The sequence below is a fragment of the Phyllobates terribilis genome, unplaced genomic scaffold, assembly GCF_046119375.1.
Source record: "Phyllobates terribilis strain yellow unplaced genomic scaffold, ASM4611937v1 Scaffold_1__5_contigs__length_1240528914, whole genome shotgun sequence".
In the NCBI taxonomy this organism is placed as follows: domain Eukaryota; kingdom Metazoa; phylum Chordata; class Amphibia; order Anura; family Dendrobatidae; genus Phyllobates; species Phyllobates terribilis.
In genome coordinates this window covers 773,002,295-773,146,473 of record NW_027362761.1, presented here as the reverse complement: position 1 = coordinate 773,146,473, position 144,179 = coordinate 773,002,295, and the positions used below count along the sequence as shown (strand labels likewise).

The window sequence follows — 144,179 nt, the reverse complement described above, 5'->3', positions numbered from 1 at the left end:
CTACCTGCATGACTCATCAGAGGAGTAGCCCCACCCCCATGACTCATCAGAGGAGCAGCCCCACCCGCATGACTCATCAGAGGAGCAGCCCCACCCCCCGCATGACTCATCAGAGGAGCAGCTCCACCTGCATGACTCATCAGAGGAGCAGCTCTACCTACCTGCATGATTCAGAGGAGCAGCCCCACCCGCATGACTCATCAGAGGAGCAGCCCCACCCCCATGACTCATCAGAGGAGCAGCTCTACCTACCCGCATGACTCATCAGAGGAGCAGCCCCACCTGCATGACTCATCAGAGGAGCAGCCCCACCCGCATGACTCATCAGAGGAGCAGCCCCACCCGCATGACTCATCAGAGGAGCAGCCCCACCCCCATGACTCATCAGAGGAGCAGCTCTACCCACCCGCATGACTCATCAGAGGAGCAGCCCCACCCGCATGACTCATCAAAGGAGCAGCCCCACCCGCATGACTCATCAGAGGAGCAGCCCCACCCCATGACTCCTTACAAGTTATTAGAGATTAGCACACACTGTCTTCTACTTTTATAATCTGCCATCACAATCTAGAAGGATTGACCACGCTGGCTTTCATGTACCTAACACTGTCTGTGAGATGTTTTCAGCTGCTGTTGTTTTCCCATTGTGATGGATATACTTTTTTCCCCATTATTTTAGGACGTGACAAGTCCTTCTTCTGCAGAGTAGAATGGATAAAAGATATGCTGGTAAGAAGGATGGCAGCTGGAATTGTCTCCTGCTGCTCATCATCCTGCTTCTTCTCACCGTGGTGTTGGTAAACGTGCTGCTCTACGTTTACCTGGAGCACGTCTATATCTCGCCTAGTTATCCGCATGCAGAGCCCAGCACTTGTCCTCAAGGTTTCTTCAAGATTGGCAACATGAAGAATTGCTCTGCATGGCTGAATTGTCAGCGCATTAATAAAGAAGTCCGCAGGCTGAAGCTAGTGGGAGAAGGAGTTGTGAAAAAGGTGATTATTGTCACAGTGCAGCTTATTTTATTAGAGATTTACATCTGGTCTTTAAACAAATGTCCATAGCAGTCTCAACCCTTCCTTTCAGAGCCAGCTTTTGTTTTTGCCTTCCTTCATTTTTTTTCTTCACCTACTTCTAAGAGACATAACTTTTGTTTTGAAGTTGTAGTTTTGTATGACACCATATAATGGAGAAAAAATTCCAAGTGTGGTAAAAAAAAAAAATTGCCATTATATTTTTTGTTTCTCCAGTAAAAATGACCTGAGAACAAGAATCTTTAGGTCGACATGATTATGACAATACCAAACCTGTAAAATTTATATTAGTAATTCAAATTCTTTTTGATACTCATAACTTATTTTCTCATCAATGGACATGTGGGAGAGCTTGTTGTTTTTGTATATGAGCTATAAGATTTTTGGTATCCTTTTGGAGTACATGCAATGCTTTTATCCCTTTTTATTGCATTTTCTGGGGGAGGTGGGATGACTGAAAAATTTGGCATTTTAATTTTTTTATTATGGTATTTACTGTACAAATTAAATACATTTATATCGTGATAGATCAAATATTTGATCATTTAAACATTTTTTTAGTCCCCTTAGGGGACTTGCACCTATGATCATTTGACTGCTTGAACTATATACTGCAAAATTTCGATATTGCAGTATATAGTGAAATTAATAATCTACTATGAAGCCCACCACAGGCTGAACTTCATGTCACATGACCGCCTGCACACACATGCTCTCCCAGAGGATTCTGACAGTAAGTGCATCGTTCGCTGTCAGGTTTTCAGATGTCTGCCGTCACATAGCGTGCATGCAGCCTTTTATTCCAAGCCTAGACAACTTCTTTAAGACTTAAGGTGGATTCACACCTCATTAATATATAGTCCATGCTCAAACCTCAGTACTTGGAATGACAGTGGGCTCCTGACCTAAACTAACAGTATTTTTTTCTCAGGAGTGGGAACCTAAGTAGCCTACTGTCTGTCGTAGTCATCCATTACGTAGACACCCAACAGTGGTCACAGTTTGAATGGATGCTGTAGATCTTTCACCAGATATTACAAAAAAGTGCGTAAATTATTTAATAGATCTTATAAACTTGGAGAGGCTGGTGTACTTACTTTGAAAATACATGTCCGAATAGCTGTGTAATCCTTCTAGCTAGTTCTTTCTCCTAATTTAAGAATTAGCATTTTATGAGCCCGATAGCTTTCAGGTGTGTGGGGGGTCAGAGCTTGAACACTTGGTGTACAGTTATTGATGTGTTTCTGCCAGAAAGTACTGAAAGTAGATTGTTCACTTATAAGTCATTAAATGACCACTTCATAGTGACCATGTCAAATCTTTTCACAGAGCAGTGCTATTTTCTTCCCATTTTAGGTGTATTTGTCAGAGTGGAAAGAAATGAAAGTGGCTTTGTCTCAGCTCACGGTCCAGGACCTACAAGATGACTTCTACCATGGATTACGGATGTTGCAATCCCTCCAGAGCAGGCATGTCGTGACTCTGCTGGGGTATTGTGAGGAAAGTGGCAGCATACTGACTGAGTACCACCCTTTGGGATCTCTGACCAATCTGGACAACACATTCAGCCTCCCGAAATACAAAAATGTTAACACTTGGCAAAATCGTTTGGCACTGGCCATAGACTACGTAAGTGTGATTCGCTATTTGCACAATAGTCCGCTCGGGGTATTAGTTATGTGCGACTCCAATGATCTGGACAAGGTGCTGTCCCAGTACCTGCTAACCAGTGACTTCCGCTTGGTGGCAAATGATTTGGATGCCCTACCTATGGTGGATAAAGAGAACAGAGTTTTAGTCAAATGTGGTCGCCGAGAAATTACTGGCGATTTTGTGGCTCCAGAACAACTGTGGCCTTATGGGCCTGATAGGGAGTTTAGAAATGATCTGATGCCACCATATGATGAGAAGACTGATATATGGAAGATCCCAGCGGTAACGGATTATATCTTGGGTGATGGAGAAGGCAGTGATATCGTTCGCTTTCACTTGTTTGAAATCCACGCAGAGTGTAAAAAGAAGAACCCGGCAGAGAGACCATCAGCTCAGACCATTCTGGACACCTACAAGAGAATTATGACCTCGCTGATGAAGGAGTTCTCTGCGTCCGATGCTAGAGAAATGTTGTGAAGCGGGCACATTGGAAACATGACTCTTCTATTTCAGTCTTGTATTATTATTTTTTTTAATAAAGTTTCTTTTTGTTTCATCTAGGTGCCTGTTACACAGATTTGTGAAAATAATTTACAGCGATTTTTTTTTTTTTTTCTTTTTTTTTTTTTTCTGCCGCCTTGTACTCCTGCATCAGGAGGTGAGAGGCGCAGATGACTTTGCCTGCCTGGTTCTGTGCACAGCCAGGGGCGGACATATCATTAGTGTAACCTGTGCGGCCGCACAGGGGCCCAAGAGGTAAGGGGGCCCATTTCCACCACTAAAGCAGGCGGAATTGTGCAATATGATGACCAGTAAAGAGCCCATATACTGTTCTTGCACAGGGGCCCTTTTCTGTCTGTGTCTGCCATTGCCAGCAGGTATCGTCCACCTGTCCTATTCATTAAAACAGGAAGTGTGAATGGTACCTGCCCACCGTGAACATGTCCTGGCTGGCACTCTTCAGCTTCTCTCACATTTGGATGCAAAAGTGAAAGACACCAGAGAATCCTTTTAAATTGGTTGTCTACCAACAGTGTATGTCAATATATGGTCACGGCCTCACTATCAGTATTTGATCAGTACACTGTCAGTATTTTTTCTCAGGAGTTGGAGCCAAAACCAGGAGTGGGTGATAAATGCAGAATTGGTGACTTGTTTCTATTATACCTTTTCTCTGATTGTTCCTCACCTGATTTTGGCTCCCACTTCTGAGAAAAAATACTGATCGAATACTGACCAAATACTGATAGTGGGGCCGTGGTCTTACACTAAAAATGGGAGCTGATTTTTTTGTTATTTTTTAAGGTATCATTTCCACCAAAATTTGTATAGCGTTTTTTTCTGTCTTGTAAAAAAAAAAACGTGCCATGATTTTCATGCTTTTTAGAGATCCAATTTTGACACACATTTTCTCCTATAGAGACACCACTTGGAAAAAGGCATAAAAAACACCATCCCTACAGCAGGCTCCATTCAGGAAAAAACCACAAGGGACCTTCAAAACACACAACGCAAATGGCGGAAAACTCCACAAAAAACCCACAATTGTCCCAATTCATTAAGATTGACATTTTCAACGCCAGTCTTAATGATCGTAATGCTGGTGTAAGGTGCGCCTAATTCATTAAGAGGTGTACACCACTTAATGAATTCTATGCACCCTACAACTGATGTGCATCTCCTCTAAACAGGTTATGCTAGGCAAGGACTGGAATACATTACTGGCCAAATTTACTCCATTAACGTGGAATAAATTTACGACGTTTGGGGTTTGCCACGCCCTGTTCTTGCTCAGCCCATTTGGCGAAGCTGATCAGGACACACATAAATCTGCCAAAAGTCACAAAAATGTTGCACAAGTTCGAATTGTATGACACTTAAAACATTTTTTTTGCTACAGAAAAGTATTTTTACAAGAATTGCAGTGTATAAAAGAACCCTTAATGTGATTTTTTTTTAAAACTGTGAAGACCTGAAACAACCTGTGTAGATATTCACATACATGGCAGTAAAGCTCAGGCGGTTCCCAGTATAGTCCCAAATTGTGGCAGGGTATAGTCTGCAAATGAGATGCAGACTATAGATTGTCTCCTATATCACTGGATGGGTGATAAATGTTAGTCATCAGTTCTATTCATGGATAGAGCTCATAACTTTGATAGTCTATGGGGCTGTGGATTGAGTGGTCTGCACCATAACATGGAGACTTGTACGATTCTGATCAAAGTCACGAATCAAGCACGCTACTGCAAGTCTATGGCACTTGGATGCTATCTGGGTGCTGTCAGTTTTTCACTGGCTGCTGGAAGAAGCTTGAGGAACCTACATTAGGGGTTTTTTTTCATATAAGCAAAACTGATCCAAAACACTGATGAAAATAATTTTTTTTGCATATGAGAAAATCATTGACGTCTAAATGAGCCCTTAGCTGTGGTAAGATCCAACCGCTGGGAATGTAGTCCATAATTGCCAACCTTTTTGCATTTCCCAGGACTCCTGGACTGAATTCCCAAACAAAAGTGGGTGTTTTGGGGTGAGGGCAGGAATTAAGCACCCTCAGAAATGTTTGCAACTATGCTAGTCCTTTCCACTCTTTCATGGCTAGAGAACGTGGACAAGCATGTACGCTGCTACTCCATAGAAGCCCTAGACAGTCACTGGTTGTTTCCACAGCTCACATAGACATTGTGTAGAGTGGTAACACGCGTACTTGAGGACTGCTACTGGCAAACTCATCCTCACATCTAGCCATTGGTGGTGGTCCCAACGGTCAGATGCCCACCTGTCATGTATCTCCTGTCCAGTGGCCCTTATCATAGTGTTCTTCCCTAGAGTACACCTTTACCAGACCACACCATCTGCCTTTTGGCGTTCGCATGTCACTTTTGCGCAGCTCAAACATAGTGGGCAAAGCTGGGGTGGGACAGGGGTGTGCTAACCCAAGCTCATCAAATTCACGACAAGTAGCAGCGTTCCTTACGACTGGAGTAAGATTTGTCGCGAGGTTCAGACGTGCGCCTCCTCATCAAAACAGATGTGAAAAATGCAGGTCTTGATCAGGGCCATTGTCGTCAGATGCGTCAGTCTGACTTGCTGGCCCATGACTACAGTGTCTTATTGCATACAAGTGAAAAAAATACACATTTTACAATTTTATATAACTTTCTTTTTTTTCTGAAAAGTACTTTTTGTATCCTTTTCAATAAACTAATAAAACCAACTTGGCCTGATTTATAAAGTCACACTGGGAATACAGCTGGATTTTTCTTTAAATGACATTGTAGGATTTCATGCAACCCAATGGACATACTGTAGACAATGCACAGTATCACACCAGGATCCAAAGCGGTCTCTGTGGAATCCGGACATAAGGGTATGTTCACACTACGTTTTTTCAGGCAGTGAAAAACAACTTTTTTTCTCCCTCCCAAAGTGTATTGTTAGCATTGGCCATTTTTAGTGGGATTTTGTTTTTTATCATTGTTTAAGTATTTTTTGGGTTCATTTCTCACATTTTTAAATTCATTCAACAATAAATAAACCGCTAGCGGTTTTTGGCGGCAAAAACGCTTACAAAATGCTCACAAAGACTCCTAGGCTTGTTCTGGACTTTTTTCCACCTCCACATACACTTCTATTGTAAAGTATGGAGCGGCTTCACAGCAGAAAGTGCCTGAAGAATGCTCCGCTCACTTCTTTTATCACTTGGGAGTTTTTGGAAATATGAAGTGGTTAAAAAATACTGAAAAGACTGAACATATGAAAAGCAATAGAAATAATCAAGTATGTTATAAGAGCTTATTCAGGTGTTCTTTGGAGTTGACCCATCCCAAACACGACGGAAAAAAGCGCAGTATGAACATATCCAAAAATCGCATTACGTGCGAATTTTAAACTTTTTTTTCATGTATTCAATTGAATGGGGGGGAAATGCAGCAAAAATGCTTAAAGAAAAAGAAAAGAAACGCACCACAGCTCAAAAAACATGTATAAAGGGGTTTTCTATGAGTTGAAAAATGTTTAACCTTAATAATTTCAATGCATTTTCTCTTGCTTTGATGCTTTTTTTTCTGGTACCATCAGGGCCGTATTAGCCACTAGGCACTTGAGGTGGCAGGTTAAAGGGACGGCGACATCTTGAAAGAAAAAAAAAATATATATATTTTAAACCCCCTTCCCCTTGGCCAGACCAAGTATCAAAACTGGCGTTTTTTTAAGGGAGAGGGGCAATTCGATGTGCGAGTGTGCAGCAGGGGCAGGGAGCTTTAATTAGCTCCCTGCCTAATGTCAGAAAATACTTCTAGTACAGGACCTGTGATGACATCACGATCATGTGACTTGAGGGGAGGAGCCACAGAGTTAAAGCGCAACTGTCAGCAGGATTGTGCTTAGTAAACCACATACACTGTCAGGTGAGCGCCATTTTACTGAGTAAAATGATACCTTTGTTGATGAAATCCATCCAGTGGTTTTTTTATAATCTTTAATTTCAGTTTTGACATAATGATATGCATGTGCTCTGGTGCAGAATGTCACTCTCCCCCCATATAATGCCTCATGCAGGATGTCACTCCCCAAACCCATATTATGCCCCATGCAGGATGTCACTCCCCCCCATATTATGCCCCATGCAGGATGTCACTTCCCCCCCATATTATGCCCCATGCAGGATGTCACCTCCCCCCCATATTATGCCCCATGCAGGGGCATAATATGATGTGATGGGGCATAATATGGGGGGGAGTGACATCCTGCATGGGGCATTATATGGGGGGAAGTGACTTCCTGCATGGGGCATTATATGGGGGGGAAGTGACATCCTGGATCGGGCATTATATGGGGGGGAGTGATATCCTGCATGGGGCATTATATGGGGGGAGTGACATCCTGCATGGGGCAACTGAAAATATGTCTTATATTCTAGGTTCTTCAAAGTAGCCACCTTTTGCTTTGATGACTGCTTTGCACACTCTTGGCATTCTCTTAATGAGCTTCAAGAGGTAGTCACCGGAAATGGTTTTCACTTCACAGGTGTGCCCTGTCAGGTTTAATAAGTGGGATTTCTTGCCTTATAAATGGGGTTGGGACCATCAGTTGTGTTGTGCAGAAGTCAGGTGGATACACAGCTGATAATCCTACTGAATAGACTGTTAGAATTTGTATTATGGCAAGAAAAAAGCAGCTAAGTAAAGAAAAATGAGTGGCTATCATTACTTTAAGAAATGAAGTTCAGTCAGTCCGAAAAATTGGGCAAACTTTGAAAGTGTCCCCAAGTGCAGTTGCAAAAACCATCAAGCGCTACAAAGAAACTGGCTCACATGAGGACCGCCCCAGGAAAGGAAGACCAAGAGTCACCTCTGCTTCTGAGGATAAGTTTATCTGAGTCACCAGCCTCAGAAATCGCAGGTTAACAGCAGCTTAGATTAGAGACCAGGTCAATGCCACACAGAGTTCTAGCAGCAGACACATCTCTTCAACAACTGTTAAGAGGAGACTTTGTGCAGCAGGCCTTCATGGTAAAATAGCTGCTAGGAAACCACTGCTAAGGACAGGCAACAAGCAGAAGAGACTTGTTTGGGCTAAAGAACACAAGGAATGGACATTAGACCAGTGTAAATCTGTGCTTTGGTCTGATGAGTCCAAATTTGAGATGTTTGTGTTATGCACACGCCCGGGCTAAGCGGCGTGTGCGTGTGATTGGTAGTGATTCCACTGGACCGTGCCGGAGAGTGAATGCCTGGAGGGGCGTGACTAAGTATTCACCCGATCCGACCAGGGTCGCACGACGGCATACGACGCCAGTGCACCAAGGAGGAACCGAGCAGAGGGACCAGGTGCTACTCCAGGACAGACCCCGGACACGGCTGTTGACCCACACAGGGGAATACAGGAACAGGCTGGTAGGCTGGCACACAGACTGGAGGGTATAGGCAGGCACGACTGGTATGCAGGCAGGCGGGTATGCAGGCAGGGGGGTAAAGGCAAGCACAGCTAGAGTGCAGACAAGGCTGAGCAGGGAGGACAGGGCTCTGTTCACACGGAACAGACAGGAAGGGAAAGACAGAGCCAGATACTCACACAGTACTTGCAGAGACAACAAGCAGGAGTTAGGTACGAGTTCAGACTCTGCAGAAAAAGGAAGGGAACGGACATAGAGGCAAAACAGGTAAAGGACAGGAGAGAGTTCAGACTGGAACTGAGTGTACGGAGGAGACCGACACTGCAGAGGGATACAGGAGCGGGTCTGGAAATACGGCCCCCAGAGAGGCGGAACGAACAGGCAAGGAGCGTGTTCAGACAGGACAGACCAGACGCAGGAGCGGGTCTAGGAAATCGGCCACTAGAAGGCGAGAGGAACAGGCTAGGAGCGTGTTCAGACAGGACAGACAAGAGAACACAGAAAGGAGTCAGTTCAGACACGGGAGCTGATACCGCAAAGCAGGAGACATACAGGACTCAGTTCAGACACGGGAGCTGATACCGCAAAGCAGGAGACATACAGGACACAGTTCAGACACGGGAGCTGATACCGCAAAGCAGGAGACATACAGGACTCCGTTCAGACACGGGAACTGATACAAAAAGCAGGAGACATACAGGACACAGTTCAGACACGGGAACTGATACAAAAAGCAGGAGACAAGAGACGGGACCTGGCACCTTCAGAGTGCAAGCACACACTGAAGGAAACACTATGCTCAGGCAGGGATAGAAGGGAGCTGCTGAGCTATATACCAAGTGACAGACAGCAATAGGCTGAGGACGCACAAGGGGTGTGACCCACAGCAGGTACAAAAGGCAGGAAGTGATCGGGCGCCGCCCTTAAGCAGCAGAAACAGACACAAACAGACAGCATGGAGGGAAGCCAGAGAGACATTCAGGACAGGAGATCAAGTGCGCCCTCTTGCACAGTGGGAGATGGACCACCATGCAAGGACGCCGCCAGGTATGTTACAGTACCTCCCCCCTTACGCCCCCTCTTCTTCAGGCATGCCAGAATCTTCCGCAGGGAATTCGAGGGCCAGTCGTTCACTGGGTTGGAGGGGGACAGAGACTTAAGGGTAATCTCTGCTTCGAGGTACATCTTGTCAAGCTCACAGGAAGAAATAGACGGGTTATCAGGTACATAATGAGGAAAAGTCACTGTCTCTTTGTTATCTGGTGGTATCCCGGAGGATTCAGGAAACAACTGGAGGTCCTCCGCCGGGTCAGAAGAGTGCAGAGGCTCAGAGAAAACAACTGCTTCAGAGTACACTAGGTCGGACTCACTGGAGGAAGCAGGCGAGGTATCGGGTACCGAGTATAGGAAAGTCTCTGTCCATTCACCACCAGGTGGCACCCCGAAGGGTTCTGGAGACAGCTGGCGGTCCTCCGCCTGGTCAGAGGGGTGTAGAGACTCACGGGTAACCTCTGCTTCAGAGTACACTAGGTCGGACTCACTGGACGAAGCAAGCGAGGTATCAGATCCAGGATATAGGAAAGTCTCTGTCCATTCACCACCAGGTGGCACCCCGAAGGATTCTGAACACAACTGGAGGTCCTCCGCCTGGTCGGAGGGGTGTAGAGATTCAGGAGTAACCTCTGCTTCGGAGTACACTAAGTTGGACTCACTGGACGAAGCGAGCGAGGTATCAGGTACAGAGTATAGGAGAGTCTCTGTCCTTTCGCTACCAGGTAGCACCCCGAAGGGTTCAGGAGACAACTGGAGATCCTCCGCCTGGTCGGAGGGGTGTAGAGACTCGGAGGTAACTACCACTTTGGGGTACCCATTGTCAGGCTCACAGGACGAAGCGGACAAAGTATTGAGTACCGGGTGTAGAGAAGTCTCTCTCCATTTGTCATCGAGTGGTATCCCGGAGGGTTCAGGAGGCAACAGGGGATCCTCCGCCAGGTAGTAGAGGTGCACAGACTCTGAGGTAACCACAGCTTTGGAGCATCCTTGGACATGCACACCGGTTAAAGAGAAAGAAGCATCTGATGCCGGGTGCAGGAAGTTCTCCTGTGTGGAGTCTGGATGGGCAGAAGTCTCTTCGGCCAGGAGAACTGGTGCACTACCCACGCACATTACCCATTGGGGTTTCTCCGGGATACAGGGAGATGAAGCTTCAGTAGGGACTTCAAGGTTGGGGTCAGGAGGTCTCAGGGAGGACAGACCCTGGCGTGACGGCTTGCCTCTAAGTCTAGCACGTCTGGACTGCCTCTTGAGGTTGAGAGAAGTATTCCGGAAAGCGTAGTCACCCTGTGAGGATTCTGGGTGGGCAGTAGTCTCATTGGGCTGGAGGACTATTGCGCTACCCACACACATTACCCGTCGGGGCTGCTCCGGGATATTGGGAAGTGAAGCTTCAGCAGGGGCTTCAGAGTTAGGGTCCTCGAAGACCATACGAAAGGCCACCAGGAAGGCCTGCAGGTCAAGGATGACAGGATCCCATGCTTCCCATAGGGGGGTGACCCATTTCAAGGCATCACCCGCTAGGTAGTCAATCATAAAGGCCACTTTAGCCCAATCGGAAGGAAAATAGAGAGGGTAGGCCTTAAAGTGTAGCACGCATTGCTCCACAAATGCACGACACTGTCTTGGATCCCCATAGTAACGTGGCGGATCCGCAGGAACGAGGGCTGATAGATCCATCTGGACGGGTGCGTAATTCGCCTGGAACTCAGCTAAAGGGGGAAAAAAATTTATTTATTTTATTTTAATGCATGTATTCGCTGGAAAAACTTCTCAAAGAGCGAAGGCCGTGGGGCTCAACGGGAACCATGGCCTGAGCATGCTGTTATGCACACGCCCGGGCTAAGCGGCGTGTGCGTGTGATTGGTAGTGATTCCACTGGACCGTGCCGGAGAGTGAATGCCTGGAGGGGCGTGACTAAGTATTCACCCGATCCGACCAGGGTCGCACGACGGCATACGACGCCAGTGCACCAAGGAGGAACCGAGCAGAGGGACCAGGTGCTACTCCAGGACAGACCCCGGACACGGCTGTTGACCCACACAGGGGAATACAGGAACAGGCTGGTAGGCTGGCACACAGACTGGAGGGTATAGGCAGGCACGACTGGTATGCAGGCAGGCGGGTATGCAGGCAGGGGGGTAAAGGCAAGCACAGCTAGAGTGCAGACAAGGCTGAGCAGGGAGGACAGGGCTCTGTTCACACGGAACAGACAGGAAGGGAAAGACAGAGCCAGATACTCACACAGTACTTGCAGAGACAACAAGCAGGAGTTAGGTACGAGTTCAGACTCTGCAGAAAAAGGAAGGGAACGGACATAGAGGCAAAACAGGTAAAGGACAGGAGAGAGTTCAGACTGGAACTGAGTGTACGGAGGAGACCGACACTGCAGAGGGATACAGGAGCGGGTCTGGAAATACGGCCCCCAGAGAGGCGGAACGAACAGGCAAGGAGCGTGTTCAGACAGGACAGACCAGACGCAGGAGCGGGTCTAGGAAATCGGCCACTAGAAGGCGAGAGGAACAGGCTAGGAGCGTGTTCAGACAGGACAGACAAGAGAACACAGAAAGGAGTCAGTTCAGACACGGGAGCTGATACCGCAAAGCAGGAGACATACAGGACTCAGTTCAGACACGGGAGCTGATACCGCAAAGCAGGAGACATACAGGACACAGTTCAGACACGGGAGCTGATACCGCAAAGCAGGAGACATACAGGACTCAGTTCAGACACGGGAACTGATACAAAAAGCAGGAGACATACAGGACACAGTTCAGACACGGGAACTGATACAAAAAGCAGGAGACAAGAGACGGGACCTGGCACCTTCAGAGTGCAAGCACACACTGAAGGAAACACTATGCTCAGGCAGGGATAGAAGGGAGCTGCTGAGCTATATACCAAGTGACAGACAGCAATAGGCTGAGGACGCACAAGGGGTGTGACCCACAGCAGGTACAAAAGGCAGGAAGTGATCGGGCGCCGCCCTTAAGCAGCAGAAACAGACACAAACAGACAGCATGGAGGGAAGCCAGAGAGACATTCAGGACAGGAGATCAAGTGCGCCCTCTTGCACAGTGGGAGATGGACCACCATGCAAGGACGCCGCCAGGTATGTTACAGTTTGGTTCCAACCACCGTGTCTTTGTGCGACGCAAAAAAGGTGAACGGATGGACTCTACATGCCTGGTTCCCAATGTGAAGCATGGGGGAGGAGGTGTGATGGTGTGGGGGTACTTTGCTGGTGACACTGTTGGGGATTTATTCAAAATTGAAGGCATACTGAACCAGCATGGCTACCACAGCATCTTGCAGCGGCATGCTATTCCATCCGGTTTGCGTTTAGTTGGACTATCATTTATTTTTCAACAGGACAATGACCCCAAACACACCTCCAGGCTGTGTAAGGGCTATTTGACCAAGAAGGAGAGTGATGGGGTGCTACGCCAGATGACCTGGCCTCCATAGTCACCAGACCTGAACCCAATCGAGATGGTTTGGGGTGAGCTGGACCACAGAGTGAAGGCAAAAGGGTCAACAAGTGCTAATCATCTCTGGGAACTCCTTCAAGATTGTTTGAAGACCATTTCCGGTGACTACCTCTTGAAGCTCATCAAGAGAATGCCAAGAGTGTGCAAAGCAGTCATCAAAGCAAAAGGTGGCTACTTTGAAGAACCTAGAATATAAGACATATTTTCAGTTGTTTCACACTTTTTTGTTAAGTATATAATTCCACATGTGTTAATTCATAGTTTTGATGCCTTCAGTGTGAATGTACAATTTTCATAGTCATGAAAATACGGAAAAATCTTTAAATGAGAAGGTGTGTCCAAACTTTTGGTCTGTACTGTATATATGTATGTACGTGAAAATGAAACCTACATATGTTTGTTTGTATCAATGCATATAATGTGTGTAAATGAGTCATAAAGTGCGTGGGTATATGTGCTACATAGTCCACATGTATGTATTTTGTGGGTGTGATTAAATGTACAGAAAGCCACTGCGGCACACATACATCATTGGAGGTGACATGGAGGGATGGACATGAGTGTTTTGACTCAATTGAAATTAGCAATGCTCTAGATTACTTGGAGGCAAATAAGCAAGGACTGACAAATGTATAATAATGATGTATGATGGATTATTTCCACTAAACTTACTCTGACTTAGAAACCCCTGAACAATTCTACATTTTTTTTGTTTTACTATAAATATCACAAAACTATAATTACCTATACTTATCCTTTCTTATCTATTCTTACCTATAATTATCATTTCTTACCTATACTTTTTCTTTTTACCTATACTTATCTTTTCCCACCTATACTTATTCTTTCTTACCTATACTTATGCTTACCTACCTATGCTTATCCTTTTTTCTTATTTTTATTGAATTTTTAATGTACTTCTCCTTTCTTACCTATATTTAGCTATACTTATCCTTACCTACCTATGCTTATCCTTTTTTTCTTATTTTTATTGAATTTTTAACCCCTTCGCAACCTTGGGTTTTGTCGTTTTTGCTTTTTCGTTTTTTGCTCCCCTTGTTCCCAGAGCCATAGCTTTTTTATTTTTTGGACAATATGGCTATGTGAGGGCTTATTTTTTGCGGGACAAGTTGTACTTTTCAACGCCATTACTAGTTTTACCATATCTTGTACGGGAAAACAGGAAAAAAAATTCCAAGTGCGGTAAAATTCCAAAAAAAGTGCAATACCACAGTTGTTTTTTTTTTTTTTTTTTTTTTACCACATTCATTGAATGCTAAAACTGACCTGCCATTCTTATTCTCCAGGTCATTACGAGTTTGTAGACACCAAACATGTATAGGTTAATTTATACTTAAGTGGTGAAAAAAAATTCCAAAATTTGGTAAAAAAAACTAAAAAAAAATAGCGCCATTTTCCGAGACCTGTAGCATCTCCATTTTTCGTGATCTGGGGCTGGGTGAGGGCTTATTTTTTGCGCGCCGGGTTGACGTTTTTATTGATAACATTTTGGGGTAGATCCGATGTTTTGATCGCCCGTTATTGCATTTTATTGCAATTTTGCGACGACCAAAAAACGTAATTCTGGCGTTTAGAATTTTTTTCTCATTACACCGTTTACCGATCTGATTAATTCTTTTTTTATATTGATAGATCGGGCGATTCTGAACGCGGCGATACCAAATATGTGTATGTGGGGTTTTTTTTTTATATTTTATTTTGAATGGGGCGAAAGGGGGGTGATTTAAACTTTTATATTTTTTTTATTTTTTTTATATTTTTGAAAACATTTTTTTTTCACTTACTGCATGCTTCAATAGTCTCCATAGGAGACTAGAAGCAGCAGTTGTCTGATCGTCTCTGCTACATACAGGGGACGAGCAGATCCCCTGCATGCAGCAGAAATGGTCCTGTGCTATGAGTGCCGACCACTAGGTGGCGCTCATAGCGACCAGATCATGACAACCACAGGCGTCTGCTGCAGACCCTGGGTTGTCATGCACGCCCATCGGCGACCCGCGATCACGTGACGGGGTCGCCGATGGGCGGGGCTTATGACGCGCAACCCGGAAGCGCGCGTTAAATGCCGCTGTCGGAGATTGACAGCGGTATTTAACATGTTAACAGCCGCGGGTGGATCGCGATTCCACCTGCGGCTGTTGCGGGCACATGTCAGCTGTAAGAATCAGCTGACATGTGCTCGGTTCAGTGAGGGCTCAGCGCAGTAGCCCTCACTGAACCAGGGGTACGCAAATGTGCGTACTAAGACGTCATGGGTTGAAAAGGGGTTAATATACAGTACAGACCAAAAGTTTGGACAAACCTTATTTAAAGATTTTTCTGTATTTTCATGACTATGAAAATTGTACATTCACACTGAAGGCATCAAAACTATGAATTAACACATGTGGAATTATATACTTAACAAAAAGGTGTGAAACAACTGAAAATATGTCTTATATTCTAGGTTCTTCAAAGTAGCCACCTTTTGCTTTGATGACTGCTTTGCACACTCTTGGCATTCTCTTGATGAGCTTCAAGAGGTAGTCACCGGAAATGGTCTTCCAGCAATCTTGAAGGAGTTCCCAGTGATGCTTAGCACTTGTTGGCCCTTTTGCCTTCACTCTGCGGTCCAGCTCACCCCAAACCATCTCAATTGGGTTCAGGTCTGTTGACTGTGGAGGCCAGGTCATCTGGCTTAGCACCCCATTACTCTCCTTCTTGGTCAAATAGCCCTTACACAGCCTGGAGGTGTGTTTGGGGTCATTGTCCTGTTGTAAAATAAATGATGGTCCAACTAAATGCAAACCAGATGGAATAGCATGCCACTGCAAGATGCTGTGGTTGCCCTGCTGGTTCAGTATGCCTTCAATTTTGAATAAATCCCCAACAGTTTCAGCAGCAAAGCACCCCCACACCATCACACCTCCTCCTCCATGCTTCACAGTGGGAGCCAGGCATGTAGAGTCCATCCGTTCTCCTTTTCTGCATCGCACAAAGACACGGTGGTTGGAACCAAAGATCTCAAATTTGGACTCATCAGACCAAAGCACAGATTTACACTGGTCTAATGTCCATTCCTTGTGTTCTTTAGCCCAAACAAGTCTCTTCTGCTTGTTCCCTGTCCTTAGCAGTGGTTTCTTAGCAGCTATTTTACCATGAAAGCCAGCTGCACAAAGTCTCCTCTTAACAGTTGTTGAAGAGATGCTGCTAGAACTCTGTGTGGCATTGACCTGGTCTCTAATCTGAGCTGCTGTTAACCTGCGATTTCTGAGGCTGGTGACTCGAATAAACTTATCCGCAGAAGCAGAGGTGACTCTTAGTCTTCCTTTCCTGGGGCGGTCCTCATGTGAGCCAGTTTCTTTGTAGCGCTTGATGGTTTTTGCAACAGCATTTGGGGACACTTTCAAAGTTTTCCCAATTTTTCGGACTGACTGACCTTCATTTCTTAAAGTAATGATGGCCACTCATTTTTCTTTACTTAGCTGCTTTTTTTCTTGCCATAATACAAATTCTAGCAGTCTATTCAGAAGAACTATCAGCTGTGTATCCACCTGACTTCTGCACAACACAACTGATGGTCCCAACCCCATTTATAAGGCAAGAAATCCCACTTATTAAACCTGACAGGGCATACCTGTGAAGTGAAAACCTTTTCCGGTGACTACCTCTTGAAGCTCATCAAGAGAATGCCAAGATTGTGCAAAGCAGTCCTCAAAGCAAAAGGTGGCTACTTTGAAGAACCTAGAATATAAGACATATTTTCAGTTGTTTCACATTTTTTTGTTAAGTATATAATTCCACATGTGTTAATTCATATTTTTGATGGCTTCAGTGTGAATGTACAATTTTCAAAGTCATGAAAATACAGAAAAATCTTTAAATGAGAAGGTGTGTCCAAACTTTTGGTCTGTACTGTACTTCTCCTTTCTTATGTATATTTACCTATACTTATCCTTTCCTACCTATACTTTCTCTTTTTTACTTATACTTTCTTACCTATACTAATTATTACTTACCTATTGTTATCATTTTTTACCTATACTTATCCTTACTCACCTATACTTATCTTTTTTCTTTTTTTTAATTGAATTTTAACTATATTTATCCTTTTTTACCTATACTTATGCTTTCTTACCTACCTTGTTATACTTATTCTTTTATACCTATACTTATTTTTTCTTACCTCTATTTGCCTATGCTTATCATTTCTTACTTATCCTATTTAAACTATGCTTATCCTTTTTTGCCTATACTTATCCTAGCTTAACTATATTTGCCTGTACTTATACTTTCTTACCAATATTTACCTATAGTTATTCTTTCTTATCTATACTTATCCTTTTTTCCAATACGTATCCTCTCATACTTCACTTATCCTTACCTACCTATACTTATACTTTCTTACTTTTATTTACCTATAATTATACGTTCTTACCTATACTTATCCTTATTTAGCCATACTGATCCTTTCTTACGTCTACTTTTTCCTTATTGTTAATGAGTTTTAAATATGCTTATCCTTTCTAACCTATATTTACCTAACTTATCACTTATAGTTATCCATGTGGAGGTCCCTTATGATGTTGCACATCCGATCTTCTGGTCTTCTCTGCATGGTCTTCTGGAAGCTCTGGTACACAGCTTGCTCTGATATGATTGAGATGGTGTCTTGTTGAGGGTTCTCTAGTTGATAAATGAAAACCCTCTGAACATGGCCTGGTCCTCTGGTGTTATCGATAACGCAGCCTCTGCTGCTTTGTTCTTGTCAAGCTTAAAAGCACGGAACCTGGGTTTAGGCTTAGTTGGCTATAGAAAAAGATGCAGGAAAAAGTTATGGCGAACTTGGTGACTAATCAAAAGAGTCTTGACTCTTGTAAAAAAATTGTTGAATTTTAAAGGAACGTTTTAAAATGTAAATATAATACCTTATAATATCAAAACTAGCCCCATGAGCTTTGCAACTCAATGACAGTCACTTCAATGAGCTGCAGTGCCACTAATCATTTCTATGGCCAATCATACTTCTGTCTCATCCTGCATAGGATGCAGAATTATGTGCAGGTAACATTAAATAGCTCAAGTATGGTTATAACTAAAAGTTTCAACTCTGAACTCTTTGACCTGGACTCTTTCCTAATTGGGCTAGCTCCATCAGTTCTATTTTTGACAAAATAGTTTCAAGTTTTTTGTTTAATTTTTCTTCTGGTCAAAATCAGCAGTGAAGACTATAAAAAGGAGAATTATTATTGAAAAATGTAAACTAATCTTCTTCAGATTCACTTACAGGTCTGCCTGAAAAATTATCAAAATGTTGTGAACTGGTCCTTATGAAGAGCTCATTTCAATTTATTTTAGTTAAGGGTCATCTTCTCTAGCTCCAACTACCGATGCCTATGCAATGCTTTACCAGATTAAATGGCTTGCACCTGACAGAATTTAGTACTAGTTAATTTTTTTGCATATAGCCTGCAAAGCAGTCTGAAAGAAGTATAATATTATAGACTAGATATGAACCGGTGATAAATTAAATTGTCCAACCAGCCTGATCGTCTATAATAGTATTGTAAAGATTAACACCATCCAAATTTTTTTCCACCCCGGACATTAAACATAATGTATCACAGATCCAAAAGTGTATAATATTGTGGGAGAGTATCTTATTCAGACCTATGTGACAATTCTGTACATTTACTTACTACAGGGATGTATGGTGGGGCCATCTTAAGGGCTTCCACTGAGACCCAATCAATTCGCTGGAAGAGGGGGTGTTCTCAAATGTTACCATTGACTCCTAATCACTGGACAGGATCTTCTGGTCAATGATGTCCCTGGCTCCGGAGGAAAAGAGTGTCGGATGGTAGCTACACCGCTGGTCAGCATTTAGTTTAAGATGACTCCAAACGAGTACCAGTCTACTCCGGCGTTATACTCCTTCATGTCCAGGATCTGCCATAGAGAAGCATTATTATTAGTGCTACCTCTTGTATGTCACCATACTTATATGTCACTAATATTCTTGTGTAATTATATAGTAAATTATACTGGGTCTTACTACTTAATCAAGAGACAAAAATTATCTTTCATAATTATGCTTCATAAATGAAATTAATAAAGGATATTAAAAATTAGAATGAATGTATTATATATAATTGTGACGGCGCACACAACACTCAGCTCAATGTGTTACCGGCTCTGACTTTAACCCCTTCACTCCCGGGCGCTCTTCACTTGTTTGTTTTCATTTTTTCTCGCCTTTTTCCAAGAGCCATGACTTTTTTCTTTTTCCATTTTCAATATTTTATTTTTTTTTTGCAGGATGGGACGATTTGTACTTTTGAATGACACCATTCATTTTATCATGTGATGTGCTGGAAAGCGGTAAAAAAAAATCCAAGCGCATTAAAGGTTGCAAAGAAAGAAAAAAAGTGCAATTTCACTTTTTTTTTCTTCATTTACCATGTTCATTATATGGTAAAACTGACCTGGCAATATGATCATCCAGGTCAGTACAATTACGCAGATACCAAACATGTATATATATTTTTTTTAAGTGGTGAAAGAAAAAATCGGAAATTTGTTTTTTTAAAAAAAAAAATCCTTTGCTTGTGTCGCCATTATCTAAGACCCGTAAAACTTTACATTTTCAGGATATTGTGCTGTCATGGATTATTTTTTGTGTCCTGAGATGACTTTTTATTTGGGGTAGATACAATGTTTTTAGCACCTCTTATTGCATTTTATTACAATGTTGCAGGGGCCAAAAAAATCGTAATTCTGGCGTTTTGATTTTTTTCTCATTATGGCATTTACTGATCAGATTAATTTATTTTAGATTTTGATTGATCGAACTTTTACAAACACAGCGATACCAAACTTATTATATTTTTTTCTATTTTGCTTTTAATGTGGCAAAAGGGGGGTGATTTGAACTTTTCTGTTTTTTTTATTTTCCTCATATTTTTAAAAACTTTTTTTAACTTTTTACTGTAATTATTAGTTCCCTCTGGGGAATTGAAGCTGTGACTGTCTGATGGCTGATGCACTGCTATGTATAGCTAAAATCACAATCTCCTATGATTGCATAGCTAAATGCTGTCTTTCACAGGAGTACTGTATTGACAAGCACGAAGGTCTTCAGCAGATCCCCGACTGTTATGGTAACCCATCATTGCCTGTGATCATGTCAGGGGAGCGCCAATGGGCATGTGGAAAAACGCGCCCACCCTGCTGGCGCATGTTAAATGCCACTGTCAGAGATTGACAGCGAGATTTAACAGGTTAATAGCCGCAGCCAGAGCAATGTTACACCCACAGCTGTTAAAGGCCCATGATGGCTGAATAAATCAGCCATCATCAGCAGGAAAAGATGTGGGCTTGGTGTGCGAGTCCACATCCAAGGCAGGGACACGACATATGACCGACACGTAAGTCATATGTCATGAAAGGTTTCAGGAGCTGTCTGTGACATTATGGCTGATAGTATTGAGGTGACGGCTGGCCTTGTCTAATATACACAGAGCAGCTTAGTCCGATGTACTTCGTACGTCATACTTCAGATACTTGTTATCTAATAAATGTAATAAATCAACATAAACTAATAAATTTTCCTGTATCTTTATTACACATTTTGTTTCCACTTTGGTACATCTGTGGTCTGGATAACTCAGCATTTCACCTGGTCGGTCATAGTCCACTATCTATGTAGACATGTGGGCTAGGAGGAATAGGAGACTCTGGTCCTCCCAATTGGTGATTGTGGGGTACATAGCAGTGAAGCACTCAGAGGTCACACATTTTTTACCTGTTCTGGGGATTGGTGATATATTGAAAATCCTTTAATGGGGGTTTCCAGTACTTTTCTATTGATGACTAGAACAGGTCATCAATATAAGATTGGTGAGGGCCATCACCCAGCAGTACAACTGTTTAGCTGTTATCTCCTCCCCCAGTGGTTGGATATAACCAATAAATAAAAGTCACAGCTCCACTCACTGGTTAGTGGTGACTGCTGGTACTACAGATTAGCCCCTATTGAAATGAACATGTGCTGATCTGCAGTTCTCAGCACTGACCACTAAATAGTACAGAGGTTCGATGCTCTGCTCTGTTTACATCAGGTCGCTGCCAGAGGTAAAAACAGCTAATCAGTGTGATCAGACCCTCAATTATTTTATATTGATGAAATAGTATAAATAAAGCTCATCAATGTGAAAGTGTCAGAAAAACCTTCTAAATGCAAAAAATAAAAAAATTCTATTCTCACCTCAGGAGCCATGTAACCCATGATCCCAGCGAAACTGGTGGCTGTCCAGTCTCATTGCATGTTCTCAAGTGCAAGACCGTAACCCTTGATCTTAACGTGGCCCATATCAGTCACCAGGATGTTCTCGGGCTTTAGGTCTCTGTAAGAAAATAAAAATAACCTGAGTATAAAGTAAGTGTTCTTCTTATATCTGTGGTCAAATGATGACTCATTTAAGATAACTCCTTTACTATATGCCCTAACTGACCCACTGTTGGGATCACTGTATTACATGTGACGGCCGCTCAGCTGCAGCTTCCTGACAGTGATATCAGATAGGACTACTAGACACCAGATACAGGTCATCAGTCTGCAGGTCACCAGGGTGGAGGGATCGAGTGCACCTAAGCTTTAAGGCCTAGTGCACGTGACCATATTTTCAGGGCGGTGTACATTGTCCGAGTTTTACCTCAAACCGATCGCAGCATGCTCGAATTGGATCCAATTATTGGATCACACACACCCATGCAAGTCAATGAGTCCATGGAAAACATCAGAGTGCACTCAGATGACATCGTAGTGCAGTCCGATTTCCACGGACTGACAGAATGGAGAAGATCGAGAATTTTTTTTTTCCATCTTTCACTCATTCGAAAAAAGTGGATCACACTCTGATTAAATTCTGTTCATAGTTTATTCAAAGTGTGATTTGCATAATCGTCCAGATTCTCTTAGATGAGAGAAAATACACTTGTGTGACCCAGCCTCACATTGACTATATTACCTGTGGATGATGCCCTTAGAATGGAGGAACTGGATCCCACACACTAGTTCGGCGGCATAGAATCTGACAAATAGAAAATGAATAAGTATCAGATCCCATAGATAGTAAACTTGGGAATTCATATTAGTCAATACAAGCATTATTCTATATTATTCCGCTCATAGGACCATTTTCTATCATTACTCTAAGCATTTTCATTTCAGTTACTTTAAGCAACAATCAGAATGAATCTGAGCTCCTGAAGAGATAAAGTATTTTCATCTTCAGAAATAGAGAGAATCTCAGGACCTGACATGTCAGGAGTGGAAGTAACACTGTGACCTTGAGTATCTAACTGCCCCATTATATACAACGTAGCTTAGAGGTTTTTTAAAGGAGTTGTCCAGTCTCAGAAGAAAAGTCTGCAGTTACTCTATGTGACTCCTGAATGGTGACGGTTTAAGAAGCGCACACTGTCAATATTGCAGTCTCGAGAATGCATGTATCCAAATTACATACTCGCGATTATTTGCCGATTATTCATCTGCACGTCTCTCAATTCTCTCCTATTCAGAGAAGCCGGGTGAGACTAGTCGGCACGTGACCACAAGTATGAAAGTTGTACATGTGATCACAGGATCGCCCACCTGAATGGGGAATACAGGGAAATTGTGACTGTGTACGCATTGTCATGTAAAGTGCCTACTGACTTGTTTTCTGAGACTGGACAACTCCTTGAACACATTACCTGGCACTGGTGATGTCAAGTGGCCCCTTCCTGTGTAGAAGTTGGTAAAAGTCCCCGCAGCTCATGTATTCCATGCCAAGAAAAACATTCATCTGTAACACAAAACATTTGAATTTATTATATAGTAAAGACAAATACACATTTCAGTACTTGAAGGTGTTTTCCATCCAAGAAAGTTAAAACATATTGCTAAGATATGTAGTCACTCAATAAAAAAGGTGGTTTAACTTCTGCGACCCCTAAAATTCTAAACAATGATATATAAAATATTAATAAATTCAGAAATTCTTGTTTCAGCCAATGTTTGATAATAATTCTTTTTCTTTTAATTATAGACATTGGCCCAGATTCATAATTTGTATTTTTTAATCATTTTCCTTTTTGGTTTTGTGGCATTTGTTGCTGTTTTGGTGTGAAATTCTTCAAAATGGCGCACACAATTCAAGAATTTGGTGCAAAGTCATAAATGATCTTTTTTCTGCTTTGAACTGTTTTTGCAACTTTTTGGTTCCAAAAATCACACATTTTGCAAATTGGCCCAAAAATTTAGCCAAAAAACTGGCATACTTAAAAAATACAGCAAAGGGGACTGGAATGAGGATTGCTTTACATTTGCAACTTTTAAAAAAATCACAATTGATGAATCAGGTGGAAACATCTGCAATCACTAAACTCTGCCCACAAAGTGAAAAAAAGCAAATTAGCTCATGTAAAATCGACTTCAAGGAAGGTGCAAATAGAATAATGAATTGTTTTTTTGTGTTTTTGTTTTCTAGTATGCTAAAGTAGCCAAACATAAAAATCATATAAATCTGGTTTTGCCATAATCATAAAGACCCTGAGAATAAAGTTAACATATTATGTAAGTGCCATAAAACCCCCAAAACAATAGTAAACTTGCTATTTTTTTCAGTCCAACCTCAAAAAAATGAATAAACATTATCCAATACAATATGTACACTCTAAAATGGTGCAATTAAAAATACAACACTTCATGCAAAATTAAATATAGACTTTCAAACAGCTATAGTGAATGAAGATTACAAAAGTCACAGCTTTTAAACTGCGGAGAAGAAAGAACAAATGAAAATTCCTGCTCTCTTATAGCCTATGCTGCTTCTTTATGGAGTTAAAGGGGTCATTCAGGTTAGTAAAAAGACTTGCTTTTCTTTCAGAAAAAAGTGTTGCAGCCCATGAGCTGCGCCTGGTATTTCAGCTCAGCCACATTCCATATTATACAGAGCCATTTTGTTCTGAACATTAATACCCTCTATATCACCTCCGTAGAGTTTGTCCCTGGCAGAGGTAATGTCCATTGAGTAGTGAAGCTTGTAGTGCACGCAGTGACATTTGTTAAAGGGGTTTTCTACTATTATGATGTACCTAACCTTAGAATAGGTCATTAATGTCAGATTGGTGGGGTCCGATCAGCTGTTACCATCGGGGCAGCCATCAGGTCATTACTGCCCTTACTGGCGTATGGGGCCCGGTGAGCAGAGGGAGCCCAGTCGGGCCCCTGTTCTTCTCACCGGGCCCCAGCAGCAGGATTCTGCCAGTTCACTTACTGTGAATGTGCGTCCTCGGATGCAGGTTCACTTTAAATCTATTGCCGTGTGGGAAGCTTCCTACGTGGCAATAGTTAACAGCCACTGGCTTGTGAACATCTGCCGGCCAATCACAGGTCGGCGGCTGACGTCAGTGCACACGTTGCTGGCGTATGACTTTACTGGTGATGGGAGAGCCTGGCGCCGCTGGAGTGCGGCAAGGTAGGAAGAAAAGTTTTTGTTTTTACTTCATCTTTTTTTTTTAAAGCCGCACCGTGGGGGCAGGATTGAAACATGGGGGCAGGATGTGAGACATGGGGGAAGAATGGAAACATGGGGGCAAAATGGAGACACAGGGGCAGAATAGGAGATATTGGGGCAGAATGGGAGACATGGGGGTAGAATGGGAGACATTGGGGCAGGAGGGAGACAATGGGGGCAGGATGGAGACATGGAGCAGGATGTAATACATAATTACTGTAGGGGCTAATTAAAGGATATTATTACTGCTGTGATGTATTTTGTTTTTGAGGATACTGTTTTCAGTGGAGGGGGGGTCCTGTCACTGTGCAGGACGACACTATGTCACTTTTTTTTCTTCATCTGGTGCAGTGTAGAAGTTGGGGAAAAATTGGGGAATGTGCTTTGTAAGCTGCTCTAGATAACTGTGTTATTTTATGCAGAGATGAGTACTGGCTGGAAGAAGTGATGGCTATCTGTTCTGGCTGAAGAGGAAAAGCGAAAAATAAAGGACTTCAATTAGAGATGTCACTGGTGAGTGAGTGTGTTATCTTAACACTGACACTATATACTGTATACACTATGCACAGAGCTCCTGTGTATAATGGCACTTATGGTAATATTAGTATTCTGTTTTTTTTTTATTAATGATCAGTATTGTAGTATTCGGTCACTATGTGGTGGTAATATGTGATCTGGTCACGGTGTGGCGGTATTTGTCCCTTGCATGTGGTATTATTCGGTCACTATGTGGTGGTAATATGTGGTTTGGTCATGGTGTGGCGGTATTTGTCCCTTGTATGTGCTGTTATTCGGTCACTCTGTGGTAGTAATATGTGATCTGGTCTCGGTGTGGTGGTATTTGACCCTTGTATGTGGTATTATTCGGTCACTGTGGTGGTAATATGTGATCTGGTCACGGTGTGGTGGTATTTGTCCCTTGTATGTGGTATTGGTCATTTAAAAAAATGTATGTGACACATTCTCTTAAATAAAAATATACTTAAAAAGAATGTTTAATAGGTTAGAGTAAAGTAGGGCCCAACCAGAAGAGTCTCCTTGTTGTTGTGGAGGCTTAAAAAATCTTTTGGCCAAAACAAAAGCTGCTGGCTATGTATGTGATATGGTGTTCGATGGGAACTGTTAAAGGGAATCTGTCACCCCCTGGGAGTTATCAGACCTCTAATATGGGTATACAGGTTATAGAAGGTATATAGTCACAGTGACTCCCTGGCGCCTGCGCACTAGACCACTGCAGGGAAAAATGGGGTCGGGATCAACGTTAGAGGCGCTTTGCGCATGTGCGGGTTGTGAACGAGAAGAGTGCACGTCACATTGCCCTGTGACGTGCAGGGGAGGGGAGGAATATGGAAATTAAGCAGATAGGCAGGGATTTCTTAGCATCCCCCGGGCGCCAAGCATATGAAAAAGGATTTTATAAAAAGACATTTCTCTGCTATCAGACCGCTAATATGGGACATACAGGTATGTATAGATTTACATTTCTATAACCTGTATGCCCATATTAGAGGTCTGATAACTCCCAGGGGGTGACAGACTCCCTTTAATATGTGATTGGTGAGGACGTGGTGCAGAAAGTAGAGTTTTTCTAAGAGTGGGCGGTGGGACTGTGGAAGGTTTGAGGGATGGAGGCGGATGGGGTCGAGCCTGCGTGGAATCTCAAGGGGGCCCAAAAATTTTGCCAGTATGGGGCCCTGAAATTCCTAATGGCAGCCCTGGTTACCATCTCCACCAAAAGCCAGATGTAAACAGTGTATGGTTTAGCGGTCGCTCCTGGTACTGCAGGGCTGCACCTATTCAGACGAATAGGTCATCAACATGCTATGCCTCAGGATTCGATCCGGCAATCTTGTGTTTGTCTGCCGGCATCTCTATCCACTGAGCCACAGGAGATGATGGGTGCTGATGACCCTTTGCCTTTCGTCCACTCCTTTCTTACAGCAGGTGTTTTCCATTTGCTATTTGACCTATCCTATCACTCTGCAGGGGCTTCTATTTAAACCTCACTGCTGCCTCTGTTCCCTGCTGGTGATAGCGTTCAACTACCCAGTTTGGTGTTGAAGGAGTCGTCCTTATTTGTAGCTTTCTGTTGGTGTTATCTATAGGAGTTTTCCGTGTGGTTTTGATATTGTGTGTATTTGCTTAACCTCTCCCATTTGGTTGGTCTTTCCTCCAGTTCCCTTTTCCACTTTGTTGTTTCAGGAGCGTATTTGTATGATTGCAGCTTCCTTAGTTTCCTTTCATCCCAGTCTTTGCCCCCTGTCTGTCTGGTTTGTGCTATCCGATTTACATCAGTCCCATACCTCCCTGGGTGGGGGAGGGAATAGTTCAATGTGCATATAGAAGCTCAGTAAGGCACGTGGCCCTGGCATCCTCGCTATGAGAGGTTATCCGGGGAGCAGAGATAGCTAGAGAGCCTCCTAACTTTAGGGATAGAAAAGGAGCCCATTGCCTCAGGAAATACTGTTACAGTATAGTGACACAACATCAAAGAAGTAGCAAAACTTTTTAGCACTAAGTAGTCACAATTATACCTTGGTCTGGAATGCGAAGTCTGCGTGGAGGAGGAAGGGGCTTCCAGATGCCAGCTGAAGAACTCGCCTCTCCACCATCACATCCAGCCTATCACCGACGGCTAGCAGGGCTCTTTTGCTGATGATCTTAAGAGCAAATTCTTGGTGGGTTAAAGTATCTTCCGCCATCAGGACCTTTCCAAAGCTTCCGACGCCGAGCACACGGTGGAATAATAATCTCTCCTTGATGGAATGAGAGATTGTGCTGGAGCTGGATGGCTGAACACCGATGCATCCTATCAGGGGAGATAAATGGAAAATATCACAATAAATCTAACATTTTCAGGGCATTATTCAGACTGAGGAAATATTCTGTTCTAAATAAAGCTTGTACATAATTTTATAAATTGTCTTAATGGATTTTATTAATAAGCAACTTAGGATTCATGTCATCAATCTTACATAGTTTTGTCTGTTAAAAAGAAAAAGTCATAAAATTATTATATTTCCATTATACACTTGTCTGTGATGATGTTGAACAATATGAACATTTAAAGGGTTTTTCCATAATGACACATCACTAGAGATAAATTGCATGGATTTTATCAGGACATTCGATTTACAGTGAATTTATTCTCAGTGAATTCAATTTCCTTTATTAAACTCTGGGTTTCTGGGGTATGGAAAGACTCCCAAAGCATAGTAAAGATAAGATGTAGAAAAAAAGACTTCAAAAACTCATACTCACCTCACTTCTCACCTTTTCTGCTCTCTGTCCCCCACAAGATCCTTGGCCCTGCTCCTTACTGCCGGTGTGCGCTGATTGAACCTGGTCATCTTCACACTAAGCCAGGACTTATAGCCGTCACTAGGCCTGGGATGTCCCTGCACATGCAAAGGAATATCCCGGGCCTACTAGCAGTTGGAAGTCCTGGTATAGAGTCATGAAGTAAGTCATGATGTTACGACATGCGCCACGACCTTACAACGAGCACTCTAGACCAGGACTTCCAGACACAGGGACATCCAGGGTCTACTCCCAGCCTAGTGTGAAGATGCCTGAGGTGTCAGTGCATGGTGATGATAAGTAGAGGTGTTGAGGACCTACAGGGGACACTGAGCAGCAGAGATTTAGTTTTTGTAACCTTTTGCCGGCCCTGTACAGTGGCCACCATTTTGCTGAATTCCTGCAGAGCAAACTGCAGGAAGAATACTGATTTTTGTAAAATTCAACTTCACTTGAATAAACTCTCTCAACTCTACTTATCACCTATCGTATTCTGGGACCCTCATTATCACTAGAACAGGACACCTGCAGTTGACCAGTGCAGGGGGGATTTGATAGGGTGGTGGCAAAGCATGCATATTGGTATTTTCAACTCAATATTTATGGGACTGACAGAAGTGCTACAGTATTCTGCTGGCAACACTAGAGACCAGAAAAAATGTTTAAACATGTTGTACCTCTCAGTAGGGCTTTAGCAGCCGTTAATTGTTAATCTGGTGCACAGTGCTAACCACAAATGCTTTCTGGCGTTTCCATTACACTAGGCATGTGGACGGCATCCGGACGAGCATCTGGAAGAGCATCTAAAAGAATGCAACAACATATTTTTCTTTTTAAAGGGGACAGGACTAGAAACAGTGATTCTGACTGGCAGGGTCTCGCAGGGTCTCTGTTTTTTAGTTTTTTTTTTATTTATGCTTTTTATTCTATTTTATTTTTGCTTTTTTCATACATTTTTTCATATATTTTACACACTATGCCCCACATAAGGCCTTAGAAGACCTTTAGGGGACATTTTAACATATTAACCGCTTCCCGACCGCCCACTGTACATAAACGTCGGCCCTGCCTGGGCTCTGTGCAGCGCCGATGTTTATAAACGGTCGGTGGTCCCGCAGCCCTCAGGACCCCCAGGGTCCTGCAAGTGCTGCGGTTGCAGTTCAGAGCGACAGCTCTGACAGGGGACATCATCGGGACCTGATTGGATCAGGTCCCAATGATGTTAACCCTTTCCTATCTTCTATATGCCACGATCTATAGTGATCTCGGCATATAGAAGATAGTGAGAAGAGAGGGGGTCGTCCACTTACCTCTCCGACGGCCCCCTGATGCCTTCCAGGACCTGCCGTTGTTATGGCAGCTGGAGGTCACATGACCGCCTCCAGATCTGCCATATATGGTGTCCTGCTAGGCTCAGCCTGCAGCTGAAGCCTAGCAGGAGACAGTCAGTGTGAAACTGTCAGCAAACTTCTCATGCAATGTAATACATGTCTATTACAGTGCATGAGAACAGTGATTAGAAAAATAAAAATTAATGTCCCATACAGGGACTAAGTAAAAATGTAAAAAAAAAGTCTAAAAAATGTTTTCAAACTGTTAAAAAAAATCACAAAATAAATAAAAATAAATAAAATATTAAACCAATAAAGCCGTATATTTATGCAAAAACAAAAAGAGTACACATATTTGGTATCGCCGCGTCCAAAACAACCCGATCTATAAAACTGTCACACTAATTAACTCTTTCTGTGCACATCGTAATAAAAATAAATAAAAAACGGAGCAAAAAACTATGCTTTTTCATCATATCGCCAAACAAAAAGTGGAAAAAAATGCGATCAAAAAGCAAAATGGAAATAAAAATGGTACCGCTGAAAACGACATCTTGTTCCGCAAAAAAAAAAGCCACCATACAGCTTCATCAGCCAAAAAAGAAAAAAGTTATAGCTCTCAGAATAAAGCGATGCAAAAAAAATATTTTTTCTATAAAATTGTTTTATTGTGTAAAAGCGCCAAAACATAAAAAAATATACAGTAAGTGTAGTATCGCTGTAAACGTACTGACCCGAAGAATAATGCTGCCTTATCACTTTTACCACACGCAGAACGACATAAAAAAACCTCAAAAAACAATTCCTGAATTGTTGGTTTTTGTTAATTTTACCTCCCAAAAAACAGAATAGAAAGCGATCAAAAAATGTCACGTACCCAAAAATGGTACCAATAAAAATGTCAACTCGTCCCGCAAAAAACAAGCCGTCAGATGACTCTGTCGGCTGAAATATGGAAAAATTATAGCTCTCAAAATATGGCGATGCAAAAACTAGATTTTGCAAAAAAAAGCGTCTCTTAGTGTGTGACAGCTGTCAATCATAAAAACCCGATATAAATCTGGTATCTCTGTAATTACACGACCCGAAGAATACAGTAATCTCATCACTTATACCGCACGAGGAACGGCGTAAAAAACAAATAAAACCAATTCTTCACCTGCTACTGATTTGTTTATTATATCTCCCAAAGATCGCAGTAAGGCTCTGCTCACATTTATCCGGCGCTCTGCGCTGAGCACTTACACCAGAGTTTCCGTGTAACTCTCTAAAATACGTGATTCAAACGGAACCCATGACGGAAGATTCCCTGTAATGAGGCAGATATAGGCCACTGTGGATGCCATCTGGCCTGTGATCCCACGGTGTCATTTTTTTTAGGCGTGCATAAAAGTGCGGTTGGCCACAGTTTTGTGCACTTCTGAAAAAAAGGACACCGCTAAACAGAGGCCAGACGGAGTCCAGAGTAACTCTGCTGCCTCATTATAGTGAATGGATCCTGCAGGGGTTTCATCTGAATTACATCACTTGGAAATTTAGATGGAAACCCCGATGTAAGTGCTCAGCCTAGAGCGCCGGATAAATGTTACGTAAAATGTTCCCAATAAAAGCTTCAAGTCGGTCCTCAAAAAAAGCTAGTTCCCACTCAGGTCCGTCATCTGTTAAAAATATAAGGGACTTCCAAGTTACTGGTAGCAGAAAGGCTCTGGAAAAGCGAAATGGCCCTTGCCCCCAAAAGAAATTCAGAAAATTTTGTGCTCCCAAATCCAAATGCATAATCTGCAATAATTTGTTCTCCAATTGTCAAATAGCGCTCCGTCCCTCCCAGATCTCGCCATATGGCTAAGCGGTACGATACAGCCACATATGGGGTATTGCCACTTTTAGAAGAAATTGTGTGACACATTTCGGCACCATTTTTACCCATTGCCCTGTGTGAAAATGTAAAATCTGAGGGTAAAACATTTTTTTGTGGTAAAAATACAATTATGTTTTCTTCACTGCCCAATGGTATAAATTAAAAAAATAAAAAATACTCACTACTTCCCTAGATTAATTCCTTGAGAGGTGTAGTTTACAAAATGGGGTCACTTGTGGGGTTTTCTGCTGTTTCGGCATGTCAGCAACTCTTCAAATCTGACATGGTGTCTGCAACCTATCCCAGCCAACATAGCGCTCCTTTCTCTTCCGAACCCTGCCGTACACCAAAGCAGTGGTTTTCCCCCACATATGGGGTATCGGCGTACTCAGGAGAAATTGCACAACAAATTTCATGGTGCAATTTCTCCTGTTATCCTTATGATAATGCAAAATTAGGGGATGAAAAACATTTTTTGTGGGAAAAATGTGAAAATTTTATTTTTACGGCTCAATATTATAAACTTCTGTGAAGCACCTGGGGGTGCAAGGTGTTCACTACACATCTAGATAAGTTCCCTAAGGGGTCTAGTTTCCAAAATGGTGTCATTTGTGGGGGGGTTCCACTGTTTAGGCACATCAGGGGCTTCCCAAATGCAACATGGCGTCCGCTAATTATTCAAGCAAATTTTACATTCAAAAAGTCAAATGGCGCTCCTTCCCTTCCAAACCCTGCCGTGCGCCCAAACAGTGGTTTTCCTCCACATATGGGGGATCGGCGTGTTCAGGAGAAATTGCACAACAAATTTCATGGTGCAATTTATCCTATTACCCCTATGATAATGCAAAATTAAGGGATGAAAAATGTTTTTGTGGGAAAAATGTGAAAATTTTATTTTTATGGCTCAATATTATAAACTTCTGTGAAGCACCTGGGGGTTCAGGGTGCTCACCACACATCTAGATAAGTTCCCTAAGGGGTCTAGTTTCTAAAATGGTGTCATTTATGGTGGGTTTCCACTGTTTAGGCACATCAGGGGCTCCCCAAATGCAACATGGCGTCCGCTAATTATTCAAGCAAATTTTACATTCAAAAAGTCAAATGGCGCTCCTTCCCTTCCAAACCCTGCCGTGCGGCCAAACAGTGGTTTTCCTCCACATATTGGGTATCGGCGTGTCCAGGAGAAATTGCACAACAAATTTCCTGGTGCAATTTATTCTATTACCCTTATGATAGTGAAAAATTAGGGATAAAAAATGTTTTTGTGGGAAAAATGTGAAAATTTTATTTTTATGGCTCAATATTATAAACTTCTGTGAAGCACCTTGGGGTTCAAGGTGCTCACCACACATCTAGATAAGTTCCCTAAGGGGTCTAGTTTTCAAAATGGTGTCACTTGTGGGGGGTTTCCACTGTTTAGGCACATCAGGAGCTCTCCAAACGCAACATGGCGTCTGCTAATTATTCAAACAAATTTTACATTCAAAAAGTCTAATGGTGCTCCTTCCCTTCCAAACCCTGCAGTGCGCCCAAACAGTGGTTTTCCCTCACATATGGGGTATCAGCGCGCTAATGAGAAATTGAACTACAAATTGTGTATTCCATTTTTTCCTGTTACCCTTGTGAAAATAAAAAAATTGGGTCTAAAGTAACATTTTTGTGAAAAAAAGTTAAATGTCCATTGTTTCCTTCCACATTCCAAAAATTCCGTGAAACACCTGAAGGGTTAATAAACTTATTGAATGTGGTTTTGAGCACCTTGAGGGGTGCAGTTTTTAGAATGGTGTCACTTTTGAGTATTTTCTGTCATAAAGGCCCCTCAAAGTCACTTCAAATAAGATGTGGTCCCTAAAAAAATGTTTTTGTAAATTTTATTGGAAAAATGAGAAATCGCTGGTCAACCCTTATAGCTTCCTAATAAAAAAAAATTTTGGTTCCAAAATTGTGCTGATGTAAAGTAGACATGTGGGAAATGTTATTTATTAACTATTTTGTGTGATATATCTCTCTGATTTAAGGGCATGAAAATCCAAAGTTTGAAAATTGCAAAATTTTCAAAATTTTTGCCAAATTTCCGATTTTTTCACAAATAACGCAAGTGATATTGAAGAAATTTTACCACTATCATGAAGTACAATATGTCACAAAAAAACAATCTCAGAATCAGGGGAATCGGTTGAAGCGTTCCAGAGTAATTACTTCATAAAGTGACAGTGGTCAGAATTGAAAAAATTGGCCTGGTCACGAAGGCAAAAACAGGCTCTGGCGCGAAGTGGTTAATATTCTTGTTATTTCTAATTTTCCCTGTAACTGAAGCTGGTTTATTAGCCCCAGTTACAGGGGAATTTCAGCCTCCTGCCTGCATGGCAAAGCTGACTTGATCTACAACCAAACAGCTCCTGTTCCTTCCCTGCACCTAGCGATCACATCATATTTCCTGGATCAGGGGGAGAAAACATGGTTAGTGCTTCCTAATCTCTTCTTAATCAGTATATAAAAGTGCTGGTTTAGCACTGTGTATACAGCTATGGAGATGGTAAGTATGTTTTACCCTCTGTCTGGGAAGTCTGGCAGAGTATGACAATATAGCTGCACTCTGAAATGCTAAGAATAATAAATTTAAAAAATTGGAACTGCATTACTGCCATAGAAAATAGGTAAACACTACATTATGTACATATGGAATATTGGAAAAAATATAACTGCAATATTGCTATAGAAAAGTTACAGTAAAAATAACGTAGCTAGCACCTGTACAAACTAGTTTGGATGTGCTGGTCAGTTTTTCTGTTTGTAGCAAACTCCTATACCATTTGTGCTCCCACTCCCATCAGCCTTAGGTGGTGTGAATTAGCTGGTTCCTTCCTACCCCATAAGTTTTAGGCTTTGTAGTCCAGGAGAGGTGTCTTACCAGGACAGGGATCCAACAATGAGGTACGCCTTGACAATGGTTGTTGGGCTCTCATATACTGCCCAATTTATGCGCTAAGTCCCTTTTTTTTACTGTAATCTTTCTATAGCAATATTGCAGTTCCATTTTTTCTAATATTCCATATGTACATAATGTAGCGTTTACCTATTTTCTATGACAGTAATGCCGTTCCAATTTTCGAAATGTATTATTACTAGTATTTCAGAGTGCAGCTATATTTTCTTTTAGAATCATTGTCGCATCTGTACACACTAGTTTGGATGTGCTGGTCAATTTTTTTGGTTGGCTGTGTATGACAGCCTGCTCCCCATCCCACAGCTTCACGATCTTGTGGAAGCTGCTTACACTCCACTGACGTTTTATAACGTCAATGCAGAGTAATGAGTGGACCGCCCAGAAATATACAGTACAGACCAAAAGTTTGGACACACCTTCTCATTTAAAGATTTTTCTGTATTTTCATAACTATGAAAATTGTACATTCACACTGAAGGCATCAAAACTATGAATTAACACATGTAGAATTATATACTTAACAAAAAAGTGTGAAACAACTGAAAATATGTCTTATATTCTAGGTTCTTCAAAGTAGCCATCTTTTGCTTTGATGACTGCTGTAATGCACACGCCCGAACTGACTGGCGTGTGCGTGTTTATGTAGTGATTCCACTGTGCCATGAACCGGAGAGTGCCTGGAGGGGCATAACTAAGTATCTGCCCGATGCATACGACGCCAGTGCACCAGGGAGGAACTGAGCAGAGGAACCAGGGTCTACTCCAGGTCAGACTCCGGACACGGCTGTTGACCCACACCGGGGAATACAGGAACAGGCAGACTAGAGCGCAGGCTGGGTAGGGTCCAGTACAGACTGGGAGACAAATTCGAAACCGCAGACGCGGCGGACAGGGCCGAGCAAAGTGAAAACCGCAGACGCGGCGGACAGAGCTGAGCAAAGCGAAAACCGCAGACGCGGCGGACAGAGCTGAGCAAAGCGAAAACCGCAGACGCGGCGGACAGAGCTGAGCAAAGCGAAAACCGCAGACGCGGCGGACAGAGCTGAGCAAAGCGAAAACCGCAGACGCGGCGGACAGAGCTGAGCAAAGCGAAAACCGCAGACGCGGCGGACAGAGCTGAGCAAAGCGAAAACCGCAGACGCGGCGGACAGAGCTGAGCAAAGCGAAAACCGCAGACGCATCGGACAGAGCTGAGCAAAGCGAAAACCGCAGACGCGGCGGACAGAGCTGAGCAAAGCGAAAACCGCAGACGCGGCGGACAGAGCTGAGCGAAGCGAAAACCGCAGACGCGGCGGACAGGGCAGAGCAAAGCGAAAACCGCAGACGCAGAGGGAACAGGGCTCTGTTCACACGGAACAGACTAGAAAGGAAAGGCAGAACCAGATACCCACAGGGTACTTGCAGAGAAGTAGCGAGAGGACCACAAACTCACAAACGGAAGTACAGTGACAACGAGCAGGAGTTAGGTACGAGTTCAGACTCTGCAGAAAAAGGAAAGGAACGGACATAGAGAAAAAACAGGTAAAAGATAGGAGAGAGTTCAGACTGGAACTGAGTGTACGGAGAGACCGACACTGCAGCGGGATACAGGAGCGGGTCTGGGAATACAGCCCCCAGAGAGGCGGGACGAACAGGCAAGGAGCGTGTTCAGACTGGCCTGGAAATACAGCCTCCAGGAAGGCGGAACGAACAGGCAAGGAATGAGTACAGATTGCAGGTTAAGGTACACAGATAAGACACAGTACAGACATGGGAACAGATACTGCAAGACAGGTAACATAGACAGGACTTGGCATATCAGAGACAAAAGCCAACTGACAGGGCAAGATGCTCAGGCATGGGTTAATTGTTGCAGCTGGTTTAAATACCAGGTGACAGACAGCAATAGGCTGAGGACGCACAAGGGGTGTGCCTGCAGCAGGTACAAAAAGCAGGAAGTGATCGGGCGCCGCCCTTAAGCAGCAGACACAGAGGCAAACAGACAGCATGGAGGGAAGCCAAAGAGACATTCTGGACTGGAGATCAAGTGCGCGCTCTTGCACAGTGGGAGATGGACCACTATGCAAGGATGCCGCCAGGTATGTTACAACTGCTTTGCACACTCCTTGGCATTCTCTTGATCAGCTTCAAGAGGTAGTCACCGGAAATGGTCTTCCAACAATCTTGAAGGAGTTCCCAGAGATACTTAGCACTTGTTAGCCCTTTTGCCTTCACTCTGTGGTCCAGCTCACCCCAAACCATCTCGATTGGGTTCAGGTCTGGTGACTGTGGAGGCCAGGTCATCTGGCGTAGCACCCCATCACTCTCCTACTTGGTCAAATAGCCCTTACGCAGTCTGGAGGTGTGTTTGGGGTCATTGTCCTGTTGAAAAATAAATGATGGTCCAACTAAATGCAAACCGGATGGAACCTAATGCCGCTGCAAGATGTTGTGGTAGCCATGCTGGTTCAGTATGCCTTCAATTTTGAATAAATCCCCAACAGTGTTACCAGCAAAGCACCCCCATACCATCACACCTCCTCCTCCATGCTTCACAGTGGGAACCAAGCATGTAGAGTCCATCCGTTCACCTTTTCTGCATCGCACAAAGACACGGTGGTTGGAACCAAAGATCTCAAATTTGGACTCATAAGACCAAAGCACAAATTTCCACTGATCTAATGTCCATTCCTTGTGTTCTTTAGCCCAAACAAGTCTCTTCCGCTTGTTGCCTGTCCTTAGCAGTGGTTTCCTATCAGCTACTTTACCATGAAGGCCTGCTGCACAAAGTCTCCTCTTAACAGTTGTTGAAGAGATGTGTCTGCTGCTAGAACTCTGTGTGGCATTGACCTGGTCTCTAATCTGAGCTGCTGTTAACCTGCGATTTCTGAGGCTGATGACTCGAATAAACTTATTCTCAGAAGCAGAGGTGACTCTTGGTCTCCCTTTCCTTGGGTGGTCCTCATGTAAACAAGTTTCTTTGTAGCTCTTGATGGTTTTTGCAACTGCACTTGGGGACACTTTCAAATTTTTCCCAATTTTTCGAACTGACTGACCTTCATTTCTTAAAGTAATGATGGCCACTCATTTTTCTTTACTTAGCTGCTTTTTTCTTGCCATAATACAAATTCTAACAGTCTATTCAATAGGACTATCAGCTGTGCATCCAACAGACTTCTGCACAACACAACTGATGGTCCCAACCCCATTTATAAGGCAAGAAATCCCACTTATTAAACCTGACAGGGCACACCTGTGAAGTGAAAACCATTTCCGGTGACTACCTCTTGAAGCTCTTCAAGAGAATGCCAAGAGTGTGCAAAGCAGTCAGCAAAGCAAAAGGTGGCTACTTTGAAGAACCTAGAATATAAGACATGTTTTCAGTTGTTTCACACTTTTTTGTTAAGTATATAATTCCACATGTGTTAATTCATAGTTTTGATGCCTTCAGTGTGAATGTACAATTTTCATAGTCATGAAAATGCAGAAAAATCTTTAAATGAGAAGGTGTGTCCAAACTTTTGGTCTGTACTGTATGATCTAGGGGTCGTCCAGAAGTGTTTTATTTCATCCCACCTCAGTTATATATAAACATCCCCCTTCATTATAGGGCATTGGGTCATGTGATCTCCAGTCTGACAGCTATTCCAGTACATGTACAAATGTGTTGACAGGAAGTCAGTCTCTGACGTCATGTGATCTGTACAATGACCTCATAACCTATCAAATCCCTCCTTGCAGCTCAGACTCTTCCCTCTTCAGCCTCCTGGTCGCTCTGTACATCCTCCCATGCGGCTACAGATATGTTTGTAGACTTGTCTAAAGAAATCCTGTCTTTGCTGCCATAGCAGCCAATCATAGAGCAGCTTTCATTTAGTTTATATAAGTGAGCAGTGACATAGTAGGGGAGACCGGCTGAAGCCACGTCACATAAGGCATTATCAAACCTGTCTAAGGCTATGTGCACACATTAAGTTTTTGGTGCAGAAATGTCTGCATCTTTTGGCAAGAAAAACACCATGGCAAAAACGTGCATTTTTTGCTGCGTTTTTTACTTGTGTTTTTGGTGCAGATTTTTCCTTAATCATTAGTATGGGTGAAATATACAGGAAAAACACTGAAAGCATTGACATTCTGCAGATTTAAATCTGCACCAAATCTGCAAGTCACAAATAAGCAACATGTGCAAGAGACTTCAGGATTCTCACTCACTTTGCTGGCATCTGGAAAAGCTTCAGGTTTTGTGACAAATCTGCAACGAAAAAAATGCAGCAAAAACACAACGTGTGCAATCTGCCTTACAGTAGGTCTGTCCACTTTACCCAGAACAACCAATCAGAGATCAGCTTTCATTTTACCAAAGCAGGTTGAGAAATGAAAGCTGAGCTCTGATTGGTTGCTATGGACAACAAACACAATCTATCAAACAGTTTTGATAAATGAGGTTCTGAGACCCTGCATTATACATCAGGGGACTGCAGCTCTATGTCACTGATCTACCACTGCTGTCAGGAGATGGGATCAAGAACAACTGATGAGAATTAAGCACTATGGGTAATGTAGTCTGCATTACAGGAACCATATAAGAGAAGACCTTAATATAGAGGATAACGCAGACATCAGCTGGTACACAAGGCAGCTAGAAGGATTTCTAAATGTACGGCGTATGGTGCTGAGAAGCAACTGCAATGCTCATGAAATAAACCTCCTAAGAGACGGATAATCCTTTACAAGTATCACTAGGATTGTTATTATTATTTATTATTATGGCGCCATTTATTCCATGGCGCTTTACATTTGAGAAGGTGTATACATAGTAAAGACAAGTATAATAATCATGAACAATACAAGTCAGCGACTGGTACAGAAGGAGAGAGGACCCTGCCCGCGAGGGCTCACAGTCTACGAGGGAGGGGTGAGGATACAGTAGGTGAGGGTAGAGCTGGTGGTGCAGCGATGTGGTGGAGTAGTGGTTACTACAGGTTGTATGCTTGTTGGAAGAGGTGGGTCTTCAGGTTCCTTTTGAAGGTTTCCACGGTAGGCGAGAGTCTGATGTGTTGGGGCATAGAGTTCCAGAGTAGGGGGGGATGCACAGGAAAAATCCTGTATGCAATTGTGGGAAGAGGAGATGAGTGGGGAGTAGAGAAGGAGATTACAACATTCTTACATTTGCACAAATTTGGCAACTTATTGGACCGTTTTCTGCAGATAAAGTCATTTAAGGGGTTGTCCACTACAGGTCAACCCCTTCTGGAATGCTACAGTGCCCCAAATAAAGTAAAAACATATTTACCAAGAGACTCAGTGCCAACATCACTGGAATGGTGCCATTCCAAGAGGGATGTGTGTTTTATTTTATTTCAGGCACTGCAGCATTTAAAGGGGCTATGTCACCAAGGTTTTGACACCTAATCTGAGAGATATATATAGTGATATATAGATATATGGTATATAAAAAGAAATGTGTCACTTATTGGGATGCTTTCTGCAGTTTTGATAAAATCACTGTTTTATCAGCAGGAGATTATCACTAGAGGACTGCTGACAGGTAGTCATCCATATTCATGAGCTCTGTATAACCCCGCCCCCACCACTGATTGGGACCTTTCTGCCTATGCAAAGGGTACACAAACAGAAAGCTGCCAGTCAGTTATGCTAGCAGGGTTATACAGAGCTCAGCATTCAGAGAACTGGTAAATCTGTAGCAGATAAAACTGTGATTTTATCAAAATTATACCATGTAGCCCAATGAGTGGTACATCATTAGTATATTATGTATATTATGCTGCTCTCAGATAGGGTAACACAAAACTGCTGTCAGATTCCCTTTAAAAAGGTGTCAGCATTTTCCATGTCTTGTGGTAAATCTCAGCAGAACTGAACCTGGACATTACACAATGATAACAACAATTCACAAAAAATGGGTAATGGAGACTATTGTGTAGTCATGAAACACATAATATACCTACAGAAAGCTACACAACAATGTTGTATTCAAATAAAATAATTGTTTATTAATTCTCAAATTAAAATCAGAAAAAGGATAAAAACAACAGGTGGAAAAACAAGACAGGGGACAGATAATATATACCACAAATACTGGAATCTGTAAAATATATGTAGTGATAGTACACTTCGGTAGAGGAAAAGTCTCAAGAATACACAACAAACCAAAGACAATTCAATTTGCCATCACATACTAAATAATATAATGCATAGACAAGGCCCCTGGATTTTCTAAGTAAACATGGCAGTGCCTGGTTGTATGTAAAGAACCCAAACAAATATAACTGACAACTACAATGGTCCATGGGAAGCAGTATACTATTGTCAAATACAAAGTGCACTGAGGCATCCCTCGTTAAAGCCCCTCTGCTGGCGAAACGCGCGTGGGGACCAAGGCTGCGTGGACACCACTCTATTGATTTATTGCGGTATGCAAGTTACTTCTATTATATACCATTGCGTTATTATGCCATTATGCACTGTCACTTTAATGATGCATTGCTACTCCAGCTAGTACACTTTGTACCCTTTTGCTGCTATCATGCACTGTCACTTTAGCAGCACATTGGCACTTTAGTTACAACACTTTCTGCCTTTTTCATTTCTACCATCTACCTCTGGTCATTTCTTGCTTATAATTCACACTGTCATTGCAACAACATACTGCTATCTTTCACATGCACTGTCACTTTATCAGTGCACTTTGTATTTGACAATAGTATACTGCTTCCCATGGACCACTGTAGTTGTCATATTAGTTTGGGTTCTTTACATACAACCAGGCACTGCCACATTTACTTAGAAAATCCAGGGGCCTTGTCTATGCATTATATTATTTAGTATGTGATGGAAAATTGAATTGTCTTTGGTTTGTTGTGTATTCTTGTGACTTTTCCTCTACCGAAGTGTACTATCACTACATATATTTTACCGCTTCCAGTATTTGTGGTATATATTATCTATACCCTGCCTTGTTTTTCCACCTGTTGTTTTTATCCTTTTTCTGATTTTAATTTGATAATTAATAAACAATTATTTTATTTGAATACTACATTGTTGTGTAGCTTTCTGTATATATATTACACAAGGATAAGAACATTTCATCATGATTTGGGAACAGATAACGTTGACCATTTTATATTGGTAAGCTGCCTACAATCCCTATAATCATCTCCTCTAATATAAAACTGGTTTTGGTAATTTTTCATTATAAAGGTAAATTTGGAATTATTTTGCTGACTTTATCCCTGGACTACATGTGGTTGTATAAAACATATACAATAACTTTTCCTATAATACCACTTACATTTCTCTTCATACCTGAGCCTCCCAGGTCTTCTTTCTTCTTAATATTGGTCTTGATGATTGATGTCTTTCTTTCCTTTGAACAGTCCAGGTTGATCCTTCTGTTCTTCGGTCCTTTCCTCTGGGCAATGTCTTCATCCACTCACTCCATCTCTGGGATGGCAGATGTCTTCCTTACTGAGTCTGGATTCTTCCTCTTTCTTCCCCTCCTTTTGGGGTTTCTGATTGAAGACTTCTCATCAGCCGATGAGTCCAAATATCTTCTTTTCTTCAATCCTCCATTCTGGGCAAAGAATTCCTCATACCTCACTCCATCTCTGGGGTAGGAGACATCTTTCTCTTTCTTCCCCTCCTTTTGGGCTTTTTCCTTGAAGACCTTGAAGACTTCTTGTCACAAACCGATCGGAGCCACGTGCCCCTGATCCTTCCTCACTGTAGCATCGGCGTCTCTGCCCTGTACTAGGCAGAGACGCCGTCCCTCTCACCTCCCCGCTCCTGGCGCGGCGTCCTCCAGCGCTTCTCTCCCCGCTGCTTCCGGCACGCGCTCCTTCCCCAGCAGTGTGCTTAGGGCGCGCGCGCTCCCCCGCTCTTAAAGGGACCGCGCGCGCCGTCCTAAGGAGTCCCCGACCAATTGCCGGAGGACCTCCCATTTATAAGGCACCTCCTCCAAAATGGAGGTGCCCGAGCTATGTTGTTTGCACTGTGTCTCACCTGTGCTTCAGCCCTCAGGTTCCGCTGCTAGCCTGACTTCTCGTCCTGCCTGCCAGCCTGTTACTTGCCTTGTCCGTCAGACCGCTCACCTGGGAACGTCTACTACTTACCTGCCTTGTCTGCCAGTCTGCTCACCTGGGAGCGTCCTTCAGTTACCTGCCTGTTACCTGCCTCGTCAGTCAGACCGCTCACCTGGGAGCGTACACCAGTTACTTGCCTGTTACCTGCCTTGTCTGCCAGACTGCTCACCTGGGAGCGCCCACCAGTCACCTGCCTGTCTCCTGCCTTGTCTGTCAGACTGCTCACCTGGGAGCGTCCACCAGTTACCTGCCTGTTACCTGCTGTCTCCGTCAGCCCGCTCACCTGGGAGCGCCCGCCAGCTACCTGTCAGGTACCCGTCTCGCCTATCTACCCAGAGACTGCCCCAGTCACTTGCCGTGACCACCTGCCTATCTACCCAGAGACTGCCCCGGTCACTTGCCGTGACCACCTGCCTATCTACCCAGAGACTGCCCCGGTCACTTGCTGTGACCACCTGCCTATCTACCCAGAGACTGCCCCGGTCACTTGCCGTGACCACCTGCCTATCTACCCAGAGACTGCCCCCGTCACTTGCCGTGACCACCTGCCTGTCTTCCCAGAGACTGTCCCCGTCACCTGCCGTGACCACCTGCCCGCTTACCCTGAGACTGTCCCCGTCACTTGCTGTGACTACCTGCTTGCCCTCCCTGGGAGTCACCCGCTTCCTTACAAGGACTTCCCCCTTGTATTGCAGCTCAGAGGTTCCACCTCCCGGACCCGTAACAGTTAGCTCGGGCCATGGAACCCGGTGGCACCCAAGCTCCCTCGCTCTCTGACCTATACCATGAAGTCTCCTGTCAGAGATCCCAGCAGGAGTCCATCCTGAACCACCTGCGGAATATCAACTCCCGCCTGGACACACTGACTGCTCCACCAGCAACCACCGCTAGTGTCACGACTCGCACCCCGGCAGCGCCACTGCCCACCAATACCATGGCATCCTGCCCCGGACCCCGGCTGTCTGCACCTCCTCGCTTCAGAGGCGACCCCGCTCAAGCTCGGGGCTTCATAAACCAGTGCACCCTGCACTTTGAACTCTTGGCTCACCAGTTTATCTCCAACCGGGCTAAAGTGGCATTCATCATGTCCCATCTCACTGGGGAGGCACTGGCATGGCTTAACCCCCTGTGGGAGAGAGGGGATCCCCTGGTGTCCAACCTGTCGTCTTTCCTCACTGCTTTCCGGAGAGTCTTTGATGAACCGGGATGAAAGACCTCATCTGTCTCCTCTTTGCTACGTCTCCGTCAAGGGAGTCTCACCATGGGCCAATATGCCATACGGTTCCGCACCCTCGCTTCTGAGCTTGCTTGGGATAATGAGGCCCTGGTGTCCGTCTTATGGGAGGGCCTTTCCGGTCGGATTAAAGATGAGCTCGCCGGTCGGGATATTCCTACCACCCTGAATGACCTGGTGTCACTGGCTACCCGGATTGACATCCGGTTTCAAGAACGCACCAAAGAGTCCACCCGTGAGAGAAGGTTTCCCCGCCTAGCTCCTACTTTCCAGAAACCTGTCTCCTCTTCTGTCACTCCCCGGGCGCACTCACCCGAGCCCATGCAGGTCGACCAGACCAAGATGGTCAAATCTCGCCAAGAGTCTCTCCGAGCCGAGGGGAGCTGCTTCTATTGTGGCAGTAAGGAGCACCTGATTCGTTCCTGCCCGGAGAGGCCGGGAAACTCCAGTGTCTAGGACCGCTCGGAGAGGTCGTCCTAGACAAAAATAAATCCTCTCCAACCCTGACTTTGTCTGTATCTATCTCCTGGGGAGAGAACCGTCACTTTGAACTCGCCCACCTGGATTCTGGATCCGCTGGAAACCTCATCTCCCAGTCCCTGGTCGAGAAATACCGCATTCCCACCAAGTCTCTGGCTGAACCTTTGTCGGTCGCCTCTGTGGATGGAAGACTCCTTCCGGTGACCATCCTGCTCGCCACGGAACCCATAACCCTGCAGGTGGGAATGCTGCTATCTGAGGTAATCTCCTTCCATGTGTTGCCCGGACTCTCCCACTCCCTATTGCTAGGTCTACCTTGGCTCCAGACACATGAACCCATGTTGAACTGGCATTCTGGTGAAGTACTCCGCTGGGGGCCAGTCTGCCATAAGACCTGCCTGGTTCCGGTTCGTCCGGTTCGTCCTCCACCTACCCCAGCTAATTTACCCGGTCTTCCGGCTCCTTACTGGACCTATGCTGACGTCTTTGGTAAGAAGGAAGCAGAGACATTGCCACCTCATAGGCCATATGATTGCCCGATCGACCTGGTACCTGGCGCCACTCCACCCCGTGGGCGTATTTTTCCGTTGTCTGCGGCCGAAACCCGGGCCATGTCTGAGTACATAGAGGAGAATCTGGCCAGGGGATTCATCCGGAAGTCTACTTCCCCGGCTGGAGCCGGATTCTTCTTTGTCAAAAAAAGGATGGCTCACTACGCCCCTGTATTGACTATAGAGGACTCAATCAGATCACGGTTAAAAATAAATACCCCCTTCCGCTCATCTCTGAGTTATTTGATCGCCTTAAAGGCGCCAGGATCTTTTCCAAGCTGGATCTACGTGGAGCGTATAACCTGGTCCGTATCCGTCAGGGAGACGAGTGGAAAACGGCATTTAATACCCGAGACGGACACTATGAGTACCGTGTGATGACCTTCGGTCTCTGCAATGCTCCCGCCGTCTTCCAAGAACTGGTCAACGACATCTTCCGTGACCTTCTTTACTCCTGCGTGGTGGTATACCTGGACGACATCTTGGTCTTCTCTCCGGATCTACCCTCACACTGGAGGGATGTTCGTCAGGTTCTGCTGAGGCTCAGGCAGAACCACCTCTATGCTAAATACGAGAAGTGCCTTTTTGAGCAGACCTCTCTTCCATTCCTCGGCTATGTTATCTCCCAGACAGGTTTGCGAATGGATCCCGAGAAGCTCTCTGCTGTCCTAAAGTGGCCCCGTCCGGAGGGCTTGAAGGCTATACAGCGATTCCTGGGCTTTGCTAATTACTATCGTCTCTTCATTCCTCACTTCTCGTCTCGGACTGCGCCCATATCTGCGCTCACCCGTAAGGGAGCAAATCCCAAGGTATGGCCACCCAAAGCTGAGGAGGCCCTCCTTTCACTGAAGCAAGCCTTCTCCTCTGCCCCTGTGCTGCACCGTCCGGACTGCAACAAACAGTTCTACCTGGAGGTTGATGCTTCCTCCTCTGGAGCCGGAGCGGTGCTCACCCAAAAGTCTTCTTCCGGGAGAATGGTCACCTGCGGCTTCTTCTCTAAAATCTTCTCCTCCTCTGAGCGCAATTACTCCATTGGAGACCGAGAACTGTTAGCCGTTAAATTGGCGCTGGAGGAGTGGCGTTACCTGCTTGAAGGGGCTCTATACCCCGTGATCATCTACACGGATCACAAAAACCTGGCATATCTCCAAAATGCCCAGAGACTTAATCCACGTCAGGCTCGGTGATCTTTGTTTTTTGCCCGCTTCGATTTCAGCCTTCATTTCCGCCCGGCAGACAAGAATGTCAAAGCTGATGCCTTGTCCCGATCCTTCCTATCCTCCGACCAAGAGGAGGAGCCTATGCACATTATCGACCCCTCCAAGGTGATGAATGTGGCCCCCCTGGATTTGACTCGTCTTCCACCCGGCAAGACGTTCGTGGCACCTCCTGACCATGAGAAGGTTCTTCACTGGGGTCATTCTTCTAAACTTGCTGGCCATGCCGGCCAAAAGAAGACCTTCCTACTCATTTCCCGGCATTACTGGTGGCTAACCCTGCGTAAGGATGTGGTAGACTTCGTCTCTGCCTGTTCATCTTGTGGCCGCAACAAAGTTCCCAGACACTTACCAGCTGGTCATCTCCTGCCACTTCCCATACCTGTTGCCCCGTGGCAACACATCGCTATGGACTTCATTACCGATCTTCCTGTCTCTGCCGGGTGTACTGTCATTTGGGTGGTCGCGGACCGCTTTTCTAAAATGGCCCACTTCATTCCCCTGCCTGGTCTTCCGTCTGCACCTGAGCTGGCTAAGGACTTTGTCCGCCATATCTTCCGTCTTCATGGCCTACCCCTCCACATCGTGTGGGATCGAGGGGTTCAGTTCACCTCGCGCTTCTGGAGAGCCACATGTAAACTGCTGGACGTCACTCTGGACTTCTCCTCCGCTTACCACCCTCAGTCCAATGGTCAAGTGGAGCGGATCAATCAGATCCTTACCAGCTATCTCCGGCACTTTGTTAATGCCCACCATTCTGATTGGGTGGACCTCCTCCCTTGGGCCGAGTTCTCTTACAATAACCACGAGAGCGAGTCCTCTTCCAAATCCCCGTTCTTTGTTGTCTATGGCCAGCACCCCCGGATTCCATTTCCTGTCTCCGCCTCTGTGGACAACCCTGCCGCGCAGTCTCTTGTCAGCGAGTTTTCTACCATTTGGGAGAGTACTAGGTCCGCACTTCTTCTGTCCTCCGAGCGGATGAAGAGATATGCTGATAAGAGGCGTCTGGATCCGCCTCAATTCCGTCCGGGAGACAAGGTTTGGCTCTCCTCCAAACATGTGCGGCTCAAGATACCCTCCTACAAGTTAGGTCCTCGCTTCATCGGCCCATTCGAGATCCTCAGGCAAATAAATCCAGTGGCCTACAAATTAAAACTCCCGGCCACCTTACGGATTCCTAACTCCTTCCACGTATCTCTCCTCAAACCCGTTGTCTTTAACTCTTTTTCCAATAATCCAGGTGCCCCTCCTGCTCCGGTTTCCGCTGATGACGTCTTTGAGGTAGAGAGTATTCTGGCCTCCAAGAGGGTAAGAGGAAAGACCTTTTTTCTGGTAGATTGGAGGGGGTTTGGTCCTGAGGAGAGAACTTGGGAACCCAGGGAGAACATCAACGCCCCGCTTCTCCTTGAAAAATTTCTTTCTGGCCAAAAAAAGAGGGGGCCTAAAGGGGGGGGTACTGTAGCATCGGCGTCTCTGCCCTGTACTAGGCAGAGACGCCGTCCCTCTCACCTCCCCGCTCCTGGCGCGGCGTCCTCCAGCGCTTCTCTCCCTGCTGCTTCCGGCACGCGCTCCTTCCCCCGCAGTGTGCTTAGGGCGCGCGCGCGCGCGCTCCCCTGCTCTTAAAGGGACCGCGCGCGGCGTCCTATGGAGTCCCCGGCCAATTGCCGGAGGACCTCCCATTTATAAGGCACCTCCTCCAAAATGGAGGTGCCCGAGCTATGTTGTTTGCACTGTGTCTAACCTGTGCTTCAGCCCTCAGGTTTCGCTGCTAGCCTGACTTCTCGTCCTGCCTGCCAGCCTGTTACTTGCCTTGTCCGTCAGACCGCTCACCTGGGAGCGTCTACTGCTTACCTGCCTTGTCTGCCAGTCCGCTCACCTGGGAGCGTCCTTCAGTTACCTGCCTGTTACCTGCCTCGTCAGTCAGACCGCTCACCTGGGAGCGTACACCAGTTACTTGCCTGTTACCTGCCTTGTCTGCCAGACTGCTCACCTGGGAGCGCCCACCAGTCACCTGCCTGTCTCCTGCCTCGTCTGTCAGACTGCTCACCTGGGAGCGTCCACCAGTTACCTGCCTGTTACCTGCTGTCTCCGTCAGCCCGCTCACCTGGGAGCGCCCGCCAGCTACCTGTCAGGTACCCGCCTCGCCTATCTACCCAGAGACTGCCCCGGTCACTTGCCGTGACCACCTGCCTATCTACCCAGAGACTGCCCCGGTCACTTGCCGTGACCACCTGCCTATCTACCCAGAGACTGCCCCGGTCACTTGCCGTGACCACCTGCCTATCTACCCAGAGACTGCCCCCGTCACTTGCCGTGACCACCTGCCTGTCTTCCCAGAGACTGTCCCCGTCACCTGCCGTGACCACCTGCCCGCTTACCCTGAGACTGTCCCCGTCACTTGCTGTGACTACCTGCTTGCCCTCCCTGGGAGTCACCCGCTTACTTACAAGGACTTCCCCCTTGTATTGCAGCTCAGAGGTTCCACCTCCCGGACCCGTAACACTCACCTCTTCCGTGAGTTCCGGGTTTAGGATAATGTGAAGCGAGCTTATAAATTTTATATATTTATTTACTCAAAAGAGCGATGCTAGATACAATATATACAAGCGGTTACAAGATATATATATATACAGTAGTCGGACAAATACAGTAAGGAAGCAGTAATATGATACAGTAAAATTAAAAGGAATAAAAGTGAACATACCACACTTTCATCAAAGGTCTCTGGACACAACAGGAAGGGTGCTGTCATGGGTCCAGGGCGGTTCCTTGTGTCTTTCTGCACATCTGTAGCGACAGGTGACCCTCAACAGATGACCCCTCCTCTCTCACAGAGGGACACATTTATACGTAACTTGGGCAGGGCAGAAAATAGGCGATTTACATGTAATCTCCTCTTCCCTCCTATCAGACATTTCATAATCCATTTCCCGGCAATATTCCCATTGTAAGGTGCGCATGGTAATTGATCTAACACAGGAGCTTCCCCTGACTTCAGAGGTAATTCAATTAGCTATTCCACATTGCCATGATTCAATTAGCTCCCCCATACTCTTGTCAGGAATAGGCGTTTGCACTACAAAGGGATATATCCTAGCTGACCTGTATTCAATTCTCTCCTGGCTTGTCACCCTGGAATCGAACGGAGGCTCCCAGGGGTTGATGTATTGAAGGGAAACAAATGCAGATGTAAATACTTTGTCCTCTCTGAGGTGAGACTGCAGGCCCAGGTACCCATTGTGTTAATGCTGATTACCTGGAAGCAGCAGGAAGAAGGGGGGAACACATGGCCCTCCAACCCCCTGTGAACGCCATTCTGGGCAATATCATCCTTTTGGTAATTGCCTTTTGGAGCCGGCATAGTAACGTAATGGTAATTAAGTCATATCCTGACTGTGGGGAATACACCATTTCCCCTGGGGTCCTTTGAAGTCAGACAGACTAGCATTCCTGCTGAGACCTTCATAACTGGGAATATGAATTTCCAGTCCCTGGCCTCATCACACTTCTCATCAGCCGATGAGTCCAAGTGTCTTCTTTTCCTCACTCTCTTCCTCCCTACAACTTCCTCTTTCTCCATACTAACGCTCTGCTCACAGTCCTCAGACAGCTTCTTCACCATCACCAGTCAACTCCAACTGTCACTTTCCTCAACTGTCAACTGAGCGCACGGGCACCTGGATGGCACTGGTCATGTGATCAGTAACTGACCAATAAGAATCCAAGGTATATGTTACAGTATAAGTTTTGGAATGTATCAGTTTGATATAAGGGTTGTAATAAAATTCAATCTTATCAGCAAATGATAAAGCGTCAAAATACTAAAAAAGAAACAGTGCTTTCAGACCTCAAATTACTCATGTTTTAATTCAGGAGCAGTTCAGAAATCAATATTTGGTGGACTAACCATGATTTTTAATCACAGCTTTCATGCATCTTGGCATGCTTTCCACCAGTCTTTCCATGCTTTCCAATAGAAAACTGTTCAGTGGTTTCTTAATTTTTGCCAGAGCTGTATATGTGTGTTATAAAACCATCTTATATTGATTACAAGGACGATGTGCTGCTAGATACAGGTATACAGTTACATACTGGAGGTAATATACTGGTTGCCAGGGTCGGACTGGGCTGGCGGGGTACCGGGAATTTTCCCGGTGGGCCCCGCCCCCTGCTGCAGAGGAGAGGGGGAGAAGAGAATGAAAAAAATAAAAAACTGCGGTTTTAAGGGTCACGGGCCCTTTAAAAGCGCAGGCACAGTGTATGCAGGGACGTGCGCACGCGGCGTTCATTACCTGAAGCGCCGCGGCGCACGTCCCAGTGAAGCAGCTGAAGCTGCGCGTCTCCCTTCGCCGGCCGGCGTATGACATCATCGTCATGCGCCTGCTGTGAAGGAGGCGCACAACTCAGTCGCCCGAGAAAGAGGACACCACATGGGAGAGCAGGAAGGTAAGAGGTATCTGTGTGTGTGTATGTGTGTGTATGTATATGTATGTGAGTGGATACAGAATGGGATGGGCCCCTGTCTAGACACACAAGGGGGGGCCCGGCTGGACAAACAAGGGGGGCCTTGCTGGACACACAAGAGGTAGCCCTGGCTGGACACACAAGGGGGGACCCTGGCTGGACACACAAGGGGGGGCCCGGATGGACACACAAGGGGGGGCCTTGCTGGACACAAAAAGGGGAGCCCTGGCTGGACACACAAGGGGGAACCCTGGCTGGACACACAAGGGGAAGCCCTGGCTGGACACACAAGGGGGGACCCTGGATGGACACAAAGGGGGGAACCCTGGCTGGACACACAAAAGGGAACCATGGCTGGACACACAAGAGGGCGCCCTGCTGGACACACAAGGGGGAGCCCTGGCTGACACACAAGGGGGAACCCTGGCTGGACACACAAGGGGGAGACCTGGCTGGACACACAAGGCGGGACCCTGGCTGGACACACAAGGGGGGACCCTGGCTGGACACACAAGAGGGAGCCCTGGCTGGACACACAAGAGGGAGCCCTGGCTGGACACACAAGAGGGAGCCCTGGCTGGACACACAAGGGGGAGCCCTGGATGGACACACAAGGGGGAACCCTGGCTGAACACACAAGGGGGAGACCTGGCTGGACACACAAGGGGGACCCTGGCTGGACACACAAGAGGGACCCTGGCTGGACACACAAGGGGGAGCTGGATGGACACACAAGAGGGAACCCTGGCTGGACACACAAGAGGGAACCCTGGCTGGACACACAAGAGGGAACCCTGGCTGGACACACAAGGGGGCACCCAGCTGGACACACAAGGGGGAGCTCTGGATGGACACACAAGGGGGAACCCTGTCTGGACACACAAGGGGGAACCCTGGCTGGACACACCAGGGGGGGCCCTGGCTGAACACACAAGGGGAACCCTGGCTGGACACACAAGAGGGAGCCCTGGCTGGACACACAAGGGGGAGACCCGGCTGGACACACAAGGGGGGCCCTGGCTGGACACACAAGGGGGAACCTTGGCTGGATACAAAAGGGGGGACCTTGGATGGACACACAAGGGGGGAGCCGGCTGGACACACAAGAGGGAACCCTGGCTGGACACACAAGGGCGGGCATGGCTGGACACACAAGGGGGAGCCCTGGCTGGACACTCAAGGGGGAACCCTGGATGGACACTCAAGGGGGAGCCCTAGCTGGACACATGAGGGGGGAGCCCTGGCTGGACACACAAGGGGGAGCCCTGGCTGGACACACAAGGAGGAGCCCTGGCTGGACACATAAGGGGGGCTCTGGATGGACACACAAGGAACCCTGGCTGGACACAAAAGGGGGAACCCTGGCTGAACACATAAGGGGGGAGGCCCGGCTGGGCACACAAGAGGCGGCCCAGCTGGGCACACAAGGGGGAGCCCTGGCCAGACACTCAAGGGGGAACCCTGGCTGGACACTCAAGGGGGAACCCTGGCTGGATACACGAGGGGGAGCCCAACTGGACACACGAGGGGGGAGCCCGGCTGGACACATAGGGGGGGCTGGCTGGATACATTAAGGGGGGAGCCGGCTGAACACATAAGTGGGGGGGAGCCTGGCTGGACACATAAGGGGGAGCCTGGCTGGACACATAAGGGGGGGGAGCCTGGCTGGACACATAAGGGGGGAGCCTGGCTGGACACATGGGTAAGGGGGGGCAGGATGGATATATGGGGGGGCAGGCTGGACACATGGAGGCCAGGATGGATATGTGGGGGGGATGGATATATGGGGGGGCCGGATATATGGGGGGCGGGGCAGGCTGGACACATGATGGCCAGGATGGATATGTGGGGGGGCAGGCTGGACACATGGGGGGCTGGGATAGATATGTGGGGGGGCAGGCTCGATACACATGGGCTAGGATAAATATATGGAGGGGCCACACTGGACATATGGGGGCCAGAAGGGATAAATGGGGGGGTGTCAGGATGGATATATGCAGGGGGGAACGGCAGGATGGATATACAGTACTGACCAAAAGTTTGGACACACCTCATTTAAAGATTTTTCTGTATTTTCATGGCTTTGAAAATTGTACATTCACACTGAAGGCATCAAAACTATGAATTAACACATGTGGAATTATATACAAATCAAATCAAATCAAATCAAAAGAGACAGATAATATGAATGGTAACAAAAGATCCCAGGATAACTTCTAAAGAGATTAAAGGTGAACTTCAAGCTCAAGGAACATCAGTGTCAGATCGCACCATCCGTCGTTGTTTGATCTAAAGTGGACTTCATGGGAGACGACCAAGGAGAACACCATTTTTGAAAAAAATCATAAAAAAGCCACACTGGAATTAGCAAAACTACATGTTCACAAGCCACAAAGCTTCTAGGAAGTTTTTGGCAAGGCACATCAGCTCTATGTTCACAGATGGAAAAATTAAGCATATCAAGATAAGAACACTGTCCCTACTGTGAAACATGGAGGAGTCTCTTTTATGTTCTGGGGCTGGTCTGCTGCATCTGGCACAGGGTGTCTTGAATCTGTGCAGGGTACAATGAAATCTCAAGACTATCAAGGGATTCTAGAGAGAAATGTGCTGCCCAGTGTCAGAAAGCTTATTCTCAGTCGCAGGTCATGGGTCTTGCAACAGGATAATGACCCAAAACACACAGCTAAAAACACCCAATAATGGCTAAGAGGAAAACATTGGACTATTCTGAAGTGGCCTTCTATGAGCCCTGACCTAAATCCTATTGAGCATCTTTGGAAAGAGCTGAAACATGCCGTCTGGAAAAGGCAACCTTCAAACACGAGACAACTGGAGCAGTTTGCTCATGAGGAGTGGGCCAAAATACCTGTCGAGAGGTGCAGAAGTCTCATTGACAGTTACAGCAATCGTTTGAGTACCATCATTTCTGTCCAGGCCTATTTCATGAGTTTCATTTTTTAAAACATTCTGTGGAAGCGGAAAAGCAATGTCTGACTTCCATTTGTTCATTTTCATAGATTTTTAATTTATTATTACTTTTGTCAGATTCAAGTTATTTCTGTGACCATTGTGGGTTTTTCTTTCATTAAACGAGGGGTACCAACAATGTTGACCACGTGTGTATATAGTATATACAGAGCTCCCGTGTATGTCACTGGTGATCACTGTATTACCTATACACTATATACAGAGCTCCTGTGTATAATGTCACTGGTGATCACTGTGTTACCTGTACACTGACACTATATACAGAGCTCCTATGTATAATGTCGCTGGTGGTAATAACAGTGTTGTTAGTATTGTGGTTTTATTCATGATCAGTATTGTAGTATTTGGTCACTTTGGTGTGGTAATATATGGTCTGGTCATGGTGTGGCCATATTTGTTCCTTGTATGTGGTATTATTCGGTCACTATGTGGTGGTAATATGTGATCTAATCATGGTGTGGCGATATTTGTCCCTTTTGTATGTGGTATTATTGGTGTTGATAGAGTGGACTGTGTTGTGTATGGCGGTCATTTTGTTCTCGCTGATATTAACTAGGAAAATATTTTTTTCCATTAGGCCACAGCCCCACCATCAGTATTTGGTCAGTATTTTTTCTCAAGAGTGGCTGCCAGAACCAGAAATGGTTGATAAACGCAGAATTGGTGACTTGTTTCTATTAGCTCTTTCTCTGATTGTTCATCACCTGGTTTTGGCTCCCACTCCTGAGAAAAAATACTGACCGGATACTGACCGAATACTGATAGTAGGGTCGTGGCCTTAGCGATTGAATACTTGGACCAGAGCGGCAGAAATGCACTTACAGGGGTTCTCCGGTGAAAACAAGTAATCACCTCTCCACAGGATCAGTGATAATATTGATTGGTGGGGGTCTGACTGCTTGCACACCGGCAGAATGTGGAGCTTTTCTCCCCATTAGACTGGATCAGTGGTTGCATGTGAGATGCAACCACTGATCCATTCATTCTCTCAGTGGCTGTGAGTGCTGCTCTTTTTTGCAAGTCTCTAAGAGAATGAATAGAGCTGCGGTCAGACGTCCCACCTGTCGCTGCATTTTAAAATAGGGATAAGTGTCCTGTCAGGGATAAAACTTCTCCATTCTTCCGATAGGTGCGTTTTCCAATGTTCGGACACAAATGCTCAATAAGTGATCACCTATCCTGTAGAGCCCATGGATCGTTGATAACTTGTTTTAACTAGTGTTGAGCGAGTATGTTCTGTTCCGAGTATGCTCGGGCCGAGCTCCGAGTATTTACAGCTGCTCGGTGATATGTTTGAATCGTTCCCGTGTGCATGATTTGCGACTGTTTGACTGTTTTATTACATGTGAGGAATGTGTAAGAAATAGACATTCCTCACATGTAATAAAGCTGTCAAACAGTCGCAAATCATGCACACGGGAGTGATTCAAACATATCACCGAGCAGCTGTAAATACTCGGTGCTCGCCCGAGCATACTCGGCGAAAGGGTTAACAGAACATACTCGCTCAACACTAGTTTTAACCAAAGAAGCCCTTTAATGCAATCATGTACATCCCAGTTAGAGTGTCGCACAGTAGATGTGCAGGAGCCGCCAGTCAATGCTCCACTATAACAGGGATAGCGGATAACAGATATTTGCATATTGCTGTAGGTGGGCCCCTAGAGTTAATTTCCCCTATGGGCCCAAGACACCCCAGTCCGACCCTGCTGGGTGCATTCATTTCAGGAATGCTTTATCTTCATTACACCTTGTGGGGTGCATTTTCCCAGCATGTCTGCTCTTCTACACACATCTGGAATGATTTTTCTGGATAAACAGAAAACCATAATTAAATAAACTATTCTCCAAAAGAAGTGACTTGTGGTGCTATGAGTTTAGAAGTATGACCCTCTAAGCGTATTACAGTAATTTCTACAAAAGCTTATGGTTAAAGAGCTGGGTCTATGCCACATCAGGGATATATTTGCAGATATAGTAAGATAATAATGAACGGGCAAGAGCATAATATTTAGTACTTACTTAATGTGCATTATGAAATCTAATTTATACAGTGGCATGTAAATGTTTGGGCCCCCTTGATCCATGTGGCAAACAACACTTAATACTTGGTGGCAAAACCCTTGTTGGCAAGCACAGCAGTCAGACGTTGTTTGTAGTTGATGAGTTTTGCGCACATGTCAGGAGGAATTTTGGTCCACTCCTCTTTGCAGATCATCTCTAAATCATTAAGATTTTGAGGCTGTCGCTTTGCAACTCAGAGCTTGAACTCCCTCCATACATTTTCTATGGGATTAAGGTCTGGATTAAGGCCACTCCATGACCTTACTGTGCTTCTTTTTGAGCCACTCCTTTGTTGCCTTGGCTGTATGTTTTGGATCATTGTCTTGCTGGGAGACCGAGCCACAACCCATCTTCAATGCTCTTACTGAGGGAAGGAGGTTGTTGGCCAAAATCTGGCGATACATGACGCCATCCATCTTCCCTTCAGTACGGTGCAGTCGTCTTGTCCCTTTTGCAGAAAAGCACCCCCAAAGTATAATGTTTCCCCCACCATGCTTCACGGTTGGGACGATGTATTTAGGGTTGTACTCATCCTTCTTCTTCCTCCAAATACGGCTAGTTGAGTTAATGCCAAAGAGCTCAATTTGTGTCTCATTTGACCACAGCACCTTCTCCCAATAACTCACAGAATCATCCAAGTGTTCATTGGCAAACTTCAGACGAGCCTGCACATGTGCCTTCTTGAGCAGGGGGAGCTTGCGGGCACTACAGGATTTTAAACCTTTAAGGCGTAATGTGTTACCAATGGTTTTCTTGGTGACTGTGGTCCCAGCTGCCTTGAGATCATTAACAAGTTCCCCCTTTGTAGTTTTAAGCTGATCTCTCACCTTCCTCATGATCAAGGATACCCCACGAGGTGAGATTTTGCATGGTGCCCCAGATCAATGTCGATTGACAGTCATTTTGTATTTCTTCCATTTTCTTACTATTGCACCAACAGTTGTCTCCTTCTCACCCAGCGTCTTACTTATGGTTTTGTAGGCCATTTCAGCTTTGTACAGGTCTATGATCTTGTCCCTGACATCCTTAGAAAGCTCTTTGGTCTTGCCCATGTTGTAGAGGTTAGAGTCTGACTGATTAATTGAGTCTGTGGACAGTAGTCTTTTATACAGGTGACTATGTAAGACAGCTGTCTTTAATGCAGGTAACAAGTTGATTAGGAGCGTCTAACTGGTCTGTAGGAGCCAGAACTCATAATGGTTTTTAGGCGATCAAATACTTATTTCTCACTGCAAAATGCAAAAAAAATGTATCTAATTTATACAATGTGAATTTCTCAATTTTTTTTTTGAATATTCTATCTCTCAATGTTAAAATTAACCTACCCTTAAAATTATAGACTGTTCATGTCTTTGTCAGTGGGCAAACTTACAAATACAGCAAGGGATCAAATACTTATTTCCCCCACTGTATATATATTCATCTTTTACACTTTAAAAATGACAAAAAGGAAAATGGGTCAATGCAAAAGTTTGGTTACCCTGCACAGTTAGTACCTAGTAGCTCCCCCTTTTGACAATATCACAGCTTGTAAATGCTTTTTGTAGCCAGCCAAGAGTCTTTCAATTCCTTTTGAGGGATTTTCATCCATTCTCCCTTGGAAAATTCTTCTAGTCCTGTGAGATTCCTGGGTCGTCTTGCATGCACTGCTATTTTAAGGTCTAGCCACAGATTTTCAATGATGTTCAGATCAGGGGACTATGAGGACTATTGAAAAACCTTCAGCTTGCGCCATTTGAGGTAGTCTATTGTAGATTTTGATATGTGTTTAGGATCATTATCCATTTGTAGAAGCCATCCTCTCTTCAACTTCAGCTTTTTTACTGATGGGGTTATGGTTGCATCAAGAGTTTGTTAAAATTTCATTGAATCCATTCTTCCCTCTACGTGTGAAACGTTCCCTGTGCCATTGGCTGCAACACAACCCCAAAGCATGATTGATCCACCCCCATGCTTAATGGTTGGCGAGATGTTCTTTCCCTGAACTTCTGTGCCCTTTTTCTCCACACATACCTTTGATCATTGTGATCAAAGAGTTATATTTTAATCTCATTGGTCCACAGGACTTGTTTCCAAAATGCATCAGGCTTGTTTAGATGTTCTTTTGTATACTTCTGACGCTGAATTTTATGGTGACATTGCACGAGAGGTTTTCTTCTGATTACTCTTCCATGAAGGCCATATTTGTGCAGGTGTCTCTGAACAGTAGAACAATGTACCACAACTCCAGAGTCTGCTAAATCTTTCTGAAGGTATTTTGCAGTCAACCGGGGGTTCTGATTTGCCTCTCTAGCAATCCTACAAGCAGCTCTCACTGAAATTTTGCTTGGACTTCCAGACGTTATCTTGACCTCCACTGTTCCTGTGAACTGACATTTCTTAATTACATTTAAATCGGGGGAAATGGCAACTTGAAAATGCTTTGTTATCTTCTTATAGCCTTCTCCTGCTTTGTGGACCTCCACCATTTTCATTTTCAGAGTGCTAGGCAGCTGCTTAGAAGAACCCATGGCTGCTGTTTTATGGCACAATGTTAGAGGAGGCTGGGTTTTAATAAAGCTGGGAAATTTGCATCACCTGGTCTTTCCAAACGATGATAGTGAACAAATCATAACCCATTTGGATCATCCCAGAAAAAACAATATTTAAGTCTTTAAAGAAATATTTGTATTAAGAATATGAAAATTGTTTTCTTCTTAACTAATTAAGGACCATATATTGTAGTTCTAAGAAAGTTAAAGGCCATGAAGAAAGTGATTTGTAGTCCAATAAGGTATATACTTGTAATCCAAAATCAGTAAATCCAATATGTGTAGTCAGATTATAGTATTTTTTTGTAATCCAGAAGGAACATAAGCCATCAGAAGAAATGTTATATTATTGTAATCCAGATTGTAAGACATAGAAATAAGATGCAGAATGAAACTCATTATGTGGGAAAGGAGCAATGTTGTCATAAAAGAGTTGTTATTCCCAGTAGTCTCAGAAAATCAGGACCTTCTTCCAGGGATGAGATGGACATTGTTCTTGATCCTTGTTTTCCTTGCAAAGATGATGTTTGGGTCCAATGATAAGTTATTACAGCACGTAAAAGTTCTTGGTTGATATGCCGAAAGGATTTCCTTGTTTGAATCGTAAATTTAGACAGATCCTTCAACAAGGTTATATTATTATCTGGGGATGGGAGTTTTTTAGAGTCTCTAGTTAATGCAAATAGATCATTCCTTATCCAAAGAGAGTGAAAAGACACAATCATGTCTCTAGCAAGTCCTGTTGGTAGGGAGTCTGGCTTGGGGATTCTATATATTTTAGCAACTAAATTCTCTTCCTCTATATTTGGCAATAATTGAGATACCATTTTAGAGATGAATTTCTTTAATTGAGAGGGCTGTATTGATTCCGGAATTCCCCTAATTTTTAGATTATTTTTTCTGTTATTATTGTCAAAATTAACCAAACAGTTTTTAAGAGATAGAAGTTATATTTGGATCTGATTAAGAGAATTAGAAAATTCGGCTTGATTTTGATAAGTATTAGTTAGCAGAGTTTCGGGTGTTTTGAGAATACATTCCATAATTTTAGGAGGATCTAAAGTAATGTCAGGACCATTGGAAGTTTTTCTGTCAATACCTCTTCACAAGAGAAATACCATATCCATTAATAGCTTTTTAATAAAGATTTATGACACATTCACCTTATTTAGAAGAGTATGTTCGGGTATGTTTGGATTTACCTCCATCTGTTTACTTCCTTTATATCGTTGCCATGTTTTATTCTTAGATACAGTGGGGGAAATAAGTATTTGATCCCTTGCTGTTTTTGTAAGTTTGCCCACTGACAAAGACATGAACAGTTTATAATTTTAAGGGTAGGTTAATTTTAACATTCAGAGATATAATATCCCAAAAAAATCAAGAAAATCACTTTGTATAAATTAGATAATTTTTTTTTGCATTTTGCAGTGAGAAATAAGTATTTGATCCCCTACAAACCATTATGAGTTCTGGCTCCTACAGACAAGTTGGACGCTCCTAATCAACTGGTTACTAGTATTGAGCGAATTTGTTTGGCGAATGTTCGAAAGTTTCAAATTCGGCACGAATATGGCACATTCGGATTTGTGATCGCAAAGGCGAGCAAATTTTCTTAAAATCTGAAAAGTTTGCCGAATTTGCGCAGGACTGCGAATACCAGTCGACAGTCCTTGGCACTTGACTCGGTTCACCAAGTGTCTCATATGTCAGCATCACGGGCCTCCTCACTTCTCGAGTCGACATCCTCCTGGTGAGTTGTTCCTCAGAGACCATGGGTTTTTTGGTCACAGAAGTTTCGTCCACCACACTCATTTCCCGTGCTTCCTCAGATGCTCTTGGAGCTGCCTCTGTAAGTTCCTGTACTTCTCCTGAGTCGCTTGTTTCCGCATGGTCTGGTAATTCCGCTCCTCTTGAGTGTCGATCTCTCTCTTCAGGGGCCGGTGTTCGATCATCAGATCTGAATTGGACTTCATCTGTACTCCTTGGTACAAACTCTGGAGCCTCAAGACTTATTTCACTCTCCTGAGGATGGTACATACCTTTCCTTACCGGTCCGTGAAATATGATGGTGTGCTCTTCTTCATCGGAACTTTCCAGGTCACTATCCATCTCCGGAGCTTCAGTCTGTGGTGGTCCCTTAGTCGATCTCGGACGATGTCAGTCTACTTCTGGGAAGTCTTGTTGTGGTGGGAGATAATCACAGGGTAGTAGTAAATTCCAATGGACTATTCTAGTTTTCTTGTCTCCCGTTTCCAATCGAATTTCATACACTGGGCAGTCATCAGCTTTCCTCCTTACGACCATATACACCTTGTCTTCCCAGTATGAATGAAGTTTTCCTGGACCGCCTTTCTCATGTACTTTCTTGACTAGCAACTGGCTTCACGGTGCCAATTCTGCTCCATAACATTTTCGATTATAGTACTCCTTACTCTTGCTCTGTCCTTGCGTAATCACTTTGGACACTCTGCCATCCGTTCCTTCCATTTCCAAACGTACTCCGGATACGATCTGTAAGTCTCTGACACCGGCATATCGAACATGATGTTGATTGACAGTCTTGGCGATTGTCCATACAATAGGAAAAAGGGTAAGTAACCCGTTGCATCACTCTTTGTTCAGTTATAGGCATGTACCACTTTTGACAGAGAAATCTTCCAGTCTTTCTTCTCGTCAGCTATAAATGTGCGCAACATCGACAATAATGTCCGGTTAAAACGTTCCACTTGTCCATTATCCTCTGGGTGATAGGGCGTTGTGTGGGATCTCTGGATTCTACAGCACTTTCCTAGCTTGGCAAAGAGCTGGTTCTCAAATTCTCTTCCTTGGTCGTGGTGTAACCTCGTAGGGAACCCAAACCTCAAAGCAAAATCATTGAAGATCTTCTCTGCTGCTGTTAGACCTGATTTATTGGTGGTGGCATATGCTTGAGCAAATTGAGTGAAATGGTCCATCACCACCAAGATGTATTCGTAACCACCCTTGCGCGTCTCGAGATGTAGGAAGTCTATTGAGACCATCTCAAACGGATACGTAGTTGGGATGTTGCCCATAGGTGCCCGGGTTGATGTGTTGGGACGTTTATCTTTCAGACACCCACACTCCCTGGTCACATACCTCTCAATATCTCTCTGCATGTACGGCCAGAAGAAACGTTCAGGGATCAAATTTGTTGTCCTTTTCACTCCCAGGTGTCCCATTTTTTCATGGAGTTCTTTGAAGACCAACCTACGGAATACTCTGGGTAGTACCAACTGCTGGTTTTGTCCTCCTTTATGATACAGGATACCGTCTTCACTGAGGTAGAGCTTCGTCCATTCTTTAATTAAAACAGATACTGCTGGTGACTCATTGTCTCTCTCCCGTTTACTTGGAAACCGACTTTGGTCTACATAAAGTAGTATTCTACCAATTATCTGATCTTCCCGTTGTGCTCTATGGATTTTCCCTGTTGGTAGCTGTTGAATAGACTGGGGGTGATCTTGTTCTCTTGCTTTTATGGTGGTTTCCACCGTCAACGGACTACACAATGGTATGTCTTCCTCCTGATAAGCTTGTACTGCTTGGGCAGTGCTCTCAATAGCTTCCAGACTGACTTCCTCTGAGCATTCTTGCATGAACTCCTCAGGCTCTAGTGGCATTCTTGACAATCTGTCAGCATCCACATTTCATTTTCCTGGCCTGTACTTGATGCTGAATTTGAAGTCAGCTAGTTCAGCGACCCATCTCTGACCCGTTGCATTCAGTTTGGCTGTAGTAAGGACATAGGTGAAAGGGTTGTTGTCAGTGTATACCTCAAACTCTTTGCTGTAGTAGAGATAATCTCTAAATCGTTCACAGATAGCCCATTTCAATGCCAGGAACTCCAATTTTCCGGAATGTAGATGGTAATTCTTCTTGGCGTCTGTCAACGTTCTAGAACCGTAACTGATGTCTCTCATTTTTCCATCTTGATGCTGATACAGGGCAGCTCCCAGTCCAACTTGAGAAGCGTCACAATGAAGAACAAATGGTAAATTCAAATCAGGATATCCCAAGATGGGTGGTTTTACCAGGTAGTCTACTAGTTCTTCCAATACCTCCTGGTGGTCTGCTGTCCAGAGAATGGGCTGTTGGGACCAAACGGCGTTGTTTCTTTAAGCCCGGTCCTACCCGCGTTCTTCTTTTTATCCGTGGGTGTTGTTGTCTCTGTTGTCTCCCCCAAGAGGAGGTATAGTGGGGCGGCAATCCTGGAGAAGTTCCGAACGTAAGTACGATAGTACGAGAGGAATCCTAATATCTGCCTCAACTCCCCGACGGTAGAAGGCCGCTTGTCTTTTAAGGCCTGTACTGGAGCGATTTCTGCTAGGTCCATGGTATATCCTTCTCCGGACACAATTTTCCCTAGAAATCGGACTTGTCTTTTGAACAGTTCACACTTCTTTGGGGTCAACTTAACTCCGTGTTGCTGATACCGTTGTAATAGGGCCCTCACGTGTTCAACATGCTCCCGGAAGGTTTTGCTGTGTACCACATTGTCATCCAAGTATGGCTGGCAGATTTTGTCCCTCAATCCTTCTAAAGATGTCTCCATGCTCCTCTGAAATTCTGCTGGAGCTGAACTGAGCCCAAACGGTATGCGGATCCACTCATATAATTCCCACGGTGTGATGAATGCTTCTAAGGGGACAAACCCTTGGTGGTATACCTTACCCTGATCGAGGACAGAGAACCAGGTGCTTCCTGATAAGCTATCCAGCATAACTTGGATCTTTGGTATCGGGTATCGATCAGGTACTGACTTTTGGTTTATTTCCCGGTAATCACAACAGAGTCACAGTGTTCTGTCCTTCTTCCTAACACAGACAATAGGAGAGGAATAAGATGACTTCAACTTTTGGACCCAACCTCTGTTGATTAGATCTTGTAAATATTCTTTCACTTCATGGTGTAATGGTTTTGGCACAGACATGTAACTTCTGGTTACTGGGGTCGTGTCTTACAAATTGATTTTCAACTGCAACTATGGGATACAAGCTATATCAGAGTCATCTTTGGAGATCGCATGACACTCTTCTCTCAGCATCTGTTTTGCTACCACTAGATCTTCAGCACACAAGTGTTCCAGAGGTACTGGGGGATCCCAGGACTCCGGGGTGGGTTGTGCAATTTCTTCCCTTGAGCAACCCCTGTTCCTTGGTGGGGAGACTGAATTTACTGTAGGCCCCTGGGCGGGTCTCACACTGGCTGGATATAGCGTTTTAATGGTTTCGATGTGACCTAACACAGACTTTGGATCTAGTCTAATTTCATGTCTCGTAGTATTCATCACCGGTATTGTCACTCGAGCAAACCCACCAGTAGGAATCGTAAGCACAGTCTCACCTTGAACTAGGCCTTCCGGAAGTTCTGAGGAGTCTTTTAGCACGAACAGCCTTTTCTGGACTTTTCTTCTCGGTTCTACCCGGACTCCACACCTCACCCCACCATTTGGTTTGCAGGGATGATGGCTGGGCACCAGCCTACCTTGACTTCTTTTAGGTCCATTGTATTCTGTGCTTTCTTTACTCTATGAATCACATTTTCCGCCACGGTGTTGGGTATGGCAAGCAATGTGGCAATTGCATCCACCACCAGTGTCCCTGACTTGTGTTTCGTGATGACCTCACTGATTACATTATAACCCAGGATAGGATCCTCTGCCACGTTCTGATCACTGGTCATGAGAAAACGCACCAAGAGCTCAATTGTGTTGCTGTTGTTCGTGGCCCTGAGTTGGAAAGTCACTTCCACCCAGCCTATGAAAGGTATTTCAGTCTGGTTGACGGCTTTGCCGTGGAGTTCCACTGGTAGCAAGAGTTATTTTAGTGACCGAAGGCAAGTGTGTGGAAGGTAGTGCCTTCTCCATTCTTCATTTAAAAGGCTAGCTTGGGCTCCTGTGTTCCACAGTGCTTTTACCAGGAGTTCATCTAGCTGGCACTGTATAAAACACCTTTCACCGATTAGGCTGATGAGGCTATCTTTACTGACTGAGGAATCCTCCCAGGAGTACATCGTTTGACCTCCGCACTGGGCATTAAGTAACTGATGCCCCTATCTCCCTTGCAGCTGTTGTGGATGTGAACACACTTGGGGATAGTACTGATGCAGCCGTTTTACCTCATGCGCCATTCTTGGGTTTGGTGAGATCTGGATTTGCTTCTGGGGCTTCCTCCATGTCATGGTTACCAGTCACCCCGCACTGGCAACCTCCTGTCTTTTAACCCAAACGACTGTGACCATTGGCACTCCTTGGCATAATGTCCTTCCTCACCACATCTCAGACAGTGGACACATACTGTACTCTGATTTGATGAACGGCATGCTTCACAAGTCGGGTATCTTCTGTTTTAGAACCCACTCCTTGGTCTGAGGGATACAGGTTCTGGCCTGGAACGAATCAACTTGGAACGAATCAACTTTTTCACCTCAATCAACTCGGCTCACAGTTCTCCTATTACTTCCTCCCAGTCAGCGCTGGCAGGCCTCTCTTTTGTTGGTGATTTAAGGTTCCCTCTCAGAGGTGGCACTGGAGGGTCTCTATGATGATCTTCAGACTGGCCACAGGGGGTATCGAACTTCAGCTGACTCATTTTGGTGATTTTAGGAGCAGAGCCTTTCTTTAACTTATGTTCGCTCTCTGACTCCAACCTAGCGGCCTAATTCATTTTTTCAATTAGGACTTCGTCCAAAATGCCAGGATCTTCTAGGTACTGTTTCAGCTGCAACTTGATATCTTTGCTGATTAATCCCATTCCCAATGATCTCAAGAACTTCTTCTGGACTAGTCCAGCATCAAACTTCTCTTCCGCTTCTACATCTCTGGATGCAAACAACAGTCTATCCTTCAGTTCAATTGCTCTGACCAAGAAACTTTGGGGTTATTCATTATTTTTCTGTGAGAGGTTAACAAGTCGGTGGAACAATTCTGAAGTACTCTCTTCTTTATAGTGCCCTTTTAAAATCATCTTCAGCTGTGGAAAGGTCAATTGACTCTTCATTTCTAGCATACTACGGAGGTTCAGTCCTGGGCTGATCGCTTTCACCACCCCCTCAGCGATCTCATCTGGCTGGTAGCCTTTCTGTAATCCTGCATCGATCTGGTGCAACAAGTTCATATAAGACAGTTTCTCTTTCTGTTCACACTCTCCAATCTGTCCCAGGATCTTGAATTCTTTCCTTATGGTGATTTGTGGTGTTAGAAAGGACTGTCTCCCTGATTTATCTAACCTGAGCAGGTTAAAGATCCTGTGTGAGTCTATCACCCATTCAGAAGCTTTGGTCGATTCCAGCAAGGCTGTTGTTAGGGCTTTGAATTGTTCTTTCAATTCCTGTAGTTCAGTCTGTGGACAGAGATTCCCGCTTTTATTAATTGGTGCCGCCCCTCCTTCCTCCAACTTCAACCTAGTTACAAACTCTGTTAGTTCCTGGAGGAATGTCCCCATGACGTCTTCAGCTTCTTTCTCACCCAGCTCATCCATTTTTGCATTAATGGGAGCTAACAGCTGCCTGCGGTTGTGTGCTTTGGAAAATCTGTTCTACTGACATCTTTATATGTTCTGCTACTGTTCTCAATTCTTCACAGGTTAACTGAAGAAGCAGCTCACTAATTCTGTCCATTTGTATTTCCACACCCATTGCTGCTAGTGAGTTTTTCTTTAGGGCTGGTCCCCTTTAACTGGTGTAGCAGAGTTGAGTTGAGGTGCTGTGCTGCTGTGTTTTTCCAGACACTTCCCTCTTCTCCCTAATTCCCGATCAGGATTCCCCATATGGGCCACCAATGTTACATAAGTTTCTTTCCTCTGTCCCACACTTTATAGACTAATGCCAGTGTGGGAGTAAGAGGATTCCCTCCTGGAGAAATCCCAGACTCCAGAAGACACAGAGGTGAAGCCCATTTCAGATTCTGTAAAAGAAGAACACCGGACTTGCCCAAGTGATCTCTACTTCCCCATCCATGGAAGTGCTGTAATTGGGATACAGTCAGGGATCAGGAATGGCCAGTCCACCCTCATCCTTATTACGTTGGAGAGTTTTTAGTTTTATTCAAGCATGCTATTTACGCCATATTAATTCGGCGAGCATAGTTTGTACTTTACGAAATATGGGGGGAGGTAGCCAACAGGGAGCATGATGTAGCACGATAACCATGAACCATGCATTCACCTTAGTTCTAAATTTATCTAACAAAGGGTCTACGTGTAATGCTCCATATTCTTTAGGCTTGGTACTGACAGTTATTCCCAAGTATGGAAACTTGTCTACAATTTGTAACTGAGATTGTTCCACTATTGGAGAATGGGGCAGAGGATCTACTGGCCTCAGGACAGATTTATTCCAATTAATTAATAAACCAGACAACCTTCCGAAGTGTGTTATGATTGACATTATTGGACTAATTGAGGATGTTATGTTATCTATAAAAAGCAGTATATCATATCCATAGAGACTCACTCGCTTCTCTATTTCTCCACATTTAAACCTAGTAAAATCTCTTGACTCTATTAAGTGACACGCCAAGGGTCAATGGCCAGGGCAAAGAGAAAGGGCGACAACGGACATCCCTATCTAGTGCCCTTCTGTAATTTAAAAGTCTCAGAGAGTTGACCATTCACTCGAATTTTAGCAACTGGGGAGTGGTATAAGAGCTGGGTTAAAGCAATGTAGTAAGGACCAAAGCCCATCTTTTTCAAAACTGCCCACCGATAACTCCATTCCACACTGTCAAATGCTTTGACAGCGTCCAAGGACATAACCTCCCTTGTCCCATCTCCCTTTGAGCTCATTTGGAGGTTGAGGAAGATGTCTGAGATTTATAGCGGTAGATACATTTTGCATAAATCCAGATTGATCTTGATGTATTACTTCTCTGATAACTTTAATCAATCTATTGGCTAACACCTTAGCTAGTTGTTTAATATCCACTGGGAGTAGAAAGATTGGCCTATATGAGTCAGGTTGTGACATGTCTTTCCCGGGCTTTAGTATTAAAACTATTATGACTTCATTCATAGAATCTGGTAGGGAGCCCCTTTATAGTGTCTCCTTATAGACATCTAAGAGATTTGTCAATAGTACCTTTTTATTTAGTTTATAAAATTCTCCTGGGAGACCATCAGCACCAGGTGCTTTCTCATTTTGCAAGGTTTGTAATGCATAATCTAGTTCCTCCAAGTCCAGGGGCTGATCCTAAGCCTCCCTTGTAGCTCCAGACAGTCTAGGAATAGCAATTCCATCTAGGGAAGAGGCAATATCTCCCTCAAAAGCATTAGTTTTATATGTGTACACATTCGTATAGTAAGAATGGAGAAGTTTAATAACCTCATCAGTGTCGTAACCATCCTCCCATCTGTTGTGATCAGTCTATTTATATAGGCTATTCCCGTCTGTGCTTTAAATAAAGTTGCCGGTAGGTGGCCTGCACTCTCCCACTCTATAAAGTATCTTAGCTTAACAAACAGTTGTCTCTGAGAAGCTAATGATAGCAAATGATCAATCAATATTTTCTGTGCATTTTCCCATTCCATTCTACTTGTCACGGACATATCTGCCACATAAAGTGCCTTCTTTTCACAAACATTCTGATGCAATTTTTGGTTTAACCACTTTGTTTTGGATTTAATCTTATTGATCTCCCCTATGCATATTCCCAGTACATATGCTTTCATAGCATCCCATATAAATCTTGTAGATGACAGCCCATCATTAAAACAAATATATTCTAAGAGTCTAGAGCTAAGAGTAGGACTAATTAGCTGCAGCCAAACAGGATTGAGGCGCCATGTACAGTACAGACCAAAAGTTTGGACACACCTTCTCATTTAAAGATTTTTCTGTATTTTCTTGACTATGAAAATTGTACATTCACACTGAAGGCATCAAAACTATGAATTAACACATGTGGAATTATATACTTAACAAAACAGTGTGAAACAACTGAAAATATGTCTTATATTCTAGGTTCTTCAAAGTAGCCACCTTTTGCTTTGATGACTGCTTTGCACACTCTTGGCATTCTCTTGATGAGCTTCAAGAGGTAGTCACCGGAAATGGTCTTCCAACAATCTTGAAGGAGTTCCCAGAGATGCTTAGCACTTGTTGGCCCTTCAGCCATCACTCTGCGGTCCAGCTCACCCCAAACCATCTCGATTGGGTTCAGGTCTGGTGACTGTGGAGGCCAGGTCATCTGGCGTAGCACCCCATCACTCTCCTTCTTGGTCAAATAGCCCTTACACAGCCTGGAGGTGTGCTTGGGGTCATTGTCCTGTTGAAAAATAAATGATGGTCCAACTAAACGCAAACCGGATGGAATAGCATGCCGCTGCAAGATGCTGTGGTAGCCATGCTGGTTCAGTATGCCTTCAATTTTGAATAAATCCCCAACAGTGTCACCAGCAAAGCACCCCCACACCATCACACCTCCTCGTCCATGCTTCACGGTGGGAACCAGGCATGTAGAGTCCATCCGTTCACCTTTTCTGCATCGTACAAAGACAACGTGGTTGGAACCAAAGATCTCAAATTTGGACTCATCAGACCAAAGCACAGATTTCCACTGGTCTAATGTCCATTCCTTGTGTTCTTTAGCCCAAACAAGTCTCTTCCGCTTGTTGCCTGTCCTTAGCAGTGGTTTCCTAGCAGCTATTTTACCATGAAGGCCTGCTGCACAAAGTCTCCTCTTAACAGTTGTTGAAGAGATGTGTCTGCTGCTAGAACTCTGTGTGGCATTGACCTGGTCTCTAATCTGAGCTGCTGTTAACCTGCGATTTCTGAGGCTGGTGACTCGGATAAACTTATCCTTAGAAGCAGAGGTGGCTCTTGGTCTTCCTTTCCTGGGGCGGGCCTCATGTGGACCAGTTTCTTTGTAGCGCTTGATGGTTTTTGCAACTGCACTTGGGGACACTTTCAAAGTTTTCCCAATTTTTCGCACTGACTGACCTTCATTTCTTAAAGTAATGATGGCCACTCGTTTTTCTTTACTTAGCTGCTTTTTTCTTGCCATAATACAAATTTTAACAGTCTACTCAGTAGGACTATCAGCTGTGTATCCACCTGACTTCTGCACAACACAACTGATGATCCCAACCCCATTTATAAGGCAAGAAATCCCACTTATTAAACCTGACAGGGCACACCTGTGAAGTGAAAACCATTTCCGGTGACTACCTCTTGAAGCTCATCAAGAGAATGCCAAGAGTGTGCAAAGCAGTCATCAAAGCAAAAGGTGGCTACTTTGAAGAACCTAGAATATAAGACATACTTTCAGTTGTTTCACACTTTTTTGTTAAGTATATAATTCCACATGTGTTAATTCATAGTTTTGATGCCTTCAGTGTGAATGTACAATTTTCACAGTCAAGAAAATACAGAAAAATCTTTAAATGAGAAGGTGTGTCCAAACTTTTGGTCTGTATTGTATATCGCCCCGGAGACCTTACAACACCCATCTGCAGTTGTACCTGTATAGGTGAGTGGTCAGAGACACTCACTGGCAGATACCTCACCGATTTAATATAGGGTATGATCATAGGCGGATTATAATGAGGGCAATCTGGGCTACCATCCAGGGCCCGAGGCTCCGGGGGGGGCATGAATTGCTCCCATTATAATGCGCTTTTTTTTTCTGTCACCGCCGCGCTGGCTGAAGGTTTAGATGGTCACCTGCGGGCCCGCAGCTGCAGGTGGCTTGAATCATGCTGTGTCACCCCGCCCTGCCAGTGCCACATGACACTCCCATCTGGCCGCCGCGGCTATATATTCACTAGCGCGAGCGGGCAGTTTGAATGCTGTTGGGACCGCCCTGCCTGACGTCATGTGGCAAGGCGGTCCCAACATCATCTAAACTGCCCGCCCGCGCTATTGAATATACAGCCGCGGTGGCCAGATGGGAGCGGCTGCGTGATGCAGCCAGCGTGTCTGAGTGGCTGCTTTGAACTTTGGGACCACCCTGCCTGATGTCATGTGGCAGGGGGCGGTCCCAAGTTACATAATTTAAACTGCCCGCCGGCGCTAGGGAATATACAGGGCTGCGTGATGCAGCCAGCCAGCATGTCTGTGAGTGGCTGCTTTGAACTTTGGGTCCTGCCCTGCTTGACGTCATGTGACATGACATCAGGCAGGGCAGGACTCAAATTTCAAAGCAGCCACTCACAGACATGCTGCATCACGCAGCCGCTCCCATCCGGCCAGCTGCAGATCCACCAGGGTGGGCAGTTTAAATGATGCTGGGACCGCCCTGCCACATGACATCAGGCAGAGCCCAGCATACACAGGGGCGCGGGGTCTATTTATGAGATCATGAAATGGCTCACATGAGCCAGTGTGATTCTGCCCTGCAGCCTCTGCTGAAGAGGAGCTGCCACCCACGCACTGTGACCCAGAGTTTGTCTGCAGCCTGCCTGGTCTCCTGCTGAGCTCTGCTGCTTCAGTCTCAAAGTGTGTATTCTGTCTAAAAAGTATGTTTTTTTGTATATATCAGTGAATAATGGTCCCCTGCTGGCGGCCTTCTAGTGTTCCTGCCACTTGCCACAGACAAGCATTAACTTATATCATCTTGTCTCTTGTGTCTCAGACAGTGTCTGTGGCAGTGGAACGGGGTGGGCAGCCAGCAGCACTTTGTATGAAAGGACAGGGGATCATTGTCATTTTTAAAATTTGTACATAATGTTGGGGATGGGAGAGGAGTGGACTAAAACTACATAAAGACAAATGCCCCTGCACACTGTCTACTCCCTCCCCCCATCATCTTAGAAATTTTGCTTGTATCATGTAGTGAGTGTCAGCTGAAACTGCGGCCCAGCACGGACTTAAAGCGGGCTGGATCTGTCTCTTGCAGCTGTGGGTGGAGCTGAGCTTTGTGCGGCCCCCTGCTGTGTATAGATGGCTTCATGCGGCCTCCTGCTGTGTATAGATGGCTTAGTGCGGCACCCTGCTGTGCATAGATGGCGCTGTGCGGCCTCCTGCTGTGTATAGATGGCTACATGCGGTCTCCTGCTGTGTATAGATGGCTACGTGAGGCCTCCCACTGTCTATAGATGGCTACGTGCTGTCACCTGCTGTGTATAGATGGCTACGTGCGGCCTCCCACTGTGTATAGATGGCTATGTGCGGCCTCCCGCTGTGTATAGATAGCTATGTGCGGCCCCCTGCTGTGTATAGATGGCTATGTGCAGCCTCCTGCTGTGTATAGATGGCTACGTGCTGCCTCCCGCTGTGTATAGATGGCTACGTGCGGCCTCCCGCTGTGTATAGATGGCTATGTGCGGCCTCCCGCTGTGTATAGATGGCTACGTGCGGCCTCCTGCTGTGTATAGATGGCTACGTGTGGCCTCCTGCTGTGCATAGTTGGGTAGGTGCAGCTACCTGCTGTGTATAGATGGCTACGTGTGGCCTCCCGCTGTTTATAGATTGCTACGTGCGGCCTCCCGCTGTGTATAGATGGCTAAGTGCGGCCTCCCGCTGTGTATAGATGGCTACGTGCGGCCTCCCGCTGTGTCTAGATCGCTATGTGCGGCCTCCCGCTGTGTATAGATGGCTACGTGCGGCGGCCTACTGTGTATAAGAGGATTATGTGGCAGCTCATATTGTATGTAGAGTCTCATACTGTATATAGGGGATGTCAGCATACTTAATTGTGCTCAATATTAAGTCATACAATTAATGTAAAAAAATTATTATAATTAATATATTAATATTGTGGCAAATTAATTTCACGTGAACTATCACATGATGTATCAAAGGGGATCATGTGACATGTCACATGATAAATCAGGTGTGTGGATGGGGGGGCCATGCCTTCTAAACTGCCCGGGGCCCTTGATACTCTTAATCCACCCCTGGGTATGATTGATTCAGAGCCAATGCCAAGGTCTATTCTTGATAAAGAATGATGGGAGGCGGAATAACAGGAATATTGTCTGACATCAGGGTGCCATAATCTCCATAGGTCCACCAAGCTTACCTCCTCTAGCAGAAAACTGAATGGTACTCTAGACCCACCCACGACCTCCTTAGAATTCGGAGTCTCTCACAGGTCATATGAGTTTCGGAAAGACAAATAATACCAGGCTAAAATTGTTGGATCCAAGAGAACACAGCACATGTCTTGACTGCTTCCTCCAAACCACTGACGTTCCAGGCTATCACATTAATTATATGTGCCATATTAAGTAGTACGTAATTTTAGAGCAGGATAAATCACATTGAAAAAATATAGAATAATCCCTAAAACATAATTTGCCCCCTTTGAATTGCTTATCTCTTAGATTTCCTTGCATAGCATAGCAAACCTCTGTGGAAGACTCCCCTTCATAAAACCAGAAACCATTCAAACAAGAATATTGGCACATTCCTCTTAACTTAAGAGAATTAGGGCTAGTTACTAACCTGACTGCCTTTAAAAGAAGAATAGTTTGTATTTACAATAACGCAGGTACATAAATCATCATAATGCAACATTTCCCGCTCATAGTGGAGTAACGGAATAGACTCGGCTAGCATAGTATAGGCATTTTTTCATAATGGTATATGAAAAGTGCTTGGAGAAAACCGCCTTGAGGAGAAGTCTCTCATCCAGCTCCATTTCGCAGAAATCTCTCATTGGCATCCAACCATGATAAAGCATCTGGAGGGGAGTCAAACATATAACTCCACCAAAGGCAACCACCCTGAGCTGAGTAGGGTAAATCATAGAATAGGAAATTTGCTTTTCACAGAGCCTCCTTTTTATATCCCAGAACTTGGCCCTCTTCTTCTGAACTTCTGTTGAAAAGTCATGATAAATGGATATTTTCCTTCCTTCAATGGTAAGTGAAGAATGATCCCTGGCCTTTCGTAGGATAAGGTCTCTATCTTTTAAATTTAGTAATTTGATGAGTACAGGCAGGGCCGCCATCGGGACATTACTGCCCTTACTGGCGTATAGGGCCCGGTCAGCAGAGGGGGCCTGGTCAGGCCCCCGTTCTTCTGCTTACCGGGCCCTAGCGGCAGGATTCTGCCGGTTCACTTACTGTGAACATGCATCCTCAGATGCAGGTTCACTTTAAATCTATTGCCATGCAGGAAGCTTCCTGCACAGCAATAGTTAACAGCCACCGGCCTGTGAACAGCTGCCGGCCAATCACAGGCCAGCGGCTGACGTCAGCTCACACTTCGCTGGTGTATGATATCACTGTCATGTGCCAGTGATCGTGCTTCCGGTGATGTCAGAGCTTGGCGCTGCTAGAGTGCGGCAAGGTAAGAAGAACCTTTTTTTTTTTTAAGCTACATTGTGCGGGTAGCATGGAAACTTGGGGGCAGGATGGGAGACATGGGGGCAGAATGGAAACATGGGAGCAGAATGGGATACATGGGGGCAGAATGGGAGACATTCCGAGCAGAATGGGAGACATTGGGGCAGAATGGAGAATGGGGGGCAGAATGAAAACTTGGGGAGCAGAATGGAAACATGGGGGCAGAATGTGAGACATTGGGGCTGAATGTGAGACGTTGGAGCAGAGTGGAGACACAGGGGCAGAATGGAAACATGGAGGGGGCAGAATGGAGACATGGAGGGCAGGATGGAGACATGGGAGCAGAATGGAGACATGGGAAGCAGAATGGAGACATGGCGGCCAGAATAGGAAACATGGAGTAAGAATGGAAACATGGAGGCAGGATGGAAACATGGAGGCAGGATGGAGACATGGGGTTAGAATGGAAACATGGAGGCAGAATGGAGACATGGGAGGCAGAATGGAGACATGGGAGGCAGAATGGAGACATGAGAGCAGAATGGAGACATGAGGAGCAGAATGGAGACATGGGGGCCAGAATGGGAAACATGGAGGCAGGATGGAGACATGGGGGCAGGAGGGAGACATGGGGGCAGGATGGAGACATGGGGGCAGAATGGAAACATGGAGGCAGAATGGAGACATGGAGGCAGAATGGAGACCTGGGAGGCAAAATGGAGACATGGGAGGCAGAATGGAAACATGGAGGCAGAATGGAGTCATGGAGGCAGAATGGAGACATAGAGGCAGAATGGAGACATGAGGGCAGGATGGAGACATGAGGGCAGGATGGAGACACGGGGCAGAATGGGAGACATTGGGGCAGAATGGGAGAAATTGGGGCAGGATGGAGACATTTTGGCAGGATGGAGACATAGGGGATAGGATGGAGACATGGGTGGCAGGATGGAGACAATGGGGGCAGGATGGAGACAATGGGGGCAGGATGGAGACAATGGGGGCAAGATGAAGGACATTATTAGTGTAGGGGCTAATTAAAGGATATTATTACAGCTGTGATGTATTTTGTTTTTGAGGATACTGTTTTCAGTGGGGGTGAGGGGGTCCTGTCACTGTGCAGGGAGAAACTATGTCACTTTTTTTTCTTCATCTGGTGCAGTGTAGAAGTTGGGGAAAAATTGGGGAATGTGCTCTGTAAGCTGCTCTAGATAACTTTGTTATTTTATGCAGAGATGAGTCCATAGCAGGAAGAAGTGATGGTGGTCTGTGCTGGCTGAAGAGGAAAAGCGAAATATGAAAGACTTCAACTAGAGACGTCACCGGTGAGACAGTGTGTTATCTGTACACTGACAATATACACTGTATACACTATGCACAGAGCTCCTGTGTATTTGTCACGGGTGTGTCAGATGTGACAGACAGTCGCCCTGCAGTTGGCTGCAGAAGATCTCTTTGTTTGGTATTACAGACACCTTCTTAGCTGTTTCACTCTAGGACCCAGCGGCTACCTCCTTCCTGCTCTAATTGACACCCTGGCCTGGGTGTTTAACCAGTTCACTTTGCAGCAGGAAGGTGCCGGTGATATTCACATGTTTCTTTGTGAAAATTTGGAGCTATTTCAGACTGCTTTGTACTTCTCTGGTACTAGGAGGACGTTTGGAGTTATCTCTCTGATGTTGGCTCAAGCTAAGCTACTTTTCCCCGTGTTTATCTCCTTTCTGGTCTTTAGATGGATTGACTAGTGCTCATCCCCTCTTCCCTATCCAGGATAAAGCATTAGGGAAATACAGGGGTAGGTTCCTGTGTGGCGATTGGTGAAGAACCAATATAGGAACAATAGGGGAGACAGGGTGATATCAGATCAGCCTAAGAGGTCTCCATTTCCCCCTTTCTCTAGAGTCTGGGCTCCCTTCCCCTCTTCCCTTTGTGTTGCACTTAGTTTTTCCTACACAGTGGGTGACATTATCACCGGTCGTGCACATTTAGGAAAAAAAAACTGACACGAGTTTATTTGTGTGTTTTTTTTTTTTTTTTCTTTCGGGCGTGGTTATTTTTTTTCCCTTGGTATGGTTTCTGTTGCAGACCTCACAGAGCAGTTCCACTGTCTGTCTCTGGAGGTGGATGACCTACGCTGTGAGGTTCAGCAACAGTTGAATAGCTATAACCTGCTTAAACTTACGCCAGACAATAACCTCAGTATCAATAATATACACTGCTCAAAAAAATAAAGGGAACACTTAAACAACAGAATATAACTCCAAGTAAATCAAACTTTTGTGAACTCAAACTGTCCATTAAGGAAGCAACACTGATTGACAATCAATTTCACATGCTGTTGTGCAAATGGAATAGACAATAGATGGAAATTATTGGCAATTATCAAGATACCCTCAATAAAGGAGTGGTTCTGCAGGTGGGGACCACAGACCACATCTCAGTACCAATGCTTTCTGGCTGATGTTTTGGTCACTTTTGAATGTTGGTTGTAATTTCACACTCGTGGTAGCATGAGACGGACTCCACAACCCACAGAAGTTGCTCAGGTAGTGCAGCTCATCGAAGATGGCACATTAGTGCGAGCTGTGGCAAGAAGGTTTGCTGTGTCTGTCAGCGTAATGTCCAGAGGCTGGAGGCGCTACCAGGAGACAGGCCAGTACACCAGGAGACGTGGAGGGGGCCGTAGGAGAGCAACAACCCAGCAGCAGGACCGCTACCTCCGCCTTTGTGCAAGGAGGAAAAGGAGGAGCACTGCCAGAGCCCTGCAAAATGACCTCCAGCAGGCCACAAATGTGCATGTGTCTGCACAAACGGTTAGAAACTGACTCCATGAGGGTGGTGTGAGGGCCTGATGTCCACAGATGGGGGTTGTGCTCACAGCCCAACACCGTGTAGGACGCTTGGCATTTGCCACAGAACACCAGGATTGGCAAAGTCGCCACTGGCGCCCTGTGCTCTTCACAGATGAAAACAGGTTCACACTGAGCACATGTGACAGACGTGACAGAGTCTGGATCACGCCGTGGAGAGCGATCTGCTGCCTGCAACATCCTTCAGCATGACTGGTTTGGCAGTGGGTCAGTAATGGTGTGGGGTGGCATTTCTTTGGAGGGCCGTACAGCTCTCCATGTGCTCGCCAGAGGTAGCCTGACTGCCATTAGGTACCGAGATGAGATCCTCAGACCCCTTGTGAGACCATATGCTGGTGCGGTTGGCCCTGGGTTCCTCCTAATGCAGGACTATGCCAGACCTCATGTGGCTGGAGTGTGTCAGCAGTTCCTGCAAGATGAAGGCATTGAAGCTATGGACTGGCCCGCCCTTTCCCCAGACCTGAATCCGATTGAGCATATCTGGGACATCATGTCTCGCTCCATCCACCAACGTCACGTTGCATCACAGACAGTCCAGGAGTTGGCGGATGCTTTAGTACAGGTCGGGGAGGAGATCCCACAGGAGACCATCCGCAACCTCATCAGAAGCATGCCCAGACGTTGTAGGGAGGTCATACAGACACGTGGAGGCCACACACAATACTGAGCCTCATTTTGACTTGTTTTAATGATATTACATCAAAGTTGGATCAGCCTGTAGTATGTTTTTCCACTTTAATTTTGTGGATGACTCCAAATCCAGGCCTCCATTGGTTAATAAATTTGATTTCCATTGATGATTTTTGTGTGATTTTGTTGTCAGCACATTCAACTTTGTACAGAACAAAGTATTCACTGAGAATATTTCATTCATTCAGATCTAGGATGTGTTATTTGAGTGTTACCTTTGTTTTTTGAGCAGTGTATAATAGCCAAGAGGAATCTCTTAAAATATAACTTTTAATAAATCTCTAAAAATGATTTGTACATCCAACATCTGCTATTCACTACTTATTAGCTCCTATTGAAATCAGGACACAAAAAAATGACCCCTTATTTAGCATATTAATAAAGGCCAACGATGTCAGACCAGTCCTGATCAATATATAAATAATAAAGTGCTACAAAACATCAACAGTATGTGTGGATCTCACCCTTTTTTTGCATGTGGACATCATCCAGGGTTTTTCATCCAACCCAGTTGGTATTTTCCTTGAGGATCAAAAGGTCTACCCTGTCGTGCCCCTGGTGTTTGCTCCCGCCCTAACAAGGGCAGTACCCAAGTATATTCTACAACCCACAAAAAGAATCCCTCCAGACACGTTTCTTCCTCCTCATGGAGGATTCATCAGGGGAGTATACAGTGGGTACAGAAAGTATTCAGACCCCTTTAAATTTTTCACTCTTTGTTTCTTTGCAGCTATTTGGTAAATTCTAAAGTTCATTTTTTTCTCATTAAAGTACACTCTGCACCCCATCTTGACTGAAAAAAAAGACAGAAATGTAGAAATTTTTGAAAATTTATTAAAAATAAAAACTGAAATATCACATGGTCATAAGTATTCAGACCCTTTGCTCAGTACTGAGTAGAAGCACCCTTTTGAGCTAGTACAGCCATGAGTTTTCTTGGGAATGATGCAACAAGTTTTTGACACCTTGGTTTGGGGATCCTCTGCCATTCTTCCTTGCAGATCCTCTCCAGTTCCGTCAGGTTGAATGGTGAACGTTTGTGGACAGCCATTTTCAGGTCTCTCCAGAGATACTCAATTGGGTTTAGGTCAGGGCTCTGGCTGGGCCCATCAAGAATGGTCACAGAGTTGTTCTGAAGCCACTCCTTTGTTATTTTAGCTGTGTTCTTAGGGTCATTGTCTTGTTGGAAGGTGAACCTTCGGCCAAGTCTGAGGTCCAGAGCACTCTAGAAGAGGTTTTCATCCAGGATATCTCTGTACTTGGCGGCATTTATGTTTCCTTCAATTGCAACCAGTCGTCCTGTCCCCGCAGCTGAAAAACACCCCCATAGCATGATGCTGCCACCACCATGTTTTACTGTTCGGATTGTATTGGGCAGGTGATGAGCAGTGCCTGGTTTTCTCCACACATACCGCTTAGAATTATCACCAAAAAGTTTTATCTTCTTCTCATCAGACCAGAGAATCTTATTTCTCATAGTCTGGGAGTCCTTCATATGTTTTTGAGCAAACTCTATGCGGCCAGCAGTGATAGTTGACTTTGTGGAACTATCTCCCTTCTCCCTACTGCATCTCTGGAGTTCAGCCACAGTGATCTTGGGGTTCTTCTTTACCTCTCTCACCAAGGCTCTTCTCCCATGATTGCTCAGTTTGGCTGGACGGCCAGGTCTAGGAAGACTTCTGGTGGTCCCAAACTTCCTCCATTTAAGGATTATGGAGGCCACTGTGCTCTTAGGAACCTTGAGTAATGCAGAAATTCTTTTGTAACCTTGGCCAGATCTGTGCCTTGCCACAATTCTGTATCTGAGCTCCTTGGGCAGTTCCTTTGAGCTCATGATTCTCATTTGGTCTGACATGCACTGTGATCTGTGAGGTCTTATATAGACAGGTGTGTGCCTTTCCAAATCAAGTCCTATCAGTTTAATTAAACATAGCTGGACTCCAATGAAAGAGTAGAACCATCTCAAGGAGGATCACAAGGAAATGGACAGCATGTGACTTAAATATGAGTGTCTGAGCAAAGGGTCTGAATACGTTTGACCATGTGATATTTCAGTTTTTCAGTTCTTTTTTAATAAATTCGCAAAAATTTCTACATTTCTGTTTTTTTTTCAATCAAGATGGGGTGCAGAGTGTACTTTAATGAGAAATAAAATGAACTTTTTAGAATTTCCCAAATGGCTGCAATGAAACAAAGAGTGAAAAATGTAAAGGGGTCTAAATACTTTCCGTACGCACTGTATTTAATATTTTGGGGAGCACTGCAGAGAGAACAAAAAGTGACTCTGTGCTATAAAGTGCCAAGTGATTTAAAAACAAAAGATGATCATCCCCTTTTTTGTATTTACTGAACATGGTAACAGCATTCTGTACCACAGAGATGGAGACCCACCACTGTGAGGTCCATTAGGTTACGTTGTTAAGTTTTTAAATCACTTGGTACTTTATAGCACAGAGTCTCTTTTTGGTCTCTCTGCAGTGCTCCCCAAAATACCAAATATACTCCCCTGATGAATCCTCCATGAGGAGGAAGAAATGCGTCGGGAGGGAAGGGAGACCTCAATTGACCGTTTATATATGTAGACAAATCAAGCAGGAGTTTTTCAATTTAATCACATTTAGATTTGAGAGTCTTCAGTGGTTGATACCTTTTAATGGCTAACTGAAAAGATGGTAACAAATTGCAAGCTTTCGAGACTACGCAGGTCTCTTCATCAGGCTAGTATACCACAAAATCTGAAGAGTCACATTTTTATACACAATAAGACACACAAAAAATGCAATAGGTAAGACAGGTGATGAAAAGCAGAGTTATTATGGAAGAGATAAACAGTTCTGGCTATAAATATTTTAGCAGTTAATAGATAAGGAGTGTGAAGGTTTTATTGTCCTGTGACTAGGTCCAGTGTTATGATGGCCTCACAAGTTTGAGGAGCACATTCCTTAGTTGATGTAGAATGACATAAATCCATGTGACACATTCATTCCTGCTCTGAAAGTGTTAAAGGTCACCATCAGTTTATATTCTGAGATTCTTCTTTCTCTTTGAGATTTGAAGTTACCTTTTAATACCAGTAATTTCATGTCTTTTATGCTGTGATCAGGGGAACAAAAATGCTTGGCTACAGGTAGATCTATTCTTTTTTTCTTTTATTTTGTGGCGATGATGATTCATCCTTGTTCTAAGTTTTTGCCCTGTCTCCCCTACATAAAGACCCCCAGCTGGACATTTGGTACATATAATTAAGTACACTACATTAGATGTGATACAGCTGAACGTACCTGGGATCTTATAGTCCTGATGAGAATTGGGGATCTTTATCTTTTCTGTGGTTGTTATAAACGGAAAGGTTTTGCATTTTTCTGGTTGCAAGGAAAGGTACCTGTAGCTGGTGGAAATGACAGGGAGCTTCTGACAATGATGCTTCTTAGATTTGGGGGCTGGCACCCGGTTGTTTTCTTGTTTGGTTTTGTAATGTAGGAGATGATTCTTTGATATTCTGGTGGCTCTTGTAATCTGGTTCTCAATTGTTCTTGGATGGTAGTCCTGTTTCAAAAAGGTCTTTCTGAGGCCATCAAGGTGTTTGTCTCTATCCATAGGGTTGGAACATATCCGATAGAGTTACAATAGAGTTTTTTATGTGTTTTGGATGGAAACTGTCCCATTTAAGGTATGTAGGACGGTCGATTGGTTCCGGTACAAGGATGTCTCTATTTCACTGTTCTGTAGCTTGATGATGGTGTCCAGAAAGTTAATTTCAGTACAGGAGTAGTTGAGTGTTAGGTTGATGGTGGGATGAAATCGATTAAAGTGTTCATGGAACGTCTTCAGCTGTTGCTCAGACCCCAACCAGATGATGAAAATATCGTCCTTTGGAAGTGCATTGAGGTGAAGGGTGCATTGCTGGAAAAGGGAAAAAAAAAAACTCTTTAAATCTCTTAGTTTGCGAGTGTGAACAAGCTGTGTGTGTCCGGAGCGTAAGTGCGAACGAAAGTAAGTGTGTGACTTGTTTTTCAGTGAAGAGGTATTGGGAATCCTGCAGAAAATACCTGTGTGAATTGCGGTGAGTGCTGCATTGTGACCTGCTGAGTGCTTTTCAACCTGTTTAGATTTATTGGGCTTTTTAAAACCTATTTTCTCACTACAGTTTTAGTTTCTTAGTTTACTACCTGTGTATTTAAGGCAGGGCCGGCGTCAGCACCCGGCGCACCCGAGCAAATGCCGGGGCCCTGAGAAGGCAGAGGGGCCCACTCGCGGTCGTGCACCCCGCTGGGCTATGGGCGGAGGAGAGCGGTGTCAGCACCCGCCCTTCTCCGCCGCTTGCTCAGGGACCCGGCAGCTGGATACTTACCTCTCCCCGTGGCTCCGCAGATCAGCTGTCTTCCTGCTCTGCGCTCCCTGTGACGTCTCAGGTCAGAGGGCGCGGTGACGTCTTTACACCGCGCCCTCTCCTGAGCCGTCACAGGGAGTGCTGAACTGGAAGACGCCGACAACGCTGGAGTTCGGACCCGCGCAGCGGGCAGCGGGCAGCAGGCAGCAGGTAGCAGGTGAGGAGAAGGGAGGTGAGTATTTGATTTTTTTTTTTAATGTATGGAGACATGGGCCAGTATAAAGAGAAGGGGGGGGGGGGCATCCTGCATGGGGCAGTATAAAGAGAAGGGGGGGGTGGCATCCTCCATGGAGCATTATAAAGAGAGGGGGGGCATCCTGCATGGGGCATTATAAAGAGAGGGTGGGACATCCTGCATGGGGCATTATAAAGAGGGGGGGTGACATCCTTCATGGGGCATTATAAGGTGGGGAACAGCCTGCATGGGGCATTATAAAGGGGGGGGGCAGCCTGCATAGTGCATTATGTGGGGGGGAACAGCCTGCATGGAGCATTATAAGGGGGGGCAGCCTGTATGGGGCATTATGTGGGGGGTAACAGCCTGCATGGAGCATTAAAAGGGGGGGGGCCTGTATGGGGCATTATGTGGGGGGTAACAGCCTGCGTGGAGCATTATAAGGGGGGGACAGCCTGTATGGGGCATTATGTGGGGGGTAACAGCCTGCATGCAGCATTATATGGGGGTCAGTATCCTGTATGGAGCGTTATAAGGGGACCAGTATCCTATATGGAGCATTATAAGGGGACCGGTATCCTGTTTGGAGCGTTTTAAGGGGACCGGTATCCTGTATGGAGCGTTATATGGGGGCCAGTATCCTGTATGGAGTTTTATAAGGGGACCAGTATCCTGTATGGAGCGTTATATGGGGGCCAGTATCCTGTATGGAGCTTTATAAGGGGACCAGTATCCTGTATGGAGCCTTATATGGGGGCCAGTATTCCGTATGGAGCCTTATATGGAGGCCAGTATTCCGTATGGAGCCTTATATGGGGGCCAGTACTCCGTATGGGGCCTTATATGGGGGCCAGTATTCCGTATGGAGCCTTATATGGGGGCCAGTATTCCGTATGGAGCCTTATATGCGGGCCAGTATTCCGTATGGAGCCTTATATGGGGGCCAGTATTCCGTATGAAGCCTTATATGGGGGCCAGTATTCTGTGTGGAGCGATTCACCGGTTTCTGAGCTATTGTGGAATTTACAATTGATATCACTCATGTAATGTAAGAAGTGAAATCTTTGCATTGTACTATATATATATATATATATATATATATATATATATATTTCTCCGCCGTATCTCCGCATCATGAATCGTGGTATGTGTTAAAGGGGCCCACTGAGACTCTTTCGCCCGGGGCCCAGAAAAACCTGGAGCCGGCCCTGATTTAAGGGTTAACTACATTGCACTAAAATCCTGAGGTGTAGCTTTACTCACAAGGGGTTAATTAAGGGGAAGGGGTCATAATCAAGGGTTTATAAGGGGCAGCTGGTTGGGCATTCGGTCCTTTGGAAGTGCATTGAGGTGAAGGGTGCATTGCTGGAAAAGGGAAAAAAAAAAAAACTCTTTAAATCTCTTAGTTTGCGAGTGTGAATGAGCTGCGTGTGTCCGGAGCGTAAGTGCGAATGAAAGTAAGTGTGTGACTTGGTTTTCAGTGACTTTGAATTCAGGGAGTTTGGAAGGGAGGACTTTGGACTGAATTGCTGACTGTATTTCATTAATTCTTCACTTTACTTTTTACTTAACATTCTGTATATTGCAATCCCTATTAGGAAATGAGCTCCATTATTGACAATGCTATCCAGTGTACATCTTGCCACATGTATGTATTCCTTGAACAGCCGGTCGAGGTTGCTTACTGCTGCGCGAGATGTGTGCACGTTGTGCATTTGGAAGCCCAGATACTGGATCTAAATGAGCAGCTGGCAACACTGAGATCCATTGACAACATGGAAAGGAGTCTGCTGCTCACTGAGCAGCAGCTCACTGGGGTAGATGTGGAGGAGGGTGGTAGTCAGGAGCTGCAGGACAGTGAGGTCGCTAGTTGGGTGACAGTTAGAAGGGGTGGTAGAGGAAAGAGTGCCAGGGAGGCTAGTCCTGATCTGGCACACCCCAATAAGTTTGCAAAGTTGGCAGATGAGGGGAGTGACGGTACAGGGGTAGCACTACTGCAGCAAGGCACATCGCTGATCGGGTTGACAGATTACTGGGAGGGGCTGGTGAGGACCCAACGGTCATGGTGCACATTGGCACAAATGACAAAGTTAGAGGTAGGTGGAAGGTCCTTACAGATGATTTCAGGGAATTAGGCTGCAAGCTGAAAGCAAGGACCTCCAAGGTGGTATTCTCTGAAATACTACCGGTACCACGTGCCACGCCAGAGAGGCAACGGGAGATTAGGGAGATAAATAAGTGGCTCAAGAACTGGTGTAGGAAGGAGGGATTTGGGTTCCTGGAGAACTGGGCCGACTTCTCAGTTGGCTACAGACTCTACGCTAGGGACCGGCTGCACCGGAAGCTCATCAAGAGAATGCCAAGAGAGTGCAAAGCAGTCATCAAAACAAAAGGTGGCTACTTTGAAGAACCTAGAATATAAGACATATTTTCACACTTTTTTGTTAAGTATATAATTCCACATGTGTTAATTCATAGTTTTGATGCCTTCAGTGTGAATGTACAATTTTTAAAGTCATGAAAATACAGAAAAATCTTTAAATGAGAAGGTGTGTCCAAACTTTTGGTCTGTACTGTATATCTACAGGAAATTGGTACAGCGATGGGAAGTAAAATGGCTCCACAGTACGCAAATCTTTTCATGGCCAAGCTTGAAAGTGACTTTTTGTCCTCATGTCCCATCAGGCCTCTGGCCTACTATCATTTCATTGACGATATTTTAATCATCTGGACGAGGTCTGAGCAACAGCTGAAGACGTTCCATGAACACTTTAATCGATTTCATCCCACCATCAACCTAACACTCAACTACTCCTGTACTGAAATTAACTTTTTGGACACCATCATCAAGCTACAGAACAATGAAATAGAGACATCCTTGTACCGGAAACCAATCGACCGTCCTACATACCTTAAAAGGGACAGTTTCCATCCAAAACACATAAAAAACTCTATTGTTTACAGCCAAGCCATCAGATACAATCGGATATGTTCCAACCCTATGGATAGAGACAAACACCTTGATGGCCTCAGAAAGACCTTTTTGAAACAGGGCTACCATCCAAGAGCAATTGAGAACCAGATTACAAGAGCCACCAGAATATCAAGGAATCATCTCCTACATTACAAAACCAAACAAGAAAACAACTGGGTGCCTCTAGTAGTCACCTACAATCCAAATCTGGAGGCGCTAAGAATAGCTGCACGGAAACTACAACCCTTACTACAAAAAGATGCCTGATTACAATCCATATTTCCAGACCCCCCACTTCTGTGTTTCAGGCAGCCCCCAAAATCTAAGAAGCATCATTGTCAGAAGCTCCCTGTCATTTCCACCAGCTACAGGTACCTTTCCTTGCAACCAGAAAAATGCAAAACCTGTCCGTTTATAACGACCACAGACAAGATAATGATCCCCAATTCACATCAGGACTATAAGATCCCAGGTACGTTCAGCTGTATCACATCTAATGTAGTGTACTTAATTATATGTACCAAATGTCCAGCTGGGGGTCTTTATGTAGGGGAGACAGGGCAAAAACTTAGAACAAGGATGAATCATCATCGCCACACAATAAAAGAAAGAAGAATAGATCTACCTGTAGCCAAGCATTTTTGTTCCCCTGATCACAGCATAAAAGACATGAAATTACTGGTATTAAAAGGTAACTTCAAATCTCAAAGAGAAAGAAGAATCTCAGAATATAAACTGATGATGACCTTTAACACTTTCAGAGCAGGAATGAATGTATCGCATGGATTTATGTCATTCTACATCAACTAAGGAATGTGCTGCTCAGACTTGTGAGGCCATCATAACACTGGACCTAGTCACAGGACAATAAAACCTTCACATTTCTTATCTATTAACTGCTAAAATATTTATAGCCAGAACTGTTTATCTCTTCCATAATAACTCTGCTTTTCATCACCTGTCTTACCTATTGCATTTTTTGTGTGTCTTATTGTGTATAAATATGTGACTCTTCAGATTTTGTGGTATACTAGCCTGATGAAGAGACCTGCGTAGTCTCGAAAGCTTGCAATTTGTTACCATCTTTTCAGTTAGCCATTAAAAGGTATCAACCACTGAGGACTCTCAAATCTAAATATTTTTCTATCTACTGGCTAACACGGTACAAAAATATATATTTTCCCTATATCAATTTAATCAGAATTCACATTCTATAGATATCCATATAAATGACCTCTCAATGCTCCCACAGAATGAAAATCAGAATACAGGACCCAAATAGACCAGTTTAACAGTGTCCTACCATAATAAAGTGACTTTAGTGCAAAACAAAGTGACCAAGCCTTATACTCCCACTGAGGATATGTTTTTGGGACATTCATCTGTATGATTCATCTAAGATAAGTCTTTTGATATTTTGTCCTAAATATTGGAACTTTTTTTTGTCTAGGAGGCTGCATTGTATTGCGATGCAGCATAGTGATAGGGCTGTTCAGGGTCACTGTAGGGACAGCCGTCGATGAGCAGGGGCGCCATATCCCCATCTTTAACTAACCAACCTCTGCTGGCACGAAGGAAAAAGTGGACAGACTGGTGTATCATAGGGTCTAAACAATAAGTATGAGGGACTAAGATTCTTCCTATAGAGATCAAAAGAAGACTTATCTGCCAAATATTGTTTTTAAAGTGTGCACTTGGTCACTTTGTTTTGCACTAAAGTCACTTTATTATGGTAGGACACTGTTAAAGTGATATATTTGTGTCCTGTATTCTGATTGCCATTCTGTGGGAGCATTGAAAGGTCATTTATATGGATATCTATAGAATGTGAATTCTGATTAAATTGAAAAACTCCTGCTTGATTTGTCTACATATATACTCGGTCAATTGAGGTCTGAATTGATTTTTGAGTATTGGCATTATATCAGAAAGTGTTTTTCTTTTATACATCAGGTGACCCATCAGTGTCCTAGGTGTGTTCACAAGTTTGATATGTGTAGTCCGTTTTACGATTATTCCTAATAAACATTCTTGTTTTTAAAAATTTGAGGTTATATATTAGCTGGTTGGACTCCTCAAATAATAGTGAGATCAATAATATGTGTTAATACTGCCCTTGTTAGGGCGGGAGCAAACACCAGGGGCACGACGCTAAATAAGCGATCATTTTTTTGTGTCCTGATTTCAATAGAGGCTAATAAGTAGTGAATAGCAGATGTTGGCGGTACTAATAATTTTTAGAGATTTATTAAAAGTTATATTTTAAGAGATTCCTTTTGGCTGTTATATATGAGGTTCAGCATCAGCGGCTACAGGCCACTAATGTGGGGGTCTCTGCAGGTAGGCCTGTCCAGCCTGAAGCCAAGGTTGCCCTCCCAGACAGGTTTTCAGGAGGTAGGGACAAGTTTTTTGTATTCAAAGAGGCCTGAAAATTGTACTTTAAACTTCGTCCTTACTCCTCCAGAAGTGAGGAGCAACGGGTGGGAATCGTGATCTCACTCCTGCAGGGAGATCTGCAATCCTGGGCTTTTTCTTTACCGCAGGATTCGGTTTCTCTCCAGTCTGTGGAGGTTTTTTTGGGGTTCCTGGCCCTCATCTATGATGATCCTGACCGAATTGCCTTTCCTGAGTCTAGGCTACGTCGCCTTCAGCAGGAAAATCGGTCAGTGGAGACTTACAGTTCTGAATTGCGTAGATGGGCATCGGATTCTAAATGGAATGACTCAGCACTTAGAAGTCAATTTTGTGAGGGCCTTACTGAAAGGTTGAAAGATGCTTTGGCAGTATATGAAACCTCTGGGTCCTTGGAGGCTGCTATGTCGTTGGCTATAAGTATTGATAGACACATTCGGGATAGGCGGGTGAGACCGCCTTCTCCGGGGCCTTCTTGTCGGGATTGTGTACCTCTGCCGGGGGAGTGGTCTGGCGGTGAATCAGTACTGGGGGAGGTGGAGGAACCCATGCAATTAGGTGGTGCCTCTGCATCATACATGTCCCTGGAGATTCGCAAGAAAAAAGGCGTATTTTTTTTGTGGGGAAAAAGGGACATTTCATTGGGGTCTGTCCTTCAATCCCTAAGCAAAAGGAGACTCGATTAACCCTTGGTAGTCTGGAGTTGGATAAGCAAGGGTTGCTTTTTTTGCCAACGTGCAGTTCCCAGTTTGTCCTGACAGCAGAGGTGGTGCTAGAAAGCGAAACTGAGAAAATTTCTGTGTTTGTTGACAGTGGTGCTGGAGTCAGCATGATTTATGCTGAGTTTGTGAAAGCTCATGGTCTTGCTTGCTGTACTTTAGGTAAGCCTATTCCCATTTTTGCCATGGACTCAGCACCATTTACACAGAAAGCACTAACTCATATTGTACACAGTGTAAAACTGAGGGTGGGGTTGGTTCATTGTGAGGTAATACCTTGTTATATCTTGGACAGTCTTCCTACCCCAATTGTCTTGGGTCTTCCCTGGCTGGTGAAACATAACCCGTTGGTGGATTGGCAAGCAAGGGAAATCATTGAATGGGGAGATTACTGCCATGAGAACTGTTTAGATATTTTCCTTGCTACAGTCTCTACAGAAATATTACCTGCTTTTCTGGCTGTTTTTTTAGGACGTTTTTTCTAAGAGGGGGTGTTAGTTTTTTTTTCCTCATCGTGCATATGACTGTCCTATCAACTTGACCCCCGGAGCTAAACTACCAAAGTCCAGACTATATAATCTTTCTGGCCCTGAGAGACAAGCCATGAAGGATTTCATTGCGGAAAGTCTGGAGAAGGGACACATCAGACCCTCATCTTCGCCCGTGGTGGCAGGGTTCTTCTTTGTGAAGAAAAAAGATGGCGGCCTATATCCCTGTTTAGATTTCCGGGAATTAAATTAAATTACCATCCGAGATCCATACCCTCTTCCTCTGATTCCAGATTTGTTCAGCCAGGTTGTGGGAGCTAAGGTATTCTCCAAGTTGGATTTAAGGGGAGCCTACAATCTGGTTAGAATCAGAGAAGGGATGAATGGAAATCAGCGTTCAATACCCTGGAAGGGCATTTCGAGAGTCTAGTTATGCCTTTCGGTTTGACCAATGCACCTGCGGTGTTTCAGCATTTCATAAATTATATTTTTCATCATTTGGTGGGAAGGTTTGTGGTGGTCTATCTGCACGATATTTTGGTTTACTCACCTGATTTTCAGGCACATCGGAGGCGTGTTAAACAGGTGCTCCAGATTTTAAGGGATAACAAACTACAGGGTGGGCCATTTATATGGATACACCTAAATTAAATGGGAATGGTTGGTGATATCAACTTCCTGTTTGTGGCACATTAGTATATGGGAGGGGGAAAACTTTTCCAGATGGGTGGTGACCATGGCGGCCATTTTGAAGGTGGCCATTTTGGATCCAACTTTATTTTTTTCAATGGGAAGAGGGTCATGTGACACATCAAACTTATTGAGAATTTCATAAGAAAAACAATGGTGAGCTTGGTTTTAACGTAACTTTATTCTTTCATGAGTTTTTTACAAGTTTATGACCACTTATAAAATGTGTTTAAAGTGTTGCCCATTGTGTTGGATTGTCAATGCAACCCTCTTCTCCCACTCTTGACACACTGATCGCAACACCTCAAAAGAAATGCTAGCACAGGCTTCCAGTATCTGTTGTTTCAGATGCTGCACATCTCGTATCTTAATGGTATGGTGTGGTATATGGGGTACAAAGATAGTGGGGCCATTCTTCATCAATGGAAACCTCAATGCCACTGGATTTCAGAAATTGCTACATGATGATGTGTTGCCCTCTTTATGCACTGAAGATGGCACGTTCCCTGAGTTTTTCCAACAAGATGGTGCACCACCACATTATGGGTGTCAGGTCCGAGCATTCCTACATGAACAGTTTCCTGGAAAGTGGATTGGTCATCGTGGGCCAGTTGAATGGCCACCAATGTCTCCCGATCTGACCCCCTTAGACTTTTATATTTGGGGTCATCTGAAGGCAATTGTCTATGCTGTGAAGATACGAGATGTGCAGCATCTGAAACAACGGATACTGGAAGCCTGTGCTAGCATTTCTTCTGCGGTGTTGCTATCAGTGTGTTAAGAGTGGGAGAAGAGGGTTGCATTGACAATCCAACACAATGGACAGCACTTTGAACTCATTTTATAAGTGGCCGCCATGGTCACCACCCATCTGGAAAAGTTTTCCCCCTCCCACTTACTAATGTGCCACAAACAGGAAGTTTATATCACCAACCATTCCCTTTTAATTTAGGTGTATCCATATAAATGGCCCACCCTGTATATGCCAAACTAGAAAAATGTGTTTTCGCCATTCAGGAGGTACAGTTTTTGGTGTACTTGTTGTCATCTTCGGGTTTTCAGATGGATCCAGAGAAGATCCGTGCAGTTCTTGATTGGGACCGTCCCAACAACCTGAAGGCTCTACAATGTTTTTTGGACTTTACTAATTTTTACCGAAAATTCATCCAAAATTATTCAGTAATTGTGAAACCCCTTACTGACATGACCAGGAAGGGATCTGATTTTTCCAAATGGTCGGTGGCCTCCCTCCAGGCTTTTTCTTCCTTAAAGAATTGTTTTGCCATGGCACCTATACTCAGTCAACCCGATATTTCCCAGCCCCTTATCGTGGAATTGATGTATCGGACGTGGGGGATGGGGCTGTGTTGTCTCAGCGTCCATGCAAAGTAATTAAGGAACATCACAACTCTTTGCGTGCTGGTCATCCAGGTGGTAAAGCAGCCGCGGACCTCCTCTCTCGTCGTTTTTGGTGGCCGGGTTGCATTGGGATGTGATTTAACACGTATCTGCTTGCAGTATTTGCACGCGTTCTAAAGTATTGCATAACCGTCCGTCTGGTACTCTTCTTCCGTTTCCTACCCTTAGCAGGCCATGGACACACTTCTCCGAGGATTTTATTACTGACCTACTGGTTTCTGCAGGCAAAACGATGGTTTTGGTGGTTGTAGATAGGTTCAGTAAAATGGTTCACTTCGTTGCATTACCTGCACTTCCAGATGCCAAGAAACTTGCTCAGGTGTTTGTAAATGAGATTGTGAAGCTTCAAGGGGTTCCCTCCAATGTGGTGTCAGATTGGGGGACCCAGTTTGTTTCCAAGTTCTGAAGGGCATTCTGTTCTCGACTGGGGGTGCAACTGTCCTTTTCCTCTGCCTTTCACCCTTAGTCGAATGGACAGACCAAACGAGTCAATCAGAATTTGAAGACCTACCTCAGGTGTTTCGTTTCCGAAAATCAGGAGGATTGGGCATCCTACTTACCGCTGGCAGAATTTGCCATTACTAATCATCGTCAGTAGTCCACTGGCAGGTCAATGTTCTTTGGTGCATAAGGTTACCATCAACAGTTTGGTACTTTTAATGGGGCAGGAGCTTTGGGAGTTCCTGAGGAGGAACAGTTTGCCTCAGTGTGGCGGGGGGTTCTGAGTAATTTAAAGATCATGGAAGACAGGTATAAACGTATAGCTGACAGAAAACGCTTGCCAGGTCTGGACCTGAATGTGAATGACTTTGTGTGGTTGTCTACCAGGAATATAAGATTGAAAGTTCCTTCTTGGAAGCTGGGACCTAGGTTTATTGGTCCCTATAAAATAACCGCCGTCATTAACCCAGCAGCGTTTCATCTTGAGCTTCCTCAGGCCCTTAAGGGCCACAGTGTTTTCCACAGGTCCTTACTCAAGTAGTATGTGGAACCTCTTGAGCCATCAGCTGTACCGCCCCCCAGTAATGGTTGATGGTAATCTGAAGTTTCAGATTTCGAGGATTGTAGATTCTCGTCTCCAACGTCGCTCTCTAAAATACTTGGTGCACTGGAAGGGTTATGGTCTAGAGGAGAGGATGTGGGTTTCAGCATCACAGGTGAACGCTCCCCGGTTGCTCCCAGGTTGGTTCATTCATTCCTCACCTCTTATCCTGAGAAACCTGGTCCTGAATGTCCGAAGGCCACTCGTAGAGGGGGGATACTGTCACGGGTGTGTCAGATGTGACAGACAGTTGCCCTGCAGTTGGTTGCAGAAGATCTCTTCGTTTGGCATTACCGATTCTTTCTTAGCTGTTTCACTCTAGGACCCAGCAGCTACCTCCTTACTGCTTTAATTGACACCCTGGCCTGGGTGTTTAAATAGTTTCCCTTTGCAGCAGGAAGGTGCCAGTGATATTCACATGTTTCCTTGTGAATGCTTGGAGCTATTTCAGACTGCTTTCTACTTCTCTTGAGCTAGGAGGACGTTTGGGGTTATCTCTCTGAAGTCGGCTCAAGCTAAGCTACTTTTCCCCGTGTTTGTCTCCTTTGTGGTCTTTATTTATTAGTGGGGATCGACTAGTGCTCATCCCCTCTTCCCTATCCAGGACGAAGCGATAGAGAAATAAAGGGGTAGGTACCTGTGTGGCAATTGGTGAAGAACCAATATAGGAATGGTAGGGGAGACAGGGTGATATCAGATCAGTTTAGGAGGTCTCCACTCCCCCCCCTTTTCCTAGAGTCTGGGCTCCCTTTCCCTCTTCCCTTTGTGTTGCACTTAGTCTTTCCTACACAGTGTGTGACAGTATAATGGCACTTATGGTAATATTAGTATTCTGTTTTTTTATTAATGATTAGTATTTTAGTATTCAGTCACAATGAATGGTCACTATACTAGTGGTAATATGTGATCTGGTCACTGTGTAGCGTTATTTGTCCCTTGTATGTGGCATAATTTGGTCACTATGTGGTGGTAATATGTGGTCTGGTCATGGTGTGGCAGTATTTGTCCCTTGCATGTGGTGTTATTCGGTCACTATGTGGTGGTAATATGTGATCTGGTCACGGTGTGGTGGTATTTGTCCCTTGTATGTGGTATTATTTGGTCACTGTGGTGGTAATATGTGATCTGGTCACGGTGTGGTGGTATTTGTCCCTTGTATGTGGTATTATTGGTCATTTTATAAAATGTATGTGACACATTCCCTGAAATAAAAATATACCTAAAAAGAATATTGGGTATTATAAGAAATGTTCAAAAGTTTAGAGTAGGGCCCGATCAGAAGAGTCTCCTTGTTGTGGTGGCGGCTTAAAAAACTTTTGGCCAAAACAAAAGCTGCTGGCTATGTATGTGATATGGTGTTCGATGGGAATTGTTAATGTGTGATTGGTGAGGACGTGGTGCAGAAAGTAGAGTTTTCCAACAGTGGGCGGTGGGACTGTGGAAGGTTCGAGGGATGGAGGAGGAGCTGGGGTGGAGGCGGAGCAGGGGTGAAGCATGGGCGGAGTGTCAAGTGGGCAAAAAAATTTTGCTAGTATGGGGCCCCGAAATTCCTGTTGGCAACCCTGAGTACAGGCCTCAGTGGAGCCCCCAGTGGCAAAGGACGTGTAGAAACTCTGTAAGCTCTTTCAATTGCAAAAAAAGAGAAAGCATGTCTTTGCCGAACATTGTAGTCAGAGAGGATCCAAAAAAATCAACTGAATTACGACCCTCTGCTTATTCAGGAACCCTGACTAAAAGTATGTTTTTTTGCCAATGCCTATTCTCTAGGTTATCAACATTATTGAGAAGGGCATTGATATTCTGAAGACCTGTCCTGAGGTCTTTATGTATTGTGAGGCAGTGACTGGGATCGTATACGAGGGACGTTATATACCCCCCAGAATGTGTACAGAGACCTATTAAATCCATTGGAGTGCATTGCAGTCACAGACATAGCTGCGGCTGCAATGCAGGAATGAAGGTGAGCATTGACCTGGTCAGGCTATCTGGCTAAGGCAGATTAAGTAAAACCCGGCAGGGCCTTCATTTCTTGGGGGAGGCTACAGGAAGGCAGTGGGGCGGCCTCCTCCCTCCAACCCATGTTTTCCAGTGGCTCTTGCCACAGGTCCTTTAACCACTTTCTGGCCCAGGGAGTACTAATACGTATCTGTGCCCTGGGCCTTATGGGCCTGATACGTATTAGTACGCCCTGGCGATTTCGCCCACACACAAGCGGTGTGGGCGAGATCGCTGCCAGGTGTCAGCTGATTGTTACAGCTGACACCCGGTGCTATGTGCAGGGAGCGTTCCCGCACCGCTCCCGATACATTAACCCCCAAAATTCTGTGATTGAAATCTATCGCAGCATTCCGGTGGCAAAAGGAGGTAAGCGCTATACTTACCTTCTCTGCCGGCGTCCCCCGGCGTCTGAGTCCGGTCCCGGATGTTGCCATGGTGACCCGATGTCATCATGACAACATCCGGGTCACCAGGAGGCAGGAAGTTGCTTTGGTCATGCGCAGTGCACGACCAAAGTAACTTCTCCCTGTGCAGCGCTGATGTTATGATCTGCAACAAGAACTAAGAAAAGATAGGGGAAAACTGTCCCTACAGTAAGACTAAGCTGAATCCCTACGATGTAGAGGGCTGCCTGTTCCTAGCGAACAGACCCGCCTTAGTCCTCGGCTAGTCTGAACAAAGACCTATAGCATAAGGGGAGGAGTTCCTAAAAGAACTAAAGACTGGAACAAAAATGGGACACCTCCTAAACAGAGAAGTTGTTGCAGAACACAAAAAGACAAACAGACAAAAAGGTACTAGAGGTCCCAGAAGGACCAAGCGAACTGAAAGAGATAGGCACCAAAGCACCTGGCTAGAAAAACAGTCAAACACTGAAGTCCAGCACAGCCAGAAGGGCGGAGCTGGAATATAAAGGCAGGTGGTCACGTGACCGCAAAACACAAGATGGAATAAACAAACAGGAGGGTTCTAACAGTACCCTCTCTTTTATGAGGATCCTTTGGATCCTCCAGGCCCAGGCCTATCCGGAAACCTCCTGTGGAAAGCTCTAAGAAGCCTAGGAGCAGAGACATCATCCGCCCTTACCCAGGAGTTATCTTCGGGACCGAAACCCTTCCAGGAGACAAGATACTGTTATCTCCCTCTATGCCATCTAGAATTCAAGATACGAGAAATTTCATATTCGCCATCCTCCAGGGGTGAATTAAGAGTAGCCAGGGCCCCGGGCAGTTTAGAAGGTGTGGGCCCCCCCCCCCCAGGTACCCGATGTGTCACGTGACATGTCACATGACCCCCTTTGATTGATCATGTGATAGGTCATGTAACACACAGGTGCTCTGGTGCACATATGTAGATGAAAAATTACAGAGAGAGATAGTGGCGTACATAGCGCACCGTGCAAATTTTTCCCTTATGTACAGCACTATACATAACACAGCACTATACATAATAGACCAGTGGTGATAGACAGTGATTGTTGTGGAGGCTGAACGAATAGGCTGAAATTAATTTTGCTCAATAATAATTATAATGATTTTTTTATATTAATTGTATGACTTAATATTGAGCACAATTAAGTATGCTGACATCCCCCTATATACAGTATGAGCCCCCTCAATCAACAACCAAAGCGATCAACCGGGGCCCTTATTCTTGTAAACCATAACAAAAAAAGACCATAAAAAATGATTTCATTAATTAGTTAATTTAAAACCCCAATACATAAAGACAGAAATGCACACACATTTGCACAGAAAAACAGTGATTTAAAAAAAGAGCAGAAATGAGGGGCGATAAGGACTAGTTTTGCCCTTCACAATTCCCTTTCTGACAGCGGAGGTTGGCACACTAGGTTCGTTATGGCGCCCCTGCTCCACGTCGACCTTCCCTATGTAGCCCAACCACTACTGTACCTGACCATGCATCCTCTATAGGTGAGCAGATAATATGTAATGAACATTATATATACTGTACAGACCAAAAATTTGAACACACCTTCTCATTTAAAGTTTTTTCTGTATTTTCTTGACTATGAAAATTGTACATGCACACTGAAGGCATCAAAACTATCAATTAACAACACATGTGGAATTATATACTTAACAAAAATGTGTGAAACAACTGAAAATATGTCATATTCTAGGTTTTTCAAAGTAGCCACCTTTTGCTTTGATGATTGCTTTGCACACTCTTGGCATTCTCTTGATGAGCTTCAAGAGGTAGTCACCGGAAATGGTCTTCCAACAATCTTGAAGGAGTGCCCAGAGATGCTTAGCACTTGTTGGCGCTTTTGCCTTCACTCTGCGGTCTAGCTCACCCCAAACCATCTCAATTGGGTTCAGGTCTGGTGACTGTGGAGGCCAGGTCATCTGGCGTAGCACCCCATTACTCTCCGTCTTGGTCAAATAGCCCTTACACAGCCTGGAGGTGTGTTTGGGGTCATTGTCCTGTTGAAAAATAAATGATGGTCCAACTAAACGCAAACCGGATGGAATAGCATGCCGCTGCAAGATGCTGTGGTAGCCATGCTGGTTCAGTATGCCTTCAATTTCAATAAATCCCCAACAGTGTCACCAGCAAAGCACCCCCACACCATCACACCTCCTCCTCCATGCTTCACGGTGGGAACCAGGCATGTAGAGTCCATCCGTTCACCTTTTCTGCATCGGACAAAGACACGGTGGTTGGAACTAAAGATCTCAAATTTGGACTCATCAGACCAAAGCACTGATTTCCACTGGTCTAATGTCCATTCCTTGTGTTCTTTAGCCCAAACAAGTCTCTTCTGCTTGTTGCCTGTCCTTAGCAGTGGTTTCCTAGCAGCTATTTTACCATGTAGGCCTGCTGCACAAAGTCTCCTCTTAACAGTTATTGAAGAGATGTGTCTGCTGCTAGAACTCTGTGTGGCATTGACCTGGTCTATAATCTGAGCTGCTGTTAACCTACGATTTCTGAGGCTGGTGACTCGGATAAACTAATCCTCAGAAGCAGAGGTGACTCTTGGTCTTCCTTTCCTGGGGCGGTCCTCATGTTTGCCAGTTTCTTTGTAGCGCTTGATGGTTTTTGCAACTGCACTTGGGGACACTTTCAAAGTTTGCCCAATTTTTCGGACTGACTGACCTTCATTTCAAGTAATGATGGCCACTCGTTTTTCTTTACTTAGCTGCTTTTTTCTTGCCATAGTACAAATTCTAACAGTCTATTCAGTGGGACTATCAGCTGTGTATCCACAAGACTTCTGCACAACACAACTGATGGTCCCAACCCCATTTATAAGGCAAGAAATCCCACTTATTAAAAGTGACAGGGCACAACTGTGAAGTGAAAACCATTTCCGGTGACTACGTCTTGAAGCTCATCAAGAGAATGCAAAGAGTGTGCAAAGCAGTCATCAAAGCAAAAGGTGGCTACTTTGAAGAACCTAGAATATAAGATATATTTTCAGTTGTTTCACACTTTTTTGTTAAGTATATAATTCCACATGTGTTAATTCATAGTTTTGGTGCCTTCAGAGTGAATGTACAATTTTCATAGTCATGAAAATACAGAAAAATCTTTAAATGAGAAGGTGTGTCCAAACTTTTGGTCTGTACTGTACACACACACACACACACACACACACACACACACACTATGGATACTAGTGGGCTGATATATATACAGCTAGGTCCAGAAATATTTGGACATTGACTGTATCTTCATGATTTGGGCTCTTCATGCCACTACTTTTGATTTAAAATTAAACAACTGATATGCAATTCAATTGTAGACTTTCTAGTTTAATTAAAGAGGTTGCACAAAAATATTCTGTGAAACATTTAGGAATTGCAATCATTTTTCTACAAAGCCTCCTTATTTTAGGAGCTCAAAAGTAATTGGACAAATTATCTTTACCATAAATAAAATGTTAATTTTTAATACTTTGTAGAGAATCCTTTGCAGGCAATGACTGCCTGAAGTCTGGAAGCCATGGACGTCACCAAATGTGGGGTTTTGACCTTTGTGATGCTTTGCCAGGCTTTTACTCCAGCTGACTTCTGTTGTTTGTTTATGGGTCTTTCTGTCTAAAGATTTGTCATAAGCATGTGACATGCATGCTCGATGTGGTTGAGATCTGGCGATTGACTCGACCATTGCAGAATATTCCACTTCTTTGCCTTAAAAATCCCCATGGCTGCTTTTGCAGTATGTTTTGGGTCACAGTCCATCTGTACTGTGAAGCACCGTCCAATCAACCTTGCTGCATTTGGTTGAATCTGAGCAGAGAGTATAGTTCTGTACACTTCATAATTCATCTGGCTGCTTTTGTCTTCGGTCACATCATCAATAAACAATAGTAATCTAGCGCCATTGGAAGCCATGCATGCCCATTCTATCACACTGTCTCCACCATGTTTTACAGAGGATGTGGTGTGCTTTGAATCTTGAGCCGTTCCAAGTCTTCTCCACACTTTCTTGTTCCCATCATTCTGGTACAGGTTGATCTTAGTTTCATCTGTCCAAAAAATGCTTTACCAAACTTAATAATTTTTAATATATTGTATTGTATTTATATATGTAATTTTATGTGTATATACATATGTGTGTTTGTTTAAATATATATTCTTGTATTGTCCTTAGTATTTCAATATACATACTGTATGTATTTTTAACTGGTTTATTTATAATTGTTAGTGTGTGTGTCTAATGCATGTCTCTTTTCTCCAGTAGTGTGGTTTGGACTTGTGGCCATATCTTTTTAATGGCTTTCCAACTGTATCTACAGTGGTGGGCAAAAGTATTGGCACCCCTGCAATTCTGTCAGATAATACTCAATTTCTTCCTGAAAATGATTGCAATCACAAATTCTTTGGTATTATTATCTTCATTTAATTTGTCTTCAATGAAAAAACACAAAAAGAATTGTCCTAAAGCCAAATTGGATACAATTCCACACCAAACCTAAAAAAGGGGGTGGACAAAAGTATTGGCACTGTTTGAAAAATCATGTGATGCTTCTCTAATTCGTATAATTAACAGCACCTGTAACTTACCTGTGGCACCTAACAGGTGTTGGCAATAACTAAATCACACTTGCAGCCAGTTAACGTGGATTAAAGTTGACTCATGCATGAGCAATCTCAAGGCTAGAAGTCCATCTCCAAAGACTTGAATGTTCCTGTGTCTTCCATGCGCAGTGTCATCAAGAAGTTTAAAGCCCATGGCACTGTGGCCTAGATGTGGACGGAAAAGAAAAATTGACAAGCGATTTCAACGCAAGATTGTGCGGATGGTGGATAAAGAACCTCGACTAACATCCAAACAAGTTCAAGCTGCCATGCAGTCCGAGGGTACAACAGTGTCAACCCGTACTATCCGTCGGCGTCTGAATGAAAAGGGACTGTATGGTAGGATACCCAGGAAGACCCCACTTCTTACCCCGAGACATAAAAAAGCCAGGCTGGAGTTTTCCAAAACTTACCTGAGAAAGCCTAAAAAGTTTTGGAAGAATGTTCTCTGGTCAGAGGAGACAAAAGTAGAGCTTTTTGGGAAAAAGCATCAACATAGAGTGTACAGGAAAAAAAAGAGGCATTCAAAGAAAAGAACACGGTCCCTACAGTCAAACATGGCGGAGGTTCCCTGATGTTTTGGGGTTGCTTTGCTGCCTCTGGCACTGGACTGCTTGACCGTGTGCATGGCATTATGAAGTCTGAAGACTGCCAACAAATTTTGCAGCATAATGTAGGGCCCAGTGTGAGAAAGCTGGGTCTCCCTCAGAGGTCATGGGTCTTCCAGCAGGACAATGACCCAAAACACACTTCCAAAAGCACTATAAAATGGTTTGAGAGAAAGCACTAGAGACTTCTAAGGTGGCCAGCAATGAGTCCAGACCTGAATCCCATCGAACACCTGTGGAGAGATCTCAAAATGGCAGTTTGGAGAAGGCACCCTTCAAATATCAAGGACCTGGAGCAGTTTGCCAAAGAAGAATGGTCTACAATTCCAGCAGAGCATTGTAAGAAACTCATTGATGGTTACCGGAAGTGGTTGTTCGCAGTCATTTTGGCTAAAGGTTGTGCAACCAAGTATTAGGCTGAGGGGGCCAATACTTTTGTCTGGCCCATTTTTGAAGTTTTGTGTGAAATGATCAATGATTTGATTTTTGCTTCATTCTCTTTTGTGTTTTTTCCTTGCAAGCAAATTAAATGAAGATAATAATACCAAAGAATTTGTGATTGCAATCATTTTCAGGAAGAAACTGAGTATTATCTGACAGAATTGCAGGGGTGCCAATACTTTTGGCCACCACTGTATATACAGTTAGGTCCATATATATTTGGACAGAGACAACATTTTTCTAATTTTGGTTCTAGACATTGCCACAATGAATTTTAAACAAAACAATTCAGATGCAGTTGAAGTTCAGACTTTCAGCTTTCATTTGAGGGTATCCACATTAAAATTGGATGAAGGGTTTAGGAGTTTCAGCTCCTTAACATGTGCCACCCTGTTTTTAAAAGGACCAAAAGTAATTGGACAATTGACTCCAAGGCTATTTCATGGACAGGTGTGGGCAATCCCTTCGTTATGTCATTCTCAATTAAGCAGATAAAAGGCCTGGAGTTGATTTGAGGTGTGGTGCTTGCATTTGGAAGGTTTTGCTCTGAAGTAAACATGCGGTCAAAGGAGCTCTCCATGCAGGTGAAACAAGCCATCCTTAAGCTGCAAAAACAGAAAAAACCCATCCGAGAAATTGCTACAATATTAGGAGTGGCAAAATCTACACTTTGGTACATCCTGAGAAAGAAAGAAACACTGGTGAACTCATCAATGCAAAAAGACCTGGGCGCCCACGGAAGACAACAGTGGTGGATGATCGCAGAATAATCTCCATGGTGAAGAGAAACCCCTTCACAACAGCCAACCAAATGAACAACACTCTCCAGGAGGTAGGCGTATCAATATCCAAATCTACCATAAAGAGAAGACTGCATGAAAGTAAATACAGAGGGTTCACTGCACGGTGCAAGCCACTCATAAGCATCAAGAATAAAAAGGCTAGACTGGACTTTGCTAAAAGACATCTAAAAAAGCCAGCACAGTTCTGGAAGAACATTCTTTGGACAGATGAAACCAAGATCAACCTCTACCAGAATGATGGAAAGAGAAAAGTATGGCGAATGCGTGGTACAGCTCATGATCCAAAGCATACCACATCATCTGTAAAACACGGCGGAGGCAGTGTGATGGCTTGGGCATGCATGGCTGCCAGTGGCACTGGGTCACTAGTGTTTATTGATGATGTGACACAGGATAGAAGCAGCCGAATGTATTCTGATGTATTCAGAGCCATACTGTGTGCTCAGATCCAGCCAAATGCAGCCAAACTGATTGGTCGTCGTTTCATACTACAGATGGACAATGACCCAAAACATAAAGCCAAAGCAACCCAGGAGTAGAGATGAGCGTTGTTCGACTCGAACTGTTCGCCAATCTCAAATTCGAGCTGTTTTGGGCGGTGCTCGAGCCGTTCGGCGAACACGAACGATTTGAGAAAAATTCGGCTGTTCGAGGTTATGTTCGATAACTGTTCGTGCACCAAAATCATAACTGGATTTTTTCTCAGTAATGATGAAAATTAATGTTAATACGCAGTTTGAGTGTACAGCGGGGTGGGGGGAGGGGCAGGGGATGGATCTCTGCAGGAATAATGAAGATCTCCATTTTTTTTTCTCTTTCCCGCATTTACAGTGGGGAGGTGCAATCTGTCAGCCTATCAGCAGCGCACACATGGAGCGAAGTGCTTTTTTTCACACAAGCAAGGGCATGTGTCATTGGCAGTGTATGTCACATGTCCTTGCCCTATAAGACCAAGCCATTTTCCCCGTCGCCACCATTTTCTCACTGCTGCAGCTGAGTGTTAGACGGCACCGCTGTTGCTGTGTGCGCTATACCTTGTTAATTTCAAGCCAATTTTCGCACAAATCTACAGATAGCTTGGGAGTAGGGAATAGTTGTGATTGCAGTCCTTTTAAGGACTAGGTTACAGCATTTCCTACGACTTTTATCAGGCAGGTCTGTGCTCTTAAATAGATAGATTGTGGGAGTAAAGACTAATTGTAATTGCAGTCCTTTTTCAGGACTAGGTTACATCAGTTCCTATCAGTTTTTGCCAGGCAGGTCTGTGCCAGTGCTGTGCAAGTTTTTTTCACAGCATTTGGCTGAATCTAGCAAAGCTAATCCTTTTTGGCCTATTGCAGAGTGTGTTAGTCAGTGGAGTAGCCTATCTGTGTTGCAAGATATACCACCTGTGTATAGAATACCAATTTTTTTACTGCACCTAGTGAAGTAAAATCTTTTGGGCATAGCATCATTCTATTAGTCCATCTATACTGACCTCCATCAGGTTGCAAACTGAATATAATTTTTTTCTGCATCTAGCTCTGAAAAAATATTTGGGCTTCTAGCAGTGTTTGGGACTTGTTCTATTAGTCCATCTATACTGACCTCCATCAGGTTGCAAACTGAATATAATTTTTTTCTGCATCTAGCTCTGAAAAAATATTTGGCCTTCTAGCAGTGTGTGGGACTTGTTTTATTAGTCCATCTATACTGACCTCCATCACGCTGGAAATTCAAAATAATTTTTTGTCTGCATCTAGCTCTGAAAAAATATTTGGCCTTCTAGCAGTGTGTGGGACTTTCTCTATTAGTCCATCTATACTGACCTCCATCAGGTTGCAAATTAAAAATAATTTTTATCTGCATCTACCTCTGAAAAAATATTTGGGCTTCTAGCTGTGTGTGGGACTTGTTCTATTAGTCCAGCTATACTGACCTCCATCAGGTTGCAAACTGAATATAATTTTTTTCTGCATCTAGCTCTGAAAAAATATTTGGCCTTCTAGCAGTGTGTGGGACTTTCTCTATTAGTCCATCTATACTGACCTCCATCAGGTTGCAAATTAAAAATAATTTTTATCTGCATCTAGCTCTGAAAAAATATTTGGCCTTCTAGCAGTATGTGGGACTTTCTCTATTAGTCCATCTATACTGACCTCCATCAGGTTGCAAATTCAAAATAATTTTTTGTCTGCATCTAGCTCTGAAAAAATATTTGGCCTTCTAGCAGTGTGTGGGACTTTCTCTATTAGTCCATCTATACTGACCTCCATCAGGTTGCAAATTAAAAATAATTTATATCTGCATCTAGCTCTGAAAAAATATTTGGCCTTCTAGCAGTGTGTGGGACTTTCTCTATTAGTCCATCTATACTGACCTCCATCAGGTTGCAAATTAAAAATAATTTTTTGTCTGCATCTAGCTCTGAAAAAATATTTGGCCTTCTAGAAGTGTGTGGGACTTTCTCTATTAGTCCATCTATACTGACCTCCATCAGGTTGCAAATTCAAAATAATTTTTTGTCTGCATCTAGATCTGAAAAAATATTTGGCCTTCTAGCAGTGTGTGGGACTTTCTCTATTAGTCCATCTATACTGACCTCCATCAGGCTGCAAATTAAAAATAATTTTTATCTGCATCTACCTCTGAAAAAATATTTGGCCTTCTAGCTGTGTGTGGGACTTGTTCTATTAGTCCATCTATACTGACCTCCATCAGGTTGCAAACTGAATATAATTTTTTTCTGCATCTAGCTCTGAAAAAATATTTGGCCTTCTAGCAGTGTGTGGGACTTTCTCTATTAGTCCATCTATACTGACCTCCATCAGGTTGCAAATTAAAAATAATTTATATCTGCATCTAGCTCTGAAAAAATATTTGGCCTTCTAGCAGTGTGTGGGACTTTCTCTATTAGTCCATCTATACTGACCTCCATCAGGTTGCAAACTGAATATATTTTTTTTCTGCATCTACCTCTGAAAAAATATTGGGCTTCTAGCTGTGTGTGGGACTTGTTCTATTAATCCATCTATACAGACCTCCATCAGGTTGCAAACTGAATATAATTTTTTTCTGCATCTACCTCTGAAAAAATATTTGGGCTTCTAGCTGTGTGTGGGACTTGTTCTATTAGTCCATCTATACTGACCTCCATCAGGTTGCAAACTGAATATAATTTTTTTCTGCATCTAGCTCTGAAAAAATATTTGGCCTTCTAGCAGTGTGTGGGACTTGTTCTATTAGTCCACCTATACTGACCTCCATCAGGTTGCAAATTCAAAATAATTTTTTGTCTGCATCTAGCTCTGAAAAAATATTTGGCCTTCTAGCAGTGTGTGGGACTTTCTCTATTAGTCCATCTATACTGACCTCCATCAGGTTGCAAACTGAATATATTTTTTTTCTGCATCTACCTCTGAAAAAATATTTGGGCTTCTAGCTGTGTGTGGGACTTGTTCTATTAGTCCATCTATACTGACCTCCATCAGGTTGCAAACTGAATATAATTTTTTTCTGCATCTACCTCTGAAAAAATATTTGGGCTTCTAGCTGTGTGTAGGACTTGTTCTATTAGTCCATCTATACTGACCTCCATCAGGTTGCAAACTGAATACAATTTTTTTCTGCATCTACCTCTGAAAAAATATTTGGGCTTCTAGCTGTGTGTGGGACTTGTTCTATTAGTCCATCTATACTGACCTCCATCAGGTTGCAAATTGAATATAATTTTTTTCTGCATCTAACCCAGCCAATAGTTTTGGCCTAATACCACAGTTTGGCCACTCAGCTCTGCTCGGTTCCCATCCATTGTTTTTTTGTGCAAACAACTCCAGAGTTGTGAATTAGTTAACCACCAAAATGAGTGGAAAAAGGCCTGCTGCTGGTGGAAAGGGGAATAGGCGTGTTGGGAAGGGGAAAAAAGGTTGTGTCCGTGGGGTAGGTGTTAAAGCAACAGTAACATCTGCAGAAGAAATACCATCTTCCAGCCAAACTAAAATGTCTACTTCTTTTAGCGGACAATGTGATAAGATCCCTTTATTACGGCCACGCCAATCGCTGCAAATTCCAGATGAGGCACAAAAACAGCAGGTGCTTCAACGGATATCAAGTGCTCCTTTAAGTGGGCTCTCCTCCACATCAACTTCAACATCACAAATACTCCAGTCCTCAAAGGTGTCACCCCAATCGCACTTGCTTCCTCACAGTTCCCAAATCTCCAGCTGCCCGTCTGAGTATGAGGTAGAACAAATGGTTGAGTCTGCAGAGCTGTTTACTCATACTATAGCCTGGGAATTAGAGGTCGACTCTAGCGCTTCTGTGAATCCAGACGAGGAAATGATCTGCACTGATGCCCAGAATCTTTATGAGTCGGATCCAGGACCAGACGCAGAAGGTTCTGACCATAATGTAGACCCTCATTCCCAAACTGTAACTCCTGTTGGTGGAGACAATGAGGAAGACGATGATGAGACTCAAATACCTGATTGGAGCGACAACTTTAGTTTTTTGTCAGGGCAGGAACAGGTTGGCTCTGAGGACGACGGGTGTGATAACGCACAGGGTGATGATGATGAGGTTGGAGATCCCACTTACTGTCAACCCACAGTCAGCCAAGAGATGAGGTCAGCAGAGGAGGTGGAGGAAGATGCTAGTGACGACGAGGTCAGGTTGCGCCTTCCTGGACAGAGACGTAGTACTGGAAGCACGTCAACAACTGCATCCTCAAACACAACTCTGCCTCTCACCACAAGTCGTGGTGGCTCTTCAGGTCGCATGGGTGCTAAGCCTTGCATAGCCTGGGCATTTTTTCAGATCGATAAAGATGACCCAACTCGTGTTATCTGTAACATTTGTCAGCAAAAGCTAAGTAGAGGCCAAAAAATACATAGTTTGAGTACTTCATGCATGAACCGGCACATGGACATGAAGCATAAGTTGCAGTGGGAAGCTCAGTGTGCTACAATGCGGCCTAGCCAGCTGGGCCAACCACCGTCTGCCATATCTTGTGCATCCGCGGCCTCTTCATCCTCTGTGACTGGGGGGACAGCAGTCACACCTGTTTTGGGGCGCAGACCTGCCACCTCTTTACCCGCAACAGCCAGCGTGATTGGCAGGTCATCATTTTCTTTGGAGGTGGTAACACCAGCTGGTGTTGAGTGCTGTCCGACATCGATAGCACCACCTTTGGATCAAGGCAACCTAACATGTCCGCCTGCATCTTCCTCACAAACCGGCAGTTTGTCGGGGACACCCTTATCAACCCCGTCTAAGCACAATAGCCAGCCCTCGGTCCCTCAGATGTGGACAAGTAAAAGACCATTTCCTCCTAGCCATGAGAAAGCTAAGAGGTTGAATTTCACCATCTGCAAGCTCTTGGCTACAGAAATGCTGCCTTTCCGCCTGGTGGACACAGAGGATTTTCGAGACCTTATGTCCGTCGCAGTGCCCCAGTACCAGATGCCCAGTCGGCACTACTTCTCAAAGAAAGGTGTGCCTGCGCTCCACCAGCATGTCGCACACAACATCACCGCCTCTTTGAGAAACTCTGTGTGTGACAGGGTGCATTTCACCACAGACACTTGGACGAGTAGGCATGGACAGGGGCGTTACATGTCGCTGACTGGGCACTGGGTAACTATGGTGACAGCAGGACAAGGGGCTGCTGTCCAAGTCTTGCCGTCCCCACGAGTTGTGCGTCAATCCTCTTTATGTCAAAGTTCCTCCACTGCTTCTGCCTCCTCAACCTCCTCTCGGTCTTCCACTTGCACCCAAAGCCTGTCTGGTCATGCCACAAGCTTTCTAACTGCGCAGAAGGGATCCTGCACACCTCCTTACTATGCTGGCAGTAGGGCTCAACGTCATCAGGCGGTTTTTACTTTGAAATGTCTGGGAAATGTGAGTCACACAGCTGAGGAGTTGTGGTCAGCTCTGGAGAACCAATTTCATGAATGGTTGTCTCCACTGGACCTGAAACCAGGGAAGGCCGTGTGCGACAATGCTGCAAACCTGGGTGCGGCCCTTCGCCGGGGCAATGTCACACACGTGCCTTGTATGGCTCACGTGTTGAACCTGGTTGTCCAGCAATTTTTAGCCCACTATCCCAGACTAGATGGCCTTCTGCAGAGGGTACGGTCGCTGTGTGCTCACTTCCGCCGTTCGCATCCCGCAGCTCAGCGACTTACATCTCTACAGAAGTCGTTGGGCCTGCCACTTCACCGGCTAAAATGCGATGTGCCTACCCGATGGAATTCAACTCTGCACATGTTGCAGCGACTGTGGCAGCACCGACAAGCCCTGGTGCAATACGTTCTGACGTATAGCCTGGACCAACGAGATCCAGAGGTGGGGCAAATCACGCTGGAGGAGTGGTCTCAGATCAGGGCCCTATGCACCCTTCTGCACAGTTTTGAAATGGCGACGAAGATATTTAGTGCTGACGATGCCATTATCAGCATGACTATTCCGGTGATTTACATGCTGGAGCACATGTTAAACAGAATTCGGAGTCAGGTGGTGGCACAAGAGGAGGTTGAGGAAGTAGAGGAGGAGGAGTTGTATGCGGAAGGGCTAACATCTGCAAGGTCCAGACGGTCGGCAGCACCAAGGCGGCAGGCATGTGAGGGTGGGGGAGATGGTTTTACCAGGGCGCATGGTAGCAGCCAAACTAGTGAGGAAGGTGCAGGAGCCCAGGAAGAAGTGGAGGACGAACTGATGGAAGACTCATCAGATGAGGGAGACCTTGATCACATTTCTGTTGTGCGAGGTTGGGGGGAGAGGACAGAGGAAGGAAGCATGATTGTTACCTCGCCACCAACACAACAGGGACTTGGTGCTCCTGGATGCGCAACACACATGAGTGCCTTCTTGCTGCACTACCTGCAACATGACCCTCGAATTGTGAGAATTAGAAATAATCCTGACTACTGGGTTGCCACACTGTTAGATCCCCGGTAAAAAAGTAGATTTGCAGAAATTATTCCTGCCATAGAAAGGGATGCACGCATGCAGGAGTATCAGCAGAGACTGTTGCAGAATCTTACATGTGCTTTTCCACAAAACACCAGTGGTGCACGTAGTGAATCTCACAGTTCCAACTTGCCAACCGTGGGACCGTCAAGTGTTCAGCACTCAAACCGTAACAGAACCACAGTATCTGCTGGTAACATCAATTTTGCGGAATCATTTCACCACTTTTTTAGCCCATCCTTTGCAAGGCCACAGGAGACAAGAAGTCTGACACATAGTCAACGCCTAGAGACGATGGTACAGGAGTATCTCCAAGTAAACATTGAAGCCATGACTGTGTCACTGGACCCTTGCTCTTTTTGGGCTTCCAATCTGGATAAATGGCCAGAGCTAGCCACTTACGCCTTGGAGATCTTGTCATGCCCCGCAGCCAGCGTTCTGTCTGAACGTGTGTTCAGCGCTGCTGGTGGTGTGCTGACAGATAAGCGCACGCGGCTCTCCACTGATAATGTAGACAGACTCACGTTCATAAAGATGAACAAATCATGGATCCGAAACGACTTTTCTACCCCTGTGTCATCCTGGGGAGAGTAAAAGCTTGATGATTGGTTAAAATCACCCTACCAACCGTTTTAAGCTTTCAAATTACTAATCATGTTTATCTGTATCTTGGCTGGAAAATAATTTGGGCTTTGTAGCAGTGTGCAGCACTGATTCTATTAGGCCATCTATAATAAGCTCCACCAGATTTAAAATTACTAATCATGTTTATCTGTATCTTGACTGGAAAATAATTTGGGCTTTGTAGCAGTGTGCAGCACTGATCCTATTAGGCCATCTATACTAAGCTCCACCAGATTTAAAATTAATAATAATTTTTAGCTGCATCTAGTCCGGAAAATAATTTTGGGGCTCCGAGATGCCCAAGACACATAAGTGCCTTCTTGCTGCACTACCTGCAACATGACCCTCATATTGTCAGAATTCGAAGTAATCATGACTACTGGGTTGCCACACTCTTAGATCCCCCAAACTTTTCGATCAACCTTTTCATTTTAATAAAGACCAAAAAAATGGTCATTTTTGAAATTATAAGCATTAGCAGGTTATTAGAAACTGAAATCAAACAGTTTTCAACTCAAAACTTTATTCTAGGTGATGTTACATTTTCACATAGGACCCCTTGTTCGAAAGGAGCTTCTGAACTCTCTCGTCCATTGAATTTGTCAGGTTTTGGATGGTTTCTGCTTCAATTGTTTTGCATGAGGACAGAATACCCTCCCAGAGCTGTTGCTTAGATGTGAACTGCCTCCCGCCATCATAGACACTCCTTTTCATGATGCTCCAGAGGTTCTGAATGGGGTAGAGGTCAGGGGAGCATGGGGGTCACACCATAAGTTTGTCCCCTTTTATGCCTATATCAGCCAGAGATGCAGATGTTTTATGTGCAGCATGAGATGGTGCATTATCATGCAAAAAAATGATCTTGCTGTGAAATACACAGTTCTTCTTCTTGAACCATGGCAGGAAGTGCTGTTTGAGAAAATCCACATACATTATGGAGTTCATCTTTAGCGCCTTCAGGGATCCTAAAGGGGCCGACAATCTCTCTCCCCATGATTCCAGCCCAAAACATTACTCCACCTCCTCCTTGTTGGCGCTGTAGCCGTGTTTGCGTGGGGTGTCCATCAACCAGCCATCCTCCACTCCATCCATCTGGACCATCGAGCGCTGCACGGCACTCATCCGTGAACAAAACAGTTTTGAAATCAGTCTTCATGTAATGTTTGGCCCACTGGAGCCGTTTCTGCTTGTGTGAAGTGGATAGAGGAGGTCGACAGGATGGCGTATGCACAGCTGCAAACCTCTGAAGGACCCTGCATCTTGTTGTTCGGGGGACGTTGGAGGCACCAGCAGCTTCATAAACTTGTCTGCTGCTATGACAAGGCTTTTTTGCCGCTGCTCTTTTAACCTGACGTAATTGCCTGTAGGAAAGAGTCCTCAATTTGCCCTTATCAGCACGCACACGTGTGTACTGTGAATCAGCTACATACTTCTTGATTGCCAAGACACTTCATCCTGATCATCGCACAATGTTGATTGTAGTCATGCCTTGACCTAAACACTCCACAATTTGTTGCTTCTCAGCAGCCGACACATCCTTTTTCTTTCCCATTTTGGCAGAAAATGTAGGCTGCTTAATAATGTGAGACAGCCTTCTTAAGTAGTCTTGCCTTTCATTGGACACACCTGCCAAACTAATTAGCACAGGTGTCTGCAATTGCTTACAGTGATATAAAGAGCCCTGACACACATCACCATCAATGAGTTTAACTGACAAACAAACAAATTCTTCCCTTATCACTCCTAAACACTTTTTGCATAATAATTTGGAACACAGTGTACATGTGCTTTTCCACAAAACACCAGTGGTTCACGTAGTGAATCTTACAGTTCTAACTTGCCAACCGTGGTCTGTATGGAGTTGTTCAATAAAGGGCCCAAAATTAAGATAACATAGATGGGAGAAGTCTCTATGAATAGGAATTCCTAAGTATTTGATACCCTGTGAGGGCCAGGCAAAGGGAAAGTTGGACTGGATGGAATCCTATATGGATTTTGGGAGGGAGACATCGAGGGCCTCAGACTTCGCTGCATTGATTTTAAAATTTGACCATGTAACAAAGTGATCTATTTCAGCCATAACAGCATGGATGGATATATGTGATTGAGTGATATATACTAGGACATCATCAGCAAATAGAGAGCACTTGTACTCGGTGCCTCCCACCTCAATCCACCTAATATTGGGGTTATGGCGAATTGATGAGAGCAGGTGCTCCGTCACTAGGATGTATAAGAGAGGGGACAGTGGACATCCCTGCCTTGTCCCATTGGTGATTGTGAAAGGTGATGAAAATGTTCTGATGCACCCCCTGGGCCTTGGGACACCCGGAGCCGGACCCTTTTTGGTGGATGCTGGTGGTTGTAGTCTTCGTGGCGGCGACCCGGTTCCGTGGCTCAGGGTGGTCAAACCAGTGGCGGAACTATTTATGTGGTTTTGATGTTTAAATGTCCGACTACGCCACCCGTGGATTGCGGTCAGAGTGAACCGCCGCTGCAGGGCAGACCGCTGAGGCTGGTGTTGTGGGTGCAGCAGAGCGTAGCATAACTCCCCACGGGAGGAGTATAGCCTCAGGGCAGTGTATGCGGAGGATGGGGGTGATGGTGCAGGGCAGCAGCAGTAACGACACGTAGTCAGTGATGCAGTCCAGGGCCTTTACTCACAGTTCTTATTATCCAGACCACGTCTGCAGGTAACGGCTGCCCACGTCGTACTGTGCTCACCAGGTGAGGGGCTCAGACAACTCCCAGATAACTTTGGAGCGCTTCACAGGACCCCCTTTGTGTGTCCTTTGTCTGGCCTTTCTTACCAACCCTTCTGTCCGGCTGCCTCGGGCCTCCTCTTGGTAAACTTGGCGCCAGTTTCCCTGACCCTATGTGGTGCCTTCCTAGCGGGTGTAGCGAGGGGCTGCGCCACATAAAATGTCACAGCCTCCGGTTTCTAGCTGAGGGTCGTTTCCTGCCTCCACTAGTTTCGGGGACCGGTCTCCCCCTTTGGCCTGACCCCTCCACGCAGGTGGATTCGGGCGTGCGGTGGCGACTCGCCCGTCCGCACCCCTGGGATCCCTTCATTCCTCGTTCCTGGAGCCTTCTCCGCTCCTCTTCCTTCCTTCTCCCTCTTCCACGCCTGGGCCTCTGTTACTAGGCCCGCCTCCCGAGCAGAGCTCATGCAGAGCCCCTGCTCCCTGCCACTTCTGCTCAGACTTCTCTGCACTGAACTAAGATGGTGCCCATCTTTTATACTCCCTTCTCAATGCACCCAGGAACTGCTTCCTCCCTGCTCCTGCACTACAGGGTTCCCCTTCCTCAGTGTTCCCTCCCCCCACTCCAGCCAGGGACAGGGACTGTCGTGCCCATCTCAGAGGCATATTGGTCGCCCTGCCCCACGGCAATGTGGTGTAATGCATGCAGGTGTCGGGTCCTGATCCACACTCCATCCTTACCTGAGAGGTGCAATACCTCTGTAGCAACCGAGCCCTCAGGGTGCTACAGTTCCATTTATCTTCAGCCTAGGTGACGTATTGTGATACAGGGCCGTGATTTTGGCTATAAAAGGGTCCCCTAGACCCCTACCCCAAGCTGTTTAAGAGAATCATATATGGCGTGCCAGGAGACTCTATGGAATGCTTTCTCAGCATCCAACGAGAGTATCTAATTACAAATTTTTAACTGCATCTAGCCCAGGAAATACTTTGTGCCTAGTAGCAGTGTCTGCTAGTCAGCGGATTATCCCGGCTGTTAAGCAAGCTACACCACCTGTAGTTTGGACACTTAATTTTTTCAAAGGAAATGCTTCGGGACCACGGGATACTCAGTGAAGAGCATCAGGAGGCACCCCAAGGCATAGGGGCTGGGACTGGCACTAGGATGCCTTGCGGTGGACAGCCGAGCTCGATCCTTATAAAAGCTTTTTAACTGCAGCAGCTTTAGTGGACGCTACTGGAGCTGGAATTACGCGGCTGCTGGCATGAGACTTGCCCTCCAATAGATCCTTGTAAATGGATTTAAAGTGTATTCATTCAAATTAGAGAGACAATTTAAATTAAAAAGCTTAGAGCTGCCTCCACCACAGGGGGGCTCGCTCGACCCACCAGCGGACAGGCACCAGTATTGGGAGAGGGGGGCTGGCCGTCAGGGTTCACCGCGGCTCTGGCACAAACCCGGCGACACGGAGGTGGCACGGGCAGGAGCGGACTGAACGTGTCGGCTTCTCACTTTTTGGATTTTAGAAGGGCATGACATGCCTATATCTGTGTCTCCCCCTCCTTTTACTCCTCCACCTCTTTTCTTTTCGCATGACTATATGTACTTGTCACTTTTCCATGTGTTAGTTGTGTCTTCTGAGCAGTTTGTCAGCTTTTGGACACCTTTGAAGGTGTTTTCTATGTGTTTCTATGTGTTTTTGTTTGCCTGCCATTGGTTTTAACGGTGTTCGAAGGTGTTCGACGAACAGTTCGGCGAACACACGGGTGTTCGACGAACCGAACCGAACTCGAACACTACGGGGGTGGCTCAACACTACCCAGGAGTTTATTAAAGCAAAGAAGTGGAATATTCTTGAATGGCCAAGTCAGTCACCAGATCTCAACCCAATTGAGCATGCATTTCACTAAACTTCAGACAGAAAGGCCCACAGACAAACAGCAACTGAAAACCACTGCAGTGAAGGCCTGGCAGAGCATGAAAAAGGAGGAAACACAGCGTCTGGTGATGTCAATGAGTTCAATACTTCAGGCAGTCATTGCCAACAAAGCGTTTTCAACCAAGTACTAGAAATGAACATTTTATTTACAATTATTTAATCTGTCCAATTACTTTTGGTCCCTTTAAAAACAGGGTGGCACATGTTAAGGAGCTAAAACCCCTAAACCCTTCATCCAATTTTAATGTGGATACCCTCAAATGAAAGCTGAAAGTCTGAACTTCAACTTCATCTGAATTGTTTTGTTTAAAATTCATTGTGGTAATGTCTAGAACCAAAATTAGATAAATGTTGTCTCTGTCCAAATATATATGGACCTAACTGTATATATATATATATATATATATATATATACATACATATATATATATACAGTACAGACCAAAAGTTTGGACACACCTTCTCATTTAAAGATTTTTCTGTATTTTCATGACTATGAAAATTGTACATTCACACTGAAGGCATCAAAACTATGAATTAATACATGTGGAATTATATACTTAACAAAAAAAGTGTGAAACAACTGAAAATATGTCTTATATTCTAGGTTCTTCAAAGTAGCCACCTTTTGCTTTGATGACTGATTTGCACACTCTTGGCATTCTCTTGATGAGATTCAAGAGGTAGTCACCGGAAATGGTTTTCACTTCACAGGTTTGCCCTGTCAGGTTTAATAAGTGGGATTTCTTGCCTTATAAATGGGGTTGGGACCATCAGTTGTGTTGTGCAGAAGTCTGCTGGATACACAGTTGATAGTCCTACTGAATAGACTGTTAGAATTTCTATTATGGCAAGAAAAAAGCAGCTAAGTAAAGAAAAACGAGTGACCATCATTACTTTAAGTATATAATTCCACATGCGTTAATTCATAGTTTTGATGCCTTCTGTGTGAATGTACAATTTTCATAGTCGTGAAAATACATAAAAATCTGCAAATGAGAAGGTGTGTCCAAACTTTTGGTCTGTACTGTATATGTATAATATAATCCTGGGAGCGTACCTCTGTCCAAAGCCTTTATAGCAAGCGCAATCGTAAGCACTGAACGCATACCGCAATCTCCGGCACAACAACTTACCTATCTGGGATTGCCGCGGGGAGGCCGGGAGATGAATCCTCCGTCAGAAACGGCGCATGCGTATAGCACACTTTCGGCACCATTTTATTGAAGACACACTTGCAGCGTGTCTTCAACAAAATGGCACCGGAAAGCGCGGACTGCGCAGGCGCTGATTCTGGCGCCACAGTCCCGCAGCGGCACATGACAGAATGGGGGCGCAGGATGGGAGCAGCACTTGACAGGATGGGGACGCAGGATGGGAGCAGCATTTGACAGGATGGGGGTGCAGGATGGGAGCAGCATTTGACAGGATGGGGGCGCAGGATGGGAGCAGCATTTGACAGGATGGGGGCGCAGGATGGGAGCAGCACATGACAGGATGGGGGCGCAGGATGGGAGCAGCACATGACAGGATGGGGGCACAGGATGGGAGTGGGAGCAGCATTTGACAAGATGGGGGCGCAGGATGGGAGCAGCATTTGACAGGATAGGGGCACAGGATGGGAGCAGCATTTGACAGGATGGGGGCACAGAATTGGAGCAGCACATACCAGGATGGGATCAACACATACCAGAATGGAGGCGCAGGATGGGAGCAGCACATGACAAGATGGAGGTGCAGATTGGAGGTGCACAAAACAGGATGAGGGCGCAGGATGGGGGCTGCACATGACAGGATGGGGGCAGAGGATGGCAGCAGCACATACCAGGATGGAGACCATATAAATGCTCACCACCCGGGCGTAGAACGGGTTCAATAGCTAATATATATATATATATATATATATATATATATATATCATCAGTATTTTTCAACAATCTGACCAGAAAAAAAACCTAACAAAATTCAAGAAGAAACATATGAGTCCTTGTCAAACCCTTCAGATCATAAATGGCCGGTCATGTGGCAGTGCAAATGTGGCACCCCAGGGGTCTGGTTGCCACAGTAATAGAAATATTATGTCTGAGAGCAAGTGGGAGGTTTCTCTGGTCAGGAGCCCTAAGCATGAAACACGGCCCACCCAGACCTGGGAGGGGAGGAATTTGCCCTTATAAACTGGGTCTGGGGCAGGATTAGGACAGACAGAGCCTGCAGAACAAGCAGAGCAGTCAGAGTCAGTGTGAAGTCCCAGACAGAGACGCAGTCTGGTCTGGAGGACAGCAGACAGAGGGAAAGCAAGAACTAGGAGCTCTGTAGGAGCAGGAGCGAGTGCCAGAGGCTGGAAGCTAGAAAGCTCGCCTTGGCTGAAGACACTAAACCCGGACACGGAGTCTGAGGCTGTGGGGACATCCAGGTCCAGCAGCAGAATCCAACCGGCACGGGATTCCATGTCCTCTGGCCATAGAAGCCCGGAGGCACGGTCACAAGCAAGGGACCAGCACCGCCATCGTGAAGCGGAGGCTAACGGAAGGCCCCAAGTCACCGGCCATACGGGTGAGCACCACACGGTATACTCAGGGTTGTGGGCTACTTCTACCCGCATAGAGCAAGGTAGTCAGGAAAGAGTGCAGATAGTCGGGGAGGCCTACAACTCCACCTGGCCAGGGGAGATCCTACTTGCTTACAGACTGACCAGGCCCCTACTGCTAACCAGTACTCCCGGGAGGGTCTGCGTTATGCCATCAATAAAGACCCTGAACTGCACCACACGTCTCTGTGTTTCATCGCCGCACCAGCACCATCAGTACTGGGACGCTCACACCATCACTCCCATCATCCACACTAGCTGCCCTGAGGCAATACTTCTCCCGTGGGGAGTTATCCCATACTCGGCTGCGCAAACAACATCAGCCTCAGCGGTCTGCAGCGCAGCGGCGGTCCCCACTGACCGCAATCCACTGGTGGCGTAGTCGGACATTGTTATTACCTAAGACTGCCACTGGTTTGACCGCCCTGGGCACGGAACGGGTCACCGCCACGGAGGACTACAACCCCAGCGATCCGGCTCCGGGTATCCCCTGCACCAGCACAGGCCCAGGGGACGCGTCACAAATAACTCTACAAATCTGACGTGACACAACTTGCTCTCACTGAGCACAGCACCGGGGGAACTCGCTGCAGTTCGTCTGCTGAGCGGTCGCATGGATTACAGTGAGGGACACTTAGGAAAGGTGAGTATATGGATTTTTTATTTTATTCTTATTTTTACAGATGGACACTGCAGGAGCAGACACTACTACTCTCATCATTGTCCCTGCTGGTGCTGATCGCAGCACCGGCTTGGAACCTTGATGAGGGCAGTGTTCTGCACACGTCGCTTAGGAACAGCGGTAACTGTACTGCTGATTCCCAAGCACCGGTCCATGTCACACGGATGTCATCATTGACTTGGATGGGTCCATGTGATCCGGGCCGGCCAAAAACAGACATGTCAGCGTGTGGATCACACGGTCTGTGGAAACACACTGACATGTGTGCAGACCCATAGATTTGAATAGGTCTGCATATGTCAGTGTCCATGGTACGTGTGGAAAGAGTCACCACACGTACTGGACACACTGACGTCTGAAATAGGCCTAAAATGGGGTTGTTTGAGTAGTGGAAAACCCCTTTAAAGAGTTAACAGCAGCTGGTGGAGCTCAGTTCCACCCACGACTGCGAGAGACAGATCCTGGTTGTAACTGCGCCCCGACACTGACAGCTGCTCAGCATTAGGGCTCTTTCACATGTCCGGATATTACCGGTATTGGAAAAAACAGTACTGGAGATATCCGAGTAACTGTGTACCTGTGTAGAATACGTGTGGCAACCATGTGCTGCTCGTGTGCCGCATCAGGATCACACGTACTGATGCCTGGGAATTAGCAGTACAATTAGTGCTGTTCCCAAGCACGGGGTGCTGGAGGCATTACTCATCATTGTCCCCTACTTGCGCTGCAATCAGCACAAACAGAGGACAATGTTGAGAGTTGTATTGTGCCACCGCTGTGTCCAACAAGTGTTAAAATAAGAATAAAATAAAAATATCCTTATACTCACCTGTCTCACGCTGTAATCCATCTGACCGACAGGCGACCGTATACGACGAGGAGCAGAGCAGAATGACTTGCTGCAGCGAGCGGACCCCTGACCTGCGCTGTCACTCAGTGAGCTCAGGGCAGGTCAGAGTCCCATTTGCTGCAGCGAGTCATTCTGCTCTGCTCCTTGGTGTGTGCAGTCGCCTGCCGGTCAGATGGATTACAGCGTTGGACACTGGATTTTTCCAACTTCAGATAGGTGAGTATAAGGATTTTTTTTATTTTACTCTTACTTTTACACTTGCTGGACACAGCGGGGGCTAGACACAACTGTCAACATTATCCCCTGCTCATGCTGATCGCAGCGCCAGCAGGGAACCATGATAACGGTACGTGTCACATGGATGACACACGGATGTCAGTATGGGATGTTTTTGTTTTTGTGGCCCGTGCGGTGTGCAAAGAACGAACATGTCAGCGTGTTTTGCACACGGACACATGATCTGTGGAAACACATTGACATGTGCACAGACCCATTCATTTGAATGGGTCTGCGTGTGTCAGTGTCTCCAGTACATGTGGAATCTGTCCCCACACATACTGGAGATACTGACGTGTGAAAGAGCCCTTAAAGATGGTTTTCAGTCAGTGCAGGGGCGCAGTTACAGTGTACATGTACAGTAATAATGGCTCATGAGTCCCCAGCATCACTTATGTGATCGGCCGGTCATGTGACCACGTTTGCTATTGGCATGTGTTGACTACTCTTTCGGCTTTTCTCAATTCTATTGAGAAAAGCCAAACGTATCTAGTCGACATGTGCAAATAGCAAAAGTGTGGTCACATGACAGCCCGATCACATAAGTGCTGCTGGGGACTCATGACAACAGTTGCACCGCACCCTGTCATGATTTACCAGTCTGCAGTCACATAGAGTGACTGCAGACTTTTATCCCAAGCCCAGACAACGCCTTTAATAACTTTATACAAATAATAAGCTGCTCATTATGAAACAATTAGAGGGATTGTCTGGTCTTCAGATACAAGTCTCCAGTGACTATATGACCGCAGACTTGTGAATCCTCACATTGCACGCACAGTGCACTGTCAGGACTCTCCAGTGCGGGCAGCGGGTCATCATGTGACCTCAAGTATGTGATATGTAAACAACTGGCCACATTCCACCTACACTGCTTCTGGTCTCCCTCGATACACTTGTATTGAATGAGGCCTCGCAGTTGGAATGTGGCCAAGCGCATGTAAATCGTATACTCGCCGATACGGGCAATGGTGAATCCTCACAGTGTGCGCAATGTAAGAAGTCACATGTCTGTAGCCACATAGAGTCACGGCAGACTTGTAGATTTAGATTGGACAACCCCTTTAGACACAGTGCAGCTCATGCCATAGTTACTGTATGGGGGCTTGTTATACTATCAGACAGGGGCTTATTATAAGTTCTAAACTGTAAATATAATATGCCCCTACCTCCCTACCTCCACCCTCCCCAGACAGCAGCTATGACATCAGATTGCACATAATCTCAGTACACAAGGCCCCTAGTGCCTACCACCCCACTACCCCAAATCAGCTCCCTCTATTCCCCTCACATCCACTCCACTCCCACAGTAATATTATATGTTGCAATTCATAAAAAAAAACTAAATTGGCTCCAGCAGCACTTAAATATGACCCTGATGATGATTAGTCTGGGCCAGGCACAGTCTAGACACAATCTCTGCTTCAGCAGCTCACTAGGACGCAGGGTCCAGTGTGGACCAATCAGGGGGCTCATGGGGTGGAGCTAACTGCAGCACTGCCAGCCTATAGAAGATCATAACAAGCCGGCTTGCTCAGCTACTCAGCTCAGGCAGGGGAGCGAGGGAGGTGGAGCGGCTCCTCTTCGGCAGACCAGTCAGCACGTGAGTCACAGCTTTTGAACAGACGTGCCCTCGCTGTGTATGCTGGGTCCTGCTCTGCGTGACGTCATGCGAAATGGCGGGCCCAGCATCACAGCCTGCGGCCGCGGCCCGCTCCGATGATAATGTCGAGCCCAGGGGATGAGGACGACTCGGCGCCCGGGCCTTGCTGTTTGGTTTGGTTTTGGGGATGTCGCGGTAGTCGGCTCCAGGGCCCATACACCTGTGGTGTCTGGTGAGGATCACCAGCACAGCGGCAGCCCACTGAGGCCGGTGTTAAGGCAGCTTGGGTGGTAAAGCTCCCCACAGGTGGAGCGGGGCCTCAGGGCAGCGTAAGAGAAAGGATGCAGGACAGATGGGACCCAGCTGGGTCAGAGTAAGAACAGGGACAGACACGATAGTCACTTCACTACCTTTTACTGATGGAAGTTTAGGTACATTCCGGAGCTCTGTAGGGTGAAGGGTGCATATCAGGACTCTCCCCAGTGAGCGGGTATAGGGCCTCCTGTTTCTTGCTTTGTGTAGTAAGTTTCTGACCTGCCTGGAGCTAGGCCTAACTTTGTCTCTGTCCTGCAGCGGCTGACTTTGTGGTACGGCCTTCTCTTGAAGTACACGCTCCCAGCTTGCGGGGCCTCCGTGACTCCTGGCTCTGGTACGTATCAGCTCTTGGGTGATCCTGGGACCTGAAGTGCTCCAGGGGTCTCCGGTTGTCTCTACAGGGGGGTATACGGCCCTGTAGACGCGGACCCGGTGTCCGGTATATGTTTTCTGGGGTGAGCTTGTACAGTTCCTCTGCCCCCAATGCTACTCACTCCTCTAGCCTTCGGCCTCGCTCGGGGCCCTCACTAGGCTATACACACTAGCGGCAGCTTGCCGCGCTTCTCTTCACCACTCTTATGGCGTCGGCACACCTTGGGCTCGCTAACTTGAGCTTCACTCTAGGCTTTCTCACTAGAGGAACTGAACTGAGAACTCTGTCCCTCTCTGGCTCTGAGCAGGGACTCTGTTCTCTAGACTGAGCTCGACTCTGTATTCAGACATGTACTTGCTGAACTCTCCAGAGGAACTGACTGCCTAACTCCACCCTCCGTATATAAAACCCTATCCGGGCTCCCTCTGGTGGTCTGAGGAAGTAGGGTGGAGGTATGTGTATGCTCTGAGGGCCTCTTGTGGAGGAATCCGTCCATGCACCCCTCTAGGATCTGTGGCACTCATGCACAGCATGGGCGCCACATTCCCCCCTAGCAAAGCTCAGCACTCCCGGGCTGAAGTACATTTTGAAACAACAATATAACATGAACAATAACAATCTTCTCTTTATGGGAGGCACATTCTTAAACGTTGCACATAACATTAATAATAAATAGATATATGTATTGGAATAAGCAACCAAGAAGTCCAAGTCTCTTCCAGAGAGGTTGCTCAATGGGGTGTGTCACCCTGGCCTGGATGCCACAAATATAATAAAGCTGTGTCTGAGAGCAAGGGGGAGGTTCTCTAGTCAGGGGAACATTAGCATGCAATACCTCCTGTCACAGGCCAGTAGGGGGAGCAGGCTGCCCCTATAAAAGCTGGAACTGGGGGCAGGGTTAGAGAGAACTGGACGACCTGTCTCTGGACTGAGACGTGTCCCAGAGCAGAGAGGGACAGTTGTATTGCACCCTAAGAGGAAGTGTGGCAGTAGAAGAGCCACAAGCCAGAGACAAGAGGCGAAGTGAGCCTGTCTTGGCAGACAAAGAACTCCATTTTACCAGACTTTGGTGTCTGAGGCTGTGAGGATTCCTCGTCCTGCAGCAGATAACCAGTCCGCAGGGGACTGTATGTTCCTTGGCCTAAGAAGCCCGGAGGCTCTGCCACAACAGAAGGGACCAGCAAAGCCGTACCAGGCCGGGAGTAGAAAGGGACCCACGTTGCAGGCCATACAGGCGGGAATACACGGTGAGCTCGGACCGTGGGCTGTTACCCTATCAGGAGGAGATAGCCAGAAGGAGCGCAGAGAGCATGGTAGGCCTACATCCTCACCCTGACCAGGGCCAATTTCCCAATTGCTCTCAGACATCCAGATCCCCTCCTAGCCGGGACTGTTTGTGGGTCAGTTCACCTGTTCTAGTAAAGACCCTGGACTGCAACCTGTTGTCTGCGTGCTCCTTGCTCCTCCAGCACTAACGGTACTGGGACGCCCTACACCATCACCCCCATCTTCCATTATACTGCCCTGGGGCCGCACTCTTCCCGTGGGGAGTCACACTATCCCAGCTGCATACATCATCAGCCCCAGCGGTCTGCCTTGCAGCGGCGGTTCCTAATAACCGCAATCCACGGGTGGCGTAGTCGGACATCACTTAAAACTTATAAAGGGACTACCACTGGTCTGACCACCCTGAGCCACGGACCGGGTAGCCACTACTACCCCCATCGTTTCCCTATTGCCCGGATCCGAGTGCCCCACGGCCCAGGGGGCGAGTCAGCTTTGGCGTAGTCGGCAGGATAGTAACCAACCCGCCACAAACGGGTATTGCGTGCCTGAAAAAGACTGTACACGTACCTGAAGAAGAGGTTTCCCGCCATCCGGAGCAGTTTCCCACCATTTTCAGCCGTCTCCCGCCATCTTCCGTCGGTTCCCGCCATCTTCAGCCATTTTCCCGCCATCGGACGCCGTCTTCAGGACGCCGCGCGGGAAGAAGAGGGGCGTGGATGTCCAAACGGCGCGAGACTTGAAGCTCCGCCCCACGCAACGACGCTGCGCAAGGTCCTGGAAGGGAGAGAGAGCGACGCTGACGTCACCAGGACGCGACGCGAGGTCCTCGTCCAGAGCAGCACCAGCGGAGCCGTGGCCTACAGAAGAGGATCGTCGGAAGGTAGGCCACGCTTAACTAGGGGGGAGGAAGATGTCGGACACAGAGGCGCCCACTACCACCAGCACAGCTGCAGCAGCGGTGATGCCCTTTTCCCTGCCCTACATCCCTGGAGCGGCCTGGCTGCCTAAGTATTCAGGGGAGCCCCATGCCCTGACTGATTTTAAGGAAAGGCTGTACAGTTTGTTCCAAGTTTACCCCCTGACAGAGGAACAGAAGGTCAGCATACTGACGGGGCAGTTAACTGGCGCAGCCCAGCGGGAGGTAAAGTCATGGCCCGCTGAGGAGAAAAGGACTGTGAAGGACATTCTGGCCCAGCTGCGAGGTACCTTTGATACCCATACCTCCGCTGAAATTAAAATGCGGTTCTATGGATGTAAGCAGCGGGCACAGGACAGCATCAGAGACTATGCCCTAAACTTGCAGGACGCCTTAAGGGCCATCAAACAAACTGACCCTGGCAGCGTGCAGGAAACGGACAAGCTGCTAACAGAACAATTCATAGAAGGTCTGCTGTCTAGCGCCCACAGGGCCCAACTGCGCCTCATGTTCTTTCAGAACCCTGATCTGACCTTTGCCCAATTTAAGGACAGGGCCATAAGGGTGCTCCGTGAACCCGCAACAAGTGGCGCTATAAACCCCCGACGTCCTGCTCTCACCTACCACCAGGAGGCAGCGCCCTCCCCTATGGACTCTGTGGGGGCTGATGTACAGGCCCTGAACCAAGCCCCGTCGAAAGACCTGCACCACCAAGTCCAGGAGCTGACCAGGAGCATCGCGGCGTTGACCAGGACCGTCCAGGCGTTACAAGTGGACCCATCAAGACCCGTCGAGCTGGCTTCAAGTCCGGAGGATGTCCCGTGGCGTCGACAGAGGAGGATCCCGTCATTCCGAGGGAGGCCCACAGACCGCTACGCAGAGGATGGACAGCCCATTTGCCGTCGATGCAACCAGCCCGACACATTTCCAGGTACTGTAATTTAAACGGGTCCAACCTGGGGCAGAGGGCCAACCCCCAGGCATAAGATCACCAGGCCCTTAAAATTGGCGTAATAAGTACGTTGGGGGGAGCCCGGTTTTACCCGTGGTGCTGGATGGTATCCCCATGAGCGCCTTGCTGGATACTGGGTCGTAAGTAACCACTATCCCTTATGTACTTTTTAAGCAGTATTGGACTGATGCTGATATCACACGGTATCCAGACAGTAACTTGAGCATCATCGCCAGTAATGGCTTACCCGTGCCGCAGATGGGGTTCAAGGAGATGACCATTAAAATTGGTAAAGTTGAACTACCGGCACAGGGAGTAATTATTGTGGACATTGACCGTCGTGAAAGTCACCCTAAAATAACTGTGGGTACTAACGTGATTGAAAATTGTCTTTCAGAGGTAATTGTAATTCTACAACAGGTGGCGGTGAATGCTAGTTCCAGCCAACAGAGAGTCCTCAACAAGGAGATAAAAGCCCTGATGAGACGGCAGCAGGTAGAACTGTCTGGTGGTGAGATCGGTAGCGTAAGACTGAGTGACCCATTCCCCATTTCCATGCCTCCCAAAAGTGAAATGATGATCTGGTGTCGGACTGCAATCGGGTTGAGAGGTAGAGACTACCAAGTCATGGTAGAACCCGTGTACTCGGACAGCAGGCCCACCATTTTGACAGCCCAGGGGGTGGTTGATGTCCGTCATGGGAGGGTGCGCGTTCGCATTCTCAACATTGGGGAGAGAGAGGTACACTTACCCAGGTACGCTACACTTGCCAAACTGTTTGTTGTCGAACACAAAGCTATCAGGGCCGTGGAGCCTTTGCCTCCATCTCCACAGGCGGAGGGTAATGGCTCCCAGAAACAAAAGGAGGACTGGTGCCAGAAACTCCATGTGGATGCTGACTCCACTCCCCTGCACCAAAAACAAGGAGTCTACCGGGTGGTACAGGAGTACGAGAGAGTCTTTAGTAAGCACCCGCTAGACTTCAGCAGAGTAAAAGGGATAGAACACCATATCCCCATGGGGAGCCACCCACCAATAAAAGAGAGACACAGGCCTGTACCTCCTGCACATTATCAGAACGCCAAGGGCATGCTAAGAGAAATTAGAGAAGCTGGGGTCATTAGAGACAGCTGTAGCCCCTGGGCAGCCCCCTTGGTTCTGGTGAAAAAGAAAGACGGCACCATGAGAATGTGCGTGGACTATAGACAAATCAACCGTATCACCCACAAAGACGCATACCCGCTGCCTAGAATAGAGGAGTCTTTAGCCGCACTAAAATCAGCTAACTTCTTTTCTACTTTGGACCTTACTAGCGGGTACTGGCAGGTTCCTGTGGCAGAGGCTGACAAGGAGAAGACCGCCTTCACCACCCTGATGGGACTGAGCGAGTTCAACTGTATGCCCTTCGGGCTCTGCAACGCACCAGGGACCTTCCAGAGGCTGATGGAATGCTGTCTAGGGCACCGAAACTTCGAGACGGTGCTCCTTTACCTGGACGACATGATCATCTATTCGAAGACTTACAAGGACCATCTAAAGCACCTGGCTGAGGTGTTCGAAGCCCTGGCAGGCTATGGCCTGAAGGTGAAACCATCGAAGTGTTACCTGCTGAAACCAAAGGTCCAGTACCTAGGGCACATGGTAAGTGCGGAAGGAGTAGCCCCCGACCCTGACAAGGTCACGGCCATCAAGAGCTGGCCCAGCCCCTCGAACATCAAAGAAGTAAAGCAGTTCCTCGGGTTGGTAGGCTACTACCGAAGGTTCATCCCCGGGTTCACTAAGATGGCAGCTCCTATGCAGGACCTCCTGATAGGGCAGTCTAAGTCCAGAAGCCAAAAGCGACCCTTCAAGTGGGATAAACCGGAAGAGGAGTCCTTCCGCCAGTTGAAGATGGCCCTCACAGGGGATGAGATCCTGGCCTACCCTGATTATGGCCAGCCTTTTATTCTCCACACAGACGCCAGCAATGTGGGACTGGGAGCCGTACTGTCGCAAAACCAACAGGGCAGAGAACGGGTGATCGCGTACGCCAGCCGGAAGCTGAGGCCCACCGAGAGGAACCCGGAGAACTACAGCTCCTTCAAGCTAGAATTCTTGGCAGTGGTGTGGGCCGTAACGGAACGCTTTAAGCATTACCTGGCCTCCGCAAAGTTCACCGTGTACACGGAAAACAACCCGTTGACACACCTGGACAATGCGAGACTGGGTGCCCAGGAATAGCGGTGGATGGCCCGTCTCTCCAATTATGACTTCGTGATCAAGTACCGGGCAGGTAAAACCAATGCCAACGCTGATGCCCTATCGAGAATGCCTCACTTACCTGAAGGTGATGAAGACCCAGAAGAGCTGGAGGAGGTAGAACTCCCCGCGTTTCACCGGTATGGAGCCGCTCAATACTCCCACCGCGTGAAGGAGGAAGATCTAACAACCATTATGATCAATCCCCTACCTCACCACAGCTGGGCCGAGACCCAGGATAGTGACCCTGCAATCCGCCTGGTGAAAGATCTGCTGACCCAGGAAGACGCCCGCTTAGGTCCGGATGCTCCAGAGGAAGCCAAGCAGCTATGGAAAGAGAAGAGCAAGCTGTTCCTCTACGAAGGCAAGCTGTGTAGAAGGATTGTCAACCACCGGACACATGAGCTGACCTGGCAAGTCGTGGTCCCGAGGCGGGATGCAGCTATGGTCCTGGGGGCTTACCATGACAGACCGGGGCACTTCGGTTGGAAGAAACTGGAGTTCCTGCTAAGAGGATGGTTCTTTTCGGTCGGCATGAGAGGGGCTGTAGAAAAGTGGTGCAGAGACTGTGGCTCTTGTCACCTAAGGAGGAAGGACCGTGCCAGCCAGAAGACACCCTTGAGGCCCATCGTCACCCAGCAGCCTCTTGAGCTGGTAGCTCTGGACCACGTCAAACTGGCTCCAAGCCGGTCAGGATACATCTACGCCCTGACAATCGTGGACCACTATTCCCGTTTTCTAGTGGTGGTCCCGGTGAAAGACTTGACAGCCCAAACGGCGGCCAGAGTCTTCCAGCAATACTTCTGCCGTCCACACGGGTATCCGGAACAGGTCCTGACAGACCAGGGTCCAGCGTTCGAAGCTGAAATCTTCCAAGAGTTCTGCAACCTCTATGGCTGTAAGAAGATTCGGACAACTCCTTACCACCCACAAACCAACGGGATGTGTGAGAAAATGAACAATATAGTCATTGATCTCCTGAAGACGTTGCCCCTGGAGGAACGCAACCTGTGGCCAGAAAAACTGCCGGACCTAATAGACTTGTACAACCATATCCCGGTGAATGCTACAAACTGCACTCTGGCTTACCTGATGCGAGCCAGACCAGGTAAGCTGCCCGTAGACCTGGAGATGGGAGTCCTAACACCTGAGGACACCTCCCCGGATGCGGACTGGGATACGGAAAGGCAACTGCAGTACAAGAAGGTACAGGAGAGTGTGGAGAAGAGCCTGGCCCAGGTGAGAGAAAGGCAAGAAAGACTCTTCAACCAACACGCCCCTGCTGGTCCCCTAGAACCTGGTGAGCAGGTCCTGAAGCGAAAGAGAAGGCTACATAAGTTGGATGACCAGTGGGAAAGGGAACCCTACACCGTACTGCAGTCTGATCACGACAACCCGAAGGTGTGCGTGATCACCAAGGATGGAGGAGAAACCACTAGTACCGTCTCCAGAGACCACCTAAAAAGGTGCCCCGAGCAATTCCGTAGTGCAGAAGAGGATCAAAGTGACCTTGAACCCGCAGAGGACAAGGAAGAAATGATCAGCACCGTTCTCGGAGAGTTCCCTCAGTCCTGGACTCGAATAAACGATGCAATAGTGGTACCCGTCCTGCATTTCCTGCAACCGGTTCCGCAACAACCTACACCGGAGCCGGAAGACAAAGAAGAGCAAGCAGTTCCAGAGGCAGAAGAGCCTGTACCAGCAGCCCAGGAGAGTCAACCCTCTGCTGGCAGTGAGCCTGCCATGCCTGCGGTAAACCAAAGGACCCGCAGACAGCTGCCTGCCCTGCCTGTAAGTCCAGCTGGTAGCTGTACCCCTAACGGTAGTGGGGAAAGCCAGGTCGGTCCACCACCAGACAGTGGGTTAAGGAGGTCAACCAGGAGCACAAAGGGGCAGATACCCGCTCGCTGGAGAATATAGGGTGCACTAAAATTGTAAATAACCATGTTGCCAAATGTTGAAATGTTTGCCAAGTTACCTGCATGATTATTAATAGTGTATTTCAGTTTCTTGCAGTCACCGTACGGACCCAAAGGTTATGGACTTTTAATAACCGGGACTTTGTATGGACTGCGTTCGGAGCCTGACCAAGGAATGAACTAAGACTGTAAAGGACTTGGGGTAGGACAGACCCCCACCTGGTTAAGGCTCCCCGTTGTGTTGGTGATATGGACACCCGGTCACAGACCACATTGTGACCTTAAGAACTCAATCTGTGCGTCACTTTCCTGATAATGTTTTATAGTCATGTATATTGTCTTTGTTTACTGTTTAGTCCCGGAGTACTAAATTTTACTAGGGGGGAATGTGTCACCCTGGCCTGGATGCCACAAATATAATAAAGCTGTGTCTGAGAGCAAGGGGAGGTTCTCTAGTCAGGGGAACATTAGCATGCAATACCTCCTGTCACAGGCCAGTAGGGGGAGCAGGCTGCCCCTATAAAAGCTGGAACTGGGGGCAGGGTTAGAGAGAACTGGACGACCTGTCTCTGGACTGAGACGTGTCCCAGAGCAGAGAGGGACAGTTGTATTGCACCCTAAGAGGAAGTGTGGCAGTAGAAGAGCCACAAGCCAGAGACAAGACTCAAAGTGAGCCTGTCTTGGCAGACAAAGAACTCCATTTTACCAGACTTTGGTGTCTGAGGCTGTGAGGATTCCTCGTCCTGCAGCAGATAACCAGTCCGCAGGGGACTGTATGTTCCTTGGCCTAAGAAGCCCGGAGGCTCTGCCACAACAGAAGGGACCAGCAAAGCCGTACCAGGCCGGGAGTAGAAAGGGACCCAGGTTGCAGGCCATACAGGCGAGAATACACGGTGAGCTCGGACCGTGGGCTGTTACCCTATCAGGAGGAGATAGCCAGAAGGAGCGCAGAGAGCATGGTAGGCCTACACCATCACCCTGAGCAGGGCCAATTTCCCAATTGCTCTCAGACATCCATGTCCCCTCCTAGCCGGGACTGTTTGTGGGTCAGTTCACCTGTTCTAGTAAAGACCCTGGACTGCAACCTGTTGTCTGCGTGCTCCTTGCTCCTCCAGCACTAACGGTACTGGGACGCCCTACACCATCACCCCCATCTTCCATTATACTGCCCTGGGGCCGCACTCTTCCCGTGGGGAGTCACACTATCCCAGCTGCATACATCATCAGCCCCAGCGGTCTGCCTTGCAGCGGCGGTTCCTAATAACCGCAATCCACGGGTGGCGTAGTCGGACATCACTTAAAACTTATAAAGGGACTACCACTGGTCTGACCACCCTGAGCCACGGACCGGGTAGCCACTACTACCCCCATCGTTTCCCTATTGCCCGGATCCGAGTGCCCCACGGCCCAGGGGGCGAGTCAGGGGCACTCTAGGGAGTGCAAAGTCTTTGGGCAGCACATAGTCCTCAGCGACAGAGTTCTTAGGTACCCATACGGGTAATGGGAAGTAAATAGGTAAAGTGTCCATATCATTTGAATTGTCCATTAATGAAGGCAAAAATATAAGTTAAATGCATATAAAAGGCAATGAATACATGACAATATACAAGATAATACAGTAATATACAATACAATGCTATATAATACCCCAGGGGTAACTATCTACACTTGTCAGAAGTTTAACTATTTTACTCAGTGTATCTGACAGGGGGTTGACCTCTCGTAGTACGTGTAGATCTGCTTAGTGCGGTGGTCTGTGTGGTATCAGTATTGTCAGCTACACGGTTTGTTCTACTAGTGATGGTATTGAGAAACTGCCTTAACCTCCCTCTGGGCCTGGCAAGTTCACCATTGGCTGGGCCTTCTTGCTCTTCTCCTGCCGGGGATCCTTCGTCCGGGGATTCTTCTTGAGCTGGCTCTTCTGCAGCACTAGGCTCTTCTGCAGCACTTACAGGCTCAACTTGCTGTGGAGGGTCTTCTGGCTGTTGGAAGAAGTGGATCACAGGTATTATTACTGGTCCTCCTAGTTGAGGCCAATCTGCCGGGAAATGTATTACTGCTTCTTTAGACTCTTCCGGTATGGTGAGAGGCACTTCTTCTTGGGGCATTAGCAGATCTGGACACAACTTCAGGCGGTCTCTAGATACCGTAGCAGTTGTTCTTCCCCCGTCTTTGCTAATCAAACAGGTTTTCTTCTTATCAAATCTTGAATTCAACACTATGTAGGGTTCTCTCTCCCACTGGTCATCAAGTTTGTGGTTTCTTCTCTTCCTTTTTAACACTACTGCACCAGGTGTGAAGGGTTCTGCTGGGGCACCTCTGTTGTACTGAGCTTCCTGCTTGTCCCTCACCTGAGTGAGACTGTCTTCGACACAGGCTTGTACTCTTCTGTACTGCTCCTGTCCGGTTGTGTCCCAGTCCTCAGTGGTCACATCTGCTTCTGGTTCTACAACACCGAGCTCCAGGTCCATGGGCAACTTTCCTGGTCTTGCTTGCATGAGATATGCTGGAGTGCAATTGGTGGAACTTACAGGTATGTGATTGTACAGATCATCGTCGATGACGATGTTGTTCATCTTTTCACAGAGACCATTGGTTTGTGGGTGGTACGGTGTAGTTCTTATCTTCTTACACCCGTAGAGATGGCAGAACTCTTTGAACAACTCAGCCTCAAAGGCCGGGCCTTGGTCCGTCAGCACCTGCTCAGGGTATCCATGGGGTCTGCAGAAACACGCCTGGAACGTTTTTGCTGCTGTCTCTGCCATCAGATCCTTGACGGGGGCGACCACCAGGAATCGGGAGTAGTGATCCACCATGGTCAGGGCATAGGAGTACCCTGACCTGCTGGGTGACAGCTTGACATGGTCCAGGGCCACGATCTCCAGGGGTCGAGTCGTCTTGATGGGTTGCAGGGGTGCCTTCTGGCTGCTGTAGCCTTTTCTTCTGAGGCTACAGGGTCCACAGTTTCGGCACTACCGCTCAATGTAGCTGCGCATCCCTACCCAGTAGAATCGACACTTCAGCAGGGTCTCTAGCTTCTTCCAGCCAAAGTGCCCCGCCTGATTGTGGTAGGCCTCCAACACCATTTGGATGTCTGTCTTGGGGACCACTATCTGCCATACCATCTCATGGGTTTTTGGATTGACGTACCTCTGGCACAGCTTCTCACGGTAGATAAACAGCCTGCTTCTCTCGTTCCACAGCTGATTTGCTTGCAGAGACGCATCCTTCTCCAGGGAGGAACCTTCTTGGCTTATCAGCTCCTTGATGCGGCTGACAATCGGGTCACTGTCCTGGGTCTCTTTCCAGCTGTGGTGAGGCAAAGGGTTTAAAGTCTTCCCACGCTGCCTCCTGGAGGCTCGTTGCTCGTGGATCATCCCATTCTGGTGAAAGGCAGGTAGCTCAATCTCCTCCAGGTCATCCACTTCTTCTTCTGTGTCTGACTGGTGAGGCATCCTGGACAGGGCATCGGCATTGGTGTTCTTTCGGCCCGCCCGGTATTTAATTGTGAATTGGTAGTTTGACAGCCGAGCCATCCATCGCTGCTCCATGGCTCCTAGCTTGGCTGTTTCAAGATGGGTCAAGGGGTTATTGTCAGTGTAGGCAGTGAACTTGCTGGAGGCTAGGTAGTGCTTGAACCTTTCAGTGATGGCCCAGACCAAGGCCAGGAACTCTAACTTAAAACTGCTATAGTTCTCTGGGTTCCTCTCAGTCGGGCGGAGCTTCCTGCTTGCGTATGTGATCACTTTCTCTTCACCATTCTGCTTCTGACTTAGGACAGCTTCCAGTCCTTCGTTGCTGGCATCAGTATACAGCAGGAACGGTTGGCTGTAGTAAGGGTAGGCTAGGATCTCGTTGCCTGTCAGGATCTCCTTCATCTCCTGAAATGACTCGGCTTGCTCCTTACCCCAGTGGAATGGGCGACTTCTGCCTTTGGGGGACTGTCCTACCAGGAGGTCTTGCAGAGGGGGTGCTTTCTTAGTGTAGTCCTTTACAAACCTCCGGTAGTATCCTACTACTCCCAGGAACTGACACACCTCCTTGAGGTTCTTCGGCTCCGGCCACTTCTGGATGGCAGTGACCTTCTCCGGGTCTGGTGCTACCCCTTCTTGACTAACAATGTGCCCCAGGTACTGTACCTTTCACTTGAGCAGGTGGCACTTTCAGGGCTTCAGCTTCATCCCATACCGGGACAGTGACTCAAATACCTCTGCCAGGTGCTTCAAGTGGTCCTCATACGTCTTGGAGTACACTATCACGTCATTCAGGTATAGTAACACAGTCTTGAAGTTGCGGTGTCCCAGGCAGCACTCCATCAATCTCTGGAACGTTCCGGGGGTGTTTTAGAGTCCAAACTGCATACTATTGAACTCGCAGAGTCCCATCGGGGTGGTGAAGGCCGTCTCCTACTCAGCCACAGCTACTTGCCAGTACCCACTAGTGAGGTCAAGGGTGGAAAAGTAATTTGCAGACGTTAAGGCAGCCAGGGATTCCTCTATACGTGGTAAAGGGTATGCATCTTTATGTGTAATGTGATTTACTTGTCTGTAATCTACACACATTCTCATGCTTCCATCCTTTTTCCTGACTAGCACTAGGGGAGCTGCCCAGGGACTACAACTATCCCTTACTACCCCTGCCTTCTTCATGTCGTGCAACATCTCCTTCGCCTTCTGGTAGTGTGGCGCCCCTGAGGGTTCGGTCGCCACAGGGGTACTGCATCTCTTTAATGAGGTGTGGTATCTCTCCTTCGAGGTAAGGATGGTGCAGCTGTCAGGACCCCACCTCTGCATCCAACACTACACCTCTCCCTCTTGAAGGGGGCTTATATGCACCAGGGTGCTGCCCCATCCAGGATAAGAAGAGACGGGGGGGAACCTAAAGATAGGGGGAACCATGTAGTGGGTGAGGGTGGAGGACGCACATTTAGGTTACACTTAATATTTCATATTTAATAAACAGCCATCTTGGGCTTATGGTATTTTGATTGTGATCTTCATCACTGAACGTGGCTTTCTGTGTGAACCTGCAGTTGATGGGGACACGGTCCTCGTACTCTGGCCTTGAGTCGAGGAGCGTGCAAGAGTTAACGGTTGTCTCTACCCGGTCAAGGTCCCTGCCCAAGAAGGCCTGGAGCGGAGGAATACAGCTCCACAAGCAAAAGGATCCCAGGGGGATGCAGACGGAGCGGTATTCGCCACCTGTCCTCACTATTCTGGCCTAGTCAGAGGGATTCCTGCTGCAAAAGGGGTACCGGCCCCCGATATCTGACTCTGTCATTTCACATCTTAGTCGGAGAAGCCCGGAGGCTCAGTGGATCCCACCAGGTAACGGAAGGAGTGGAGTTGCCACCCTTACCCTTGTTCTGTGCATAGTCCAGAGGGAGACCCGGCCTTAGTACACGTACCACATACGGACAGGAGAGGACCTAGTGGGAAAGTCTAGGAACACTCTGGTGCGGGGTCCTGACCAAAGTACCTGAACTACTCGGAGGCTGTCGGACCCCCGGTCCTGGTGGCCGCAGCGCGCCGCGAGGAGCAGGGAGAAGCCTTGCAGCTGTGCATTGTACCGTGAGTAAAGCTTGGAAGACTACCCCTATGGCCTCCGGTTTCTTATTGCAACGCGGCACCGCACCACATCGCACCACATCTCCCACAACGACTCCCATCCTCCTGTTCTCTCTGCCCTGAGGTCCTGCTCCACCTGTGGGGAGTAGTATCATCTCCGGCTGCCACTACATCCCGCCTCAGAGGACTGAACGCAGCGCTGGTGGGTGAATCACCAGACACCACAGGTGGCGTAGTCAAATACAACCACTCGATTAACATCAAATCTGAAAGCCCATTACACCCTTTTGAATGTGACGGCCCTGGGCACGGAACGGGTGCAGGCCACGGCTACATCCCACCAAACATTTGACCCGGCTCCGAGTACCCCCATCTCTCAGGGCAGGGCTGCGAGTGTCACAGTAGTGTGCTGGTAGTATAGGCCTGTAACGTTCTTTGATGGGTGGATGGTCACCTGTGGGGATATGGTGTTGAACCCCCTTAATCCTCCCAAAGTAAAGTGGGTGCTTACTGAATAATTGCGCGTATTCCTGGACCACTCGGTGTACACCCTGCTTCTGGTGGTAATCTGACCTCATCTTCCCCATAGTTGAGAAGACGGACGGGCACCCTCCCATTGCGTACATCCACTACCCCTCTGGCAGTTAAGAGTGTAGGTCTGTGCTCTGAGCTAAGGGGTTCTACTACCGCCTGGTAGCTCTGTCCTTTAAGACCTATTGCTACTCTACACCGGATAAGCATTTCACTCATTGTGGGGATCACAATGGGTATGGGGTCTGTTACCCGCACATTACCAATCTCACCACCGGATAGCTTTACTTGCTGCTGGTACATCAGGGCTCGGATCTCCTTCTGGATCGCTCTTCTCTGCCCCGGTCTGGCGGCGTTAGCGAGCTGTTGGAGCAAAAACACCACTTCCTCCAAACAGTTACCAACAATGTTAGTGCCTAGTACCATATTCAGTCCGGAGTCATCAGAGACAGTCTCTACTACAATGAGTCCCTGATCCTTCAGCTCCACTCTCCCCACCTTTACCATCACATCCTTAACCCCGACTAGGTTAAGAGGGAGGCCATTAGAGGCATATACTGAAAAATCTGGGTTCGAGGGTTGGAGACTGTCCATGGACCAGTATCTCTTGTAAAGGACATCAGGCATAATTGTTACCTGAGATCCAGTGTCCAGCAGGGCAGGTATCGCAATGCCATCCAGGATTATGGACAGGAAAAGTCTTCCTCCCACGTACCTGCTGTGCCAGTCTGAGGGGCCTGCTGAGTCTATTCATGGGTGTTGGCCCTTGGACCCAGGGTCTTCTCATTTAAAGGACAGCTCTGGATGGTGTGACCCAACTTGTGGCAACGGTGGCAGACAGGGTCCCTCGGCGGACGGCGTTGGTCGCTTATCCTCCCAGGGGGTGGCGTTGTCCTCTTCCTCCTTCTCATCCAGGGGACATCCTCAGGGCTGTCGGCTAGCAGGATCCTTCCTTCCTCCTCGGGCTCCATCCGCAGCTGCAGGGCACTCAGTACAGTGGTCAGGGTTTTGCTCAACTGACGTGACGCACCCCTGGGCCTTCGTCGCGCGGCATCGCGCGTACGGGAGCTTACCCGGAGCCGGATCTGTTGAGGGTTGTAGTCTCGTGGCGGTGACCCGGTCCGTGCCCAGGGAGTCAAACTGAGCGGCGATGTATTAGCGGTAGATGTTGGACGACTACGCCACCCGTTGAATGCAGCGAAGGAGCTGCCGCTGCAGGGCAGACCGCTGAGGCCGGTGGTAGGATTGTGCAGCGTGATAGTATCACCCCCAACGGGAGGGGTATGGCCTCAGGGCAGCCGACGTGGATGATGGGGGTAGCAGGAATCACTCAGAGACGATGCGGTGTAATTCAGGGTCTTTACTGGTGATAAAGATAGACCCTCCCGGAGTACTGGCTAGCGATCGGGGCCTGGTCAGTCCTTGAGCAGATGGGATCTCCCCTGGCCAGGCGGAGTTGTAGGCCTCCCAAACTGACTGTACTCTTCTGGCTACCTTGCTAGAGGCGGGTATAAGTAGCCCACGTCCCTGAGTGTACCGTGTGGTGCTCACCCGTATGGCCGGTGACTCGGGGCCTTCTAGTGGCGTCCGCTCCACGACGGCGGTGCTGGTCCCACGCGTGTGACCGTGCCTTCGGGTTTCTTGGCCAGAGGACCTGAAATCCCCTGCCGGGCGGTTTCTGCTGCTGGGTAAAGATTAGTCCCCACAGCCTCGGACTCCGGGTCCGGTGATAGCTTCTCAGTCAGGGCGAGCTCTGCAGCTGCCAGCCCTGACTCCTTATAGCACTGCTCCCACAGAGCTCCTGATGTTCTTTTCCTAGATCTGCTTCTCTTCTCTGTCTCTACTTCTTCTCTACTCTCTAACCCTGCCTCAGCCCTAGGTTTATATAGGGGAAGTTCTTCCCCTCCCAGGACTGGGCAGGAGGTGTGGCATGCACAGGATCCCTGACCAAGAGACCTCCCACCTGCTCTCAGACATAACATTGCTGTTACTGTGGAAACCAGACCCCTGGGGTGCCACAGACGCACTTCAGAGTGCAGGCTGTCCAGCTCACTAGGGGACGTTGCTGGAACCTTGGCTTCAGCAGCCACCGGGGAAAAAGTGGACGCTGCAGGCACTGGGGTGGCCCCACCCTGGTAACATTGGATAGCAGTTGTTTCCAGGGGCTGCAGTCCTTTTACAGCCATGTCCTTAAGGGTGTCAAAGGTGGCATCTGGATGTTCCAGGGACCACCAACGCACAGTCCTGCTCTCCTCTTGAGACCTCAGTCCCTGGATAAACTGTTCCTTCAGCATTATATTTTCATCATTGATGCTGGTTGGACTAACCTGTTTCAGAGCTCGCAGGGCCCCTTGTAAACGCCAGGCATAGTCCCGAACACTGTCTTCCGGTTGCTGAGAGCAGTTGTAGAACCTCATCCGGAGGTCTGTCTCAGTACGATTCTCAAAGACAGTCTGTAACTTTTTAAAGATGGCGGACACTGACTCCTGGTCTGCGGCCGACCAGGTTTCTACTTCTCGCTCCGCAGCACCAGTCAATTGTCCTAATACAACAGCGGCTCTTTGCTTGCCTGTCATAGAGTACATGTCCAGTATACCGCATATTTTCCGTTTAAATCCAGACAAGGTATCTGGTTTGCCGCTGTACTGGGGGAGACACTTCGTTCCAGGGATGTACGGTAGGGCCATGGGTATGACAGGGGTTACAGGCCCTGCTGGTGAAGCGGCTGCTTCGGCCAGCTCGGCATCGGGCGCGGGTTGAGCATTAGGGCGGTTAACCGGTATTCCGGCGTTGTGCTGTTCCTCGGACATTCTGGCGCCCCCCTAGCGAACCGTGGCCTACCTTCTTTTCTTTTCTTCCGGTAGGCCGCAGCTCCGCAGGTGACGGTCTTCTTCAGGACCTTGCGTCGCTTGCGTCCTACGTCAGAGCGTACACCGGCGCTCCTTCCAGGACCTGGCGCTTCCTGGTTTGATGTCGAGGCGTGGGGCGTGTTTGGGGCTTCGCGCGCTTTTGCAGGTACGCCTCTCAGTTTTCCCGCGGTTACGCCCTTCTTCCCACTCGGCGGCCCAACAATGGCGGCAATCTTCGCCACAGTTTAATACACAGTTTTTGATTAAAGGCGCACAGTACCCGGTGGCAATGGGCACAACACTCCGTCATTGCAGCGGGCACGTAATCCTGTTCGTGACACCAGAAAAGAGATGTCGGGCCCAGGGGATGAGGACGACTCGGCGCCCGGGCCTTGCTGTTTCGTTTTGGGGATGTCGCGGTAGTCGGCTCCCGGGCCCGTATCCTGGGCCTCTCTTTAAAAGGGTGGATAATTATTTGAAAGTTCGTGACGCCACCTGTGGTGTCTGGTGAGGATCACCAGCACTGAGGCAGCCCACTGAGGCCGGTGTTAAGGCAGCTTGGGTGGTATAGCTCCCCACAGGTGGAGCGGGGCCTCAGGGCAGCATAAGAGAAAGGATGCAGGACAGATGGGACCCAGCCGGGTCAGAGTAAGAACAGGGACAGACATGATAGTCACTTCAGTACCTTTTACTGATGGAAGTTCAGGTACATTCTGGAGCTCTGTAGGGTGAAGAGTGCATATCAGGACTCTCCCCAGTGAGCGGGTATAGAGCCTCCTGTTTCTTGCCTTTGTGTAGTAAGTTTCTGATCTGCCTGGAGCTAGGCCTAACTTTGTCTCTGTCCTGCACCGGCTGACTTTGTGGTAGGGCCTTCTCTTGGAGTACACGCTCCCAGCTTGGGGGCCTCCGTGACTCCTGGCTCTGGTACGTATCAGCTCTTGGGTGATCCTGGGACCTGAAGTCCTCCAGGGGTCTCCGGTTGTCTCTACAGGGGGTTATACGGCCCTGTAGACGTGGACCCGGTGTCCGGTATATGTTTTCTGGGGTGAGCTTGTACAGCTCCTCTGCCCCCAATGCTACTCACTCCTCTAGCCTTCGGCCTCGCTCGGGGCCCTCACTAGGCTATACACACTAGTGGCAGCTTGCCGCGTTTCTCTTCACCGCTCTTATGGCGTCGGCACGCCTTGGGCTTGTTAACTTGAGCTTCACTCTAGGCTTTCTCACTAGAGGAACTGAACTGAGAACTCTGTCCCTCTCTGGCTCTGAGCAGGGACTCTGTTCTCTAGACTGAGCTCGACTCTGTATTTAGACCTGTACTTGCTGAACTCTCCAGAGGAACTGACTGCCTAACTCCACCCTCCATATATATAACCCTATGCGGGCTCCCTCTGGTGGTCTGAGGTGGTAGGGTGGAGGTGTGTGTATGCTCTGAGGGCCTCTTGTGGAGGAATCCGTCATGCACCCCTCTAGGATCTGTGGCACTCACGCGCAGCAGGGGCGCCACAATAACACACATGAGATTGCGGATTATAATGGGGGTAATTCATGGGGCCCCCCGGAGCCTTGGGGCCCCCGGAGCCACGGGCCCTGGGCGGTAGCCCAAATTGCCCTCATTATAATCCGCCTTTGCCGTCCTCCACCACAGGAGGAACTGTGACAGTGGAATCCCTATCTGATACATCAGCCTTTTTCAACAAGGAAACATGAAACACAGGATTAATCTTCCAGGAAGTAGGGACATCCAACCTAACCGCAGACGGGTTAACAACCTGAAGCACTTTAAATGGACCCACAAACTTAGGACCCAGTTTTTAAGAGGGAATCCTCAACCGCAGGTTCTTTGAGGACAACCAAACCATGTCACCCACAGTAAACAAAACCTCCTTACGTTTCCTTTCAAAATACTTCTTGGACTTCTTGTTAGCCTCTTGAAGGTTGCAACGTACATTAGTCCAAACTCTCTCCAAATCACCGGAAAAATTCTCCTCCTACAGCACCGCCGACCCCAATTTAGAGAACGAACCAAAAAACGGATGTCTCCCAGTACAACAACAAAAAGGAGAACACCCAGCAGAGGAGGATGTATGATTGTTAAGAGCAAATTCTGCAAGAGGCAGAAACTCAGACCACACCTCTTGATTGTCCGCCACAAAACAAAGCAAAAACTGTTCAACATCTTGGTTCTTTTTTTCAGTCTGTCCATTAGACTCAGGATGATACCTAGACGAAAATGACAAATGGACTCCCAACCTGTCACAAAAAGTATGCCAAAAGCGAGCCACAAACTGAGGTCCTCTATCAGAAACAATATCCGTGGGAACGCCATGAAGCTTGACAATCTCCTTAACAAACGCCTTAGCGAGTGTCTTGGTGCAGGGCAACTTAATGAATGGAACCAAATGACACATCTTACTAAAACGGTCCACGACCACCCAGATGACAGTAGAACCCTTGGACACAGGAAGATCAGTAATAAAATCCATTGTGAGATGCGTCCAAGGCGCACTAGGAACCTCCAGAGGGCAAAGAAACCCTGGAGCAGGAATATGTGAAGCCTTTGACCTAGCACATACCGTACATTGACGCACCCACTTGATGACTTCCTTCTGCCATCCAGGCCACCAAAAACTGCGACTGTTAAGTCTCTTAGTCTCCGAAATTCCTGGATGACCTGCCAACCGAGACTCATGACACTCTACAAACAAATCTCTCCTAAAGGTTCTAGGCACGAACAACCTCCCATGGGGAGTGTTAGATGGAGCCTCATCTTGAGCTTTCAGAATCCCATTCTCCAAAACGGAGTCCAATGCCGCCACCACCACAACTCCTTTCTGTAAAATGCTCTCCTCCTCCTCGGCACCGACCGTAGGAGAGAAGCTGCGAGATAAAGCATCAGCTTTAACATTCTTAGTACCAGGGATATAGGTAACAGAAAAATGAAACCGAGAAAAAAAAGTGCCCATCTAGCTTGACGGGCATTCAAGCGCTTGGCAGCATCCAGATAAATCAAATTCTTATGATCTGTGAACACCTGAATAGGAAATCTAGCGCCTTCCAAAAAATGACGCCAATGTTCAAATGCGAGTTTAATAGCCAGCAACTCCCAATTTCCAACATGATAATTCAGTTCGGTTTCCGAAAATTTTTTGGGAAAAGAAGGCACAAGGATGTACTCCATCCCTGTTCTCCTGAGACAAAACTGCTCCGACCCCCACCGATGAAGCATCGACCTCGACCAAAAAAGGCTTTGTCTCATCAGGCTGCATAAGGATAGGGGCTGAACTGAACCTCTCTTTGAGATACTTAAACACTTCAATGGCCTCAGTAGTCCATTGGACCGTATTCGTACCTTTCCTGGTGAGATTGATTAGAGGCTTAACAATTACAGAAAAATTCTTAATGAATTTCCTGTAATAATTGGCAAAACCCAAAAATCTCTGTATAGATTTCAAACCAATAGGCCTAGGTCATTCCTGTACTGCCTGAACCTTCACCGGGTCCATCTCAAAGCCCTCGCTGGAGACAATGTAGCCCAAAAAACGAATTTTCTGCACAGCGAACTCATATTTCTCCAGCTTAGCAAAGAGTGAATTATCACTCAATAACTGCAAAACTTCACGTACACTCTGCCAATGGGACTCTAGATCTGGTGAATAAATCAAAATATCATCCAAATACACAACCACATTCTTACCAATCAAAGGTCTCAGGATGTCATTAATAAGGTTCTGAAAAAATGCAGGTGCATTGGTAATACCAAACGGCATCACCAGATTCTCAAAATGACCTACCGGAGTGTTAACGGCAGTTTTCCATTCATCACCCTCCTTCACTCGTAACAAATTGTATGCCCCCCGAAGATCAATTTTAGAGAACCACTTGGCCCCCACCAACTGGTTAAACAAGTCAAGAATTAACGGCAATAGGTAGGAATTGCGTACGGTAATCTTATTAATTTCACGAAAATCCAGACATAGACGTAAACCCCCATCCTTTTTTTTAACAAAGAAAAATCCAACAGCCACAGGCGACTTAGAAGGTCTAATGTGACCAGCAGCCAGGCTAGTCTGTATGTACTCCTCCAAGGCCTTTCTTTCAGGAATAGTCAGATTAAACAAGCAACTCTTGGGAAGAGTAGCTCCCGGAACAAACTCAATGGCACAATCATAATCCCTATGAGGAGGTAAAATTTGCGACTCCTCCTCCGAAAAAAACCTCCAAAAATCTTGAATAGATACCGGTAATTCCCCTTTTTCCACAGCTGCAATGCGACCATTATAACATTTATCATAGCACTTCGGACTCCAAGACTTAATCACATTAGTAGACCAGTCCAGTAAAGGATTGTGCAGTTTTAACTAAGGCAAACCTAGAACGACCGGAGAGGGTAAATTATCTAATACAACCAAGTCCATTGATAGTGAGGGGAAATGCAGAAACCTTGTGAGTAATACATTTCAAGGGAGTGTTATCAATTGCAATCACAGAAATAGGTGATGACAAAGGTTTGGATCTCAATTTAAGTTTTTCCAAAAACCCTTTATCAATCACATTAAGTGTTGAACCACAATCCACAAATACCTGAAATTCAATCAAATTTTCCTGCAAAGTAGTACTCCCAGAAAGAAATACTCCTGCAGAGCGTAAACAAGCTATACATGCGTAACTGATTTTTTTTTTACTTTACTTAAACAAAGCTCACAATTCTTAAACAAATGACCTCCGGTCTCTTTCCTGAGAGGAGAGCGACTTCGCCCCAACCTCCATCGGTTCTCCGCCGTCAGAGCAGATTTTCTTGGAACTGGGACCATGCATTACAGGAGTCTTTACCTCATTCTGCCTAAATCTCAGCCTCCTGTCCACACGAACAGCTAATTGCATGGCATCCTGCAGAGTCTCAGGTGCGGGGAATCCAATTAGCAAATCCTTAACCCTTTCACTCAGACCAGCAAGAAATAGACATTTCAGAGCAGGATCATTACATTTGACTTCTGAAGCCCATCTTCTAAAGTGTGTGCAATAATTTTCAACATCACCTGACCCCTGATTCAAATGCCTGAGTTCTGCTTCAGCAGATGAGATTCGATCAGGATTGTCATATAATAAACCCATAGCAGAAAAAAATTCTTCTACCGACCTTAAGCATGGATCATTAAGTTGGAGAGAAAAGGCCTACCCCTGTGGCAAAAGTGACATAATAAATGCACTGCGATTCATTCTCAGAGGACCTTGGTCTCAAACGAAAATATAACAAACAAGCATTTTTAAAGGAAAAAAAATCTTGCTGTTTACCAAAAAAAACATCAGGCAGTCCTACCTTGGGTTCTACAAAATGCGCTCCAGAACAGCTACTCACGTGTTGCTGGAGCTCGGCCACCTCCAGAGACAATCCCTGCAAGCGTTGAGCCAAATCCTGGACGGAAACCATACTGATCCCCGAATTTCTTTCCTTTTAGTTTTTTGGGCTGGACTTACTGTTATGATCTGCAACAAGAACTAAGGAAAGATAGGGGAAAACTGTCCCTACAGTAAGACTAAGCTGAATCCCTACGATGTAGGGATGTAGGAACAGACCCGCCTTAGTCCTTGGCTAGTCTGAACGAAGACCTATAGCATAAGGGGAGGGGTCCCTAAAAGAACTAACTACTGGAACAAAAATGGGACACCTCCTAAACAGAGAAGTTGTTGCAGAACACAAAAAGACAAACAGACAAAAAGGTACTAGAGGTCCCAGAAGGACCAAGCGAACTGACAGAGATAGGCACCGAAGCACCTGGCTAGAAAAACAGTCAAACACTGAAGTCAAGCACAGCCAGAAGGGCAGGTGGTCACGTGACCGCAAAACACAAGATGGAAAAAACAAACAGGAGGGTTCTAACAGCTGACATGCTGCATAGCACAGGGATGGTTCTGCATTCCTGTGCTATACAGCCAATCAGTCTGCAAAAGGTGAAAGTCCCATATTGGGACAAAGTGTAAAAGTAATAAAAATGTCAGAAAGTGAAAAAAAAAATAAAAACAAAAATTGTAAAAAATGATAATAAAAAAAATATATACAGTATATATATTGTACCCATAAATAAATAATCTTATGAAAAAAAAAATAAAGCAATAAAAGTACACATATTTGGTATCGCCGCATCGGGAACGACCTGACCTATAAAACTGTCCCACTAGTTAACCCCTTTAGTGAACACGGTAAAAAAAAAACGAAACATAAAACAATGTTTTATCATCATATCGTCAAACAAAAAATGGAATAAAACGTGATCAAAAAGACGAATGTAAATAAAAATGGTACTGCTGAAAACATCATCTTGTCCCGCAAAAAACAAGCTGCCATACAGCTCCAACAACCGAAAAATAAAAAAGTTATAGCTCTCAGAATTAAGCGATGCAAAACCAATTCTTTTTTCTATAAAATAGTTTTTGTTGTGTAAAAGCGCCAAAATATAAAAAAAATCTATAAATGTGGTACCACTGTAAACGTACTGACCCGAAGAATAAAGCTGCCTTATCAGATTTACCACACGCAGAACGGCATAAAGAAAAAAAAAAAAAACAATTCCTGAATTGTTGGTTTTTGTTTATTCTTTTTCTAAAAATCAGAATAGAAAGCGATCAAAAAATGTCACGTGCCCGAAAATGGTACCAATAAAAACGACAACTTGACTCGCAAAAAACAAGCCATCACATGACTCTGTCAGCCGAAATATGGAAAAATTATTGCTCTCAAAATATGGAGATGCAAAAACTAGTCTTTGCAAAAAAATGAGTCCTTTAGTGTGTGACAGCTGTCAATCATAAAAACCCGATATGAATCTGGCATCGCTGTAATGTACGACCCGAAGAATAAAGACGTCTAATCACTTATACCGCACGAGGAACGGCGTAAAAAATAAACTTTAGGGTTAGGGCTGTGCTAGGGTTAGGGTTGTGCTAGGGTTTGGGTTAGGATTGTGCTAGGGTTAGGGTTGGGCTAGGGTTAGGGTTGGGCTAGGGTTAGGGTTAGGCTAGGGTTGGGCTAGGGTTAGGGTTGGGCTAAGGTTAGGGTAGGGTTAGGGTAGGGGTAAGGTTAGGGTAGGGTTAGGGTTGGGCTAGGATTAGGGTTGGGCTAGGGTTAAGGTTGTGCTAGGGTTAGGCTAACATTAGGGTTAGGTTAGGGTTAGACTAGGGTTAGAGTTGGGCAAGGGTTGGGCTAGGGTTAGGGTTGGGCTAAGGTTAGGGTTGGGGTTGGGATTTTTTCAGAAGTAAAGAAAAAAAAATGACGACGATATGGCGACTAATATTGAGCGCAAGTGCTTGCTACTTGAGTCTGCATCGGGTGCTCGGGTATGCACCAAGTATAGCGGGTGCTCGAGTGGCATGCTCGAGTCTCCGCCCCAAATGTTTTGCAGCTGTTATACAGCCAAAAAAAACTCGCCCGGATTGCCTGCCATGCACGAGCGATCTGCGCATGCTTTTTTTTGGGTGTCTAATAACCGTGAAACATGCAAACTCAAATAGTGAGCACTTGCACTCAAGACTAATGACAACTTCAATATGATGACCTAATGTTATCAAATTCTGTGTTGTACCTCTGGGTTCAAAATGTTCACTATACCCCTTGATAAAATCCTGGAGGGGTGTAGTTTCCAAAATGGAGTCACTGGGGGGAAGGGGGTGGTTTCCACTATTTAGGCACATCAGGGACTCCCTAAACGCAACATGGCGTCCGCTAATTATTAAAGCAAATTTTACATTCAAAAAGTCAAATGGCGCTCCTTCCCTTCCGAACCCTGCCGTGCACCCAAACAGTGTTTTTTCCCCACATATGGTGTATCTGCGTGCTCAGGGGAAATTGTACAACAAATTTTGGGGTCCATTTTTTCCTGTTACCCCTGCGAAAATAAAAAAATTTGGGTCTGAAGAAACATTTTTGTGAAAAAAGTTAAATGATCATTTTCTTCTTCCACATTCCAAAAATTCCTGTGAAGCACCTGAAGGGATAATAAACTTCTTGAATGTGGTTTTGAGCACCTTGAGGGGTGCAGTTTTTAGAATGGTGTCACTTTTGGGTATTTTCTGTCATAAAGGCCCCTCAAAGTGACTTCAAATGTGGTCCCTAAGAAAAATGGTTTTGTAAATTTTGTTGTAAAAATGAGAAATCGCTGGTCAACTTTTAACCCTTATAGCTCCCTAATAAAAAAAAAAAATGGTTCCAAAATTGTGCTGATGTAAAGTACACATGTGGGAAATGTTATTTATTAACTATTTTGTGTGACATATCTCTCTGATTTAACTGCATAAAAATAAAAATTTTGAAAATTGCGAAATTTTCAACATTTTTGCCAAATTTCTGATTTTTTCACAAATAAATGCAAGTGATATCGACGAAATTTTACCACTATCATGAAGTACAATATGTCACGAAAAAACGATCTCAGAATCAGCAGGATCTGTTGAAGCGTTCCAGAGTAATTACCTCATAAAGTGACAGTGGTCAGAATTGTAAAAATTGGCCTGGTCATTAACGTGCAAACCACCCTCGGGGGTAAAGGGGTTAAAAACCCTGCATTAAGGATTAGTGTTGTTCAGTGTTGGGACCTGCTAGGAGTGTAGCAGGAAAGTTCGGCGGGCCTATGAGCAGCTGAACCCACGCCTGGGAAGGCTCTGCACCCGTTAGGTTCCGAGCGGCCCAGCGCGGCCGTTGCCCCCAGCAACCGTTGTTATGGACTTGTGTTAACGCGGCTGCGAACCGGAGGACTTTCTGTTTACCTGTAGGTTTTGCTGCATAAAAGCTGCTTATGTTGGACTTGCTTGGGTCACTGCCTCAGTTACTGCACGGTGAGAACACCGCCGCCCTACAGTATAGTAGGTATTTAGTCCTCAACAGAACTCACTCCAACTCGTTGACTCTGCTGACTCTGCTGTTTATTTTCTGCATGTCTTGTCTGATGAGATGAATGTCCTCTCTAAGCCCTCCCATATGTTTTTAAGAGTTTCTAATGAGAGGCTCCATGATTTTACAGCAGAGAAAACATGTTGCAGTGTATAGTGATGAGCGAGCACTAAAATGCTCGGGGGCTCGATGCTCAGGTCGAGCACATTGGAATACTCGGGTGCTCGACCAGAGCAACGAGCCCAATGTAAGTCTATTGGAAACTCAAGCATTTTTCAGGCGGCTCCCCCCGGCGGTCTGCAGAGGGCCTAAAAATTTCCCAAATCGATGGGAACAGTGCTCAAATGACATGGGAACAGCATGAGGAAGACCCCTGGAAGCATT

The 144,179-nt window shown here is 46.0% G+C and overlaps 1 protein-coding gene across 1 annotated transcript in view; it reads left to right on the top strand.

Moving 5' to 3' along the window:
- POMK (protein O-mannose kinase) overlaps nt 1-3,240 on the top strand; it is a 5,676-nt gene extending 2,436 nt beyond the window's left edge. Inside the window, exons 2-3 of the mRNA XM_073636989.1 lie at nt 680-992; nt 2,388-3,240. Of these exons, the coding sequence (XP_073493090.1) occupies nt 711-992; nt 2,388-3,161 (1,056 nt within the window). The 5' untranslated portion in view covers nt 680-710 and the 3' untranslated portion in view covers nt 3,162-3,240. The remainder of the gene's footprint in view (nt 1-679; nt 993-2,387) is intronic.
- Nucleotides 3,241-144,179: the final 140,939 nt, after the last annotated feature.